This window comes from Cavia porcellus, unplaced genomic scaffold (assembly GCF_034190915.1).
Source record: "Cavia porcellus strain 051 isolate PalLab524CR breed Dunkin Hartley unplaced genomic scaffold, mCavPor4.1 scaffold_38, whole genome shotgun sequence".
NCBI classification, from domain to species: domain Eukaryota; kingdom Metazoa; phylum Chordata; class Mammalia; order Rodentia; family Caviidae; genus Cavia; species Cavia porcellus.
In genome coordinates, this window is record NW_026947521.1 from 4,926,025 (window position 1) to 5,033,785 (window position 107,761).

General features: G+C 46.9%; 5 protein-coding genes and 1 long non-coding RNA gene across 17 annotated transcripts; 4 read left to right on the plus strand and 2 right to left on the minus strand.

The window, feature by feature from the left end:
• The first annotated feature begins 1,964 nt into the window (after positions 1-1,964).
• On the plus strand, positions 1,965-10,642 carry CUNH15orf39 (chromosome unknown C15orf39 homolog). 2 transcript variants are annotated; one of them, XM_013145615.3, is made up of 3 exons: positions 1,965-2,146; positions 4,667-7,586; positions 9,106-9,264. In XM_013145615.3, exon 2 carries the CDS (start codon positions 4,716-4,718, stop codon positions 7,557-7,559), a length of 2,844 nt encoding a protein of 947 aa, XP_013001069.2. In that variant the 5' UTR covers positions 1,965-2,146; positions 4,667-4,715; the 3' UTR covers positions 7,560-7,586; positions 9,106-9,264. The 2 variants fall into 2 exon arrangements, with proteins under 2 accessions (XP_013001069.2, XP_003463660.2); XM_003463612.5 differs by having other exon boundaries at positions 1,966-2,146; positions 4,667-7,536; positions 9,106-10,642.
• Positions 10,643-12,893: 2,251 nt separating this feature from the next.
• Positions 12,894-17,174, plus strand: Commd4 (COMM domain containing 4). 3 transcript variants are annotated; one of them, XM_013145616.3, is made up of 10 exons: positions 12,894-13,362; positions 13,669-13,787; positions 14,469-14,634; positions 15,421-15,492; positions 15,652-15,717; positions 15,861-15,900; positions 16,119-16,238; positions 16,343-16,423; positions 16,672-16,848; positions 16,927-17,174. In XM_013145616.3, the coding sequence occupies exons 3-10, from the start codon at positions 14,632-14,634 to the stop codon at positions 16,965-16,967; spliced, it is 600 nt and encodes a 199-aa protein (XP_013001070.1). In that variant the 5' UTR covers positions 12,894-13,362; positions 13,669-13,787; positions 14,469-14,631; the 3' UTR covers positions 16,968-17,174. The 3 variants fall into 3 exon arrangements, with proteins under 3 accessions (XP_013001070.1, XP_023418062.1, XP_005000877.1); XM_023562294.2 differs by lacking the exons at positions 12,894-13,362; positions 13,669-13,787; positions 14,469-14,634 and adding an exon at positions 14,797-14,832; XM_005000820.4 differs by lacking the exons at positions 12,894-13,362; positions 13,669-13,787; positions 14,469-14,634 and adding an exon at positions 14,921-15,114.
• A 4,799-nt stretch (positions 17,175-21,973) lies between these two features.
• Neil1 (nei like DNA glycosylase 1) lies at positions 21,974-26,297 on the plus strand. Of its 5 annotated transcripts, none has more exons than XM_013145612.2 (9): positions 21,974-22,410; positions 24,161-24,280; positions 24,375-24,438; positions 24,581-24,707; positions 25,000-25,127; positions 25,365-25,392; positions 25,494-25,555; positions 25,719-25,890; positions 26,013-26,297. In XM_013145612.2, exons 1-9 carry the CDS (start codon positions 21,977-21,979, stop codon positions 26,081-26,083), a joined length of 1,206 nt encoding a protein of 401 aa, XP_013001066.1. In that variant the 5' UTR covers positions 21,974-21,976; the 3' UTR covers positions 26,084-26,297. The 5 variants fall into 5 exon arrangements, with proteins under 5 accessions (XP_013001066.1, XP_003463658.1, XP_013001067.1 ...); XM_003463610.4 differs by having other exon boundaries at positions 24,581-24,680; XM_013145613.2 differs by lacking the exon at positions 24,161-24,280.
• Positions 26,298-26,877: 580 nt separating this feature from the next.
• Man2c1 (mannosidase alpha class 2C member 1) lies at positions 26,878-36,623 on the minus strand. 4 transcript variants are annotated; one of them, XM_013145611.3, is made up of 26 exons: positions 36,531-36,623; positions 36,274-36,399; positions 35,834-35,957; positions 34,991-35,061; positions 33,466-33,643; positions 33,034-33,223; positions 32,140-32,246; positions 31,905-32,015; positions 31,512-31,604; positions 31,300-31,416; positions 30,984-31,079; positions 30,749-30,894; positions 30,344-30,467; positions 30,023-30,144; positions 29,849-29,934; positions 29,537-29,692; positions 29,246-29,346; positions 29,011-29,105; positions 28,711-28,815; positions 28,475-28,631; positions 28,228-28,371; positions 27,847-27,956; positions 27,683-27,762; positions 27,382-27,530; positions 27,192-27,301; positions 26,878-27,115 (listed from the first exon to the last, which is right to left on the minus strand). In XM_013145611.3, the coding sequence occupies exons 1-26, from the start codon at positions 36,587-36,589 to the stop codon at positions 26,989-26,991; spliced, it is 3,084 nt and encodes a 1,027-aa protein (XP_013001065.1). In that variant the 5' UTR covers positions 36,590-36,623; the 3' UTR covers positions 26,878-26,988. The 4 variants fall into 4 exon arrangements, 3 of the variants coding, with proteins under 3 accessions (XP_013001065.1, XP_003463657.1, XP_023418061.1); XM_003463609.5 differs by having other exon boundaries at positions 36,486-36,618; XM_023562293.2 differs by lacking the exons at positions 31,300-31,416; positions 31,512-31,604 and having other exon boundaries at positions 36,486-36,618.
• A 2,231-nt stretch (positions 36,624-38,854) lies between these two features.
• Sin3a (SIN3 transcription regulator family member A) lies at positions 38,855-102,254 on the minus strand. Of its 2 annotated transcripts, none has more exons than XM_003463578.5 (21): positions 101,896-102,254; positions 80,954-81,175; positions 77,884-78,060; positions 72,708-72,814; positions 71,614-71,896; positions 69,538-69,789; positions 68,041-68,193; positions 67,746-67,904; positions 65,540-65,629; positions 63,371-63,489; positions 62,565-62,775; positions 61,956-62,072; positions 60,160-60,398; positions 57,597-57,780; positions 55,959-56,532; positions 53,442-53,611; positions 49,955-50,128; positions 47,816-47,908; positions 46,896-46,990; positions 41,930-42,137; positions 38,855-39,927 (listed from the first exon to the last, which is right to left on the minus strand). In XM_003463578.5, exons 2-21 carry the CDS (start codon positions 81,140-81,142, stop codon positions 39,697-39,699), a joined length of 3,825 nt encoding a protein of 1,274 aa, XP_003463626.1. In that variant the 5' UTR covers positions 81,143-81,175; positions 101,896-102,254; the 3' UTR covers positions 38,855-39,696. The 2 variants fall into 2 exon arrangements, with proteins under 2 accessions (XP_003463626.1, XP_063099509.1); XM_063243439.1 differs by lacking the exon at positions 101,896-102,254 and adding an exon at positions 99,546-99,773.
• On the plus strand, positions 45,169-47,478 carry LOC134474782 (uncharacterized). The gene is made up of 2 exons (XR_010045630.1): positions 45,169-46,329; positions 46,594-47,478. It is a non-coding gene; the product is annotated as an uncharacterized LOC134474782 (long non-coding RNA).
• Positions 102,255-107,761: the final 5,507 nt, after the last annotated feature.

Consider the following 107,761-nt stretch of genomic DNA (forward strand, 5'->3'; position numbering starts at 1 on the left):
AGGCGTGCCTTGCTGCGGGTCCCAGGGCAAAGACCGAATGTCTCTTCTTCTGTCATAGGGTGGCCAGCAGCACCCCTCCCTTCTCTGGGTGAGAGGGAGCACCCCCGAGGAAAGGAAGTTTTGTAAAGAGCAGGTGTGCCCAATTAGTGGGCAGGACATTAGTACTCATTGTGGGCCAAGGTCCATGGGGCTGAGGGTTCACCCCTTGCCGTGCCAGGGAGCCATCACAGGGTATTCATCACAGGGTGGAGGAGGAGGTCCCCCTTGGAGAACTGTGAGGAGCAGGGGTAAGGGAGAGATTTTCTGCCCACTTTGCTAACCCCACCTGGAAGCTCACCGAGGGCAGATCCTTCCTCTGCCTTAGGACACCAGGACCACAGCACTCCAAACTCTTGGGGGGCTCCCAAGGCCGAAGCTGAGAAGGACAACTTTTACTTTAGAGTGTTCCCCAAGATGCTTGGAGCAGAGGACAGGGGTCAGGCAAAGCCTTGTGGGGGAGTGCTGTCACCTGGCCCCCTGAAGAGCTCCCCCAGTTTCCAAGCAAGTCCTGCACCTCATGCATGATGTCCCACACTCAGGGCCCCTGACTTGAGAAGTCCAGGAGAAAGGAATGATAAGCCCAAAGGCACGGTTCGTGGCTCCCAAATAAAGACCCAGAGGGGCAGTGGAACCCAAGATGGATCGTCTTGGCCAGGCAGGGAACCCCTTAGCTTGGAGAGATTAGAGAGGCCACCAGGTGGCCCTGTACACACAACCTGAGCGTCTTGGACCCCAAGATTGAAGACACTACCCTCCTCTCTCTCCATCTGACTCTGTCTGGGCAGGGCTGGACACACTGAGCATGAGGCTCTGGCTGGAACTAAGGCTGCACCAGGTCGTGTCCTCAAGCTGTCCATGCACTGTTGCACTTGCCTTGTGCCAAACTGTGGTTTCAGGAAGACCCCCCCCCCTTGGGCTGGGCGCCAAGAAAGCTGGGATTCCATAGCAGCCTACAAGTGACCTAGGGAGATGGAGCCCCAACCCCCCAAGTGTCTTCTCAGATCTTTCCAGACTCTTTCTAAGGTCCTTCCAGCTGCACACCAGGTGACATCCTCCTCTCTCCCAGGTGACCTCACTTCCCCTTCCCGGTCCCACCTGAGCCCAGCCCCTGCTCCCACTCCAGCTGCTGTCTGGGACACCTGTGCCCAGGCTGCTCGGCTCTGACTCAGGCAGTCTGACCTTTGTTTCTGAGGTGGCCCGGCTGCTCCTGCTCCCTGAACTTGTCGAGACCTTTGCCACATCCACCTGCCCTCTTTTCCTCACCTTAGGCATCTGTCCCCAGTCCTTGGGCAGCCTCAGGACTACGTGGACCAGAGAAAAGAGCACTGGGGGAGGGGATGCTCATCCACAAAGAGGGGACTGGAGTCTGCCAGGCAGGCAGCCTGACCCCTGCACCCCTCTTTTCAAGCACCACTTTTGGCTGGGGACGATGCACCTATCCAGCCTCCCGGGGTGCAGGGGCGGAGTTGTGTTCTCTTCGCAGGAAAGGTCCAGCAACTCCTCCCCGACACCCTCTTTCCTGCCCCGATCCTTGGCTGGGGTGAGCACCCCTTCCTCAGACGGCGAGAGAGCCCTAAAGATAGCCGACGCATACCTGCGTTTGCAGTGCGCCCTGCCTGCACCTCTCCAGCCTCTGATACAACTAGTCCTGGCCAAGGCAGTCAGGAACCTACTTGATGCCAGGCGTTTAAGGCCACCTCTGGCAAGGATGGCGACACCACCACAGAGGAACCCAGAGTCACAAAGTGACAACCGACGCGCAAGCTAGCGGGAGGGCCGGGCGAGGGCGCGTGGGCGCCCGTGCTGGCGGATGCTCGGAGCGAGGCCCAGGAGCCCCTAGCAGCTCCGGCACCCTGGGGAGCACGGCTCCCAGAGGCGGCTCGGCCCCGCCTCCTCCCCGCCTCCTCCCCGCCCCCGGCCCGCCCCGCCCGGGACCGCAGACGGCACCCGGCGGCGGCGCAAGCGGCTGCACCCTGGCTGGCTCCGAGCCGTGGTAGCTTCGACTTCCAGCGCAGACGCGGCTGGACTGGGACGGGAGGCGCGGGAGGCGCCGGAGGATGCGGCCGTGGCCCGGGGGGGCGGCAACGCGAGGCCCGGCGTCCTGCAGGTACGGCCTGAGCGCGCGGGCGGGCGCGGAAACTTGGGCCGAGTTCGCCTTGGCGCGTGGGGCGGGGGCGGGCGCAGCCCCAGGGCGCCCCCACCGGCCGCTCCCGGACAAGCGGGGCCGGGGCCGCGGCTTCCGGAGGGCGGGTCGCGATCTGGGGCTCTGGCGCGAGGAGGAGCCGTGCGGAGCCTCAGCCCCCGGGCGGCTCACGTGGGTCCCGGGCGGGGACGGCGTGGGGGAGGGGCAGGACGGGGCGGCCCCGCGGGCTCCGCGCCGCGCGTGACTCACGCTCTGGCTCTGGCCCAGCCGGCAGGGTCGCTCGAGGCGGCGGCTCTGGACTCCGCGCCTGCTCTGGGGGCCTCAGCCGTCTGCGGGCACAGGGCGCGGGCGCAGTCTGGGGCCATGCGTGCACGTACAGGCTGGAGGTGCACGCGTGGTGGCACTTGTGTGTCAGCTTGCTGGGGTGCACTTGAGCTCAGCGTTAGCGAGAGGGCTTGAAGACACCCAGAAACCCGCGCGGTCTGGCGTGGCGGGCAGAGGGGCAAGGGTGCAAGTTGATCCCACACCCACTTTCCCCCTGGAGCCTTGGGAGCCTGGCCAGGGAAATGAGGCCCAGCCGTCTCCAGGAGCGCCCAGATGCCGGGAGGTAGAAGCTGGGCATGGGTCACCAATCGTCCTTATGGGATACTGCCAATGGAACCGTTGTCTGAGTCTTGATGTCCCGGCCTGCCCTTGCCCTTGGTCCTGGGGACTCAGCTCTGGGCCTGGCTGAGGCTGCAGGTCAGCTAAGACCCATGAGGGTGACAGGTCTTGGTTCTCGAGACACCCTCTTGCCATCTCCTTTGTGGTGGGTAAGGAGCACCTACATTTTGGATGCCCTCTGAATTGGAAGGGGCCCCACTGGCAGGAAATAAGGACACCTCCACTCTCTGAGGCCTCTGCTCCCTGGAGAAGCAAGGCTCTTAAGAGAGTCCCAGGTGGCCTGTTTCTGGTGGCTGAATCCCAGGGGGTCTCCTAAAGCCTCCAGGGCAAAGGGCATAGGTTGGGCCAGGCCTGGGAAAGGAGGACTCCTGGGACTGGGGGTGGGTGTGGAGCAAACCTGAGGAAGAGGGGTGGTGTTTGAGACCAGAGCCTTGCTTAACTAAGTTCCCCAAAGGCGCAGCACGATAAAACCACACCATCCCAGGGTACCTGTCTTCATGTAGCACTGCTCCTGGAGCTGTGGCCTGGGTCCTGCTCCCCCTCCTACCTTCCCCAGGTGCCCCTGAGGGTTGCATGCTGGCCAGATGGACCAGATTTCTTTCTGAGAGGCCTGCCTGGCTCCCTCTCCCAATCCTGCTGAGCTGAGAGTGGGCATCAGCCCCCTGATACCCTGGCATTGGCCCCTCACTGGTCTTAACTCTGATCTCTGGCTGCCACTTGGCCAGTGGCCAGCAGGAACGAGAGAGCTGATCCTTGCTTGCTGGTGACAGAAACCTGTGACACTTGGCCTCTGGCCTTATAGCAAGATTGAGCTGATTCATTCTTTTGAAGCCACAGAGAGTCTTGGGGGATGGGGTAGAGGCTGGAGAATAAATGTGGCTGCAGTGGGCCCCTTCATGGCCATAGAGTACCTGTCCTGTTGAAGAAGCCGCCCCTTGACCTCTTTGGGTCACTGTTGACTTCTCTTGGTGGTGGCCACTATCCACCTGGGGTCTTGCCTGGGGCCTGAGACTTTGTCCAGCACTGAGTTCAGGAAAGTGCTGTGTGGGATTTTGGGCAGTGAGCACTTGGCTCATGGAACCTCCTTCTTGGACTCACTCACACACAGACACACACACACACACACACTCTCCCCACACACCCCCCCCTTCCCCTTCCTCTCTCACTCTTTGGAGTATGAGGCCTAGCCTGGACACAGCCTTTTCTGTGGCTCTGGATCCTTCCTGCTGGCACCACAGCCCCATCTGCTGGATGGCCTGGGCATTGCTGCTGGGGTTGCACCCAGGGGCCACCTCTCCCAGGGGAATTGATTACCCTACAGGGCCAAGCTCAGAGTGAGCATTGGCACTAGGCCCAGAGACCTGGATTTGAGGCCTAGCTTTACCATGGACTTGTAGATGATACTTGGGTTCTGTGGCTTGGATGCGGCAGGTACCGTTTTTGTTTTTTAAAGATAAGGTCATGCTCTTGTAGCCCAGGCTGCCTTAAATTTGTGGTGATCCTCCTGCCTCAGCTTCTTGAGTACTGAAATTATAGGCATGAAATACCACACCTGCCATCAACAAAAGGTTTTACAGTTTAAAAATAGAATCAGAGCCAGGCTTGTCTGTGCACACCTGTGATCCCAGCATTCAGGAGACTGAGTTGAGAGGATCACTGTGAGTTTAAGGCCAGCCTGAGCTACATAGTGTGTAGGAGACCCTGTCTCAAACCCCGTCTCAAAAAATAGAGCCAGAAATGCCCCACATTTACGCTTCTGTGTACAGTGTGACCTGAGCCTGGTCAGCAGCCTCTGCCTCACTGGCTCCTGCTCTTCCCTAGGTCCACAGTGGAGCAGCCAGGGCCCGGGAGGGCTTGACACCTTCCGGTGATGGCAGAGAAGCGGCCCCTGGGCAGCCTGGGGCCCATGATGTATGGCAAGTTACCTCGCCTGGAAGCCGACTCAGGGAACGGACATGGCTTGCCCTCCTCTGCTGGCAGCTACAAGGGGGCCTACTTCTCCTGCCCTATGGGGGCCACCTCCAAGGCAGGGCCAGAGCGGCTGGCCTCGTGGAGCCCATATCCACCCCTGTGCCCTACCAGCATGGCAGGACACCCACTTCGGGGAGACAGCCTGCTGACCAACTGCCTGCTCTACCAGTCACCGGCAGAAGGCTCCGAGAAGATGCAGGACTCAGGCCCTGGGGAGCTCCTGCCTTTCGGCCCCCAGGCTCATGCATACCCTGGCCCACCACTGGCAGCACCCAAACCTATCTACCGCAGCCCCCTGTGCTACGGGCTGCCCACTTGCCTAGGCGAGGGACCAGCAAAGAAGCCTTTGGATGTTGACTGGACCTTGGTGCCTGGGCCCTTGTTGCCTTCAGCTGAGCCTCCCTGCTCTCTGGCCCCTCTTCCTGTCAAGGGTCAGTCCCTAGATGATACCTTCTTGCGCGGGATGCCAGCAGGAGGACCTGCAAAAGATGTTTCACTAAGCTTTTCCCCATGTCAGGCGTTCTTAGACAAATACCGGGCAGTCCACAGTGCAGGTTTCCTGGCCCCCAAGTACACAGCTCCTTACTCTGGGGACCCCAAGCAGGCAGTGTCAGAAGGACCCTCTAGTCCCTGGGCCCAGATGGCTCAGCCCCTGGGGTCACCCTTCCAGGAGACAGTGCCCACCCACTACCCACTGCCGCCCCCTCCGCAGGCGCTGCCCTGCCCTTCCGCCTGTCACCACCCAGAGAAGCAGGGCAACTACAGCTCTGTACTCCCACTGCAGCCCCTGGGAGCCCACAAGGGGACCAAGTACCAGGCTGGTGGGCTGGGCAGTTCCTACCTGAAGCAGCAGGCAGCACAGACCCCCTATATGCCTCCGTCGGGGCTGGATACCTATTCATATCCTTCTGCCCCTCTCCCGGTCCCCTCACCAGGCCTCAAGCTAGAGCCCCCTCTTGCCCCAAGGTGTCCTCTGGACTATGCTCCCCAGAACCTGGGTTTTCCATATGCCCGGGATGACCTCTCTCTCTATGGGGCATCCCCCGGCCTGGGAGGTGCCCCACCTCCCCCAAACAGCGTGCAGCCTGTACCACAGCCTGGAGCCTTCCAGCGGGTGTGCCAGCCTCTGCCAGCTAGGCGCCCATCCTCCGAGCCCCTGAGGCCTGCAGAGAATCCAGCACAAGAAGCCGAGGAGAAAATGTGGCTGCCCAGCTGCAGGAAGGAGCAGCCTCAGCCCCAGCGTGATGAGCACCCTGGGGGGCCCATCATTATCAGGGACAGCCCTGATCCCCGCACCTCACCAGCAGTGCACTCATGCCCCCAGGAGCACCAGTCTCTCCCGCAGAAAGAGGGTGCCCTGCCACCCAACTCCCCGCCCATGCCCGTCATCGACAACGTCTTCAGCCTAGCCCCTTACCGTGACTACTTGGATGCACAGACCCCTGAGGCCACAGCTGAGCCGACCAAGGCCACTGCTGAGCCGGCCAAGGCCACAGCCACCACTGAGAGCCAGGACAAGGGCTGTAGGGGACCACTGCCTACCCCAGAGGGGTCTGTAAGCCTGAGCTGCTCTCTGCACGAGGAGGTGGCCCTGGACTTGAGTGTGAAGAAGTCTCTGGCAGAGGCTTCCCCCGTCAAGTCTCCAGGTCCTGTGTTGCATACCAACCCCACTGCAGCTGTGGATGCGTCAGCCGAGGAGACCACAGTGTCAGGTTTGCCAGCCCTGAAAAGGATGGTCACAGAAGTATCCGGGATACCAGTGACCACAGAGGCTGTGCCAAGGACCAGCTTCCATAGCTCTGTGGCTTTCATGTTCCGGAAATTCAAGATCCTCCGTCCAACACCCTTACCTACATCTGTGGACCCGTCTACCCCTAGCGCAACTTCAGTCCCCCCACAGCCCACCGTGCCCACACCACCACCTGTACCTGTGGGACTGCAGCTTCTCACCCATCCCTTGCCAGTGGCCTGCTTCAGCCTGGCCCTGCCCAGTCCTCCAGCCATTGCTGTGGCCTCCCCTACCCCTGTCTCTGCCCCAACTCCAGCTCCAGTCCCAGTCCCAGCCCCAGCCCTTGCCCTTGCCCCTGCCCCGGCTCCAGCACCTATCCCTGCCTTAACCCCAGCCCCAGCTCCAGCCCCTGCTCCTGCTCCTGCTCCTGTCTCTGCCATAACCCCAGCCTCTGCCTCTGCCCCTGCTCCTGCCCCTGCCCCGGTTTCTACAGCAGACTGTACTGAGCAGCACTTTACAGGGCTCCACACATCCCTGTGTGATGCCATCTCAGGCTCCGTGGCTCACTCCCCGCCTGAGAAGCTGCACGAGTGGCTGGAGATGGCTGGGCCATGGGGCCGGGCTGCATGGCAGGATTGCCAGGTTGTACAGGGGCTGCTGGGCAGGCTGCTGTCCCAGCTGCAGAAGTTCGTGTGCACGCAACAGTGCCCCTTCCCCCATGTGGTGCGGGCCGGTGCCATCTTCGTGCCCATCCACTTGGTGAAGGAGCGGCTCTTCCCACAGCTGCCACCTTCCTCAGTAGACCAGGTGCTGCAGGAGCACCGTGTGGAGCTGCGGCCCACCACGCTGTCAGAGGAACGTGCCCTGCGGGAGCACGCTCTGCGCGGCTGCGCTTCCCGCATGCTGAAGCTGCTGGCCCTGCGCCAGCTGCCCGACCTCTACCCTGACCTGCTGGGCCTGCAGTGGCGTGACTACATCCGCCGCCAGCTGGGTGAGCATGGGCAGCCCCAGTAGCCACCAGAGCTGTGTGACAAGTGTCAGGTGTGTGCCCAGTGTGAGTGGGGCCCGGCGGGTGGCTCATTCCAGAAACTCATGCCAGGGTGGGCTCTGGGAACCCGTTTCCCTCTAGTTGCTCCAGAATGAGTGAGAGTAATAACACCTTCCTGGCCCCTGGTGCAGCCCTATCCTGGATGCCCCTCCCCTCCACCATTGGTGCAGGCTTTTCCTTTGGCATCCCAGAGCTCAGCTGTGGCTCATCTTCTATGTGATGTTCTTTCCCCCATCTTTGTATATCCCAGCCTCCCCTCTCCTGAGCCAGAGCTCCACATAGGCCACTTCTTGCTGGACTCTGGTTTCTGGGGTCACCCAGCACACATGGTTGCCTTTTGAACTCTTTTTTCACCCCTAGTCTTCTGCATCCGGTGAGGGGTAACCATCCCCCAGTACTTGCAGGCACAGAATATCCCACAGAAGTCTGAGCACTGTGTGTGGTTTGCTTTCCTTTCACTAAGTGACATGTGGCACCTGTTAGCTGGATATGTGTTGCATTTGTTTTGTTTTGGTTTTTTTTTTTTTTTTTTTTTTTTTTTTTTTTTTTTTTGGTCTTTTTTGTTTTTATCGGTACCAGGGATCGAACTCACGACTGCCTGCTTGCAAGGCAGGCGCTTATGCCGCTGAGCTAAATCCCTAGCCCCTTGTTTTGTTTTTTTTGAAACAGGGTCCTGCTGGGTAGTGCAGGCCAGCATTGAACTCACTTGTATAGCTCAGCCTGTCCACGAGATCCTTCTGCTTCAGCCTCACAAGGGCTGGGTTTACAAGCATGAGTTACCATGCCCAGCACTTTAGCTGGCTTTCATTATGCCCACATGGTCACATGATGTCTGTGGTGATGTATAGTGTGGATACTCAGCCTCCCTCAGGCTGACCTTGGGCGAGGGTTGCATTAGTATACCCATTCCCAGGGCTTCCCCAGCCCCATGTCCAGCTGTTCTCCCCTTGGTGATAGCCTTACCTTGGGCCCTCTGCCTAGTCAGAGTGGGCAGAGTCTGGCTGACCATCATTCCTGACCTGGACTCTTCCTTCAGGCAGGAGTCTCAGTGAGGTGGTTGCCTGCCACTGTCTTAGTCTTGTATCCTGTTCAATCCCTAGAGAACACTTCCCACTGCCCTTTCTTCTGGGGTCCCTGCTCCCTGTGGCAGGCTCCCTGGAGCGTCCCTGGTCTTGTCCCTCATCTGGCATCCCTTTCAGGGCAGCTCTGGCTGGCTCTTGTTGGGCCCAGGGGCTGGTATGGCAGAAGAATAATAGTTCTCCCATCTGACAGGGCCCATGTGCCTCAGTTTCACTACCTGCCCCGTAGGCTTTGGGTCAGTCAGTGATTCCTAACCTGGGTACCTTTCTACTTATTCTTGGTCCCAAATGGCCTCTCCTGCCTGGGTCCTCGTCTGATGTGTTCTGGTGTTCCTTGGGAGGAGCAGGGCCATGTGGCTCTCTGTCATTTGACTAGGGGCTCTGGAGGCTGAGAAGTAGTGTGTGGGGTCTACAGCCTGACTTAATTTTACAGGTGACCTTGGTACCAAGGCTGGAACTGTGTCCTTGTCAGAGCCTGCTGTGCCCAGAGATGAGCCAGAGGGTCCAGTGCTGGCTCAGAAGTCACCAGTCCCCAAGGTCAGGAGACCTGCAAGGAAGCCACCGGGAAGTCCTGGCCCAGAGAAGACAGAGGCACCTACTGAAGAAGCATCACGGGGTCCCTCTCCTGCTGCTGCTACTAACACCAGCCCTCCGGGCCCTACCCTCAGGGCCCGCTTCCGCACCCTGCTGGAAACCGCCTGGCTCAATGGCCTGGCACTGCCCACGTGGGGCCACAAGGCTTCAGGCCCTGATCAGCCCCCACCCTGCCCACAGCTGCTGGGTAGCCAGAGCCAAACCCTGTAGCACTGGTTGCAAGTGCTGTTGGGACAACCACCTGGCCTATGTACCCACCTGTCCCGTGAGTGTCCTCAGCCCTCACTGGGCTACCAGCTGGGCCGTGAGCCCCAAGCTCCCGAGCCTGAAGGTCTTTCCTGGAAAGGACTTGCTCCTCTCCCCTGGCTGCTGCCTCCCTCACTGGTGACTTGGGCCAAAACCCCACCTCTCTCCAGTCCTCATTTCTTGTTTGTAAAATAGGACATTGCAGCCTACCTCGCAGGGTTGTGGGGTGATACGACACCCATGTGATGGGAGCTCTGTCTGGCCTGGAACAGGCCCTCCTTGACCTCTGCCAGGGCCTGGAGTAGGAGGCAAAGGCGGCAGCACCTCTCTGTGTCAAGTGGCACCTTATACAGATGGCTGATGCTTTTCTATAGTGCTACAGGAGTGACACAGCCCAGCCTGGTGCCACTGTCTCTGGGCCCTGCCACCCCTGCTCTGGGAAGGCCCTAGGCCAACTTCCAGTTAATGCTGACTTCCTGAGCTTCGTCTCCTACCCCAGGCCTTGTCCCAGGAATGTTGTGTTTTCATAGTCTGCCAGGCAGCTGCAGGTAACAATGGACCAGAGCTGAGTGGCATTTGAGTCTCTGGAGGTCTGACTGAAGGCCCTGGTTCTCCTCCAGTTATAATGCTGTCAGCCAGGTCTGCTGTGGCATTGCCCTCAGGGTACTGGCCTGAGCTGCAGGCTGGCAGCAGGGCCCTTGGCCTTAAGGGTGTAAGATGCACTCGGGATTGGTTTATTAAAGCGTTTGAGTGGTTTTGGAGCTGGGACCTGTGTGTTTGAGGGGCTGTGGGTCCTCAAGCCTTTACTGTTCACTGTGTCAATCCAGTGACAGTGGTCACCACCCTCACGCCAGACTTCAGGACTAAAGATGTGTCTGCCAGTCTGGAACTGTTCCCTCCCATAGCCCAGCAGCAGCAGTGGCTGCCAGTGGCATGCTCTCTGGGCTCTTCACACCTGTTTGGGTTCATGGTAATAGGGCTGGGACTTGGAATGGCAGTTGCCTGGAGACTGAGTGGCTCCAGAGTCCTCTTCTGACCACATTGCTTCCTCCTGGATCACCTCTGTTTCATTTATGCCCACTGATGATGGCATAAACTAATGCCGAGAACTAAAAGCAGTTTCTACACCATCTCTGTGCTCCCTAGCTTTTCTGTTCCCCAGAGGACCAAGGTGAGTGCCTTCAACCAGCACTCCCTCTTCCTGCCACCTCTGGGCTGTGACCCTGGACCTCCCAGGTATGCAGGTATCCTGATAACCCTGTCAAGGCACAGGAGCTGCTTGTCCCTCATGCCTGGGAAGATGGCACGAGAGATGTGGACACAAAGAGGTTGGGCCGTTTCTCCCCAGCTGCCTAACCTTAGGTGAGCCAGCACCTTCTTCCAGGCCTCCCTACCCCAGCCCGGCTCCCTGACTTCCCATAGAGTGTGAGAGAGCAGGGAAAGGTGGTGTCATTTCCAACTTTATGCATCAGGGGGCAGGGTAGGGACCTTCCCAGCAAGGTGACAGCATGTCGCTGCCCTGGATGAGTCCATGTTAGGGTGTCCCAGGAAGCTGTGTGACTCTGAGCCTTGGCCTCTTCGGTTCCTGGGTTTATGCCCAGGGCTGCACAAAGCTACTGGCAGGGGAACAGGTTTGGGGAGGAGCCTGTGGGTGGGGCCAAGGGCAGAATCAAGGTTGTGGGCAAGGTCTAGGCTGTGGATGGAACCCCTGCCTCCCGGTCCTAGAGAAGTTGAGGTGGGCTCTGCTGAGCCCACTGGGTCGCTGGGTGGTGATGGGGTGGCTCTGGAGTAGCTTCACTGCGAGACTCCGTTCCTCCAAGGTGGGGTGGGAATGACGTGCGGTTTCCTGCTGGGCATAGTAGTGCAGGCTGGAAGGTCGCACCAGTTTGAGGCCAGCCTGGGCTACATTGTGAGTTCAAGGCCAGTCTGATACATAAACCCAGCCTCCCCTACCCCCAAAAAAGCCCTTTCATGAAGAATGCTGTAGGCCCTGAAGGGCACAGGCAGTAGTGAGCAGAGCCAGCCTCCTTAGAGTGAGCTGTTTTGGACAGCACAGGCAGGGCCACCCAGCTAGGCTACAGTGGCTGTGAGCCCAGAGATGCTTGTCTGGGCAATACTCAGAAAAATACCCTTTGCTCCATCCCAAGAAGCAGGGCTCTGAGAGTGGGAGGTAACAGACCTGAGGACTCCTAAAAGCCTTTAAAAGAAGGACCCCATTGGCCATGATCTTTGGAGGTGACATGCTTGGCAGGGGGCTGAGGAAGAACAGCTGGCCCAGGACTCAGAATAACTTGTCTTTCCTTGACCATCCCAGGTGCAGGGACATAAGGCTTCCATTGAGGCCCTGAGTCAAGTCACAGAAACTTCAGTTCATTAAATGGGAAAACTTCCTATAACCAGCTGGAGCTTAAATAGTGAGATCTCTGTCACTGGGAGCATTCAATTCTGCACTGGGAAGAAGTTACCTAGAAGGTTCTTGGTTTGCCCAGAGCTTACTGTCGCATGGGGTTGCGATGACCTGGACCTTCTTGAACTTTCACAAAATCAGCTGCTGTTTTCCCAGGAGCCTCAGAACCAGAAAGAGCTTGGCTCCAGGGAGCTCATTTCTATTGACAAGTCGTTTCTGGCCCCATCCCACTACCTCTTGTCCCCTGTTCCAGTGTGCAGTGAAATCAGCTTCAGGCCACTGAGGTCTCAGACAGGTGAGGTTAGCAGCCAGGGTCAGTGCCCTTTGTCATGCCCACTCACCTGAACACCAGGATGCAGACACCTTGGAGGCAGGGAAGACCTCGAGATACAGGAACAGGAGCTGAGGACTGGAGGCTTTAGGCTGCTTGCCTGCCCACCTTGGACCACCTTGTCACCTAGGGTCCTGGCACCTGCTGTTCCCTTTCTGCTCCCTTTCCTTCACCCCAGGGCACTTGCTCTTTCTCAAAAAGGTGTCCTCTGTAACACCTCGCACGTTGAGAATCTGCTCGACCTGCCAGCACCTTCCCCCCTTTAAAAACATTTTTGTTGTTTGTTTTTTGAGACAGGGTCTTCCTATGCAATTCAGGCTGGCCCCAAATTGACTATGTAGTGATCTTTCTGCCCTAGCCTCTGCAGTGCTGGGATCACAGGCATGTGTCACCACGTGGCTGTATATTTTTAAGAAGGAGTATTGATTATTTGTTCAGGGAAACTGGACTGGATCTTGCGATTTCCTGCCTTAGCCTCTCAAGTGTGCCTCCAGGCTTGTCCCTCCCTCTCTAGCTTGTCACGTGGCTGCAGTGGTGCACCATAATTCCTTCTGTTCTCTTCCCTGTGCAAACAGAAGCCCACCTGAGAGCAGAAGCACTGTTCTTCCATACCTTAGCGGGCATCCAGTGGTTCTAAGAACGGATTGCAGCCTCAGAAGGAAGGAACCAATGAATGATGGCCAGCGACTCAGCGCTTCCCCCAAGTGGATAAGAGTGGAATAGCACCCAAAGCGCCGCTGCCGCCCAGGCTCCAGCCAAGGCACAGCAGCAGTGCCTGGCGCTGTGGTGCTGGAGTCTGAATTCCTGGTGCAACCTTGGGCCACACAGCAAGATCTTCCTCCGGTTTCCAGGTGAACTCTCCACAGCAGGGACATTTCCTCCCTGTATCTTCCTGGTTTTCTGCTTCCAAGGCTCCCACTGCCCACCCCAGATGGGCCAACAGTTTAGTGACTGGACCTGGAGTACTCAGCAGGAAGGCCGGGAAAGGAGCCCACTCAGCAGCCACGTGCCCCAAGGGCTTCAGAGAGTGGTGGGAAAGTCCTCAATGGTGACCCTGAAGGACACAGCCCTACACAACCTGCCTGGCCAGGGTGGAGGAAAGCAGCAGCCAGGTGGGCCTAGCATCCCCAGGGGTCAGAGTTGGGGAGGCCTTAGGCTAGACATGGCCATCCCCTGATGCAAGCGGGCACTGGAGAGATCCAGATGTGGGCACAGGTGTGGAGGGGCGAGGGGTATGACAGCTGGCCTCTGGGCTGGTCTGGAGGTGACAGGTATCCTCGGGGTTGCAGAGGCAAGAGCATGCATTGTCACAGATGACACAGGCCCCTTGCTGGACCTTTGCTCTAACTGACAGGCAGGAGGCAGCCAGGTGGGTGGCACTGCAGTGATCTGCTGAAACCCAGAGTTCTCCTCCACAGGGCCAGACACAGAGGATGAGGGCTGGGACCAGGAGCTGCTGTGGGCTGCAGCCCTAGTGGATATGGCTGAGACCAGGCTAGGTGTGGCCCTGCCTCAGGGCCCAGCAGTCCCTGAGCAGGTAAGCAGGTGTGGCATGCTGTCCAGCAGGCTGTTTCCTGCCTGGTGCTTCGGGGCAGGAGCTGGAAGTCACTGGGACCCTTCCTGGCCTGGGCATTAGGGGACACTGTGCACACCCAAGGGTCCCGAGTAGGGTGGCATGAATTGGGATGTTTCACGTGTCCTGAATCAATTAAAAATGTTTTCCTCTCATGGTTACTTTGACTTTGGGGAAGAGCCAGAAGTCACATGGTACCAGATCTAGTGAATAAAATGGAGGAGGACACACTGTAATATTTTTATGATCCTGCCTTCCTTTTGGCTGGTACTGGTCAGCAGCATTTGCTGTATTTTTTATCACACTTAAGACAGGAAAGAGGACTTCCAGAAAGTGGCAAGCACTATGGGAAGTGTTCAAAGTGGGGGGTAATTTGTGTGTGATGGCAATGTGTCTTTTACTGGTTGTAAAAATTTAAAAAAAATAGTCAATGTATGTTTTGATCACACTTCGCACGTTCAGACTTTTGTACATAGCATTTCAATAAAGTTCGTATATATTTGTTTTTAATTTTTTTATTTCTTTGTAAGACAGTTTCAACTGATCTCGAACCTCTTGCCTCAGTTTGGCATTATAGGCGTGTGCCACCATGTTCAGCTTCCGTAGTTTTTTAACTATATCTTTTTTTTGGAATTGAATTTGCAGCCTCGCATTTAAACCCATCTGAGAAAAGAAACAACCGACAGCGGTGGTCTCCTCTGGCGCCCCGTCCCTCCACGGCCCCGCCCCACCAGAGAGCTGCAATCACGTGATCGCGGAGCGGTCAACTGATTGCACCGGAAGTTGACACCAGCGAGCTTCCGGCGCCATGGTGAGAACAGTCGCGGCTTAGAACGCGGGGCGGCGGGTTGGGGAGTACAGTGTCAGTGTGATTGGGAAGCCCAGTAGCCCAGCGACCCCCAGGGCGAGGCGTCCCGAGGTGCTTTCCAGCTTTCCGTAGGGTTCCCCGTGCCCGCCGCCGGAAGCCGCATGCTGGCAGCGGTTTTGCATGGGGCTCGGCACACCCCAAGTTAGTACACTGGCGTCAGGTTTAAAACCAGTGTGGTGCTCCACGCCTGTGATCCCAGCACTTGAGACGCTGAGGCAGGAGGATCAAGAGTTTGATGCCAGCCCGGGCAATTTGACACAGCAGCCAAAATGCTCAAAATGAAAAAGGGCCGGAGATGTAGTTCAGTCCTCCTACTTCAAAATAAAACAAAACACTCCGGGAGCGGAGGCTTAACTGGGATTAGGTTAGGGGCTTCCTGAGGGTACATCAATGAGGGAGCCGAGGACAGGACGGCTGGGTGAGGTACAGTCCCTGTACCCGGGCTTGGGGTAAGGGTAGGAAGTAGTGTGCAGACCCTGGGGGAGGGAGTGGAGGCTGGGGAAGGGCAGGCACTCAGCTGTGTCTCGCTGGGCCTGGGCTGGTGTGATGAAGATTTTGAGCACCCCACTGCCCCCCAGAAGGGGCTGCTTTAAAAAATGGGAGCCAGAAGGGCCCATCTGTTGAGGTATTGTTTAAGTAGAGGCCTGAGCTGGGTGAGAGGGACAATGATGATGTGGGCTGGAGGGTCCTGGCCACACCTCAGCCTCCTGCCTGCCTCACTCCTTGCAGAGGTTCCGGTTCTGCGGGGACCTGGACTGTCCTGACTGGGTCTTGGCGGAGATCAGCACGCTGGCCAAGATAGTTGAGTGCACTCGCGTCCATGTGGTTTGGGGGGATGGTGAGGTCACTCAGCTGTTCCCATGCCATGTGACCTGGTCATGTGGCTGCCCTCTCTGACCCTACCCCCGGCACTGAGGGCCAGGCAGCTTGGTCCAGGTGACAAAGGGACTTCCTTTCCAGTCCTCTGTGAAGCTGCGGCTGCTGTGTAGCCAGGTGCTGAAGGAGCTTCTGGGACAGGGGATTGATGTGAGTACAGAGCCTGTCACCCTGCTGTCCCACAGCCTTCCCAGACCACCCCATCCCTCCCTGCAGCCCAGCCTCCCACAATAACCAAGCTGGGAGCACTGGGCTGGTGGCTCATGCACTGTCAGTGCCTCGTTTCTCCGCAGTATGAGAAGATCCTGAAGCTTACAGCGGACGCCAAGTTTGGTGAGAAGCTGGCTGTGTCACACATCCCTGGGGACTGCGCCTTAGCCTGGGTCCTCTCCTCCCTACAGTCTCTCTGTATTCCCTGCCTTAGAGCAGGAGGGGATGAACCCCCAACAGGGTCATCGGGTCCTCCACCAGTTCTTAGGGCAGGAGTCACGGTGCCCGTGACTCAGAGAGGTGGCTGTAGCTGCAATGTCATGCCCTACCCTGGTCTCCAGAATCTGGTGATGTGAAGGCCACAGTGGCAGTGCTGAGCTTTATCCTGTCCAGTGCAGCCAAGCACAGTGTGGATGGCGATTCCCTGTCCAGTGAGCTGCAGCAGCTGGGGCTTCCCAAAGGTGGGCCAGGCAGAGCTGGCGGGACCGAGGGTGGGGGTGCTGGCGGGAGCAGGGCTGTGTGGCCCCAGTTGTGACCTGCCACCTAAGTGCACTGCTGCCCACAGAGCATGCAGCCAGCCTGTGCCGCTGTTATGAGGAGAAGCAAGGCGCCCTGCAGGAGACCCTGCGTGCCTGCAGCCTTCGCCGTGAGTAGGGGCTGGGCTGTGCATATGTGTGGGTGTGCGGGTGTGTGCTATCTGCCCTGGCTGTGGGTTTCTGATTGCAGCCTGGGTTTCTGTTCTCTGACACGTGTTCTGAGAACCTGGTCTGTGCCCAGTCTGAGCAGAGTTCACAGGACCTTGAGGGTTTCGGGGCAGGCCAGGCTAGACTGGGACCGGGATGGGCCTACCAAACTCATCCACCTGAATGTCCCCTGCACCCTGTGCCCTTGCAGTGAACAGGCTGGCGGGCGTGGGCTGGCGGGTAGACTATACCCTGTGCTCCAGCCTGCTGCGCTCTGTGGAGGAGCCCGTGGTACACCTGCAGCTGGAGGTGGCAGGGGCCCCTGGTGCCCGGGCCCAGCCTGTGGCCATGGTCCTGTCGGCTGACAAGTTCCAGGTCCTCCTGGCAGGTAAGGCCGCACTGCACCTGGGGGCGCAAAGCCTTCCTCATCTTGCTGACCGCTTCTCTCTGCCACTTTTCCCCACAGAGCTGAAACAGGCCCAGGCCCTAATGAGCACCTTGGGCTGAGGAGGAGGAGGAACCCAGCTGCCAGTCTGTGTCAAGCCACTGTCCCCCAACTTCAGGAGTGGCCTCATTTCTGCATGGGGGGCTTGGCCGAGGTCTTCTGCATCCACTGCTTTCCCAGTGGAGAGTTCAGCACGGGCTCCTGAGGGCCTTTCTGCATTATTTCCCTCTCCTCGAGGGCAGGAAGAATAAAGAAAGCATAAAGGAGAATATGGGGTTTCTGTTGTTTTTTTGGTACTGTGGATCGAACTCACTACCTTCCACTTGCCATACAGGCCCTTATACCATTGAGCTAAATCCCTGGCCTGGAGTCTCTGGTTCCTGATAAAGAGTTTTTTTTTTTTTTTTTTTTTTGTCTTCTTGAGACAGGGTCTTACTGTGTAGTTCAGGTTGGCCTTGAGTTCACTGTGTAATCCAGGCTGGTCTTGAACTTGCAGCCATCCTCCTGCCTCAGCCTCCCAAATGCTGGGATACAGGCATGCACCACCACACCCAGCTTGATCAAGAGTTTCTGTGAAATCAGCCAGGTGTGGTGGCTCAACGCCTGTAATCCCAGCACTCGAGAGGCTGAGGCAGGAGGATTGTTGGGAGTTCGAGACCAACCTGGGCTACAAAGTGAGTTCAAGGCTAGCCTGAACTGCAGAGCGAGACCCTGTCTCAAAAAGACAAAAAAAAAAAAAAAAAGTTTCTGTGAGAGAGACTAAGTGACTTTCTGAACTCCCTGCCTGTCACTCTCAGCTGTTGAAGGAGGGCAGCGTGCACAGCCCACCTGCAGTAGAAAGCCAGGTAACAATGGTAAATACCGATTTCCTAAATTTTGGTAACCCATTTTTATAAAACAAACTGCTAGATTTAAAAAGTAGGAAACTTCAATACTCTCACTATTGGGTCAACCAGAGAGAAATCAACATCAGAGTTAAACCACACCATTCAACAGATAGACTTAACAAATACCTATAATAACCAAGTCCACGTAGTGGCATATGCCTATGATTCCAGCACTCAGGAGGCTGAGGCAAGAGGATCCTTGCGAGTTTGAGACCAGCCAGGACTATGAAGTGAGTTCAAGGCCAGCCTCAACTGCATAGCAAGACCTTGTCTCAAACACACAAACAGACCTACAAAGGGTTTTTTTTTTGTCTTTTTCATTTTTATCTGTACCGGGGATCAAACTCACCACCGCCTGCTAGCAAGGCAGGTGCTTATGCCGCTGAGCTAAATCCCCAGCCCCTCCTACAAAGGGTTTTATCCAACAATGATAGAATACACATTTTTCTCAGCAGCATATGGAACTTTTTCCAAAATAGACCATTTTTGAGGCCATGAAATAATCTTAAACACGAACATAAATAATCCCCTGTATAGCATTGATCATAGTGGGGTGAAACTACAAATTAGTAGCAAAAGAATCCACAAAAACTATGTAAACATATGAAAATTAAATAATAGATTATTGAATAATCACAAGAAATTGGGGAAGAAATTGAAAAGTGCATACCAACAAATGACAATGGAAAGGAAAAAAACAACAGAGGCATAATGTCCAATTCCTAAGGGACACAATGAAAGCACTTCAAAGAAGGCTGAGAATCGTAGAGAGCCCAAGTTAGTAACTTTACAGTGCAGCTCGAGGCTGTTGAAAGAGAAGAACAATCTGAATCAGAAACTAATAGAGTGACAAAAGGCAGAACAGAAATTAGTGAAATTGAGATCAGTGAATCCGAGTTGGTTCTTTAAATGGATGGAAAAGGAACCTGAGGATGGGGAGAGAAGGTGGAGAGGGAAAGAAGTAAAAAGTTGCAGAATATATATGGACCAGTTCCCTCACAGTAAAAGTACTATGTATCACAAATGTATTAATAAGAAATTGAGTCAGGAATATAGCTCAGCAGCACAGCGCCTGCAGAGAAGGTGGTAAGTTTGAGTCCCAGTACAAAAAAAAAAAAAAAATTCCACAGCAAATCCTGTCTCATCCCATGCATTCTCACTGACTGGCTCTGGGGCAGTGTTTTTCCTGTCCTCAGAATCATCCCAATTGTTCTTGGTGATCACGGAACATCACATCCTGATCTGTCAGTAATTTGTCTTTTTCTGAGCCTGTCCTAATGGACAGAAACTGTGTTTCCATGTTTGTACCTCACCTCAGAGCCTAATAAAAATTTTTTCAATAGGTAGGCAGTGGGGAAATAAAGACAGTGATTTAAAAATGGTGAATGTAAAAAGTTCATAATTCCAAGCCATGGTGGTGCACACCGATTCTCTTAGCTACTTGGGAGGCTGAGGGCAAAAGAACTGTAAGTTCAAGGCCAACCTGGGCAACAGTGTGAGACCCTGGTTGAGGATGGGGTGCTGCCTACAAGGTGCCTGGGCAAGCTGGGGAGTGTGAGTGTGTTCTCTACACCGCAGTGAGGTTGCTTCTTAGTGCCAGGTTGTGCAGTGCACTGGTGTTAACTGCAGATGCAGGACGCCTTGAAGAGCTCTGCAGTGGCACAACTGAAACTCACTGCTCCACCATGAGAAGCAGTCCTCTGGCCCCCCTCTACAACCTGCCCACTCATCCTTGAAATCCTTGTTCTGTCACTGCTTTTTTTGAGACAGGGTCTTGCTATGTAGTTCAGGCTGACCTTGAACTCATTATGTAGCCCAGACTGGCCTCCAATTTATGGTGATCCTCCTGCCTCAGCCTCCTCAGGGCTAGGATTGTAAGTGTCTGCCACCACGCCCAGCTCCTATCTTCTGATGGTGGCAATAGCTGCACTATGCATCTGTCCAAAGTCATGCTCTAAAGCTGGGTGTGGTGGCCTAGGCCTGTAATCCCAGCACTCTGGAAGGTTGAGGCTGGAAAATCACAAGTTCAAGCCCAGCCTGGACAATTTAGTGACTTGGAAAGACCCGGTGTTTAAACAGTGAGATTCAGGGCTGGGAATTTAGCTCAGTGGCATAAGTGCCTGCCTGGCAAGCACAAGGTCGTGAGTTTGATCCCTGGCGTGTGTGTACATACACACACACACACACACACACACACACACACACACACACACACACTGAGATGCAGTTCAGTATTAAAGTCCTGGGTTCAATCCCCAGTACCACCAAACAAACAAAAGGAAAAAAACACACTAAGAAAGGCAAATCATACTGTATGTAAATTACACCTAATTTAAACACTCTAAATGTGAACAACAAGAAATCACCCCGCAGCTTACTTAGTGGTTATAAGGTGTGAACTTCAACTTTTGCAGCACAGAAGTGTGGCTGTGACACTGTCCAATGTGGTCAAATTGAGTCTCACTAAAGCAGGACTAGCAGACCCTGGGTGCTGACCTGCGCGGTGGCCCTGATTACACAGGACCCAGGATTCAGACCTCATTCCTGGTTAACAGTGCCTGGAGGATACATTCACACAAATCCAGGAGTGAGGGAGAAGCTGTCTCAAGGGACAACTGGCTTGGACTCTGCAGAAAGGTCAGTATCAAGCTTAAAAAAAAAAAGGTGAAATGGGTGGGACAGGCAATTCCATGGAGATTAAGCGATACATCTTTTGACAAACCAGGTCCAACAGATGTTTTGGGCTAGTATGATGGCACTCACCTGTAATCCCAGCTAAACAGAAGGCTGAGGCAAGAGGATGACAAGTTGGATGTGTCTCAAAATAATTAAAAAGAGGATGGGGTGGGGAGGGAGTAAGGACTGGAGAGTGTAGCTCATTGGCTGAGCACTTGTTCACCATTTCGAGGCCTGGGTTCAGTCCTGGGTGAGGTGTGAGAGTACGGGCAAAGTAGGAGGATTTAAATGGGGACAGGGGATTAGATAGCATTGATAAGTCATGATTAAGGTCCTTATGCTTGCTAAAGGTAGTGGCTTTTGAGAGATGCTGACACGTTGGCATGATTTGTCTAAGTTAGAATATCTCTGCTAACATAAGTGAATACGTGGATGAGGTGGGGGGACCAGTAATAGGACTGTGGGCAAAAACTGTGTCCGTGGACAGGCACCAGTGCCTGCTGCAGTTAGAGAAATGCAGCTGTCCTCACCACCCAGAACTGTCCCCGGAGACACTGCAGCCACGCCGGACGGGTTGCTGGCCAGGGGCCCTCTCTTGTGCTGGCAGGGTATCACACAATCACACCTCTACACTGGCTCTGTGCCTGAGTCCCTGTGTCTTGGCCTAAATCTCACTCAAACTTCACCAACTTCACCAAAAATCGGAAGTGGGTTGTTTCTGGGCCCCCGGCTCCTATTGAGGGTGCCCTCCCCATCTGGATGTTTTGTTTGTGTTACGTCTGCGCGGTGACACTGTCGGCGACCACCGGGTCCCCAGGGGCCGCGTCCACGTGCACCTGCGCTCGCACCTGTGCTGCGGACATCGCAGCTGCTTCCTGCTGGGATGTCGCCCCCACCCCCATCTCGAGATCCACCAAGACTCCCTCACTGCCGCCCCAACTGCGACCCACGCTCTTCCGGAAGGGACAGCCCTGCGCTCGCCCCAGTCTCCCGGAAGTGCGCTTCTCTCCCGGCGGCTCTTGCGCTCGGCCCGGTCCCCGAGCGGGGAGGGCGTGGCTGCAGGCCCGGGGCGCCCCAGGTCAGCGCCCGCCCCGCCCTCGACCTGGGCTTTGTCCGCCCCAGCCTGGGCTCCCTTGGAGCCGGTGAAAGGCGTTGGTGGAGGGCTCAAGGCCAGCGTCCCCTGGATCTGGGAGCCCAAGGAGCAGCCGGGTGCGCGGAGCCCTCTCGGACAAGGATCGCACAAGGATCGCACAAGGATCGCATGGCCCGCAGAGGCTGGGACTTGATCTACGCACAGAGAAGCAGCCAGGGGCAGCAGGGGACTAGCAGTCGGGGGCCGCTGCCCCAACGGAGTCCAGCTTACGGAGCTGTCCCGTTCTCCGGGTGGGGAGGACAGCATCTCCGGCCACCCCCAGCTGATCCTGACTCCGTGTCCCCTGGCGAATACAAGGGACAACGCCCACCTCACCGGTGCCACTGGCCTGGCCTCTCGCCCGCCCCCTCGCAGGATGCCCGAGGGTCCCGAGCTGCACCTGGCCAGCCGCTTCGTGAACCAGGCCTGCCGCGGGCTGGTGTTCTGCGGAGCGGTGGAGAAGTCCCCAGTAAGCCGCAATCCTGAGGTGCCCTTTGAGAGCAGCGCCTACTGCATCTCTTCCATGGCCCGAGGCAAGGAGCTTCGCCTAACGCTGAGCCCTCTACCCGGGGCTCTGCCAGTCCGGGAGCCCCTGGCCCTGGTCTTCCGCTTCGGGATGACCGGCTCTTTTCAGCTGGCCCCCGCCGAGGCGCTGCCACCCCACGCCCACCTGCGTTTCTACACGGCCTCTGCTGCCCCCCGTCTGGCCCTGTGCTTCGTGGACATCCGCCGCTTTGGCCGCTGGGACCTGGGAGGCGAGTGGCAGCCAGACCGCGGGCCTTGTGTCCTGCTGGAGTATGAACAGTTCAGGTAGGACTGGCATCCGGCGTGAGAACCAAGGCAGTGTTCCCACCCTGAGCCTCTGGGTAAGAGGAGAGGCCACTGCCTGAACATAGAAACGCTAGCATGGACTGCAGCTTGCACCCAGAACACCACTGTTCCTTGGCGCTTCCTCTGGCAGAGGTGGAGGGTAAGAAGCAAGGCTGCAGTCAGGAGTGGCCCACTCCTGTAACCCTGGCACTTGGGAGCTAGAGGCAGGATGCTGAGCTCCAGGTTAGCCTGGGCCACTTGAGACTCTGTCTCACCATAAAACCTGAAGAGCAGCTGTGATGTAGCTCAGCAGTAGAGCCTTGCCCAGTATGTACATGGCCCTGGGTTCAATCTCCAAACTCCTCAACAGCTGGGAGGGGGAGGCAGCACTGGGTTTGTTTAAGAGGGCTGGTGGAGGTGGGGGCTGCCTGATGACAGCTCCTGAGTCAGGCTGGTCTCCATATGCTGCTAGCCCTGAGTCTGTGTCTTGGGCTCTCCTCTGTGAGTGTCCCCTACTGCAGGACCCACCTGGGATCTGATATTGGTCACCTAAAGTGACATGGTGCCAGCAACTTCCTCCCCTCACAGAGGTGTCAGAGTTACTGGTTTGTTCCAGCTTTGACCAGGACTGGGCATTACCATTACCTGGGAGGGAAAAGGAAACACAAGATGAACTCACACAGGAACTAGGGAAAATCCAACAGGTGAAGGTACAGTGGGTTACTTTGGTGGCAAGTGTGGAAGCACTAGGTATGGCTACTTAGGGAGGGACTCAGCCCCACAAATCCAAGGAAAGGATTCTAACTGGCAGGAGTACAGAGACTGGGGTGGCCTTAGCAGTTTCCCTGGGACAAGTCTATCCCTGGTCCTGGCTTTTGTACACTGTAACACTTTTGGACAGCTAGGAAGAAAGCCTTGCTTTTTTTTTTTTTTTTTTTTTTGGTCTTCTTGTTATGCAGTTCAGGCTGGCCTTGAATTCACTTTGTAGCCCAGGCTGGTCTTGAACTCGAAAGCATCCTCCTAGGTGCTGAGATTACAGATGTGCACCACCATGCCTAGAGGCCTCACCTTCCTTTTACAGAGCTCCAGGCTGGCCCTGCGCAGAGGGCTGTAGAACTGCCCTGCTGGAAGCTTCCCTTGATGGACAGCAAGGCTGTTTTTAGGGTCCTCTTGCTGGGGAGTGCATGGAGCCTGAGGAGCACCCAGGGGACCTTCCACTCTTTCCCCAGACTTGGTCCTCTGGCTCTGTCACACTCTCATACCCCTAGCCTAGCCAGTCTGCCCTGATCCTTTCCCTGAAGAAGCATTTTGAAAAATGTTTTTTTAGGGGTGAGGGAAGGAGCCCCAATCCTTGGACATAGCCAGATGCCCATTGGGGCAGGGTTTAGCATGGCCTAAACCACCAGGGTCCTTGCAGGTAGCTCCGGATCATACATGCCAGGAGGCCCTGTGCTCACTTACCTTGCACTCAAGTGTCCTGTGCTGAGCACAAAGACCAGTGTACGGACTCATGTGCTCCCTGACCATGCTGCTTCTGGTTGCTATTTTTCACCTTTCATAATAGATTTAAGTCTCATCTCCTCCCATTGAACAGACAGGAAACTTGAGGCTTTAGTGCTCAAATAGTATTGAGATAAAAGGAGGGCTAGGACCCTCTTTCCTCTCCTTGCACCCAGTAAGTTTCCCCCAGCTCCTTTCCATTGCCCCAGGAGTAGGGTAGAGGCTTCACAACCAGGACTGTGTTCCCCAGGGAGAATGTGCTCCGAAACCTGGCAGATAAGGCATTCAATCGGCCCATCTGTGAGGCCCTCCTGAACCAACGGTTCTTCAATGGCATTGGCAACTACCTGAGAGCAGAGATCCTGTTCCGGTTAGCAGGCGGGCCATGAGTGCGGGCCAGGGGGTGGGTTAATCCACTGATGTTGAGGCTCAGTGTGGCCCTCCTTGTATCCCTGCTACTCCAGGCTAAGGATCCCACCCTTTGAGAAGGCACGCACTGTCCTGGAGGCTCTGCAGCATCAACGGCTGGTGAGGGCACCTCGGAGATGTGAGCATGTGGTCTGGATGTGGGTGTCCCAAGCTGAACTCCACATGAGGAGTTGGGGAGGGGATGAGACACCTTGGGGCCCTGCCTCAAGCTGACAGCCAGGCTCTGCCTGCCCGTCTGCAGAACCCAGAGCTCACTCTGAGCCAGAAGATCAGGATCAAGCTGCAGAACCCGGACCTGCTAGAACTTTGCCACTTGGTGCCCAAGGAAGTAGTCCAGCTGGGTGAGGCCGAGGGAACCAAGACAGCTTGTAAGCCCTGCTGTGCAACCTGGACTGCTGTCCTCCTGAGCCTGGCTCCCCACTGGGTTGGGAGTTCATGGACTTCTTGGCCAGTGCCCATCTCCTCTAGGCTGCAACATAGCAGGCATGGCCACAGCAGGCGGGGGAGGCCATGGGCCAGAGTGGGGAAGGCACAGCCATAATGACACAATGAGTGGCAGGGGGGGAGCTTGACTCTGACTCAGTTACAGCTGTGGACCAGGTCCCACGCTTTCTGCCCAGAGTCAGCCTCTCACCTCTGCTGGGTCCCTGTGTCCCACAGGGGGCAAAGGCTATGGGCCGGAGCAAGGGGAGGAGGACTTCGCTGCCTTCCGAGCCTGGCTGCAGTGCTACAATGTGCCAGGCATGAGCTCCCTGCGGGACCACAATGGCCGCACCATCTGGTTTCAGGTCTGGGCTCTGCTGCTCACACAGGCACACAAAACCCAGGGAAGCTGGTGAGGTGGAGATGCCTAGAGCCCACGGAGGTCCCCAAGGGTCACATGGTGATACCCGTCCCCTCTGTTGAGCCCCAGGGTAGCAGCTGGTGGAGGTCTCCAGGCAGGCAGCTACAAGGCTTGCCTCTGTGAGGAAAGCTGCTGCTGTCCAATGCAGGCAGATTCCACAATTATGCGTTTTCTGTTTTAGGGGGATCCTGGCCCCTTGGCCCCCAAAGGTAAGCAACTGCTAATGTAATAGGCTAAGGAGCCATGGAATGGGTGCTAGAGAAGGGGCTGAAGCTGCAGGACCCCCAAACCCCAGCAAAATGTCCTGCAGGGAGCAAGTTCCGAAAAAAGAAATCCCAGGAAACCCTCCCAGGACCCATGGATGGAATGGAGGTATGGCTGCCTACCCCTGCCTCCCATGCAGCCCTGCCCTGGCTGCATCTCCCAGGCTGGCCTCATGGCCAGCTGCCTGCCCCTGACACCAGGTGGACAGGTCCTGACCATCCTATGGCTGCTGAGGGGAAGGACCCTCAAGATCTGTGTCTCTTCTACCCAGTGCCCTCCACCTCTAATCAAGGGACCTTCTAAGACACCAGGGGCTCAAAGGGACCTTCCTGAGATGACTACAGCCCCCCAGCCTGACAGGCCAGGCCTCCAACATGACCCAGAAGCTCCCATAGTCCTTGAGAAAGGGAGGAGGCGGCGGCGGCGGCAACAGGCCACCACAGGTGGGGAAAATAGGCCTTGGGAAGCAGGTGGGATGCCCTGTAGGAAGTGTGCAGAGGCAGGGGGAGCCTACTGGGCAGGCCCAGTGTGGGGTCTCAGCACCCCGCCTCTTTTTGTCCCCCAGGCCGCCGCAGAGCACGGAAGAGGAAGGCTGACAGCCCATCTGAGGAATCTGGGGTCACCACAGCCTCTTAGCTTGTCTCCTTGCTTGCACTTACCCTTTTGGGTACCCAGCTGGGAACCTGAGCCTGTCCAAGTTCCTAGAAGCAACACTGGAAGGGCCACATAGCTGTGGCCTGTGGCTGTTCAACTGTCATGTTTTTAATTGTATTCCATATTCCACATTTTTAAAACACTCATGGAAAATGGAGTATTTTTATATGAACGAATAAATTTGAACTTTCTGGCACTTCTTGGGCTGGCTGCAGGTCTACAATGGCTAGGTCATTTTTATTTACTTACTTTCTTAAGACAAGATCTTGTTATATAGTCCAGGCTGGCCACAAACATGTGGCGATCTTCCTGTTGCAGCCTCCCAAGGGCAGGGGTTACAAGTGTGTTGCCACTATGCTTAGCTCAATGGCTAGGTTGGAATGAAGCCTGCTGCCCAGTAACAGGGACCTCCTTAGCAAGGCAGACTGAGCCCCAAATTGTCCTCAAGGCTCTGGCTATCAGAGCTTGGGAGGTGGTGCATTACAAGGCTCCAAGCTCCTCCAAGTCAGGCTCTTTCAGGGCCAGTGGCGGCCCCCCAGCCTGGCCCTGACTAGTCACCGCTGCTCTCCTATAGGCCCAGCTAGAATGTACCCACCTGACTTCCTCCCCAGGTCCTCTGTCTCTTATCTCAGAGTCCTCAGGCTCTGGCATGTTACTGACACCCCGCACACATAGGTGACCTTGGCCTGCCTTTAAATCCCTGGGAAGAAACCCTCCCCTTCTACCCTAAAGCTGAAGACAAGCCCCAAGGAAAACCAGCAGGAGCTACTAGCAGGTTGCTGCTGACCTAAGAATTTATTGTGCCCGAGGTGACAGGTCCTTGTTTGAGGCTGGGAAGGCAACTGAGTCCCAAAGCCTTACATAAACAAAACATCACCCCCAGGTACTCAGGTTGATGGAGGCTGGAGCACCAGCAATAGGGACCTCACTTGGAAGGGAGAAAAGGTGACCTTCAGGCGTGAGTCTTGAAAGGGCAGATGGCCAGCAGGATCTCTGCGTTCCAGGAGATCGCAGCTATGGGACAGACAGGGTCATCAGGGCCAGAAGGGATGGGACTCCCACCTGCGACCCCACCCATGCCTCCACTCACAGGACAGCCTCCTGCACGGGCAGCGATGTGTGCACCCAGCAGTTCACGTGGCTGCCGTGGGCCTCGTACAGCCGCAGGACCAGTGTGCGCTTCTGAGTTATGGTCTCAGCCTGGGGAGGGAGGCAGGTGGTGGGTAGGCTGTAGCATGGCCAGCCTGGGACCCTGACCCCAGAAAGCACCCCATGCTTGCCTGTTTGATGGTCTCCAACACAACAGCTGGCGAGGAGAGTGAAAAGGCACTCCAGGCAGTAGTTGGTGCCGGACCTGGGGCTGGCAGCACCAACAAAGGGAAGTTGAGGCTGTAGGCAGCAGGGATAACACCAGCATCCTGGAAGGAGCCTGAGCATGGCCAGAAAGGCACGCATGGTGAAAACAGAGCCCTCTGGGGGGCCAGGCTGCTAAGGTATATACCAAGGAGGGTGGTTTATGTGGCTTAGAGCAGGGCAGGGTTAATCAGGGCGGAGGAAAGCCCTGGCATGCCTGGCACTCACCTTCATGTGGCATCAGTGCATAGGTGAACTTGTGGCACCCCATGTCAGCGGTGGCATCAGGAGCCTTAGGTGCTCGAAGCCTGCAGTGGGAGGGAGCCAGGGCTAGAGTCTGGCCTGGAAAGACCAGCCTCCCACAGCAGGCCAGCCTGGGAGGGCCCACTCACAGCGATAGGCTGAGGATGTTGCCTCGCACCGAGGCCCCATACTTGCAGTCGTTGAGCAGGGCCAGCCCGAAGCCATGCTCAGACAGGTCCATCCAGCGGTGGGTCCATACCTGCGGCATGTCCAAGACCACTTGGTGATCCTACTCCTTTCCTTGGGTCCCTATTCACTGGCATGCCTATCATGAGGGTGTCACTAGGATTCAATTCTCGTCTTCACTTTAGCAAACTTCATGTATGCTACCCAACCTGTCTGCCTCATGCATATCAAACTAAATGTACAGCATTTAGCCTGAGCTCTGGCACAGGCAACTGCTGGTCCTGCTTGTTCTTTTCCTCGCTCACACCACACAGTCTGTCTCTCAGCCTACCCCTGTGGCAGACCTCAAATCGAGCCCAGTCCCAGGAGGTGTTGTAGTGTGTGGGTCGCTGCAGGTGCCCAAACTGGATCTCGTAGGTAGCCTGGGGGCTCCGCACGCGGGCAGGGAACTCCACCTTCAAGAACTTGTGGGCCTCGTGCCAGTACACCTGGAAGCACAAGGGAAGGGAAGAGAGGGCCACCCCTAGCTAGGGACGACCCCTCTTCACCAGCTACTCCTGGGAAAGGTGGCCACCGCCCTGTCCCAGCTACCTCAGTGTGGAAACGGACATAGGGGCAGCCAATGTCCAGCACGACCTCCTGGCTGAGCCGACTGCTGGGGCTGATCTGTAGCAGGAACCAGGCACTGCCCCGAAGGCCACCCTCACTGCCCACAGCCAGCGTCCCTGCTTGGGCTAGCACGGGCTTCCTGTGGGACAGAGGGGGACACTGAGCCAGGATAGCCTGTATCCTCACCTCCTGTCCTCCAAGTACTGCCCAGCAGATACCGTGTCTCCAGGTGGTAGTCCATGACGTCCCAAGCATCCCAGTACAAGGGGACATCATCAAACAGTACAAACTGGTTCCCCAGAGCACCCTCAGCAACGGCCTCCCTGAAAGGACATGGGAATCAGCATTTTCCATCTGTATGACCTTGCGCCCACCTGGAGACACAGGGTAAGTGGGGACAGGGGATACTTGGCCCAACCTGCCTCACCCACAGTGGGTCCCGGGTGAGTCCCTAGTGGGCCGTTGTGGCCAAGGGATGGAGGGACAGGTACGGATAAAGGACAGCAAGGAGTTAGCACCTGCCAGAGGCCACCAGAATTAGGGATGTCAGGTGGCCAGTTGGATCCAGTCTCACTCGGATGATGCCATTGTCCAGAGTCACAGAACCGTCAGTCTTGGGTGGGAGAGAATTAAGAAACTGAGCCTGCAGGGGCCTCCACAACCAGGGCCCTCCCATCCTCGGCTCCAGCCCCCTGGGTATGGGCTCAGGAGCACCCAGGACACCTGGGTCCTCCTGGGAGCTGTAGGACTTACCTCCTGCATCACGGACACTGGCTGCTGGGGCAGCAGAGGCTGTGGCGAGGTGGGGGCAGGAGGAGCAGGCGCATAGCCTATGCTAGGCACGGTCACCAGGGCTGAGGGTGAGACCCAGCCATCAGTGCAAGCCACTGACCACCCAGAGACCTTGCTCAGGTCAAAACAGGGTGGTGAATGACATAGCTCCTACCCTCTGCCATGAGGCACCCCGAGACCCCTAGAAATCCCCAGCAGAGTGTGCTGTGTTCCTGAGTTCTGGTGGCCCGAGTTCTTCCCCTCCGCTCCTACCGAGGGTCTGGGCCCCACCAGGGTTGGGCAGAGCCAGCACTTCTGTGCGCTTCCAGGGCAGTGTGTTGACAACCAGAAGGCCCTTGGGCCCAGGCTCCCCAGCACATAGGGCACCAGCTGCAGCACTGAGCAGTGTGTTGCCATGGGAACGGATGTCTGTGGAAAGAAGGGCTGCTCATAGGGTCATGGGTTTGGGTGATCCGTGTATTCCATGGAGGGGAAGTTGTGGGCCCAGCCCCCGTGTATTCCATGGAGGGGAAGTTGTGGGCCCAGCCCCAGGTTGCAGAGGGCAGTGGGACTTATCAGCCTCACCTTCGTAGTGTTTCATGGCATCCTCTGCCACCAGCTGGATGCAGCTTCCAGTCACCACGTCATGGAACTGGTTCAGCAGCAGGAGCCTGAGAGGGCAGTGAGGGTGGGAATGGGATGCTGGCACTGGCAGTGGCAAAGGTGTCTGGGCTTGGCAGGGGCAGGTGCCAGGCTGACCTCCAGAGGTGCTGTAGCTGGGCTGCTGGGTATAGGAAGTGGGTACCACGGGCCAGAGCCAGGCTGCTGAGCAGCTCAACGTCGTGCAGGATCCGCTCACATTCCCGGTTCCCCTTCTTGATCTGTGCCCAAGGGGCAGAGGTGGGTGAGTCTGGGTCCTGCCTAAGTATCCCAGGATATTCCAGAGCCGCCTGAGCTATAGCCCACTCTGCCCACTCCACCTGGACCTTCTCCTTCAGCACCCCAGGGCCCTAGCCCTTGCCATGTCTCTCCTTGGGATGGAGCAGCTGGGCTCTGCCCCACCTCTAGCCAGCTGCAGACCTGGGCATGGGTGGTGTAGGTGCCATTGTGTAGCTCCAGGAAAAGCTCCCCAACCCATGTGCACAGCTTGCCCTGGTCACTCTCCAGTGCTTGGAAGAGCTGGTCCGGAGAAGATAGCTGCACCCTAAGAGAGGCCACAGCTTAAGCCTCAAAGTCTTCCACTCTGAGGAAGCCCCATCACAGCTCCTGGCACACACAGCACTGGCTCCAGAAACTCAGGAACTGCCCTCTGGTAGGCTTAGGCTCCTACCTACCATGGCATTCCCCGCTACCCACTAGATGGAAGCCTGGAGAAGCTAGTAGGCGGGGCTTGGAGGAGGATGAGGGTGGAGGGGCGAGCCCAGTGCAGGGGTAGAGGGCAGGCTCGAGGCCAGGGCTGAAGTGGCTACACAAGTGACGCCTGACCTGGGCAGCCCATCGGTGTGGTCCAGGCGCCTCAAGCGGTCCAGCATGGTCTGAGTGGGGCCACCACCCCCATCACCAAAACCAAAGAGAAAGGCACTGTGGTTGGCTCGCCCCTTGTCCTGGTTGTTGGTCACAGTCTTCAGCACCTGGAATGAAGGGCAGTGAGTTGGCCCACCTAGCCCAGGATGCCTGGCCCTCTCTAGCTGCCCCTCACCTGGCTCTAGGTGCCCCTTACCTCTTCCACATTGCCCTGCATTCCATAGGAGTCACCAGGTGGGAAGTGAACCAGCACAGGAGAGCCATCCAGTCCCTCCCAGAGAAAGGTGTGGTGCTAAAGCAGAGGACAGAGGCAGGGAGAGGCCAGGGTCAGGATGAAGCAGGGTGGCCTTCCCAGACGGTGCTCACCCTGGCTTGCCTGCTGCAAGATGCTGATGGCACCTCAGCCCTATCCCACTATCCCAGGGGGATCTGGTGGTCTGCTGGCGCTCCTTGATAAGCCTGGGCAGAGGCTTAACTGTCTTGCTGCGACCCTGACCCTGAGTTGTGCTCACAGGGAAGGAGTTCACCAAATTCCAGCTCAGCTTCTGGGTCAGGAATCTCGTGATGCCACAGCCACGCATGATCTGGGGGAGCTGTGCCGAGTAACCGAATGTGTCTGGCAGCCAGAACTATAGAAAGAGGGCCATTTTGGGACTCAGCCTCAGCCCCAGTGCCCTGGGTGAGCCTACCCATACTGTGCCCAGATGGGGCTGGCCCTCCCTACCTCAGAACACAGCTTCCCAAACTCCTGCAGGAAGAACCTCTGGCCCTGCAGGAACTGCCTCACCATGGCCTCTCCACTGGGCAGGTTCCCATCCTGGTAAGGGAACAGAGAGGTGGCCAGTCAACCTGAGTGGGCAGAAGGCAGGCAGGGGCAAGGGCCAGCTCTACATCCCTGATGAGAGGCTAGGCCTCAGGAAGTGCCCACTTCCTCACTTCCTACTCAGTGTGAGTGTGCATCTGCCTGTGGTGGTGCTGGGATCAGACCCACCTCCCTGGGAAGCCTGGGGGACTAATAAACGCTGTCACAAAGAGGGCAGGAGCAGCCTCTAGAAAATTACCCACTAGACCAAGGGGCTGGCCAGCTGGGGGAAGGCCATTGATATGGGGTACTCACCATTTCCACCCAGGTGCCTCCCACAGGCACGAACTGCCCTCGGCAGGCAAACTCCTGAAGCTGGGCATATAAGCTGGGGTAGTGGCTCTTTACCCACTCGAGCTGCTGTGCCTGTGGGGTGGAGATGGGGAGAGATGGGCCATGGGTGACAAGGACCTCATGTAGGGCTAAGAATCTGGGACTCTGAGGCACAAGAATCCCCAGAACCCACCCTGCCCCATGGAGCTTCCCTGACCTGAGAGCAGACAAAGATGAAATCGGCATTCTGCTCCATGAGCTTTACGGCTGTCACCCAGCTCCGGGCACATTTCCGCACAGTCTCCTTAAAGGGCCACAGCCAGGCTGGAGAGGGAGAGGGCAAGAGTGCAGTGGCAAGATCCCCAAAGGTCCCTTGCTTCTTCCCTGTCCCAGCACCCTGCTGGCCCAGCCCTCCTCCCGGTCGGGGGCCCGGCCATTCATTCCTTGGGGCCCATGACCTCCTCCTCAGCTGTCGCTTCAAATCCTCTGTGTGGTAGGAGAGGGTGGGAAAGGAAACCTGTTTCTTTACCTGCCTGGAACTGTGCACCCTGACACACAGATACACACCCCACACTGGCACAGCAGAAAACCTTGTTCTATGATTCAGAAACCCTCACTGCATCAGAATCAACATGTTAGGAAGCTTGTTGAAAATTTCTCACAGCCTCAAGACACTGGAATTCCAGTAGGACCAGAGCTGACCTATGACACCGGGCATTTGGGCTCAGTCTCAGTTAGCTCTACACCTTCTCTCTCTGAGGATTCATGCAAACTTATCAATCGTGTCCTGCTCCATTTGGCTAAGTACCTCTCCTGCATTCCCCACAGGCTCTTCCACCCCATGCATCACCACAGCTGTGGTCACTCTGTAGCCATCACTCTGTGATGTTACCCCAGTCTCCAGCACACTGTGAGGCAATAGGTTTTGTTGACAGAATAAGTCACAGTGAGAAGAGCCCATAGTTGTGCACTTCTGCCCCATTTTACAGGTGGAGAAACAGGCCCAAAAGGCGTGTGGGACTATGGAGAGGCTCACTGTGTTTCTTGGACACAGCCACAGTTTGAGGGCTCGGCTCCTGCCTTTTCAGCCAACCCAACCAGTGGTACCTACCTGTATCAATGTGGCAGTGGCCCATGGCATGGAGAGTGTGCTGGCTGTCACCCCCACGTTGACCAAAGAAATGGGAGGCCAAGGCCTGGGCCACTGGGAAGGTCTCAGGTCGGGCAGGGTCACAGACATTCACCATCTGGTTGGCCGTGTACAGGGCCTGGAAGCTGCGCTGGTTGTCCTTCCCGAGGCCCTGTGTGGGGTTCTGTCTGTAAGTCCCCTCTCAAGCTCCAGCACTGGGTCCAGCTGACCTCCTAGGTTCCCAGCAGGGCCTCTAGCCCTTTGTCCCCACCTCCCTTGATGTCACATTAGCACCATGTCCCTTTACTTAGGAAAATCCTCATTTTGCCCTGGATTTGAGTCCCAGTGACTTAGCAGAGAAAACAACACATTCAGAGCAGGCAATGCAGTGACCAGGGTGTGTGGTGTCAGTACCTTGGCTATGCCCAGCAGTAGTTCCAGGTCCACCAGGAGCAGGTGGATATCCCGGTGGAACACAGCCAGCTCGGCCCGCTTCAGCTGGAACATCTTCTCAGGGTCAGGAGGAGCAATCATGGTTCCCTTTCCAGCCCCCAGGAGCCCACTGCAGGCCACTTCCACATAGAGGGTTAGGCTGCAAACATGGCGAGGCCAAGCAATGCACAGGGACCCCCAGGGAAGGGGCACACAGGCAGTGTTCAGCTGCCCCTCCCAACCATCTCCATGACCCACCACCTGGAAGATCCAGAAAAAGTGGCCAGGTGTGTGACAGAAACCCCAAGACCAAGCCATGGCCTTCTGAGTATTCTGCCTCGATCAGGGATAGCAAGTGGCCTGGCTTGGGAGCCTGTGAATACCACTGTTTAACCTTTTATTTCCAAAGTTGTAAGAGCAAAGTACTGTGTTAGCCTTACAACCTACCCTGCATATTGTAAGTGTGACTTTTCAGTTCAAACTCCATCAGCCATCAAGAGTGGAAGTTGCTGCACCCAAGCCTCTCAGGGTAACCCTGGCAGGGAAGCCTGTAACTTTCTCTTAGCCGGGCATGGTGGCACACACCTGTAATCCCAGCACTCAAGAGGCTGAGGCAGAAGGATCGCTGCAAGTTTCAGGCCAGCCTGGGCTACACAGTGAGTTCAAGGCCAGCCTGAACTACATACTCAACTCCCAGCATTTTCTTTCAAAGCCCTCATTTGTTTTGTAGTTATGAGTTCTTCAGCATTATAAGGAAATGAACCTCAGATTTTCATATTAAGCTACATCACCAGCTGTGTGTGTATGTGTTTGTGTGTGTGTGTGTGAGAGAGAGACAGACAGACACAGAGAGACAGTCTTGCTAAGTTTGAGCACAGGATAGGCTCAAATTTGTGATCCTCCTGCATCAGCCTCCTAGAGTGCTGGATTTAGAGGTATGTGCCATCATGCCTGGCTTATATGAGTATTTCTGTGTCTCAGCTATTCAGGACCATATTCCCAGTAGATAGAAACATCTGAAACAGTGTTCAGTAAATAGAAAGCATAATAATAATGTCTATGAAGCCCTTCAGGTGGTATCATAAGATGCCCATGTTATATTATAGGTTGTAAAAAGTCAAGGTGCAAAACACTGAAGTAAAGCTAGAGGTGTAGCTTAATGGTAGGCAGCTTGATCAGCAGGAGCACACTTCTAGGACCAATCCCCAGCACCATGGTGCTGGTGGGAGAGAATTAACTCAGCTAGTAAAAAAGACTTTTTACTGAAACACCGAGAATATGAATACTGAGGTGACAATAGCTGTCATCTCTAGGTGGTGGACAATGGGAGAAATTTACTTCTTTGTGTTTTTCTATACTTACTGCAAGAAGGTAAACATTATGTTTAGTCAGGCAAAGGCCTACTTTCTCAACCAGACTGCTAATGGCTGTGCTGGAGGCAGAAGGGCTTCTGAGGTACCTCAGGCCTTCTGTCCACCCAAGTGCCCATCAGGGCACAGGCACTCACCTCCGGGGGTCTCCTTCTCCCAGCCTGTTGGTCAGGATGTAACTGTTCTTCTCACCCTCTGTAGTCAGACCCTGAGAGGGAGTTAAGAGATAGGGCCTAGGTCTTTGGACAGTTCAAGGGATGCATAAGAAGAGAGGTGCCAGTCTCCAGCACTTGGTCCTCTCTCTCAGGAAGGGTCTCACATCCCACAGCAGTGAGCATCCTGACCACTAAATGGCATGTGCTTGCCAGTGGAAATGGTTTTATGTGAAGAGTTCTGGACAGGAACTAGGAAAATTGGGTGTGGTTTATTGTGGCCACTGCACTCTGAGTATTTAAATACCTGAAAAGAAACTCCATAAAGACAGGGACAGGTGTGCCTTATATCCTGTTACCTCCTCAGTACCTCATGGAGTGTGTACCAAGTGGCTGCACATATCAGTTGAGCTAGTGAAGGGAAAGAGGGAGGAGGAAGGGAAGAAGGCCTCTGCCTTCTTCCAGGACAGGAAACACAACAGTCCTAGCCCCAGATTAAGTCCAGTTTGGATGCTGCATGAACCAGTGAACGAAGTTGTATCTATCTGTTTCTTAATCTGTTAAGTGAACATAAAGACAAGCCACACAGGATTATAAAGCTTAAAGCCTGATGTGAAGATATCCGAAGTCTTACTTTATAGCATCTAGAAATCTGAAAAATTTCCCCTAAGCATGTATTATATAGAATAACTTTTATTGAAACCAGTACTATACAGGTGCCCAAGGGTAACTTTCGCAGTCATTAAGTCCTGAGATCTCTCTAAAAGCAAAGCCACTTGGGTGGGGCTCAGAGTTGGTGTACCCAGGCCCTGGGGCCAGACCACTCACCTGGACTGGCTCTCCATCGCGCCAGACTAGGCCTTCTCCATCACTTTCCCAGCAGAGGTGAATTTCCTGGCCTATCCATGCCTCGGGGATGATCAGCTCCACCCGGAACCAACAGGTCCACCACCTACAAGACCCATGGTGATGTGCCCAGAGGTAGAAGACCCTCCTGGGTAACTTCTTGATGTATCAGCAGGGGCCTGGGACGCGCTCTGAGTCTGCAGCAAAGTACTCAGCCACAAAAAAGGATCAAGGGATGGGCAAAAGGGGTCAGTAGGGTAAAGGCAATCAGAGGCGCCCCTAGCAGTGTACCAGAAAAAGGACCAGGTGGAAACTTCCAGGAAGCCTGCGGAATCAGAGCCGTGCGGCAGGGGACGCTGCGCCGCACGGGCGGCAGGTCAGGGAAGAGAGCGGGGGCGTGGCTCTGACCGGGTGTTACCTACGTTGGTCCGAAGCGATCGCCGACCTGCGCTGGGCGGAAGTCTTGCTGCACAGCGTCCTGGTAGCGCAGCCGCTCGGGCGTCAGGAAGCTGGAGAGCGCGGCCACAGGGTGCCGTTGCCCGAAGAGCCTGGCAGGAGGGCGGGATGTGTTTCCATAAGCCCCGCCGCTCCGCCATTCGCGTCTCTCTGGATTTGTTCCCGTCCCCGCTTGCACCTGCCCCGGAGGTTGCAATCAGTGAAGTAGAGGGGTGACACGAACTTCTCCACCCGCTCCAGCGCCGTGCGCCAGTGCTTCAAGGCCGGTACTGCCGCTGCCATTGCCACGTGTCCACGGCTCTGCCGGACGGCTGTATGCTGCTGAGACCGAGAATCAAAGGTTCCGGCGTCCGCCTGCCTGTCCCGACCCGGGCTGCTTTTCTTGCAACAATGGCGGCTTTTGGAAGCCCTTATTGGGCTGGGCCGAGTTGGAAACTACAACTTGCACTGTTGGGCTCTCCTGTTTCATCCATGCAGGTAGGCCGGAAGTGAATCCCTAAATGAAAGTGTGACGAGGGCCCGGTATCGGACCTGCGCCAATTATTAGGTCTGAGGGTCCCGACGGCAGTGAATTCATTCTCTCCAGGTCTGGCCAGAGCCCTGATTTAGCCTAGTAGCGCACACAGCCAGGCTGTTAGGGTGGGGGTTTCTATGCTATGGGCAGCAGTGTGCAAGGACAGAAGAGACTGCACCCCGTGGCCTTTCCTGTCAAAAGGCTTTACTTGGGGCTAGGGATTTAGCTCAGCGGCATAAGCGCCTGCCTTGCAAGCAGGCAGTCGTGAGTTCGATCCCCAGTACCGATTAAAAAAAAAAAAAAAAAAGGCTTTCCTTCAGTTCCACTGGTTTCTAGCGCTTTGCTAAGCCATAAATCCAGTGAACTAAAGCAGGTCACTGCGGAGGACTGCACAGCCCAGGACCCAGCCCTGCAATTCCATTCGCATCTCTACGACTGGTGTTTTCTCGAGGTAGCCAGTTTTGTTTATAAAAGCACCAGGAAAAAAAATATATACCTTAAGGTGATGAGGGACAGAATGCCAACTGTGGCTTAAAGAGCTTTTAGCTCTGTACAGAAACGAAACAGGTTGGCCATGGAGAATGGAGGTCTGAGGCCAGATAACAAGCAAACTTTTGCTGCATGTGAAGGTCTCCAGCCTGTCGCCTGCATTGGTAGGTTGGGGTTTTCTCCCGAGCTGGCCTTCAGATTCTGTCCTGACTTCTAGAACACTGGAGGGTCCTGCTCCTTCAGTTCCTCATGCAGGTCCAACTCTGCTAATTTTCCTCCAAGGAGCAGAGAGGGATGGGCTGTTGAAGATAGCCTCAAGGTCTCTCCCAGTGCAGTACACATCATGTCTACTTGCCTGGAATCCTCTTTGCCCACAAGTTTTGTGCCACCCTGCACTAAATTTAGGTTTAATCTCTTGTGCCCCTGCAACTAAAATGCCTAAAAACAGGCCTGCTTGTTTTAAAAAACTAGGAACCAAAGAATTCGTTTGTCTTTATGTAGTACTGATGATTTTACATTAAAAAGCAAACAAAAACAATTGCGGTTACAACTGTAAGTAGTGTGATGGTTGGAGAAAAATCACCCCATTACTAAAGGGCCAGGCTAACTGTATGAAAGTCCTGATCACTCATGTTTTAAATGTATGCTAGTTTAGAGCCTGGTGTGCTGATGCATGCCGAAGTCCCACCACTCAACACTCAAGGGGAGGCAGGAAGATCACCTGAGTTCCAGGCTAACCACATGTTTTTTTTTCTTTTTGGATACCAAGGGTCAAACTCACAACCTTGAGACTGCAAGGCTTACAACCAATGAGATAAATCCCCAGCTCCTCTACCCACATCTTTACCTTACAATTTACATACAACTTTCAAGTACTCGTTTGGTATTTTAAGTATTAATCTCATTCCTAGTATGAGAAAAATACAGATCAAAATACCTCGCTTAACAACTTACCCAAATATGAAATATTTTCACATAATTGCAGAGGTGGCAAACTGCATTAAAAGAACAAAATGGAAAAAACCCAAAACAATGAAGTAGACTATTTTAAAATTTTGAGACACTGTGATTTAGGACAGGTGCAAATAACTAATACTTCTTAAATCAAAATCTTGTTTGTGCCCTGGAGAAGGAACTGAAGCCACAACTTCCACCTTTTTTTTTCTTTTTCGTTTTTATTGGTACCAGGGATCGAACTCACGACTGCCTGCTTGCAAGGCAGGTGCTTATGCCGCTGAGCTAAATCCCCAGCCCCTAACTTCCACCTTCTTAACAGCTTTCGGATGAGGTCAAGGGACTTGGGTTGAGAAATTTGTTCCTTAAGAAAGAGCCAAGCTTTATTTACAAAAAAAAAAAAAAAAAAAAAAAAAAAAAGGGGAAAAAGATGTTGGGGCAAAGGGGATGACAAATTTTACAGAAAAGTACTACAATGTAACGCCCTTTGGTAAAAAGTGTAATAAATGTCTTATACATCTCTTCATAGGTACTAAATCTGAAGCCACATGGTATGGTACACAAGAAGTTAGAGCAGTTACGCTAACACATCAAAGCATATTTCTTTTAATAAAAAATTGACAGTATGTACATTACTTACAAAAAAAAAAGTTAAAATTGTGTGTGTGCGTGCACGTGTGTCAGAGTAAAGCTGGTGGATGGCATTAAGGAGACTAGTAAAGAAGCAGGTACAAAACAGTTCCACAGGAGCTAAAAAGGATGACTGATTTGAACTTCTTGAGGTTGAGAACCAGAGGAGAGAAGGGATGAGCAGCAAGGGATTCATCAGGAATCAGATCCACAAGATGATAAATCCCAAAGCCAACTGCAGGTCCCACGTAAAACCTAATGGGTGATCTTAGATGTGCTCAAGTGACCAGGGGATGAGGGTGGGGTGGAGAAGATCAAATAAATCCAGTCTCTTTTCCCTTGGTGGGAAGAGGGAGGAGCCGTGGTCATCCCCGTTATAATCCATCTGACCAAGTCCTTCCCCAGTCTGTTTTGTAAGTGCACCTCCATCCAGTTGAAGCACAAATAGCACTGGTTCCTCCGTCACAGGTCAGGCCACTGGTGACACGAGTCTTAGCTCTGCTGGTGTGGCAAGCAACTGCATGTCTCTGTGCTTGCATGGGCTTCCTTCTCCTGCATGGAGGGTCAGTAGCTGACATCCTTGGAGAAGTGCCAACTCCGGCTTTGCAAGATGTCCACCTTCCTTAGGTGTATACACACCTGGTGACAAGTTGCACCAGTGGCCATCCATGTCCCAGGGAGGTTGGAAAGGGCTTCTTCCTTGCTTCTTCAGGGTGTGTGAGTGCACGTGCCCGCCCACACACAGACACACAGACACACAGACACACACACCCCTCCTCAAGTTACTGTTCTTGCTTTGCAGTTAAGGAGCCTTGAATACTGTGCCGTATTTGACACGATACTTGTTAATGCTTACAAAGTGCAGGGTCTCTGTGTCACAGGTGGTGGTACAGGGCACCAGGCCCTCCAGCCCCTCACCCATGAGCCACTTGCTGGTCTCCGCTGCCATTTCACGGGGCACATGCTCCTTGGTCCATTTATCTACCCAGGCCTGGAACCTCTGATGCAGACGCTTGCTAACACGTTCATGGGACTACAAAACAGAAAAGGGGGAAATTAAGTAGCATTTAAAACCCTCTTCAAACACAAAGTTCAATTTTGGTCAAAAATGGTAGAAGAAAAGATGTGGGTTTGGGCTGAGGAGATATCACAGCAGCAGAGTGCCTGTCTGGCAAGTATGAGGCCCTGAGTTCAATTCTTAACCATAAAAAAAGAAAAAGAAAAAATGTGGGCTCAACTTGGAGGCTATTACTGGTTAAAAAAAACCAAAAAACAAAAAAAAAAAAAAAAAAAAAAAAAAAAAGAAAGAAAAGAAAAGAAACAAAAAGAAAAAGCAACCAGCTCCACTGTTTAACATGCTAGCTCAGATTCACCACACAACCACACAACCAAAGCAGCATTTTAAACAGCAAGTTAGCTGATCTGAACATGCATGAGATGAATATAAGCTACAGCTGCTGGTTACTCACTTAGCTTAGCACTGCAAGTAGCAGCTCACTTCCAAGCCAGCACACAGCAAAGTGTTAAACCTTACCCTCCCTGTGCCATCATGACTCACTGTATAGCACAGCGCAGGCGCAGGAATGAAGGGCAGTTCCCAGTTATGCACCGGGTAAATATTTAGTGCTGCCCACTTGCAAGACATAGGAGACACAAACAGTTACCCAGTCCCCTGAGGACCGTAACACAACAGCCACTGGGAGCTGAGAATCACACTAAACCCCAACTTCTACCTTGAAGGTTCAGCCTTAATCAGTTCAAGACAAAGTGCTTGATATACCATGTAGGAACTCCTTTCTATTAACAGTTGTACTCCAATCTTTTCAATGATTTAAGAACAAAAAACCAAATGAACCAGGCAGCATATCCTTGTTTCCTTCATGTAAACCCACACCACACCTTGTCCACTCTTATTTCCATGCTTGACCTATAATCTAACTCTTTAGATTCCATGCCAACCTCATATTCTGGATGCTACCATATCCCATTTGGACCAAGACTTCAGAGGGGTCTCTGCCCTTCTAGCTTTATGCTCTCCCCATTCTTTTCATGACAGTGGAGCCATATCTGTAAAAAATGTTCCAATACACTCTGTAAACAAAATCCGCATCATGGTTTATGAGACAAAAGCCTCCTAAGTACATGTATCCTACTTTCTCTATGGCTTTACACTTAGGCCATATGGGCTCCACGTCACTGCTTAGGCTTCAAGTATCACTTGTTTGGAGAAGCTGCCACTGATGAAGGCAAGGCCTGCACACCAATTACCTTCGTCTCTTCTCCTGGCTGGTTGGTTTCCCTGAAATAGCACATCACACACCTCTCTGCCATACTTAATATGGCTGTATCCCAGGGCCAGGGAAAATACCCACTATGTAAATGTAACAGAAGGTGTTACCCTTCAGACAGGAGGCAAAAACAGGAAAAATTCGTAGAAGAAAAATGTCAGGTACCACTTAATGACAGGGAGTAGCCTTATCAGAGGTACCATTGGTTATTTCCTGCTCTTAAAGTGTTAGAGGATGCAGTGCCACATTCCCAAGTGGAAATCCTAACTTCAACATAGCAGAATATGACTTTTGTGGACACAGACATGCAGAGGGAGAAATACCGCATGAGGATTCAAAACACCAAGGCCTACCAGCCAAGAACCAGAAGCTGTTTTCCCTGACTGCCCTCAGAAGGATTCAACCCTGCTGACACACTAGTACTAGACTCCTATCTTCCAGAACTTAAAAATAGCCACTACAGCACTGTTACAAAATCCTTAGCAAATAAATTCACCTCATTATCCAACAATTCTTATTTCCAAGAAGAGGATTTTTTATTTTAAAGACAGGGTTTCACTATGTAGTTTAGGTTTACCCCAAATTTAAGCCAATCCTCCTTACTTTGCGTCTTCAGTGCTGGTATCATGTGGATGTGATACCACACTCAGCAAAAAGAGGAATTTACAAGGGAAGAGAAATAATCCAAAATCTCTGGGTCTGCCTGGCAGGGAAGCAGACAGGGAAATTCCTGTGACTGGTTCTTACCTGATGAGCCCGGAGCAAGGCGGTCCTCCGATACATGTAGTCCTCTGACTTGATCACATAGACCATCTTATAGGAATTCAGTTTGAATCTGCACTCCAGCTTATCCAGGCTGTCTACACTCTCCATGGTCTTCTTACTGTTTCCTTCTTTCCCTTCTTTTTCCTGCTGTTCTCGACCACGCTGACACTTCCGGATCCGTCGTAGATTCCTACAAAAGAGAAGTTCTCAGGCTAACAGTCTGTCTAGATGAGATAACTGGAACTCTTACAGGAGTTTTCATTATCCTTTCAGAGCACCTATTGTTTATGTATTTTGTGGTACTGGGGACTGAACCTGAGGCTTTTCCACTGAGCTGTATCCCCAGAGCTTTATTGTTTTTAAATACATTTTGAGACAGATTCTTACTAACTTGCCTAGCCTGTGCTCCAACTTGCAATTTCCCTAGAATGCTGAGATTATAGGCATGGGCCTCTATACTCAGCTCAAAATTTTAGTTACAGGACTACATATAAACATTCAGTAATTTTATAATAAAAAAAGATTTAAACTGCAAAGACACAATCTTCAACCATCTTTACTCCAGTTCTCCAATAATGGCAGTGGACTTCTAGGTTTCTACCTGTGGATTACCCACTACATTCTGCTTTGGGACTTGATTTTTTTTTTTTTTTGTCTTTTGTCTTTTTGAGCCAGGGTCTCTTGAGTTCACTTTGTAGTGCAGGTTGGCCTCAAACTTGCAACCATCCTCCTGCCTCAGCCTCCCAAGTGCTGGGATTACAGGTGTGCAGTGCCACGCCTAGCTCTAGAATTCAATTTTTTTCATGACACAATAGGATCATATTCAGTATTTTATTCTCAACCTTCTACTATCATCATTTTAAAAAATTCTCTACATTTATTTCCTTTTAACAGCTGCAGAGCAACATGCTCTAAATAGTTACATTTCTAAACAGCCTCTCTCAATTGAGGTTCTTCATCTAAATCATGTAACAGAAAAATTATCTGAAAGCACATTTTTCAAATTCTCCCAAAGTGTCTAACTTTTGTCATGCTCTATACACAGGAAAAGAAAGTAATTCATATCAATGGATACAGGACAGGAGAGCGTGGCATTTGGAGCCTTATTCTCTGCAACAAGAAAGGTTATCAGCTACACAATTATATTGCTTCTCATCCTTTGCAACTGAAACTATTACTTCGGCAAGTATCCCTACATACATGATTTCTGTATAATTGCAATTCTTAGGTCCAAGGGCCTTTAGAGAGATTCAAGTCTATTCCAAGAAGGTCCATGAAATAAACCTGTTTTCATAATAATACTAAAACTTCTGGACTGGGGCTATAACTCAGTGGCAAGCACAAGGTCCTGAGTTCGATTCCTGATAGAAAACAAAAATCTTATTTGCATTTTTCACCATGCTGAGATTTGCACTGGGAGTGCAAATAAAGGTGAAAAACATGCTGATTTGGGCAACAGGCTCTTCTCAGAAATGTTTGTATTCTTCCCTACATGCTGGCACTCAAATGAAAAAGCCATTTTAGGTTAAGGAGGTCCTTGATTAAAGAGTACCATTTTAACTGAAATCCTGCTACTCTTTGGTTTTCTTGGAGATTGAACTCACAACCTCATGTTTGCCAGGCAGGCATCTGTGCTGCTGAGCTACATTCTCAGCCTATGGTTTTCATATTTTTAATATGCTGTGTGATAAAATGGAAACTGTACATAAAGCACCTTGTGTACTACAGTACAATGAGATTCATGAAGACAAATGCCTGAGTTGCAAATGAATCATTTTTTCCTGAAACAGCAATAAACTTAGTCACCTTGGGTACTTGGCATTCTCAGAAAAGGAACAAAGGAGCCTGTCACTTCAAAGAAAACAACCAAATGTATTTATTGCCAATGACAGGGTTTAAACTTTGCAATTCAGTTGCATTTTGGTAAAAAAGTGATGGCAATCACCCTAAGCCTACCAGCTAGTTCCCTTTTTATCGGTACCAGGGATCGAACTCACAACTGCCTGCTTGCAAGGCAGGCACTTATGCCGCTGAGCTAAGTCCCCAGCCCCTAGCTAGTTCCCTTATACTAAAAGATGTGCCTGATGAGATCAGTGGCAGTATTTGTCAGTGTGGTTAGGAGAGGGTAAGTGTAAAACATGTAACCAGCAGGCCAGGGATTTAGCTCAGTGGCGTAAGTGCCTGCCTGGCAAACACGAGGTTGCAAGTTTGATCCCCAGTACCAACAAAACACCCCAACATGTAACCTGCATACTGTGCATAACTTAGTAAGCCAGTAACTTCCAAATAGCCAATCATGAATGAAAAAAATGATTCAAAAGCATAAGATAAACCAATTTCCACCTGACCACACAATAAGCTTACTGATTTGTGTTAACACTGCAACTAACCTTTAAGAAACAACCTTTGTAGTTTTGTTAAGAGACATTTTTAGTTGCTTAAGGGATAGGAAATTACTCCTTTTTCCAGCTAGATTTTCTCCACTTATTTCAACCATAATCTAGCTAACCGATACAAGGACTAGCTGTTGCATTAAGCCAAACACTATAAACAAAAGTGCAAAATGGAGAATAATGTCACCTATCACTGATTTTTTTGTTTTGGATTAGTTTTCCATTAAAAAGTATTTATGAAAACATAGTTTAGTGTTGTTCTCAGTTGTGATTTCTAACATGCCATGTATTACCAGGATAATGTCCATAAACAAAAGTGCTTTGGGATACTTAAGTCCTAAGAATGTGAAACTTGAAGGCCAGAAAGACTAAATGTTAGTTGTAAAACAGACAAATCACTGGAAAACTGTGAACTAAAGATCGGACTCTTGGATCTGTCCTGATTTTGTATGTAAGATGATAGAGTTGAGCTGATCCATTTATATTTACAATATATGAGTTTTAAATAACAAACTGTTTTTTCATTGCTTTCAATTTTACATTTAGCTCATATAAGAAAAAAAAAAATATATAAAAACAACAACCCCGCTTTCCAAACCCTCAGTATTAGTCTGAAGTTCATAACAGTTAAAAGACGTTGGGCACAATTAATTCTAATACTTGCTTAAATTGAAGTGTCACCTGGTTAGTTCTTAAATTTCAGTAGAAAACTTTTCACTACTAAACAAATTCCATTCAAATACTGACTTCAGATGGTACCATGAACTAGTAAGTATAGGTTAACATAGCTAGTTTGAATTAACTTATTTTTATTTGTTGGCAGGGTGTGGGAACCAAGACCAATCAAGATAATGCGTGACCAGTCTGCACCATTTGTTAACTGAATGTATTAAGTGGTGGCTTCTGGACCCCTGATCAGTTGACTACATCATTCACTATAAATTGTTCAGCTATAGCCAATTTTTCAATCCTGAAATGTTTTAAATGATAGTTGTCTGAACTTAGCAGTTGTTTGCACGTGTCTTTGCACGTGTGTGACACTAAAATGAATGAACAACTTGCTTTGCATTGTGAGGCATAGGTGAAGTTGGAGTCCAATTTTAGGATTCTCCTTTTTTTTTTTAAAACAACATCTTTTTGAGACAGAGCCTCACTATGCAGTTCAGGCTGGCCTTGAGCTCTTTTTGTAGCCCAGGCTGGTCTCAAATATACAAGGATTCTCCTGGCTCTGCCTCCAGGCATGTACCTCCATATTCAGCAATTAGGAGTCTACTTTCAAGTAGCTGAGTAATGTGAAAATTAACATCTATTGGCTCAGATTCCATTTCCAAAGCTGACTAAAGGGAAATGGTTTTTAGTAGAAAGGATTTCAAAGTCTCCTAAAGCTGAATATTGCACAAGTGTTAAATGATTAAAAATATAACTCTCTTTATGTTAGTAGGACAAAGAAAGGGAAGGAGGGAGAAAAGCAAAGGGCTGAGAGGGAAAGGAGAAGGGAGAAAGGTACCAAATTTCTGAGGTCAAAGTTTTGTACATTTCCATGTCCTACCCCCATATACTCTACCACACAGAATAATAAATCTATTAGTCTTTATGACTGGGAGGAACCTGGCTCATACAATCTGCTAAATGAAACAAGGAACAAATACTGGGCAGGACCCTGTCTGGTTCCATGGTTCCATGATTTTATAAGGACTCAGAATATAGGAAGAACATCTTTTTAGATTGTAACAGATGAAATTTCAATTCTAAACTTTTGGAAGAAAGTCATCCTACCTATTTCTACGTTTGAAACTGTTTTCATACTCAGAGGACAAGCATTATAATTTGTCTGTTTATAGATAGAGACATTTAAAATTCTATATAGAACAGAGTTACCATAGCAGCCTTAAGACTACTGGCTTTTAAAAGTCCTGCTTGGAAGTCTGGCCCTGGGTTGCAGCGTGGGATCTTTGATTTTGAGGGACTTTCCACCATTCCTAAAATCATGTAAGTGACTCATTATACTAAATCGTTTATACAAACTATCCATTTATAAAAACCTACTTTTCTTCTAAGAGTCTAGAATTTGGGTTCATGCCAGAAAGAGGTTGCCTACAGATTAACAGTCAATAAAAACCCCAGATATTGCATCTCTGAGCGAACTTCCCTGGTATATAGTATTTTCACACGTCTCTTGTGACTCCAAAGGGAGAGGACTCTGCCACAGGCATCTTTTCCCTTTGCTGATTTGCTTTTAATTCCTTCTTGCAGTAAATCCTCATTACAAGTATGATCAAGTGCTGAGTCTTGCTAATTCCCTCAGTGAATCACCGAGCTTGGAGACTGTACCATGACCACCCAGTGCAGCCAAATTTGACAACTCTCCCCTCCCTGACATGGAGGCATGGACACCCCACGAAGTAGAGGTTGTAATAGCCACACAAATCTCGAATCCAGCATCTTGGCAGGCAAAACAAATGAGTGGAAAACCTGAGAACCAAGAACTTGTGAATCATTGAACCTCCTCAGCCAAATGCAAGTATGTACGGTGCCATGTGACCCAGTGCACTCACCTTGGGAGAAACACTGGTTTCTGAGCCAGATGCTCTCGCAGCTCAGGGGAGGTAGTGTCGGAATTCATGTAGCGCTCCACATAGTCTGACCAGCGCTGGGGTCGGAAACAAAAGCAAAAATGGAAAAGGTGATAAAAACTAAGCAATGCCTCAACATGTACTGTAGTAAACAATAGGATTAAAATGTCTAAAGTCTGTATAAATTTCAAGATCAAATACTTTTCCCCAATGACATGTTTGTTATTGTTATTAAAATATAGATTTTAAATTTCTGTTAACCAGCAGACAGTAAGTTTTGCTGCATGCTTAATTTATCAGAAATGGTAAGTGGGTAGAAACTGGCTCACTGCCAAGTTTTATTTCTCCATGAAAAATCTGGATTTCTGGTATCTCTTAAAGATGAAGAGAGGGAGAAGGAAAAGAAGGAACAACAGGGAGAAGAGTAAAAAGATTTGGCAATAAAAGCCAGTATCTACACCAAATAGGTTTCTTCATCTACACTGCAGCCTGCCCTGGGCTTCCCATTCATGTTACCTACCAGGCAAACCACATTAAATCACAACTGTCTGCTTTGGGCTCAGAACTCCTGTCTTCATTTGACCCCATAAAAAATGAACAAGACATACAGTTAAGATGACAGCACCAAAAATGGCACCTCATTTGTTTCTCACACAAAAAGAAAAAAGACAGGAAAGCTGTCAACCGTAAGACTTCCTCAGATGAGACTGCTAGAAACCCACACCCAAGAAGCCCTTTTCTTTAGTCTATGATATGGCTGAAATAACTTGCCCGTTAGGCCCCTAACTTTTCAAACACGCCTAAGGAGTTAGGTCTTCTGCAAGACAAGGTTCCAGGCAGAATCTCAGGACCTGCTACCAGCTCTGCTCCGCACAAGAAAATAGGAGGACACTTGCTCATACCTCTGCTTCCACAGGGTCATCTGAGTTCTCCTCTTCTGTGTCGAGAAGTTCAATGGTCAGCTGAACCTGGCCTTGGCTCTGAATAAACATAAGCTGCAAATAACAAGACAGAGTATAAAAAACGTCTCCAAAGCTATAACCTAGCTGAACCTTTTGGAGCTTTCAACGACAAGCCATGTCATAGGTTTGCCACCTAGCTTCTCAAGCTGTGGAAGGTAGAGAGGCAATAAAGTTATAAAAGTTTTACTCCAACTGAACAGATCAGAAAGATCCTAAAAAAACTGAGAGATAAAGGCAAAATCCCAACCTTGCTGACAACAAAATGATATATGTACTTCAAGAGTACTTTAAAAAATAAATACTTTTGTTTGGGGGCTGTAGCTTACAGAACACCACCAGCTTGCATAATGGAAGCCCTAGGTTCAGTCCCCAGAACTGCAAAAAGGAAAAGCCAAAAAACCACTTAATTTTATTGTTTATTAGAATGCACTTTAGAATATAAACACCCTTCCAATTGATAATCCTATTTCTAGGAATTAATATAGTCAATATTTAAATAAGCCTAGTATTTTTAAACTAGTTGTTACATGCTAATGATATCAAATATAAAAGTTCTTGGAAAGTATCAATTGTATTTCATTTCATTTCATTTTTGGTACCCAAAACTGGACTCAGGACCTTGTGCTTATCAGGAAGGTGCTGCTATGCCACTGAGCTATAACCCTGGCTCCTAGTTCTTGAAATTTTAAATTCCATTATTTGTGCAGTCTTTAAAAAAATTCAACACCAATGGCTGAGAGAAGCAAATACAAGTCATGTTCTAGATAGAGCAATGTAGAATGGACTGGCACACAGCTCTCATCTTCTGAGCCCAAGGACCTTCCATGTCCTGGGAGGCCTGACAGTCTGCTTCATGGAAGACAACTGATAGGGCCACGTGGAGAAGGGCGGGCCTGGAAGGATACCTGAGAATTATCATTTTATCCTTCTTTAGCTGACATGAGGAGAAACAGAAATTCAGAGTATTCTGATTCTGTAAGCCATACCACTGGTTAGAAAGCACGCAGGTTAAAGGTCAAGTCTGGCTGTCAATACTCTTTTTTAGAAGCTTTAAAAATTCCTATCTGTTGGTACCATTTAAAACTTGATGTACATAAGAAGTTCCAGAACAGACTGGGGTGTATCTTCATTTTATGTAATTATAATCTCTGTGCTTATAGGGAATAAGCCCAGGACCTTCCAACTGAGATAAATACTTAACCCTTTTTCATTTTCAGATAGAGTCTGAATCACTAAGTTACTTAGGCTGGGCTCAACCTTGAAATTCTTCTGTGTCAGCTTCCCAAAGTGCTGGAATTACAGACACCTCTTTATAAATAATTATTTTTAAGAATTATAAAACATGCTATCCAGTGTTTACAATATCCTATCAACTAACCAATTCCCATAGTAGGTTGGACACCATGGTTTTTTTCAATTATTTGTTTTCATAATTAGCTAATAGTGAAAGTTTGGAAATAAACTGAATGTCCAACATGACAGGGTTTAATTCCCTATAAAATGAAATATATACAGCCATAAAAAAAGACGCTGAAAAGCCACATGTGGTGACTTGTACCTGTAAATGCCAGCACTTGGGAGGTCGAGGCAGGAGGATCACTGCAAGTATGAGCCCAGCCTAAGTTACACAGTGAGTTCAAAGCCAGTCTGCACTAAACAGTTCTCACAGAACAGAACAGAACAAAATGAAATGAAACGAAACAGAACTAACAAAAAATCACAAGCAAAGTTCAGAACTTTCATCAATGATTATTTCTGGGAAAAATTATCAGTTTAATTTTTTGGGTTACCTGAATATTCTTTAAAACAAAAAACAAAAAACAAAAAAACAATGGCCATAGATTTCATACATAAACACTCTGAAAAGTTTAGAAAGAACCCAAGTAGACTGTGGAAGGCAGCTACTTTCACTAGTATATGCTGTTTGTATTTCCGCTGACGAGCCAATCAGAACTGTCAGGAGTTTTAGGAATGGAACTACCCCATCGAAGTACACAGCTACAATTTTTGCCAGAGCCCTAAGATTCTTTCACCCTCACTAGGAAGGGCCAGTTCTATGTCACAATAAGCAGCTCTCACCTTAAAGCAGTTCTCATCTGACATGAGCTGCTCTGCCTTCCGCTGATACGTGGACTCCAGGAGACTCCTTGAAGTCTGTGTGTTCAGCTGGCCGCCAGTGGCACCATTGTTGTTCTCTGCCAGGTAAAGGTCAGTCACCTGCACACAGATCTCATCACTGACAATGTGCTGCAGCTAAAACCAAGCAAAGGCAAGACGTCAGTGAGCAAGAAAACACTTTTCCTTGTCTTCCAGTCACTCAACTCAAAAAGCAGTGTAATTTTAGAAAATTAATAATACAAAAGCACTGTATTAAAGGCTCGGAAAATAACCACGTCAAGGTCTTCAACCATTATCAGTGGTTCATGAATAAAATTCGCACAACTATTTAAAAGTAAAACCAGGTTTATTTGTCACTTTCCCATCACTGGGACAAAATACCCAATACCCACAACTTAAAGGAGAGGTTTATTTTGGCTCACAGTTTCAGTGGGTTCAGTCCATAGCTGGCTGGCTCCAATGCAGAAACAGCATGGCAGAAGGGCATGGCAGAGGAAAGCTGCTCAACCCATGGCGGCCGGGAAGCAGAGAAAGAGAAGGAAGGAGCCGGGGAATACACCCTCCTAGGCCATAACCCCAGCGATCCACTTCTGGCCAGACCCCCCCCCCAACAGTGCATTCAGCTATGAACTCATCAATAGATGATTCCACTGATAAGTACAGCACCCCCATCATCCACGCCAAAAGCCCCACCTCTAAATGTGAGACTTTTAGGGAACACTTTAGACTTAAATCATAACACCAGGGCTGAAGTATAGCTCAGTAGTAGAGTACTTGCCTAGCATGCTCAAAGTTCTGGATTTGATCACCAGCACCAATAAAGTAAATTCTAAAGATCTTAAAAATTTTTTTCTATGATTTATATTTTATGGCATTTAAAAATGATTTGCAATTTGTCTTCACACCTATTCTGATTTGATCATTATGACTCCCTGGGCACCAGGCCGGAAAAAGAGGATACCCTGTTATGAGACAAAGATACACATTAGGTGAGAAAACTGTGAGCTAAACAAGGAGGTTTACCGAACCACAAAAACAAAACCATGTCTATCTCCTAGCCCTCATGTAAACCCTGAAACTCTAAGTATTTAAGAAATGGTTGAATTAACTGCCAGGAGTATTCAGCTGAAAGAGCAGAGATTAACTCACAGTCATACTTCCTGACCCTCAGCCAGTATTTTTACCAGACACATCATTAATTTTTAAACATTTGATAGCAAGTAGTAGCACTTAAATTGCATATAATATTTTGTGGGTTTTTTTTTTTTTTTGGGGGGGGGGAAGTAACCAGGGATTGAATTCAGGACCTCATACTTGCCAGACAGGAGCTACACCGCTGAGCTGTATCCCTGGCCCTGTGTGTGTGTGTGCTGGAGAGCAAATCTAGGGCCTCACATGTGTTACACATGTACCTTACCAGTAAGGTACATTCCCAGCCCACTTACTCTATTTTGGAATAAAAATTCTCAAATAAAACTCCTATTTTATTTTGAAATTCTCTTAAAACTAAGTCACTCAATTTTTAAGGTAACTTTTTAAAAGGGTGTTAATGATTTTTGAAATATTAAACAATATCAAATGACATTTATGTACGCATTTATAGATAACTGGACACAAGTCAGAAGGGTGCATAATCTGAGGGTAGTAGGAAGGATAGTAACTCCAAATGGTTAAGTAAATTACTATCAGCCTACATGGGATCTGGATATCACCACCAATGTTTATTGTGAGTTGATGATACAGGATACAGTAAACAAGATAGCAAGTTGGGTGAAAACAGCATATCTGAAGTGTGTTTTCCGTCTACAACACAGATTCTTCTCCTGATCTGTATGCTCTTAGTAAAATAGGCTATGCCACTGACTGCCTAGACCAACTGGTCCCACCTTAACTCTTTTCAAAGAGTGGAACAACAAATCCAGAGACAACTATGCAGCAACCCTCCCATTTTGAAGGCTGGTCAGATTCTCTCTGATCGTAAAAGAAAATGACACAGAGGATGTTACTTTTTTTTCCCCCAAGAGAAACATCTGTATGTACTGCCAGGGTCAGAGGAACTGCCCTGACAAGCCACTTATCAGGGGGCTGGGGAAGGCTTAAGTATGTGCTGACTATTCAACGGGGCACAAGGACAAAGCAGATAGACAGCAGGAAAGGATGCAGGAGACCAGGAAGCCCAGTCTAGTCATCATGTGGTACCACTATCCTCTGAGTTCTGTACTTGGTGTCTGTATAGCTGCCTATTGGTATTTATAATAGATTCCTCTCCAGCCAGTCAGGAAAAAGTAAGACAAATATGCACAGCTTGACTGTGAAACAACCAATCATCAGTGAACTCTGGGGGAACACCAACAGCAAATGTGTAAACAGAAACAGTAGCACATGGTAAATGGAGTCAGTATTTTATATAAAATTGGAAGATTAACAGGAATTTCTTTCTTAGAAATTTTGAGCAGAGCTGACTGCATTCATAGGATGATTTTGGTCAGATACCATATGAGATGGTCCAACAGTTTTTTTGGATTTTTAGGAAAAAGTTGACTGCTACATCCCTAAGACTTGAGATCCAGTTAAGAGTACTCTGCTGTAATCTCAGATGGGCAGGCAGGAAGCTTACAAAACCAAGATAAGCTGGGCAGGTAATCTCACCACTTGAGAGGCTGAGGCAGCACAATCACCATGAGTTTAAAGACAGCCTGGGCTCCATAGGCCATCTTGAATTACATAGCGTAACCTTGACTCCAAAGGGGTGGGGGGGACAAAATAAAACAAACAAAGCAAAAATACCAGTGCTTTCCAAAGGATTCAATATTTTATCTCAGGAGATAATTGAATAATCTTTTCCCTTTTACAGCAGCTGTCTGGCCTCTAGAACAAAAATTTGTTTTTTGTTATGTTTTTACTTTATCAAAGCTATGTACTCTCAGATTCTAAGATCAGAACTCAAGGCCAGGGAATAGGTATCACAGGGGTCTGTTTTAAGCTATTTGTTATAAAGACATCATTGTTGTAAAGAACCACATTCTTATAAAACACCCAGGAACAAAACACTTTACCTAACCACAAGCCTCCTCAGAGGGAACCTCATATATGTGAGGTAAGCAAAACATTCTAAGAAATGAAAATTTACATGAAAACCTTTCCTAGTAAAAAGAACTTCAAATTTTCAACGAGCCAAGTACAGACAGGCTAATTAGGTGCCAGTAGGTCAGAATGCTCTCTACAGGTGGTCAGCAAGGTCCAAGGAGGGCTCACCTTACCTCAAGGGGACGCTGAACAGCACAGGAGCTGCTGCAGTGGCTGCAATGACCATTTTGTTAACAGAAGTCACATTGTACCTTAAGCTTCGCCTTTTCCTTCCCCACAGAAATGATGCCTTTGTGTTTTGCCTGAGCCACTGGCACTTAAGGACTTCTGTCACTAACCCTGCCCTCCACCAAGTCCTCACCTGTCTTACAATGCTCTGAATCAGCTTGTCCATGGTGAAGGCAATGTAGGCGTGAATGGTGAACATTTCTCTCAGAGAATCCTCATACTGTGATGAGTCTATGTTGCCATCGAGCAGACTCCGCACCATGTCCAGGAAAGCTGGGTAATAATCTTCCACATCAACGTCCACTGTGGGAAAGATGGGACAGGTGAAGTTTTACCCCAGGAAAAAAAGATCAGGGACAAAGAGCAGGGCAAACCCCAGAGCTGGCCTCTAGGAAGGACATATGCAAGCAGGCTACCACAGACAGAGCTGAAATGTGACAGCTGACAGTCACCAGGCTGTTTATCCCAGGAAAATGGCTCTGCAACTCTGCCCACATAAACAAGAGACCCAACAATACTGCCAGGCTCAGTAAGAGCGCACTGAACACTGGGAGAAGGCGCTTTCAAGTGGAGGTGCTCTCTCAGCCTGCGTAAGCAGATTCCTATAGCACTATTTCAATGAAGTATGGGGTGTAGAGGAAAAGGGCCGGCACAGTTGTATGCTTGCACTGGAGACACTGCTCAGGAACAGGACAGGAGTGCATATTAAATTCTCTATGAATAATGAAGTTATTTGTATTGTCAGAGTCCTTTTGTTTAAAAATGGATGTGCAAAACTACTTCACAAATTGTACTAAATGATCTGTAGTTGTTGCACATAGGGAAGAATCTTATCGATGAAGAGACATCTGGCCTCGAGCAGAGAATATTTAAGGACTGGGGAAATGGGCCTTTTAGCTTACTAAAGACCTATCTATGTGAAGTATGAAAACTAATCTCTAGTGTCGGAAATCAAGATAGTGGCACAAAGAGGTTATGGGGCCTTTCTTGCACAAAGCTGTGTTCACTGGAAAAATTTACTGAATTGTATAATTCTCATTTGTAACTCTTCTAGGTATGTGGTAACTGCAATAAAAACAAAAAAAAATCACAAAAAGGAAACTTCACTGATTAATTTGCTAACTGTTCAGTATTTATGGAGATTGAGTAAAAAAACTGAGTAAAACTGAGGTTTCCATTTATCTGAAATATGATGAAATCATTACACACAGACAAAACAGGACAGTAACTCTTAAATGAATAGCTATCCTGAGTTTCATCACAGAATATCACCTATTTGTGTCCACAGAACAGACAGACACACAGCCTATGAAATATTCAGTGACTCTGAACAATGTCTTTATGCCAGAAAAAAAACCACAGATGTGTGTACACCAGCTCTGGCCAGTGTGAGAGGTAGCAGCACTACTCAGGTAAATGGCAAGCTCACACCAGGTTAAGTCAGTGGTTGAAGCCAGATTAGCTCATTTATGTCTCTAACTTGTTTTTTTCTTTTTAGTCCAGGCTGGCCTCACACTCAAGTGATCCTTAGCTTCATGAGTGCTGCGATTATGGGCATGCATCACCATGCAGTTTGAGAGTTTGTCTAACTTCAACCAAAGCAAAAAGGAATCACTATATTCAGGTTCAAAATTTATTTTTCAGGCTAGGACTAATCAAGAAAAAATCTTTTAGAATTAATTTCCAGTATCATTAACTCTTCAGTTATAAAAAACTCTTCAGTCATAAAAAAACAAAAAAACAGGAAATAAAAGCAACCTGTTAAAAAATAAAACCAAAACACTTCACTCCTCAGATTTGATGGTCCTGCAAGGATCAGAAGAAAGGCTTTTTTTTTTTTTTGAGACAGGGTCTGCTGTGCAGTTCAGGCTGGTCTTGGGCTTACTTTGTAGCCCAGGCTGGTCTCAAACTTGCAAAGATCATCCTGCCTCAGCCTCCCGAGTGCTGGTATTATAGGCATGAGCCACTACACCCGGCTAGAAGAAAGGCCTCTTGTAAAAGATTTTGACTCCCAGCATTAAGTACCTTGCTTATGAACTGAACTGTACTCTACAAACAGGTAGCACAAAATTTCCTGGAGAGGACACAGTGGCTTCCTTAACCTTCCCCTTCCTTTTCTTGAAATCTCTTATCTTTATTCTTAATTTGCATTTTCTGTATGTTGAGTTCAAATCTTCTTCTTAAGACATTTCTACTTAGGAAAAAGCCATAATCCCCATTCTAAAGAGGTCTGCATAAATGGCTCAAAAAATTGTCTGAGGCATGAAGAAGGCATGTATGCTCTCTCTCAGAGTGGAAAGGACTGTTATATTTTAGTCTCTCTGTCCATTGAAAGGCAGTAACTCAGAAATTTGCCACTTGAGCAACTGATTCCCCCCAACTAGTGTGTCCACAGTACCAACCACTGCCTGAGCATCCACGTCCCTAGCACTGCACAGTGTATTTCCTAGTTCCCCCAGCAAGCCCATGAGGTAACAATTAGGTCATGCATTTTACAGTCAAACAGGCTCATTGTGTTTAAGTGACGCTGCACAATCAGAAAGTAGCAGAGCTAAGATTTGAATCCTTACTCATATCCAAGGCAGTCTCCCCCAGGCCCTAGGATCTCTGCCCCACACACACTCCTCACACCCACAGTGTCAGCACTCACTAGGCTCCTTGAGACGAAGCTGGATGGCAGGGCTATCACTCTTGTCTCGCTTTATGCCCAGCACCTCCCGTTCCCATTCTCTCTCTCGATTTTCTTCCTCAATTTGCCTTTCAGCTTGGGAACAAATCCGCAGCAGCCTCAAGCACAGAATCTGGTGCAGTCGCATGAAGATGTACCAGTTGTTATTGACATAGAAGAGATTGTATACTTCATCCATTCCCCTTAATTTCTGAGCTGTTGTGTTACTGAACAGGAGCTTTGACTTAGGGGGGCTGCCCCCAACACCATTGTGCTTCTTGGCTGCCCCTGTGGCTTCATCTACATCCATCTCTTCTTCTTCTTCTTCCTCCACATCTGAGAGGTCGCCCCTCTGAGCAAAGAGCAGATCTGGAATGAAATGATGCATAATCTGCTTGATTTTATACTTGTCCTCCTTCTGAATGCCTGTCTGCCTCTTCACATGATGGATAATCAGAGCAGCAGCATCTTCCAGGATCTGCTTGTCTTCATAGGCCAGTGAGAGGTGTGGGCCAACAGGGACACCAGCATTCTCTTCTGTAGCCTGCTCTTGCCTCTGACAGGAGACACAAAAGTAATCTCTGAATGTTAACAGAAGCAACAAATTCAGACCATACCACAGGACCTTAACTACAGTAGCAGCTTAATCCAAAACATAGGAACTGACTTTAACAATAATATTTGTGGCTGGTCCGATGGCAGTGGGTTATCAGAACTTATTAACATTAGTGTCACTAAAGTTGGTATACCACCCCCCCCACTGCTAAATTTGACTGGCTTAAAAAAAAAAACAACAAAAAAAAACAATATTTGTGCCTCTCTCAGAAACAGCCTGGTACTTTACAGACTGGGTACTTAATAGACACTAATGACATATAATTTTTTTTTAAACTCTGGAATAGTACCTATAGAGGACATGATACAATGTCTGGGGCTGTGGAAGGTGACAAAGTAACAGCATTAACAAAAAGCACTGGGGGAAAAAAATTAAAAAGAACTGGGGGTTGCTACTAAGTTTTTTTAAATCAGTACTGGGAATCGAACTCATGACCACCTGATTGTAAGTGCTTATACCACTGAGCTAAATCCCCAGCCCCTGCTACTAAGTTTTTAAATTGTGGTAGTTGAAACATTCTACACAATTAAAGGACCCATTTTAGGGAATTAGTGGTAGAAGTGGGAAGGACAGTAGGATGTGTAAACTGAAATCGGTGTGAAAAATTAGGAGATTATGAAACTGGATAGGTAGAAAGGTGGTAGGCTGAAGTTTGAAATGGTACAATCAGGAATACAAAATATTGCTGGGTGTAGTGATGCATCCCTGTAATCTCAGCGCTCATGGGGCTGAGGTAGGAGGATTGCTGTGAGTTTGAGATCAGCCTGAGATACATAAAGTTCAAAATCAGTCTGCACTACATAGTGAGACCCTGTCTCAAAAAATAAAACGCCAAAAACCAAAGCAATCAACTCCCCCTCCCAAATGTTATAACAGTCATGAGCAAAAATCAAGAGTATCTTGGAAGGATTCAATTTCCTTTAACAAAGAATTTAAAGGAACTAAAGCTACACTGAGCACAAAGACTGTCGTCTTCACAGATGGAAACTCCCCATACAGCTTACCTCATCATAAATACTTTCAATCTCATTGAGTAAACTCTTGGACCTCAGGACCTTCGTGTCATTCTGTTTAAAATTGATGCCTTGGTGGTCCAGAGATTTCAAGTAGTACTTCTCATTTTGCTCTCGCCACACCTTGTTAAATCCTCTTTGAGCTTCTCGCCATTCTTCTTCTTTCATCTTTAACCTGCCGGGTTGGAAAGGAGGGCAGAAACAAAAACACAGGAGTTCAGAGAGTTTAGAAATGGAAAACATGCCAGGCTCACTGTACTTCAAAAGTCAAAGACATGTACTGTGATGCATGTGGCGATTTTGGCAGCTTCAGATAAACATTATCAGTATTGAACTTGCTATCAAAGAAAAATACTAATTTAAGACTTCTACTTGAGGAGGAAGGGAGAATCTGTCCTGAAGTCAGAAATCTCGTTTAGCAGCTGGTGTAGAGTGCCTGTCTAGCATGGATGAGGGCCTAGGCTCAATCCCAAAGCACCACACACACACACACACACACACACACACACACACTCACTCTCTCTCTCTCTCTCTCTGTTTTCTTTGAAGAAATAAAGAAAGCACTCTTTTTTTTTTGTCTTTTTCATTTTTATAGGTACCGGGGATCGAACTCACGACCACCTGCTTGCAAGGCAGGTGCTTATGCCGCTGAGCTAAATCCCAGCCCCCAGAAAGCACTCTTGAGACATCCATAACTGTTCTTTGAAGAGAGGGTCCTCTTCCTTTGGTCACTGAAAATATATCCATTTCTCTGCTGTGCAACTCTCAGAACATTTGGTATACTAATAATGGCAATACAAAGTCAGAGGAAAAATGGGTAGAAGATCTCGGATTTGGACAGCCTGCAAAGCTCTGATCAGAATCGCTGATGCTCCAGGAGAGGACAGAGAAAATCAAAAGCATCAGCACAAGTAAAGAATAACTTGGTCTCAAAGGCCAGGAAGTGAATGTTGCTGTGGCAGGAAGAGGATGCAGAGATTGTATTAGGTCTGGAGGGCTAACATGGGGTGTGTGTGTGTGTGACTGTATAGCAAGAGTGCCACAGCAGAAATTGACATCAGGGCTTGGCCTTGTCTCTTCTCTCCTGAATAAGATGGGTACAACAGCCCCCCTATATCCAAGTCTGACAGGGAAACTTGTTATTTGAAAGAAGTGGTTTGCTGTTGTTTGTGGTACTAGGATTGAATCTAAGTCGTTTACCTTGAGTTAACTCTCCAGTCCTTTTCAATTTTTATTCTGAGACAGAGTCTCACTAAGTCCCTAAATTGCACGGGCTGGACTCAAACTTTTTTTTTGTTTTTGTGGTACCAGGGATAGAACTCACAACTTTGCACTTGCCAGGCAGGCACTTACATTGCTGAGCTAAATCCCCAGCCCTGGACTCAAACTTTTAATCCTCCTGCCTCTTCCATAGTGCTGGAATTACAGTTACCTGCTCTTATGCCCAGCCAAAAGAGAATGTTCTGATAAACATGGCAAATTAAATCTTTTTAAAAATAATGACAATGTATTAAAAAAAAATAATTTTTTTGTCTTTTTCCTTTTTATTGGTACCAGGGATCGAACTCACGACTGCCTGCTTGCAAGGCCCCAGCCCCACCATGTATTAAATTTTTTAAAAAGGGCCGGGGATTTAGCTCAGCGGCATACGCACCTGCCTTGCAAGTGCGTAGTCGTGAGTTCGATCCCTGGTACCGATAAATGAGTTTTTAAAAAATTTTAAAAAGCATAAAACCAAAAGAAAAATAAAACTCAACTGGCCAGGTGTGGTGGCACACACCTATAGTCCCAGCACTCAGGAAAGGTGAGGCAGGAGACTGCCGTAAGTTTGAGGCCTGCCTAACTGCATGATGAGATCCTGTCTAAAAAACAACAAATTGGGGGCTGGGGATTTAGCTCAGCGGCATAAGCGCCTGCCTTGCAAGCAGGCAGTCGTGGGTTCAATCCCTGGTACCAATAAAAAGGAAAAAGACAAAAAAAAAAAAAAAAAAAAAAAAAAGCAAAACAAAACACCCCCCCCCCAAAAAAACCCCACCAGGGAAATACTCAGCTGAGCACAATAGTACCTGCCTCTTTCAATCTCCTCTACTCAAGAAGCTGAGGCAGGAGGAATACTAAGTGCAAGTCAACCTGGGCAATATAATGAGATCCTGTCACAAATTGTTTTTAAAAAGGGCTAAGGATGGAACTCAACACCACAGCACCTGCCTAGCATGTTTGAGGCCCTAGGTTTATCACCCAACACTGCAAACAAATATAAGAAAATAAGTAAGATGTTAACATCAATCAATACTTAGTGACAGGAACATGGGTTATTTCCTCTGCTGCAGCACCGCACCTGCAGTCCCACCTACTTGGGAGTCCAAGGCCAGCCCAAGAAACACAGCTAGATCTCCTCTCTTCAAAATAATCAAAAATTAAAATCCCCTCAGATGTACACACAAAGCGCTCCATCATAACATCCATGGTTTCTTCTCAAACACTGGTTATACAGAAACTCCACCAGCAGTGCCAGGTGAAGTGCACCAAGCACAGCAGGCACAAGGTTCAGTACCTCTTGAGGACAATCGGCACGGCGATGGAGGGGTTCTTTCGCAGCCCATCAATGATGTCCGCTGCCTTGTCTGCGTATATCCTCTGCAGTGCCTTTCGGTGGATGACTTCCGATGTACCCCCGAGGGTGTTATCCAAGCGGAATTTGGCTTGTTCTTCAGCAGACAAGCGGGAAAGTTTTTTCTGTATTGCTTCTAGAACTCGGATGGTTGCCAAATTGGTCTCTAAAACTACATCAAGCTAAAGACAAGACAAAGAATGGTACTCAGACCCAAACCAAGGGAGAGAGGTAGGCAAGAGAACAAAGGAGAGAATCAAAGTCCCTGGACTGAAGGTCTGGCTCTGCCTCTGCCTCACTGTTGGCCATGTAAGACTCATTCCTGACCAGTGAAATAGGAAGAACAGCATCTACCAGGTTAAGGTTATTTTCTAGGGTGAAATCATATGATCCACAATGTTTAACACAATGCCTAGCAGCCAAAAAATATCCAATAAAGATGGAATAGCAGTTATCTCTCATGTCACCACTAGCACAGTATGTTTTGCTGTGGGCTACTGATAAGGCAGAGGGACTGAACAGGAAGCCATTTCACTGGTGTCTTTCCTTGAGTTTTGCTAAATATCCACAGCTAATTTCAAGCAGTAGTAATCAAAACAATGCCTTGTGATGTATGGTGTTGCATGTATGTAGTTCCAGCACTAAAGAGGTTGAGGTAAAGGTAAGACAACTGTAAGTCTGTGGCCAGCCTGGACTACATAGTAAGACTGTCCTAAAAAACAGAAGAGGAAAATCCAAAAATAAATCTCAAAAAGTGAACCAACTGTAGTTTTGTTGCACTTAGCTACAAATGGTTATTTTAAGAAAAGTTTATTATTTTAAAATTTATTACAATCAAAGTCACTGCCATTAATTCCTCTCAAAATAACACTGTCTGTTATGAACACAGTTATTCTGTCATTCCTGCCACTTTCTGAAGAGTTCTGGAAGTCTTCTTTCTTATAAGGAATGATTACAAATAAGTGAGCACTGCTAGGCAGTGCCATCCAATGGAAAAGTGGCCTCATAAAAACATGATGGTGTGGTCGGGCGTGGTGGCTCACGTCTGTAATCCCAGCACTCCAGAGGCTGAGGCAGGAGGATCGTTATGAGTTTGAGACCATCCTAGGCTACAAAGTGAACTCAAGGCCAGCCTAAACTGCATAGAGATCCTGTCAAAAAGACAAAAACACCCCAACCAAAAAACATGATGGTACATCACTCGTCTGCCTTATTCACAGGCTCTGGCATTGTGTGACTTCCAGCTCCTCCCCAAAGTCAAAATAGCAACGAAAGGTAAACATTTTGAATACATTCAGAATATCCAGGCAACTAAACAGTGGACCTGAAGATATTCATGAAAAAGGACTTCCAGAACTGCTTCAGAGAGCAACAAGCTGCATGCCTGTAATCCCAGGATTATGCGGAGTTTGAGGCCCACCTGGCTCTACACATCCATAGCAAGATCCCAACTCAAAGAAACAAAACAAAAAATAAAAAAAACTTAAAATGCCATTCAAAACCAAATATACTGTTGTTCACTCATTAGTGGATGATTTCAGAGCTAAAGTGGCTTAGGTAAGTTACATTTGCCACATTTTACTAACACTACTTAACAAATCCATAAGGATAGTAAACACTGCAACAAGCCTTTACCCCTGAAGAATGTGAGCCCCTGGTTCTTTAGATGCGAAAAAAAGCCAGAATATACTCTTTCATTCTCCCATTTCCCCACACTTCAATGACAAAGTGGTATGTACCTCAAAACGCTCATCTTCACAACGATAAATATGTTCTTCATACTGAGTCTTCTTTGAACTAACAAATGTGGAGTCCTCAGACCATGATGGGAAGGAAACCCAGGTGTCATTTAAAACCTTTGGGTAGAAACAAAGATTGAAACAAAAGCCTAAAAAAACAGTCAAATAGAGAAGAAAAAAGAAAAAAAGGAAGAAGACAGAGGAGGAGGAGGAAAAAGAGAAGGAGAAGACAACGGTGACAAAACTCTAGGGAGGGGAAGAAACAGGTAGCATGATTTCGTAAATGCCACCTTTAGCAAGTTTATCATAAAATACCAGTGAGCTAAATGTTCTGAATCTAAGCATAAAACAAAAGCTTTTTAACAAGAACAGAAGCTAGGCACAGTGGTACATGCCTATAATCCCAGCCCTCAGGAGGCTGAGGCAGAACTGCTGTGAGTTCAAAGCCAGCCTGCAGTACACAAAAGATTGTCTCAAAACAAAACCCAAAAACACCAAAAACCAAAAACAAGGACAGAGAAGGTTCCTAATTTTGTCATTCATATAAATTTCCTAAACTCAGCATCACTACTTCTGAGAGAATACTGTGGATCCAGCGCTGCTGCTTACCTCTTTACAGAGTGGAGTCCGTCCTGTACACTTGGGCTGCTGGTAACTTTTGGGCAGGGCTCGATAGCTGGAGCCTAACCTTTTACAAGAGGCATAATCTATCTCCATGGCAATGCCCTCTGTAGCTCTTTCCTTTGGAAAGGTTTCCAAATGCACAGACTCCTTATAGCCCAGAAAGTTTTTAAACCAATTAAACAATTCAGGGAATTTCCTGGGGAATCAACCAAAAACTAGTAAGTCATCAGAGATGAATATAGATATCCTGAGGTCTATTTACCATCACTCAGTGCTAGGTCAGAACTAATACCAAGGATATTGTCTAAGTACAGTGATCTCCTACCTAAGAAACAAGGTTTCTACCTAAGAAACAAGGATTCCCTTTTCCTTAAGAGAATGCTCTCAGATCACTAAAGGTGGTAATAGAACAGGTGCACTCAAACTATAGTAGGCAAACATTCTTTAGACTAAGAATATGACTTCAGTGTTCATATAATTCTTAAATTGTCAAATATAGTTAAGATTCTAGAACCCCAGGAGAGACTCCTCTATTAACATCCAGCACTGATCAGAGAAACAGAAGACCACTAGGCTTCAGCTATGAATCAACTGATTCTCCAATACTTTCTGCCTATTTTCTCATCTCTAGAATTAGACTAGTAGATTACTCAGGACTCTAGACACTAACATTTTAATCAACTGACTCACCTTGATTAAATTAGCTTTGCTTAGTACATGCTCTCTCAAATCAATTTCCACCTCACTTCCATCCCAGAAGAACTAGGGGCTCAGCCGCTTGCTTCACTTACCCTAGAAAAGGAGAAACTAGCTGTACAAGTTCAGCCCGAGAGATGACCTCCTGGTTAAAGATAACAAGACAGCGCAGGAAATTCTCATAGGCCTCTGCACTCCGCAGAGCCTTTCGGACCTTACAGAGACAATAGAAAGAAAAATGGTTACATAGCTGGGCATGGTGGCACATGCCTATAATTCTTGAACTTGGGAGACTAAGGCAGGAGGACTGCCTCATCTACCTAGCAAGACTTGGTTTCAACAAATGTTACGTGAGGAATTGAGATCCTAGCTAACTTTTCACAAATTGGGGAAATTTGATCTGCTATTTGATTGATACTTAGTCTCCTAAGATGTGATAATGATTATCTTTGGAAAAGTCATATTAAAAGGAAACTTAAAATACTTATGAAAAAAAATTAAGGACGCCAGGTCTAGTGCATACACCTGTAGGCCCAGTGCTCAGGAGGTTGAGGTGGGAAGATCACTGAGTTGGGGCCAGGCTGGTGAGTTCAAGCCCAACTTGCACTACACAGCAAGACTTTGTGTCAAACAACAAACACAGAAAACTTATGGATAAAATGTTATTTAGGATTTGTTTACAAATAATCTAAGGTGAAAACATAAATGAAACAAGTACATTGATTCAGCTGGGAATAGCTGAAGCTGAATGATAGGCACATAAAAGATCATTTTATAGTTCTCTTTAGCTTTTAAATATGTCTGAAATTTCCCATAATAAAAAATGTAGAAGTGAGATCTTGGATAGCCTTCCTACATGCTTGCTTCTCCACAACACATCAGAACTGCCCAAGCTTTTGCTGCCATTCCTAACATGTGTCTGCAGCAAGAATCATGGTCAATATCAAGAACCTCTGTCAACAATTGTCAAACTAGTTAATCTTGAATGGTGAGCTTTTAAAATAGGGTACTTCTGTCCGTGACCTGACCCTTTTCCTCACTCTGTTTAAAATACTGAACATTTTGCTATCTCAAAACCTAAAAATATTCAGTGGCACAGAAATCAATGAAATCAACTAATCAACATGAATTTCAGTTCAAAAGTGTATAGCACTGAACTATTTCAGTGGACACTGTAGACTACCACTGAACCCTGTGACTTATCAACAAGTCCAGCGATGGACTTTTGTATTCTTTTATAAATAACTACCCATAGGCATTGCATGACATAGGAACTTCACTCTGCAGTTCAGGCTGGCTTTGTGCTCCCTTTGCAGCCCAGGCTGATCTCGAACTCTCAATGACTCTTCTGCCTTCTGCCTTGGTCTCCCAGGTGCTGGGATTACAGGCGTGAGACAAGGAGTTTGTTTTAAATCCCATGTTTGTTGGCTGTTTAATTTTTATTAGTTTTTAAATACTTAAAAGTGTCAGAGTCTAAAACCCTACATACTATCCTAAATTGCGTTTGAATTTTATTTTATTTTTTTGTCTTTCTGAGACAGGGTTTCACTCTACTGGCCTCTATCTCAGCAATTCTCCTGCCTCAGCCTCCTGAGTGTTGGGATTACAGGTCTACCATTGAATTTTAAAACAAACTGCAGATAGTCCATGTATACATACTTATGTATTCACCAAGTTAAGCCGAAAGAGGAGGTCAGATCCACTCAACAAGAGACAAACTAAGATCCTACAACACTTTATACAGCAATAGTCACTCAGATTGCCAAAGTTAGAAACACTTGGAGATTTTTGAAAACATCCCACCAAGTGTCTTTCAGATTTCCCACCAACTCTCTACTGTACATACTTAAGTCCCTCTATGGGGTAAGGAAGGAACTCAGTGACAGAGCATACCCAGCATGCATAAGGACCTATGTTCAATCTCTAGCTGCTCACTCCCCTATGCCACTGTCTGCAATAACTGATGAAGGCATCAGTACTGTTCATTACAAACACATGGATATCTACAACACTGCATGCCAAACAACTTTTTTGAGAGGAACAGAATACATTCTACCATAGAAAATGCTGTATTTTGCCACAAACTACTTCACAAATTTCTTTAATTACAGAACTACTTGTAGGAGACTGAAAGGCCCCACTATCTAAAAAAAGAAAAAGCCAGAGAGCTAGGATTTTAGTTCAGTGGCTGGACACTTGTCAACATGCATGAGGCTCTGGATTCCAGCCTTAGCTCTGGAGAAGACAAAAAACAAATCACTCACCTTATCAAAAAATAATGACTCAGTTCCAACACCATGCTTGCTTGCATCTGCCATGGAAGAATCCTTTAGGCTGAGTAGTTTGGGTTTCTTCTATAAAAGAGGAAAAATACAAATATACAAGATTCAAATGGTTCCAACACTGAAACCACAGCTGATAAATGATCACAGCATTATTGTGCCAAACTTTGAGAATGAACATCCTTCTTTTTTTTTTTTTTAATTGGTACTGGGGATCGAACTCACGACTGCGCACTTGCAAGGCAGGTGCTTATGCCGCTAAGCTAAATCCCCAGCCCCACATCCTTCCTTTTTACGGAAGCTAAAAGTACCTTTATTCAAAATCTACTGCCACCACCTTCTTTTCTTACTGGTTAAAAAGCCCTAGAATTGGGGCTGGGGATTTAGCTCAGCAGCACAACTTGCCTAACAAGTTCGAGCCTGTGAGTTCAATCCCCAGTGGAAGGGAAAAAAAAAAAAAGCCCTAGTATATACTGTCTAGAGTGAACAAAAGGCAAACTTTTAATAACATTTCAATTTAAAAGTTCATAAAGAAAGCATAGTTTATTTTCCTGAAAAAAAGGAGTAATTATCCAAGCACTCTGGAAGGCTGACGCAAGAGAAACACAAGTTCAAGCCCAGTTTGGGCAACCAAGTGAAAACTTCTCTCAAAATAAAAAATTAAAAGGGCTGGAGATAGAGCTCAGTGCTAAGGCCTTGACTTCAATCAACAGTACTACAGGAAAAAAAAAAAAAAAAGGCCAGGCGTGATGGCTCATGCCTGTAATCCCAGCACTCGGGAGGCTGAGGCAGAAGAATCGTTGTGAGTTCGAGACCAGCCTGGGCTACAAAGTGAGCTCAAGGGGGCTGGGGATTTAGCTCAGCAGCACAAGCATCTGCCTTGCAAGCAGGTAGTCGTGAGTTCGATCCCCGGTACTGATAAAAATGAAACACACACACACACACACACACACACACACACACACACACAAAACAAAGTAAGCTCAAGGCCAGTCTGAACTGCATAATGAGACCCTGTCTCAAAAACAAACACTTGTTTAAAAATGAATGAACAGGTCATGATATAGCCTTATCAGGCAAAAATTTAAAGATTCATTTCTTACCATCTGCGAATACTCAAACTATGAGAAGTAAAGCACATTGTTGACCATGGCCATTTCAGAGTGTACTTTCTTAGGAGCACTGCTTATCCTGCCTAGGGAAAGCATGTGGGAAATTCTAAGTTCCAACATACTGTTTCTACCTGTGGGCTATCAACTGCAGGAGGAAATAACAGAGCTTATCTTCTGAGCCGATTTCTGCTGCCCACTTTACCAAAGAAACCTTTACAAACACTTAAAAAACAAGAGTCTTTCTAAAATACAGGCAATACCTAGTATGTTAGTCCTTTGCTTTGAATCATTCACTTATTCCCAAGTCCTCTCTTACTGTAAGAAGTTCCACTAGACTTAATTCTTTAATTCAATTCTGTAAACATTTCCCTCCCCTCTCTCATATTTTGTAATGTTTTACAATTTCCAGACAACTTCACTGTGTAATATACTTAGTCCTCTCCCCATGACAGCTGCATGGCATTAAAGGGAGAAAAGCTAGTACTTTGGTGCTGATTGAAACAAGCAGCAGCATGATGGGTCACTTGTTAGGGGTTTCAGATCTCTCTGCTATAGCTCAAGGGTCCCAACATGGAGATTCCCATGACAGATAAAATGTGGAACCCATCAGAGAACCTTGAGCAGGAGAGCCCTCAACAGAGCTCTCACAAAGCAGCTGCACTAGATTCACAAGAGGGCTCCACACATCACTCACATATTTCTCAAATAATTACCAAGTTCACGAATCTTCTTTTTTAGCAGTAGGCAGGTCTAAAACATCAAATGCGAAAGAAAGTTCCAGAAAGTCTTGGAAACAAACAAACAAACAAACAAACGGAATGACAGTTCAAAAAGAAAGATAATACAGAGGGGAAAAACTCAGAAAAGCATAATAATTCAAAACAATAGATGCTAATCTAACACTTTTACAAAGCCAGCTAAGAAGCTGTGTATATGGAGTTTCTGTGACCTATGCCAGCAATACTCAGTACTGACTGTCACACTGCTGTGCATTCACATAGGACCACTCTGGCATACCTGTCCACACAGGACTCTTTCGGAACCCAGCTGTGGGTGTGGGTTCCTGCCACACTTACCTTCACTGGAGGGGTGGTTCCCGTCCCAGAGTGCCTGCGGATCTGGCAGCCGTTCTGGCTGGGTCTCTGCGGTTTGTTGTTCAGCTGTGGTTTCTTCACAGTGCCTCCATGATCATTTCTCACAGAATCAACCTTCTCCGCAGTTGTTTTGCTTAAAAGCTGATTAAGACACATGAGATTAATGCTCTGATCAAAGCAACTAAGAATCACCTATGAAAGTTACCTTCTGATCACAGCTTTTTAACTTGTCGAATACATAATCTTGAATAGTATAATTTTTCTAAATGACGCTTACCACAGAACTGTTGGCATCTGGCAGGAATTGTCCGAACTCTGACAATAGATCTTCCTGGTTTTTAAAGAGGCGAGCCACCTGGGCATATACCTCCTGCTCAGTCAAAGCGGGGGTGTAGTTTCCTCCAGCTTCCTTGGCATTTCGCTGCTCTTTCTGAGGAATTACAAGTGGGAAGAGGTCATTATTTGTGGTCTCCTGTTATGTATTACACACTACTGAACATTTCTGGGAGTCTGAGACTTAAGTATTATATTGTCTACTTAGGCGGCACAAAAGAAAGTCTATGTCCTTAGTAACTACTTTGACTGCAGGCTTTTCTTTTCTTTTTTTTTGTCTTTTTCCTTTTTATAGGTATCGGGGATCGAACTCACGACTGCCTGCTTGCAAGGCAGGCGCTAATGCCACTGAGCTAAATCCCCAGCCCCAACTGCAGGCTTTTCAAATTAAGGAAGATGATGCTAGTCAATTACTTCTTTTTAAAATTAGGCACCAGATCGACCTTGTAAAGAGGTCATAATTACTAAACGACAACATGACTTCTATCTGAGACCCACTAGATCAGCTCTCTGGAGAAGGCCCCTGACTGCAGTTTCCCCTACACTGACTCTTCTCAGTTTGAAGGAGCTAGATAGAAACTATGCCTCTTTTCTCCTAACTGCAGTCAGGGGTACCTCTTCTTAAAGTAAGGAATACTACAGACAGCTAAATTAGGGAGAAATATATTAGGCAGTCAGACAGGGTTGGGTGCATGAAGATTCAGTGCAGAAGATGAGAATACATCAGGCCTGTGGCTGGAAGTGCAAGTGAAGATTAAAGTCACAGGCTAGTTTTACCTTCTTCCCTAATGAAGAAGGCTAAAGGCTTGGGATTATTGGCTTCACCCTTAAGATTTTCCATTATCTCCCACCCATTAAGCCTAAAACTATTGACCAAGGTTTATTATGCCATTGGCATGCTTTTGCTACCAATGGATCATTAGCTAAACAACTATACTTGCAATCTTGTTGGTTAATCTTAATCCTGACTCATGTTTTTAATCATAAAACTTCCTTCATGGTGGGTTCATTGTCAACCCATTTGGGACCACTGTCTCTCATGAGCTATCCCATTCCCTATTCCTTTTCTCCAATAAATTTTTCTACTCTTAAAAAAATAAGGGCAGTAAATGTGAATGGCCAGCATGCCACTAACTTGATAAAGCACAAAACACTAGAAAACGTTTTCCTTCCTTTACTGTAGATTAACCAAACTACACAAAATATATACTCTCAACTTCCAGATAAAATAAAACAGGCATTTGTTTCATAGGCCAATGAGTTTAAAATCCCAACTGGATGCTACAGGGCAAATAAAACTGTTCATAAACAGGAATCACAGTTTCTAACTGATTAATACCCAATGAGAATCAGTAGGGATAATAAGGGCTTTTCAGGTTCTTAGACTACCTGCCTCAGAGGGTGGCCTGGTTGAAAGAGACTGAAGGGGCAACTATCTTACCTGATAGGTGTGTAAAATCTCCAGGAATGCTTTGTAGATGTCTGGCTGGCCCTGGAATCTATTCTTGATCTTATTAACATAGTTGATGGCATGATTAAACTCCACAGGCTGATTGTTCTGCAAGGATGGGGCCGTTCCCAACGAGATTGTCACTGGTGTATGAGGCTGGACCGGTGGAGACCGTGGGGATGCATATGGTGGGACAGGGGGAGTCTGCTGACTGGCTGGAGTATGTGCTTGTAGTTGGGAAGGCTAAAAAGAAAAAAGTCTTTATTCTCCTCAGGAGCACAGAGAAAGTTAAGTTCCAACTAAAAAGAAATGATGTATTTGATTAATATCCTTTTTTTTAAAATTCAGGACAAGCCATTTTAGGCCTACTCTAATCATACTGGACATGGGGGGGGAGCTGTTGAGGGGCTCACACATTCTGATATAAGTATCTCAGTATCAAAATTTCTAAATACAACCTTTAAATTGGAGCCACCTTCAATTACAGGAAAGTGTTTTCATGTGCAATTTTTATTAGCTCAAGGGGTATATACAGAAAAAACCTCATCCTATACAGATGTTTAATGACAAAGACAACACCTCAATTGTTGAAATAACTTCTCATAAAGATGTCTTCTACACCAGCTCTGTCCAGCACAACTCTTATCATGATGGGAATGTTCTTTATTTGCACCATCTTGTATAACATCCTCTACCACATGTGTTTACTGAATACCTGAAATGTGGCTAGAGCAATTGTATGTGTCTGAATTACGTTTAGATAGTGTCATTATGTATCTATATATATTATATATATAACATATATATTATATATTATATTATATATTATATATTATATATTATAGTTGGGTTCAGGATCTAGAACACGCCATTAGCCAGGTGTGGCTGAGCATGTCAGCTTCTCAGAAGGCTAAGGCTTGCTTGGTTGGCAAGTTCAAGGCTAGCCCAGGTAACCTGTTGTGATACTGTTTCAAAATTTAATTTAAAATGAGCCGGGGATGTAGCTCAATGGCAGAGTATCCCTGGTTCTTGAGTACTACAACCAGTCAACCAAATTTAAAAATAAAAAGAGCTGTTATAATTCAGTGGTAGGGGTCAGGGGTATAGCTCAATGGCACTGAGGCTGTCTGGCAAGTATGAGAGCCTGTTTGACTCCTGGTACCAACAAAACAAAACAACCAGTGGTAGAGAATTTCTGGGTTTAATCCTCAGTACTATAAAAACCAAAACCAAAACCAAAACCTTACCATCAACATCTTATTAACCTGATGACTTAATCTGGTCAAGGAATAACTACTGTAAAATACTGGCTATGAAGACCTAATCTGCCTATGATAAGATTTTTGAACTCTTATTTTTTTGGTACTGGGAATTGAACTTACGACTTTGTGCTTGCCAGGCAGGCACTTATGATGCTGAGTAAATCCATGGCCCTAAGGGGACCTTTTTTTTGGAGACAGGGTCTCGCTATGCAGTTAAGGCTGGCCTTGATCTCATTTTGTAGCCCAGGCTGGCGTGATCTACCACGCCCAGCTCAAGGTGACCATTTTTGAGTAAGATGTAGTGCCTATGCCTATAGTTCCAGCTACCTGAGAGGCTTAGGTGGGAGTATCACTTAAGCCTGAGGGTTTCAAACTAACCTCAAAATCTCATCTCAAACAAAAAAAAGACCATTTCTACTTGTGGGGTTAAAGTATTCTGGGTTTTAAAAGAGAAGCTGGGGACAGATTGTCAACTGATACAGATGGATTCATTTTTTTGAGATACATTTTCACTACACAGATTTGAGTTGGTTTTCAATTCACCATGAAGCCTAGGCTGACCCGAACTCCCAGTAATTCTCCTGCCACAGCCTTATAGATATGCACCACCATACCCAGCCTGTTAATTCTAAATAGGTATCTAAATCTGTGGTGTGTAAACATGAACCATGTGACAGTGAGGTGAGGACTGCATCTTCTCTGATAAAATCTCTCAGCCTATATGTCTAAGCCTTCTAGAGGGTACAAAGGAAGGGGCTTTCTAGAGGATGCATTTCACAGGATGTAACATTGTCCAAGTGCTTACCTTACTGACTTTGGCAGGTGGAGGCTGAGGAGCTGGTTGGGCAGTAGCTGGGGCTGATTGGGCTGAAGGCTGGGAAGGATGTTGGGGTGGTGGCTGAGGCTGGGGCTGGATGCCATGGGTAGGGATCTGATGAACCTGGCCAGGAGTTGTCACGTTCACCATGTCATTGGTCTGCACCTCAATTTTGTAACCAGGTGGCAAGAAGGTGTTGAAGCCCATGATCAGGTCAGGGTGGCCTTTGAATAGCTGGGACACACGACTGATCACTCCTGGAGTGTCAATGCTAATTAAAAAAAAAAAAAAAAAGAAAGAAAAAGAAAAAGAAAAATGAGTGGCAGGCTTGACAAACACCCTAGGAAGAAAATAACTTTTCACTAAGTCATCTCTAAACAGGAAAACAGATGAACTGAAATCCCAGTTATTTAGCTTTAGACTCAAAGGCGCTTGATCGCAATTTTGAACAAAAGCGCACTTATAGTAACAATTCTATCAAACAGGTATTTACAGACGAGCTACAATTCCCAATCTGCAAAGCCCAATCTTTCACATACCAACATAAAATTGCAAGGCATGTCAGACAAGCATGGTAATGCACACCTGTAATCTTGGAACTTGGGAAGCTAAGGCAGGCAAGACTGCTGTGAATTAAAGGCTGAGCTGAGCTGAGCTGAGCTGAGTTGGGCTATCCACTGAGTTCAAAGCTAGTCTGAAATACAGTGAGATCCCATCTCAAAAAATAAAGTTAAATCACGGGTCATATCTAGAATGTTCAGATGACTTATTCTCTAGGAATAGTAAAACCATACCAGAATATCAGGGCATCTTAAATTAACTAATAAATCAAGTAGCCTAAATCATTAAAAAAATGTTACTACCCTGATTGAGATGAAGCACTATGGAAAATTTATCAACAGGGAAAAAAATTAGTGGCATAATTTCCACCAATAGGCCAACATATAAATACATAAAGTAAAGGCGAGATTCTGAAAATTCAGCCTCCAAAAAGGCAACAGCTAAGGTAGGACTAAACTATATTCTCCCTCTAAAATCAACATCCCAAGCACAAACTTAAGTGCAACACACGTGTCTTTTACCTTTGAGATTTAAATTCCTTCATTATGTCAAGGAAATCATTGTAGACCTGAGGCTGACTGCCAAACTGTAGCTTCACCTGGTCAAGATAGGACAACGCATCCTCCACCTGAGGCAGGCACAAATCTCAAAGTTATAAAAAGATTATAAGTCAAAAACAATTTTAAAAAACAAGTGATTTAGGCTAAATTAACTCAAAACAGTAAATAAAATATAAATATGCACAGAAAGAATTAAAATGTACACATATGCTACTAATAAAATTCAATCTTAAAATATAAAACTTATATTTTAACTTATAGTTATTATAAATGATTTAACATATTTTTAGCTTTGCTTTGGATAATTCTGGAAGGATCAGTGACTGCTAATTCCATTAATACATTATCTATTTATTCATTTTGTTAGGATTCACTAAGGTGCAAAACAGCAGGCTCAATGTATTCATTAAGTACTCAATGACAAATATACTATGGCCCCATTCCAGGAAGCTTGTTCATGGAAATCACAAAATAGGAAATCATAGAATGCCCAAAGAGCACAGGGAAACAACAATGCTCTCTTTCCAAACAGTAAAAACATTCAGGCTATAATGGATAAACTGAGGCCTGAGTATCAGTCAAAGCAGGCAAAAATGAAGACCAGCAGTAAGTCAAGAAAGGCAGCTCAAGAAAAATCCCAGGCCAGATACCCTGTAGTACAAGTTGGAAACAGTTTTGTTTGGCTACACCCTAAATCCTGATTAAAAGAATAATAAGAGATGAAATAGAAGCAGGACTTTCTTCTTCCTTCCTTCACCATCCTGAAAGGACTTGTAAATATTTTTCAGAAGAGTTTAAATCTGTATCATCCGCATATTTGGCCAGTGTTGAGGGAAAAAAAAATGGTGGGAAAGCACAACAGACTGAAGAGAGGTAGAAGACCAGTAGCAGCACAGGGATACCTGGATAACCTTGTGAGAGCGGTGGCTGGAATTAAGAGTACAGGCCAAATAACAAAGCAGCACACGGATTCAGAAGCTGTCTAGAGTGACAGGATCTGCAGACTGGTAAGACATTAGGGACAACACAGAACATTCAAAAGTAACCCACAATGAAGAGGAAGAGTTTGAAGGGCTATAAAGTTATGAGGTAGATTTAGGATAACTTAATTTTTAGTTATTTAGCACATTATCTAAGGGAAATATTCAGTAGATATTTCCTATGTTCGTTGGGATATTTTGAATTATTCAATATATCAGATTTAGGAAAGTTCCCGAAATACTTGGTTTGACATAAACCAACTTTTTTAAAAGCCATATTATGAAAGAGAATATTTTGTTTAAATACACCATTAAGCGGTGCAATAGTGTGAATGTGTCCCCAAACTCACAAGCTGAAACTTAAATCACCAAAGTGAAGTGGGATCTTTAGGAGGTTGAGTCACAAAAGCAGAGCCATTCTGCATGGGGGAAGCAACTAAACAGAAGGGCTGGAAGGAACCAGTGCTGGACCCCTTTGCCTTCTAAGTGTCTGACAGAAGACAGTGCAGTAAGTCACCACCTTAGAAGCAAAGACTGGGCCTACATTAGACACTGAACCTCCTGCACCTTGACCTGGGATTTTCTACCATCTCTCTCAGATATCTTATGAAGAATTACTCAGTCTCAATTATCTTGTTAAAGCAGCACTAATGGATTGAGATAAATGGCTGCAAGAGCTATCTAAGCTAGGTGCAGTAGTCATCCTGTAGTTGCTACTACTTGATTTTTTCTTTTTCTTTTTTGGTACCAGGAATTGAACTCACGACACCTCATATTTGCCAGGCAGGTGCTATGCCGCTAATCTAGTCCCATCCCTACTACTTCAAAGGCTATGGCGGCAAAACCTCAGGTACCACATCTCCATGGGATGTGGTTAGTCAGTGTTTCACAGCAGACTGTATACTCGGTCAGTTCCTATGTATTTTGCTACATTACATTTATAAATGACATTGGCAATTTATGTTGACAGTCAGTAGACTACTTAGTTTGTATTAGAAACTTTTCATACTGAAATGCTTCATTAATGGCCCCAAAACTGAAAGTCAATATATAGTAGGGAAAAAAACCTTCAGAAGATAGAACAGTATTTACTACATGATTAAAAAAAATGTTACAAAAAGGAAAAAAAAGATAACATACCCTAATGACTACATAAGAGAACAAGCTCAGGAACTCAAGGAAAGAAGTTGTGTGTGATATGTGTACATCTACAATACAAAGACATTTCAGGTCACAGTGAGTCATAGTTTAAAAACTAGTAAAATAACACGTGCTTAAAAAAACAAACAAAAACAAAACAAAACAAAACAATCAAAACAGAAAACCAGCATGACACCTATACATAAGAATAGTGAGGAAATTACATAATTATATAAAATACAGGTCAACTCTAGATGAAAGCATGTACACAGTTCCAGGAACCACAATTCATGTTTAGAAGCTATAGATCTAAGGGGTAACTTGGGGAGACTGCTGGTGAATTTGCCTGACTCACTTCAACAGGTATTTATTATAAAGGTATATAATATCCCTTCTCAAGTCTGTGGTTTTGCTGGAGACATAGTAAAGGAACCTGCTAAGTAGGGGCCAAATATCTGTGCTGCTGGCAATTTAACAAATGATCACAACAAACATTATTCAAAACCCTCTTTGTTACTTGTCCACAAATGTCCACCAATGATGAAAAAGTATAAACAATGTTGATTCTTAAAATAACCTAAGCATTCTCATTGAACACTATCATATGATATAAACAGTTTAGTGAAGTTGATCAAAATGCTTGTGTTTAAAGTGTTTAAAGACTGATCCAACAACGACAGGCCATGTGGAATCCTAAGTTAAATCACATCAAGATAAGAGAGTATTGCCCCTTTTCCTCATCAGAACTTTCCCCAACAAGTTATTGTACTTAGAATACAGTGAAGGGCTTGTAACTAAAAAACAGAACAAAAAATACCAACTCTACCCTCAACTTACTCATGACCCAAATCCAAAGCCCTCCTTCCCTGGTTTCTAGAAAACAAAACACAATCCATAAACCATACCCTCGATTCCAAGGCGGTACCCGAATGAAACAGACTGCCTTCACAGAGCTCATGGAGAAAGACCACAGGAATAATCATATTTTCGTTAGCTTAATAGCAAACTTACAGGCTTCATTTTGGAAAAAATGGCCAGGCAGGGTGGCACACACCTGTAGTCCAGCCTGGGCTACATAGTGAGTTCAAGGTTAACATGAACTAGATAGTGAGATCTTGTCTTTAAAAACAAAATACAAAATGAAGGCATTAACTGAAAAATACTGGAATGAATTGCACTGTTTTAAAAACCAATTTTCAATCTCAGTGAAATGCACAGTTCACTGTGGTATTATATTCTGTGACACAGCCCTCACTCTACAGGCAGAGTGGAAAACCTTTCTAATGAAAACACAAAGTTTTCCCAAAAGATCCAAAAATGCATTCTCTTTACAGTCTATTCTTTAGTCAGTTCTTGATTACTTAAGCCCACATAGATGAAAAACTAGATTTCTTCTATATAGCTTTGTCCTGGTAAGCCTCATGATATGAATGTAGCATTTTATGCCCTTAGGCTAATATTCAATAAAATTTCTGAGGACGACAATCATGGAAAAAACTCTGTAGTACAAGACATTCCACCTATCCTCAGTGGTTAGGTGTCAGTCACTCAGCGGATGCCTGAACCTCAGGTAGTGCTGAATTCTAGATACTTTTTATTTTCACCTTATCACATAAAGGAAGCTCTTTACAGCTTCTCTTTAGCATATCTGAACTGCCATCATCAATTATTCTTGTACCTTGGGGCCATGATAAGTAAAATGAGGACTATCTGAATGCAAAAACTGTAATACTGTGAGAGTCCATCTGATGATCTGATAGCCAACAGGGCTATGACATGACCAACGGACAGGGAGTATACAGTGCAGATATACTGGACAGATGGATGACTTACATCCCATAGACAGAAGGGCAGTGTAAAATTTTGTAACACTACTTAGAATTGCATGGGTTTTAAAACTTAAGTGTTTATTTCTAGAACTTTCCATTTAATATTTCTGGACAACAGTTGACTATAGGGAACTCAAACAGCAAACACCTGAACTACACAAAGTAACCATGGATTAAAAGGATGATTGTATCAAGGGAACCAGAAGGTGGAAAGGTTTGCAACACAGAGATGTGCCCTCAAAGGGATACTGTTCATTCCTACCTGTGACTTGATATAATTAGGCTATTATGATCAAGCAAAGGCATACTTTCTTAACTCTTTATACTTTTAATTAATATTTTCTTTACTTGATTTAGAAAAAATTGAAACCTAGAACACTTGCTGCACCAATCACACATTTTGAAAAGTTACACTGAAGAGATTAAATTATTGACAGATACAAGTTCCAATCCTTCAGAGTGCCTCATGCACTTCAAAGCACTAAAGCCTACAGGATGTATTCAGCTTCATGATTACAGTGCCCACCAACTTCATCCAAAAGCAGCACAAACTTTACTGAGGAAGGGTTTGAAGATGCCACCAACTTAAGTCATTCATAAAGAGAAATTAAAAGATGAAACTGGAAGACATAATACTGGCTTGATTAAAGGACTGTAGCCAATAATGAGTGTGCTCAATAAAGTCTTTTATGATACTAAGAGCAGTAAGTTTGAAAAGAAGTACCCAAAAACTATACTTTAAAGTTTATGTTGCACCAGGCATAGTGGTGCATGCTTTTAATCCTACCACCTGGGAGGTAGAGGCAGAAAGATCATCACAAATTTGAGGCCAGCCTGGGATACATAGTGAGTTCAAGCACAGCCTAAACTACATAGTGAGATCTTGCCTTAAAAAAAAAAAAAAAAGTTTATGTAGTGTGAAAACAGCCCTTCAACCGTAATAAGCCAAGTATCATGCATTTATAGTCCATATACATTTCTTAAGTGTATTCTTTTCTTCATTAGGCACTAGTACCATAATGAGAGGCCAAAATGAGAGAGCAGGTTTCAAAATAAAAACAAAGTGAAACTTCTTAGTACTCAACACCTTGTCTCTTGTGCTACATTGTAATAGGCTATGTTGTAATAGGCTGTATTCATTATTTTCTAAAGATAAACCTTTGACCCAAGAAAAGAGCTGAATCCCACCTTGAGCCTCTGAAACTGCTGCTGCCCCTGCACTGGTGCGACTGGTGGTGCTGGATGGGCATGGCTCTGGACTACCTGGCTTCCATGGGGCTGCACAGCTGTTGGGTGATGGTGGCTGCTATGAACTGCTGCTATGGTGGGCCCATGGCTGCCAGAGCTCTGTGGTACAGCTGAAACCTGAGGTGGATAAAACACAAAAGAAATTTCTGTGCATTCTTCTCTAAATCCATTAAAAGAAATAACCCAAACCCACAAAGCATGCCTACATATCTCTGTGTGCACAGTTAATTAATGAGAAACCTAAATTTCCCTGAAAGGAAATTGGTGAAATAAATTACAGCCACCTGTAAGAGAATCTTTATAGGTATTAAAAAATTATATAGCTTAATACTTCTTAAACTGTCTTCAGTAAAGGTCTAGTTTTTCTTAAATTCCAATCTGTCATGAACCATTACTTTTATAAAATACCATACAAATAAATTAATGAAAAAGGACAATAAAAATACGTAAGCTCATAATTTTCATTATTATATTCTATAGATATAAATTATGATGTCCTCTTGCTATGTTACTTTTGTACTTATTAGAAGCTAATAACAACATGTACAGGTCACCTAATAAGAATTGGACTTTTGAGTAGCCCTGATAAAGATGTATTTTTATATTAAAAATATTGTAAGCCTAGATAAAAAATATATAGCAGAGTATTACCATTTAATTTATGAAGATGGAATTGGAAAAGGTTTTTTTTAAAAATTCATTGTGCTCATTTTGCTTATCTTTATACTCATTAAAGTATTAGTCATATGCTGCACAATGACATTACTGCCAACAATGGATCGCATATGTGGTGTCCCATAGGATTCTTTTTTTTTTTTTTTATCCTGTAAGATTCTAATGGAACTCCAAACTCCTACTATGCATGACATTGGATCAGGCATTTGCAACATAGCTCCCATGTCTGTGGTGACATGGGTATAAACACAAAAAACACACTTATTGCACTGCTGCCAACTGCATCAAAGTACAGCATGAGTATGCACAGCTCATAACACCTGATAATGATGAGTGATATGGCTGGTTTATATATTTGTTGAACTTCATCACTACTTTCAAATGCACTCCTACTTATTAATAAAAGTGCACTGCAGAAAAAAGTATGATGCGTTCTGCTACCAGCAGCCTCGCGTCCTATCGTGTCTCCTGACTGGCAGGGACATGTTCCTAGGCTTGCGTATGAAGTCTGTGAGGTTTGCAAAATGACAAAAATCAGCTAACAACTCACTTCTAATTAGGTGCTCCTATTGGTAAGTGAAAAATATTTAATTAAGTTGTTGGTAGTTTGGCCTCAAATATATTTTTCTATTCTGTTTCTCTCAATCTATTGTTTTCTTACAAATTCAGAAGTGAAATACAAGCAGAAGTCCCTTCCATTTCTATTATCAAAAAATACCAATTTATGACTTATGGAGCATTTTAATTTTCTTATTTCAAAACTCTTCATCACAGGGCCAGAGATCTAGCTCAGGAGCATAAGTGCGTGCCTGTCAAGCCCAAGGTCATGAGTTCAATCCCTGGTACCAAAAAAAACACCACAAAACTCTTAATCATTAAAGATAATTAATATTGATATATGATTGCTTCATCCCCAAAATAAGGAGAATAAACAAAATGAAACTTAAGTTTCTTTAAGCAATATAGTGTGGACACAACGTAAGAGAGAATAAGCCTTTTTTTCAACCCCACACAAGTCTATTAAAAAAATTGCCCTGGGGTAGGGCAGGCAACTATTTATAAATCTACAATAATAATATAAAACACACCAAGAGTAAAAAGAAACTACTTAAATGATCTGACAAGTTCTAACAGAGGAAAGGCTATTAATTTGAGTTTTTATAGTCCAGCATACATGCTTTTTAAAAGTTTTACAAAATTATAGGTTTTTATAAGACAGCTATAGTTTATAAATGTTTGGGACTGCTGGTTTTATATAAGCACATTACAATTTCCATGTAAGAATACACGTGACAACCCCTAGTACACGAAACAGTCACAAACCTGCTCAAATAATAAAAATAACCACCCAGGGAAAACAAGCAAGATTTTTTTCTCCTAAATCCCAACTGAAAGATTCAATCTATTGCTGGATATGTCTCACACCTGAAGTCCCAGCACTCTGAGAGACTAAACAAAAGGATGGAAAAGTTCAAAACCAATCTGGGCAATTAGCAAATTAAGGGAGACTCTTTTTTTTTTTTTGGTACCAGGGATCAAACTCATGACCTCTCACTTGCTAGGCAGGCTCTTGTGCCACTGAACTAAACCCCAAACACCAAGATTGTCTTAATAGTAAAAAAATAAGGCCAGCGATATAGCTCAATATGAAGACTTAAATTCAATCCCCAGCTTAAAAAAAAATTATTCTGTTTTCTGACTGCTGTCCTAGTCCTACACTGCAAATATTCTACCACTTCAAAAGAACCCTGAGGAACACCTAAGGACTCAGCTTTTCCTCCTCAACCTCCCTATGATGAGTATTATCACTATGTATATTTACAATGTATTAATAAAATAAAATAAATTTAAAAAATAAAAATAAATTCCTACTAATAAACTTCTAGGTCAAAAAGTAAGCTGTCTGACACATGGCTAGGGTGGCAAGTCAGTGGCAGAGCTCAGGGAAGAGCCTGAGCTGCAGTCTACTGTGCAGCTAGCGTGTTTATTATCCAGTATATAAGGTCCTGGGTTCCATCCGCAGTACCACATGCACACGCACACGCGCACACACGCACACACACACACACACACACACACACACACACACACACACACACGGGAATCATAGACAGTGGCTCCCTCTGTGAGTAGGGAAAAGGATCAGAATTAAGATACACAAACTTCAAAGGCCATGACATTTTTAACAAATGTAATGTTGAGTATAGAAGTGTTTACTATTTTTGCTATTTCATACACCTTAATCATTCTATTTCAAATCAAACTTAGTGAAAAGTGTTTTAACTGACAGTTACTGATCCTCCTTTACTCCCAGTCCTGGGCTGGCCCAGCTCACCTGGTAGCTGGGTGTCACTGAGTACTGAATGCCAGTGGCTGACTGCATGGTCTCAGACACTGCTTCATACACAGGAGGCGCAGGGGCAAGCACACGGTGCTGGTGAGGAAAAGCCTCTGTGCCACTAGGGATCCTCCGCTGCTGGGCTGCATACACTGGTGACTCCTGGTCCTCCAGACGCCGCTTCATTCTGCGTTCATGCTCAGGGATGCACTACAAAGCCTGCAGAGAGCAAGCACAATGACATGAAAGTCAACTTATCTCAAAATTTTTGACAATTGAGGTCTAATTTTTAAAATATCAATTGTTTCACAATTGAATGCTATCACAGAAAGAACATGGGCCAGGAATAATATGATAAAAGTTCTAGACTTATCAATTTAAGATGCCATGTAATTTCAACCAATGTGTTGTTTCTTGTGATTTTAAGTTTTGTAACTAGAAAAAAAGTTAGAATAACTCACTTTATGTCACTGATGGCAAATCTATAGCATATGTGCTTCAGTGAACACACACAGCCTTCTCTGTCAGCCCTTGAGCTAATGTATGAGTTAATTTTTCTAAACTAAAACCTCAGTTATTCAAGTTTAATTGCAGTGTTAACATTTAGCAACAAGTAAGTGAGCTCTGGGTTGCAATTTGGGCATTCAGTTCCTAAAAGGTTCACCATCACTGCTCTAGGTTTCTTCTGACTCTAACAATGTATAACAGAAGAGAAGGTTTTAGCTGAAATTTTTTTTTTTTTTTTTTTTTTTTTTTGTGCCAAGGATTGAACTTGCAACTTTACACTTGCCAGGCAGGCACTTTCCCCTCTGAATTAAATCCCTGGTGGCTTAATATTTTTGTAGAGTACATTTTATATCTAACAGGACACAAATAGTACTTTTTTTTTGGTACCAGGGATCAAACTCACAACTTGGTGCTTACCAGGCAGGTGCTTACATCACTGGGCTAAATCCCTAGGCTCATACATTGTTTCGTTTCATTCATTGATTAATTCATTTATACTGGGGCTCAAACTCATGACCTTGAGCTTACCAAGCAAGCACTTGATCTGCTGAGCATTAAATCTCTGGCTCTCACCAATAGCACTTTACTCAATCATCCACTTGGATCTTTTCAGAGTTTTTCAACATCAGAATGCACCACAGTTAGAAAAGCTAGGTGTGGTGGTCTTATTTGTAATCCAAGGTCTCTAGAGGCTGAGGCAGGATTGCTGTAAATTTGAGGCTGTCTTTGGCTACATAGTGAATTCAAGGACAGCCTGAACTACTATGTAGCAAGACCCTCTCTCAAAGAAAAAATTCAGTGTCAGACAGACAGACAGAGAGAGAGAACAAGAACATGAAAGCAGGGCCTGGCATCACATTCCTCTAATCCCAGCTATTTGGGAGACTGAGATAAGTGGATCCTAAGCCCAAGGACTGAGGAGTCTAGCAAAATAAAAAGGGCTTGGGGACATAGTTCAGTGGCAGAGTGCTTATGAAGAGAGAAGAAAGAAAACAACATAAAAAAGAAGGAAAAGAGGAAAAAAGAACACGGCAGGCAATTAAGCTTTCAGGAACCATCCCAAGACAACCTGAGGCAATGCCTTACCACTTTGCCATTTATAGAAACTCTTCAGCAAGACATCCCTACTGTATTAAGAACATGCAAAATGCAGGAATAGTGGGAGATTTAGTAATCTCTCACAAATATGTATGCTCTCTCTCTCTTCTTTTTTTGAGGCAGGATTTTACTATGGATTTCAGCCAGGCCTTGAACTTTCTCTGCAGCCTAGGCTAGCCCGAACTCATGGCAATCCTCCTGCCTCAGGCTCCCAAGTGCTGGGATTTACAGGCGTGAGCCACCATACCTGGCATAAAACTTGTTTTGTAAATGGGGAAAACAGCTTTTACTTAAGTTTCTAGGTCCAATCCTTACCCTCCCACCCCTATTCCAGGAGCACACATCCCTGGAGGGGCAATGGACCAAGACAGGCCTCGCGCTTTACCTGCTCTGTCTCACCATCTTGGCAACCCGCTTACTACTTCAATCTTCACCTCTGAAATAGTATTTGTCTCTCTCCCTCTTTTTGTCTTTTTGAAACACGGTTTCATTATGCAGTTCAGGCTGGCCTTGAGCTCACTTTGTAGTCTAGGCTGGCTTCAAACTCACAGTAATCTTACTGCCTCAGCCTCCCAAGTTCTGGGTAAAATAGCATCTCAGGTTCTTATACTTCACAAACTGAAGTCAGACCCCAACACAGTAGTGCAATTCTTTTGTAGTAAGCAAGCCATTTTTAATATTATCTTTTTATGAAACTCAAGCTGCAAATATGCTGTGGCCTGTAACTTTAGAACAAAGGACTAAGTCGCCCAAGGTTGTGTGTGATAATATGCTAAACTCAGTTAACTGGAATTGAACACAGCCTGCTGACTGATGATGAGTATAAATAATTTAAAATATCTTAACTGGTTCTTTTCCTAGTATGAAGTACCACATTAGCTTGATAATTCAAAAACTTTCAAACTTTTTTTTTTAAGTTTTGGTACCAGACATAAACTCATGACCTTGTGCTTAACCACGCAAGCACCTAAGGCACTGAGCTAAATCCCTGGCCCTTCAAACATTTTATTTTTATCTTTTGGTATGGAAGACTGAACTCACGACCTTGTACTTGCCAGGCAGGCACTTATAACACTGAGCCAAATCCCCAGCCCCTCTTCAAACATTTTAAAGGCTGGAAATACAGATTTACACAAACTACATGATACATGAAAAGCCACTGTGATACCTGAAAAGTCATCTATGAACACTAAACCTCAACTCATTTTGAAACAAGGTACTGGGTCTCATAAGTGGATGGAGTAATTCCATTTTCTAGTTGCCTCCCAAGTCAATGGTTTCACTCTGTTCATGTGCTCCCTCCCAAGACGGCTGCCAGAGGTCTGCAGCTTCTCTCTCCTCATGAATCCTTCATGCTGCTTTTGAGATGCCTTGCCTCAAACATAAACCTGGACCCAGCTGTAAATCCACGCCTGGCTTCCTATCACTTACAGACACAACTCCTAACTCTTTATTTAGTTCAGCCTACAAAATCCCTGCTTTATAATCCAGTGCAGTGTCTTGTCCCTTGTTGTTCTAGCTATTCACAAGGCACAGGTGGGTGGATACTTTTGCCTAAGGGCTCATGACCAGCCTGGGGAATATATCCAAGATTCTGTCTCAAAAACTTCCTGAGGCACAGGCACCTGCCTGGCAAGCGAGAGGACGTGAGTTTGATTCTGGGTACCAAAAAACAAAAACAACACAACACTTCCTGAACCATGCCTCAAATCCATAAGTTTCTTCAAAGTAGGGTTCTTTTCAACTTTATTTGCATTCCCTGCCGATTTAACTATACTCAGATATGGTCACCCCTTGGCAGCCACAAGGGACTGATTGTGGATGCTCAAATTCCTTATATAAAATGGTATATCCAGGAGTGGTGGCACACGTCTGTATTTCTAGCACTCTGAGAGACTGAGGCAAAAATCACAAGTTTGAGCCCAACCTGGACAGTTTAGTGACTTGGAGAGACCCTGCTGCAAAATATAAAAAATTAAAAAGGCCTAGGAATGTAGTTCAGTCCAAAGGCCCTGGGTTCAATCCTCTGGCCCACAAAAATCAAATCAATAGGTGCTGGGAATTTAGCTCAATGGCCAAAGCACCTGCCTGGCAAGCCTGAGGTTGTGAGTTCAATCCCTGGTACCACCACCACCACCACCAACAACAACAACAAAAGAGTAAGTAAAATGGTATATTATATTTACCTATAGCTTTTGCAGATCATCTCACATACTTTAATCTGTAAATTATTTATAAAACTCAGTATAATGTAAATACTATGTGAATAGTTGGTATTCTATACTATTTAGGCAAAAATGACAATGAAACATGTCTGAGCCAGGTATGGTGCTACAGGACAGCAACCCCAGCTACTCATTAGGCTGATAAATTTGGGGCCAGCCTAGGCAAAACCTAGTGAGGATCTACAAAATCTAAAGTGAAAATAATATAAAGGATTGGGCATATAGCTCATTACCACTGTACGTTCAATCTAGTACTCCTGCAACAAGCCTATACATATTCACCACAGAGCTCCCCGCCCAAAATTTCTTTCTTTCTTTTTTTTTTTTGAGACGGGGTCTCGCTATGCAGTTCAGGCTGGCCTTGAGCTCACTTTGTAGCCCAGGCTGATCCTGAACTCGAAACGATCCTCCTACCTCAGCCTCCTGAGTGCTGGGATTACAGGCGTGAGCCACCACGCCCGGCAATATTTCTTATGTTGGCTGACTGTGCTGAATTCTCAAATAACAGCAATAGTTTACATATAATCAGTGTTCTCCATTCTATACAATTTACAAGTATTAATTAACCCAACAACCCTACAAGCAAAGTAGCTGCTATTTTCTATATAAATAAGGAACCCAAAACACAAAGATTAAATAAACTGCCCAAAGTTGTACAACTATTACGAGGCAAAGCTGAGACATAAACCCACAAAATCTGCCTTCAAAGCCTGGACCCTTAATCATACCATGGTTCCATGTCTCCTAGAACTGAAGCCTCTGTTTACTTATTTCAAGCACACGTGCCTCAGACAACTTCTGCTTTCTTTAACATCACACACTTAGCTAAACCATGCTTTCTGCAGTCTCAACCTAGTAGAAGCAAGAATAATCTGGTAGCATTCATTCATTCAATTAGCACAAAATGAACAGATATAAACATTAAAGAATACTGTCTCTTGCCTTCTGAAATCTTAAACCTTGCAGGGAAGCGATATACTGTACAGCCTCAATAGTAATAAAAGAAATATAAGTAAATGATATTTACCCCAAGACAACTGGCAAAAATTTTTAAATGATGATAGCTAGTGTAGGTGAAGAGTACAGAGAAATGGTGAAAGTTTTGAGGGATGTAGTCTATTTGGTAATTTATGGGCATCTACGCACTTAAAATGTGCATATCCCTTAATCTAGCAATTCTACCTCTAGATCTGTATGTCCTACACATTTACCAAATATATCTTTTTTGTTTGTTGACTGGTTGGATTTTTGAGACAGGGTGTCACTTAGTAGACTGGGCTGATGTTGAATACACAGTGATCCTCCTGTCTCAGCCTCTTGAGTGCTGAGATTACAGGTGTGCACCACCAAACTTGGCTGACAAGTGTATCTTGCAGAAAAAATCAGATGTACCACAAAGCAAGTACTAGAAAAATAGCAAAATCTAGGTAGCACATCTGAGTGTTCACTATAAAAATTCTATAAACTTTGCTGTATATTTGAAAATAGTCAATAAAATCTTGCAAGAAAAAGCCAACAATACAAACAATAAATCTGGAAAGGAAATGTGCAGTTAGGGAAATACTGTATAAAAATAACAGTTCAAAAGAAGAGTCTGTGCCAATATTGTTTGGACAATTAAATGCCTCTGTCTTATACTCTGTAATTAATTTAAAGATAACAATCACAATATTAATCATTATTACTCTATTATCTTGTTTTGAAATTTGTTTCTTTAAAATAAAATTTTTACAAAATTTATAGCTCAGGGGCTGGGAATTTAGCTCAGTGGCATAAGTGCCTGCCTGGCAAGCATGAGGTCATGAGTTTGATCCCCAGTACCAATAAACCCCACAAAACCCCACAAACTTATAATTCAATTACATCTGGGAAATCAGAGACGAATCAGGACATAGAAGGTACATAGTACGAAATTAAAATATTTCAGTTACTTCACAGACAAAAACAGCTATTTACAACCTTTGCGAACCATCCACCCCACAAGTAATTGCCAAATGCCTGTCAAATGCCAGGCCCCTGTGCACTGTAGTAGAGTTCCAAGACTAAAGAAACTTCTGCCTCCCAACAACCAAGTTTTCCATGCACGATTACTGCTAGTTGATGTGCTCCTTACAACAGTCCTGCCAAATGGGCAGATGCACTGTGAACCCTCCTCGGTTGAGGGAAAATGAAGCTCAAAGAAACCAACTTACGGTCACATATCTGGGCAAAGAAACAAGAGGTTAGACTCCTTTTTTTGGTTTTTGTTTTGTTCCTGGAACTGAACTCAAGACCTTGCACTTGCCAGGCAGGTACTGTGTTACTGAATTAAATCCCCGGCTTTAGACTCTTCATGAAATATATAACCAACCTATATTAAGAAAGCTGGGGGCTGGGGATTTAGCTCAGCGGCATAAGCACCTGCCTTGCAAGCAGGCGGTTGTGAGTTCGATCCCTGGTACCGATAAAAATGAAAAAGACAAAAAAAAAAAAAAAAAAAAGAAAGCTGGATACACTATACAACTCATTCAGATTTGAAACTTATACTATTATCGGAAGAATTATTTTTTTCATAATTATTTTTAAGAAAGGAATTAATTAGAGGTAGAAAACAGAAGAAACACTAACGTGAAGCGCACTCAACAGTCATCTGGGATGTGCTGTAATAAAAAGTGGGAAGTAGAACCAAACTATCATGCAAAGGAATCATAATTTCCAAATAAAACAAGCATAGCAGGGTGATTTGGACCCAACAATAAGCTTCTAGAGAAGGCTGGAAGTCCAACAATTTCTTTCTTTTTCTTTTTTATAAGTTTATTGATACATTTTGGTTATACATAATGACATTAATCATAGCAAATTTGTACGTGTGCATGATGCCTCTTGATTCTTTTTCCAATCCCACTTCCTTCCCTTCAATACCTCTTCCCCTCCTTATTTACAAAAGCTTTGTTTTCATTTTTTCCTTCTTTTTCTCGTGTCCCTTCTTTCCTTTTCCACTCTTCTCCCTTGTTCCCTTTCTCATTAGAACATTTCTTCCTATTTCCCAGTATCTATTACACATTTTGGTCCTTATTTACACTTTGGTTTCTCACACTAGAGAAACAATGTGGTATTTATACATATGTGTCAAGCAAATCTGACATTTTCTGAGAAGTGCTAAAGAGACGTAGTAAAAGCTAACTATAAAGAACAAGAAATATAAAGGTCAACTTTTCTAGTTCTACAACCTAAAACATTTCTGACAACACTAAAGAACTGATGTCCTAGAAATCCACATTTTTATTCATAATTATTAAAATCCAAAGGAAAAATTCAACATTAAAGAAGCTTCTTATCTTTTTCACTTAAATTTAACAAATAACTGCCTCAATGAGGATCACTTTAAGGTGGGCGTGCTCAAAGTACTAGTGTATGAAGACCGAACACTGCCCTGTTCCAAAAACTAGGATGATTATTCACTTTAAGTGCATTTAATTTATTGCTGACTTCATAATGCTACGTTCTTTTGTATTGATATACTCTGAACTAGACCATTTCAGTTCCTTTAAAGTTTTAAAAATACCCAGTATTGTATCTTTTATTGGTAGTCAACATCACACAATCTCATGTGTCCTAACTTAGCTTATTTAAAAGAACATTCAAAAACTGGGAAGTTTCTCTTCAAAAGCCAAGAAGCTTGTATTAAAGTTTTAAATGAATGTAACCTGATCCCAGCACAATTGTCCACAATGATCAACTTTAAACCTTGTCTTAAAGTCTGTATTCAAGATTGCCTCAGGAAGCAGATAGGTCGCACAAAAGGGAAGAATTAAAAGGGAACACAAGGAAACTCTTTGGTAAAAAATTGTTCATTATTTTAATTGTGGTAATAGTTTTATGAATATATACAGGGAAAAACTTACCAAATTATATACTTTAAATATGTTCCTGCCCCCTGGAAAAAACCCAAACAAACCAAAACTATGTCTAGTTTATTGTGTATCAACCTTATCTCAATAAATCTTCAATTTTTTAAAAAGATCTGCCTCTGGGTAAGAAATGGAAGCTATGATGAATACCTATAACCCCAGCACTAGGGAAGCTGAGGCAGGACTGCAAATTTGAGGCAGCCTGGGCTGCATAGTGAGTTTAAAACTGGCATGGAATATGTAACAAGGCTCTATCTCAAAAACCAAAGAAAAGGGCTGGGGCGCACAGTGCCTGCCTGGCAAGTGCACGCATGGTCCTGAGTTTGATTTCCCATGAATGAATGAATGAATGAATGAATGAAAGAAACAAAGAAAGAAAGAAAGGAAAGGAAAAGAAAACAAAAGATATGAAATTTATTCCAGAATAAATATGAGATACTCTAGAGGTCCCATACTGTTTAGAATTACAGCCCAGCAAAACATGAACAACTCATTCTTCACTAGGGAAAGAGTCTACCCAATTCACCTCCCTTAGAACATTTAGCAATGCTGGAAGACATTTTTGATTGTCATAATGGGGCTGGGGAGTAACACTGGAGTTTCATGGGTACAGGTCATTTACAGGACAGCCTCCCATCAAACAAATAATCATTTGGTCCAAAATGTCAACACTGTGCTGATCCAATGATATCCCACTAAGCATACACCTCTGTGGTGTGACTATGGGGTGCATTTTTAACCAAGCCAGTATAAGATGGTCATGTTGGTAGTACAAAGATATTAATGCTTTCTTTATGACATAGCATTTGTCTTTAACCTTCAGAAGTGAGAAATTACAGACCCATATTTTTAACCTAGTCTTCTATTTCTGAAGATGTAAATACCCCAAACTCACAAAATTCTTCAAAATATAACTACTTAACTGTCATGTATGAATCTGGAACACTGTTGTTTTATAAATTTTGATTCTAGGTTTCAGATATATTTCTGATAAGGTTCTCACTTAACATTATTTCTAAGTGTGTGTGTGGAGGGGGTTTCCTTTTTATTCTTTCAGCTCTTGCATCCATCAAATACAATACTTGACAACTTAGTTCCTAATTTTGTTAAAGTTGTCTCCATTTTATAACTACAAGCTCATTTTTAGACTGCCAAGCACCAACACAAATGACCAAGGCAGTGTTTTTTTTCTTATCTATGCCATGCTTCCTTCCGAGTCACCTTTATATGTACATCTGTCTTTGGTGTTCTTCCATTAAAAAAAATACTACACAAGTCTTGGTCCATAAACATCTTAAAAGATGAATGCATATATCTTTATAATAAGTAGGTATAACTTTGAATCCCGTGAAAGCAAAACAAATCCACATCCAAGGCAGGTACTACTCAAGGTTGAGGCACAGGGATGACGTGTGCCCAGGGCTCCAGGCCAGCTTGGGCAATACAGCAAAACCCTCTTTGAGCAAAGTTCTGGGTTAGACTCTCAACATCACCAATAAGTAAAATAAAGTGAAAATTACACCATGAAGTTCTCCCTCTTGAATGACTACAGATGACCTTTTTCTTTTTTCCTGAGAAGTATACTGTGCATTCATAAATTCTCAAGTCTGAGAATACCCGCCTCAGGCATCATTACTGAAGACTGAGTTGACAAGTAGGTTTACACTGGATTTTACCACCATCATTAAAGTGCTGCTGTCACATTATGTTCACCTACCAGTCCTCCAATAATTAGGAAATGGCTTGTCAGTTTTCTTCCCTTTGCCATTCATTACAGGTAGAAAATAAAAAATCATGGATTCTCAAATATGTTCAAGGGGACTGGGGATAGAAGTCATTGCCACAAGTGCCTGCCTAGCATGCACAAGGCCCAGAGTTTGATTTTCGATTCCCCCACCAAAAAGTTCAAAGGTGGCTGAAAACTTGTAAAAATAAAAGAATTGTCATCTACCCTCCCTCAGATTCTCCAAATGTGAATACCTCACACAATGTTTAAGACGGTGTCTCCCAACTTCCTTTATAGCTATCATGCTTTGGGCAAGGCAGGAAGCAAACTAAGTGTAGTAGTGATGATATATTTTACTATGGCATAATCCTCCTAGCCAATTCCACCCGTCTCCTATTTTCCTATTTTAGTCATCTGAGACATATTTAAGAACCAATGAGTAATGATGAAGTAATTCGTAGAATGATGAAATATCAAAGTACTTCAAAGATTCTAGAATAATAAGTAACTATAACATATATAACATATCTTAACATACTATAACATATCTTAGCTAACAACCAAATGAGTTTATTCCTTAAAAATAAAAGCAACTTTTCTCTTTGTTCCTTTCAAGACTTGCAATAAAGAATAAACCATGAGGTAAATCTTGACAAGGTACTTACTACTGCTCAAAAAGAAAAACACTAAAATAGGGTCTGATGAACACTGATGTTATAGTTCCCACTGTTGTGGGCAGAAAATGAACAGGAAACTACTTCACTTAAGTTACTAATAATTATCAATATAAATTTTTAAACTTATTAGATAGTTACATGGTTTTATAAGATGTGCTTAAGGCACTGAACTCATGGTCTTTGACATGCGAGACAACGCCCTATCAATGAGTTCAATCCCCAGCACTACCCATACACACAAGGAAAAATCAATGCACTTGGGTAATCTTAGTGAGGGTAATATAGCAATTCTTTGTATTATTTATGTAAACTTTCTGAAATCTAAAATTGTTTCAAAATGAAAAGCTTAACAAATGTTAACTACAAATAGCAGGGAGTACAAACCAAGCACAGTATACACACCTGTAATCCCAGCACTTGGGAGGCTAAGACAAGAGGATTGCCATGAGTCTGAGGCCAGTGAGTTCAACACCAGTGAGACCTTGTCTCAAAAAACAATAGGGCTGGGGATTTAGCTCAGCGGCATAAGCGCCTGCCTTGCAAGCAGGCAGTTGCGAGTTCGATCCCCAGTACCAATAAAAAAGAAAAAGACAAAAAAAAAAAAAAAAGAGGACAGATAAATAAGCTAAGTGTGGTGGCACACATTGGTAATCCCAGCACCTTAAGAAGCTGAAGTGCAGGATGCCAAGTTCAAGCCCAGTTTGGACAATTTAGTGAGCACTTGTCTGAAAAACTCAAACAAAATTTGAGTATGTAGCTCAGTATGGGGAGAAAAAAACCCAAGAGAACAAAAGCTGGACAGAGCAGTTCGTGCCTGCATTCCAGCACTCTGGATGGTTGAGGCAGTAAAGCTGTAAGTTCAAGTCCCACCTGGGTAACTCAACAACATTCTGTTCAAAATTTTAAGAAGTTTGAGATATAGCTCAATGCAAAGGTTCCATTTCCAACACCATCAAAAAAAAAAAAAAAAAGCCTTGTATCCTCTGCTCCCTGTATCTACATACTCCCCTTTCTGTGGTAGAAACCAAATTTTCATTTACACATGCACATATTCTGTAATATTTACTGAGCACACACTTGCTGTGTGCTGAGTAACCTAGGAACTGGCAGTATGGCAATAAAGAAAACAAAAATCCTATCCCTCAAGATAGCTTAAATTTTAGAGACAAATTTTTTTTTTTTCTGGCAACACATTAATTCCCCTCAAAATACACCCCCCCACACACACATCCCATTGTTCTGGCCAGTTTCTGAAGCAGTTCTGGAAGTTCTCTTTCATGAGTATCTTTACCTGTGCTGCTATGGCTGCCTTGAGGTCTTGAACTAATTCAAAACATTCACCTTTTATGGTCACTTTGACTTAAAAGTCACATTTTGCCAGATCCACTGAATCAGGTGGATGAGGACACAGTGTCATGTTTTATAAGCCTGCCTTTCCTTTGGATGACACTCAGCAGCTACACTCAAAATATTTTTTATCACAGCTCATAAAGACACTCAGAAAAGACATTTCTGAAACTGCTTTGGAAAGTGAGTAGAACAATGGAATGACTGTGTTTGGACCAAAAGGTAGTAGTACCACGAGGAGGATTAGTGACAATGTTATATAGTGCAACCTGACCTTTAACTCACTTTTAGGCCAGGCTGGCCTTGAAGTTGCAGTGATCCTCCTGTCTCATCCTGTCTCAGCCTCCTGAGTCCTGGGATTACAAGCATGTGCCACCATGCTTAGTTTTTGTAGTGAGCCTCTGAAGCCAGAGATTGATCACATGTGTGGGGCTCAAACAAGGCCAGTCCAGATAAAAGAGACCAAAACAAGCTATATAAACAAGTTGTTCCAGCACCAAGAAGGCAAGGGGCCCAGGCCTGCCAAGCAAGGACAGAGGTTGCTAGGCAGAGGGGCTGAAATTGACATCATCTTTCCCAGTATATAAATAAAGGTGCTACAGTGGTTGAACAGTTCCTTTCTTCCCATCAAGAGGATAAGGGCTCCACCTGACCCCAGCTTTGTCTTTTCTTTATTTTTCTCATCCTCTCGCTGGTTCCCAAGAACCTCAGGAGCCGCACTGGGTCGCGGCAGGTTTTCATTGAAATAATTTTGAAAAATTTAAGCATTCACTGTATATTTTGGTCATACCTTTCACTTGAGTCAGGACTGGGAGTAGCTTACCATAATCAAACACATGTTTCTGTATCAAGTAGGACAGCCTAGATCAGATTATGCTTCAAAATTAGCTGTGGAATAAAACATCACAAATAAACAAAAACCTTCCATTTTAGAATTGCAGATAAAGGACTGTCCTGATTATCTTTCAACAGCCTAGATGACATCAAGTCTAGCCCTGGAGACCATCAGCAGGAGTGAGCAAGGGTCTGCTGTCAGTCACGATGCTGGTACACACGAGTAACGTGCAGGGGTATGACACACAAAGAGTTCCAAGTATAACACAGGAAGAAGGCAAAACAAGGATACAGGTTAGAAATCTCCACCAGTAAATGTCTAACCTTTAAACCAAATGTAACTAGATAGAGGTAACCTCTACTCAGAAAAGCTTTACATGCCATTAGAGTTCAGTTCATCATCTACTACGTGCCAGCATCACTCTGAGCAGAGATTATGAAGCTATAAAGAAAGTTCAACCCAAAGCCAGCCATGGTATTGCACACCTGTAACGCCAGCACTTGGGAGGCCTGAGGAAGCAGGAATACTGCAAGTTCGAGGTCAGCCTGGACTACAAAGTAAGACATTGCATCAAAAAAAAAAAGTTCAGCCTGAGCATAGATGTACTATGAACTGATAATGCAGCTCTCCCTAATGACCGTCAGTTTGCCCTACAAATGTGTAAAGACAAAATTGTCTACATTTGGTTTAACAGACTGAGAACAAGTACCTTGCAGCTAATTTTCTGAAGACAGCCAAAATGAAATTTATATAACTAAAGGAAGTCAAGATTTTCTTTTTTAATGTATGAGTTTTCTTGTTTTCAGTACTGGGAATCAAACCCAGGGGCACTCCACTACTGAGCTACATTCCAGCCCCCTTTGTTCTTTAGTTTGACAGTCTTGCTTAGCTTCCCATATAGGCTCAAACTTGTGATCCTAACTGCTTACTCTCCCCAGAAGCTAGGATTAAGGAGTGTGCCAATATTCCTTTAGTAGTATGTTTTTTTAAAAAAAAAAATTAGGTGAATGCTAAAGACAATCAGAATTCATATTTAAGAAAAATGCCTATGAGGAAAATAAAATTCCACGAAACAGCTATTTGTTGTTAGATGGATTAACATAGCTAACTTACTTAAACTGTAATAAAGAAAAGGGTAAGAATCCTAAAATTTAGCTTCTAATTTTTAAAATAGCAGAAACAGGAAAGCATGTAAAGAGATAAAGCACAGCATTAAGAAACAATAATTAATCGTATGAATATTCTTGAGAAAGACAAGGTAATATTAATATATGCCAAGCCCGTAATTTGTCTAATGTAAATCCTAAATAAAGTCAGGATATGCAAACTGAAGAAAGCACCATATACTCTGCAAAAGTGATTTCCAGACAGTTCAACTTTAACATGGTATTATGCCCTCTTAATATTCCAAAATGCCCTATCGCTACACTTTGAATGAGATCTCTGCTATTAGATCTCTCTCCTGGTTTCTCATGCAGGGTTCCTCCTTTTAAGGAGACTCTCTTTCCCTCTGAATTCCCTACAATATTTTGTGCTTTATTTCTGAATCCAAGGCCTCACTCTTGAGCTACATTCCCAGTCCTTTTACTTTGAGGAGACAGGATCTCACTCAGTTCCCCAGGTTGGGGCCCAGCTTGCGATCGTCCTGCCTCAGTCACCCAGAGTGCTGAGTTTACAAGAGTATGCTACCATAATCAGTTTACTTGTCCGAAGAACCACCTCAAGTCCTATTTTTACAATCTTTTTGTGTGTATATGGGATACAGGGATCAAAATTCAGGTACCCTACTTCTGCCTGCTCCTTTTTGAGACAAAGTCTTGATAATCTGCTCAGACTGTCCTTGAATTTGTGATCCTCCTGCCTTAGCCTCTCAAATTACTGGGATTATAGGTGTGTTCCACCATGTTTGCTCCTACTTAATTCTTATGGAGCCCATGACTTACTGACATGCAGTACAGTCATATCTCTACTTGCCTTTCTTTATGTGAACGTGAAGTTCTTGGACATGAAGACTTCCTGTGTTAACCCAGGGCTATTTAAGCAGGAGTGCTGCCCTAGCACTCAGAGACGGAGGATTCCACGTTCGAGACCAGCCTGGGCAACTGTCTCAAAATAAAAATTAAAAGCTGAGGGTAGAAATGAACTCAATGCAAAGGCCCTGGATTTAATCTCTAGAACTGCTCCCTCCTAATGAATGTACTTACTGCTGAACTGTATCTTTAAAGATAATCAAGATGGTAAATCTTATGTTATTTATATTTTTATCACAATTAAAATCTTTTAAAAAGCAAACTGTTCTCTTTTGTTCCCTTTTCCTAGACCAGAGATAGCGGAAGCACAGAATTAAGAGACTCTGGAACCCAACTGCCAGAGTTAAGATCCTGGCTTGGTCACTTGCCCTGTTTCTAACCTCTGTACCACCACTTCCTCACCTTGACAACATCCATTTCATCGTTCTCATCCAAAGCTGTCAAGAAAATTGAATCAGTAAATGGACTGCCTCACACAGTATCTGGGCCACAGTCAGGGCTCAGTAAATACAATCACTTATTATTCTTTCTTTCTTTTTTTTGGTACCAGGGATTGAACTCACAACCTCGCACTTGCCATGCAGCCACTGTGCCACTGAGCCATGTCACCTGGCCCAGTTGCTTATTAAGTGCAAGGAGGAGTCTAGTTTTAAAAAAACATGTACTGTACTATGTCCCCCCCCCCCAGACAGTCTCACTATGTAGTTCAGGATGGCCTTGAACTAACTACATACCCCAGGCTGGATTTGAACTCCCAGCTATCTTCCTGTGTCAGCCTTCATAGTGCTGGGATTATAGGCATGTTGCCACCTGGCCTGTACTAACATTTTTTAAAACATACAGAAAGTAAAAATTAACTCTTGACTGATGGAATTATCCACAAATCTGGAAATGCTTTGCCCTATTAATTGCCCTGGTCATAATCTTTTCATTCTAACTGAAGTTCCAAGGAACTAAGATCCACCCTGCATAGCTCTCCAGCATACTGTCTCAATGCACTGAAGATAAAAATAAGACTATATGCATTGTTAGGAATCTTATCAAATTACTACCTAATTCTTTCCTGTAATCAAAACAAAACTTGCTCTTTAGATGAACTATTAAAACCCCTCTGAATTAAAAGAAAAAACCCTCTGAATTACAAAAGGTCAGTCCTGCTAGTGTATTTAACTCTAGAGAAAACAGCACAGGATACTGATATTGGGAGAATTAAGAACCATTCTTACTTGAATTCTTAAGTTCTCCGTGGGACTGACGACACTGTAAATTAGGTCCCCCGTACACAGCACTGCAAATAGTGGAAATAATAATACTAACCAAACTTTCCTCAAAGGGCAATCATTCTCCACTATCTTTGTCAGTTTATAACATCAACAAAACACTCAGATTTTTTGTTTCCACACCAATTCTATTAGAGCCATCACTAAGATGCTATCACCAGCCGGGCGTGGTGGCTCATGCCTGTAATCCCAGCACTCGGGAGGCTGAGGCAGGAGGATCATTTCGAGTTCAAGACCAGCCTGGGCTACAAAGTGAACTCAAGGCCAGCCTGAACTGCATAGCAAGACCCTGTCTCAAAAAGACAAAAACAAAACAAAACCAAACAAAAAAAGATGCTATCACCACCCTGTAACTTCCTTACCTGAGGATCTTACCTTCTTCATGAATATACTACAGGACACCAAAAGTTTGATCCCCACTAAGCAGAGCACAATCCTAGACTTCTTTTCTAAAATGGGCAAGGTGGTACTTGCCTGTAATCTGGGTACCTGGGAGGATCACCATGAGATCAAGGTCAGTCTGGCCTACACAATGAGTTCAAGACCAGCCTGAACTATACAGCAACCCTTGTTCTCAAAAATACAACAAAAAACAAACAAAAACTTCAATCTAGATAATGAACCTATGGTTCATTGATATGTTGGTGCATAAATAACAATGATTCTGCATTTACTTTCTCAGGATAATGTAAAAACTAACATTAAAAAAAAATACAGTGTGTAAGGGACTGGGGATTTATCTCAGCAGTGTAAGCACCTGCCTTGCAAGCAGGCAGGTCGTGAGTCGATCGATCGATCCCCAGTACTGATTAAAAAAAAAAAATACAGTGTCCCATTATGTAGTCCAGGCCACCCTCAAACTCCATATCCTTCTGTCTCAATCAGCTTAATTTTTCATAATAGGATGAAATCGTGTATCCAGTTGGAACAAAAACTTCATCCAGTCTGGGCTATGGTGGTGCCACACCTGTAGTCCCAGCTCTCAGGAGACTGAGGCAGGAAGATAGCCACAAGTCTGAAGCCAACCTGAACTACAAAGTGAGACCCTGCCTCTAAGAACCAAAACACAAAAAAACCTTTCATTCAGCTAGGTGTGGTCATGAAAGCCTGTAATCCCAGCTAGTTGGAGACTGAGGCAGGACTGCCTACGAGTTCCACACCAGCCTGGGCAACTTGGCCAAAGTGTGTCACAAACTAAAATTAAAAAGGCTGGGAATGTAGGTCATCATTCTCAGAGTGCTTCCCTAGCATGCACTAAGTCTAGGTTCAATTCCAGTACCTAAGAAAGGAAAAACTCATCTGCTGTTAGGAGCAACTCTCCAATATGGGAGGATAACATTACGGAAGTCAGCAACAGAACAGTGTGTTTGTTCAAGATTTCATTCTATTAAAGAGGTCAAGGGGGGCCAGGGATTTAGCTCAGCGGCATACACGCCTGCCTGGCAAGCACAAGGTCATGAGTTCAATCCCCGATACCACAAAAAAAAAAAAAAAAAAAAAAAAAAAAGGTGAAGAATATTAGGCTTTGCAGAACTGAAAAGTGGTCTTGATGGTTTAACAGAATTATTTAACACCAGAAAAGACTCTCACTTGTTTTCCTTCGATTGCAACAGTTGAAGTTAAACCTACACAGTAAAACCATCCATATCGTGAAAGCACTAAAAATGTTAAGAAATTGAGTATTCTAGTCGAAATCTGACTTAAACATCGGGGTTAGAGTGTGGCTTAGTACTACAACGAGTGCTAAGCCCTTTCCTAGGTTCAGTCCCCAACAGCAAAAAGTAAACATTAATTTTTTAAAAAAATCACCACCTTTAAAAGTAGCTTTGTGATTAAAATGTAAATCCGACCCTTCCTGTTATAAATTTCAGCCTTGTGAAGCACAGGTAGGTCCTTCCACTCTCTACAGTTGAATTTAAAGTTCTAAAACACTGAAACAGGGGCCAAGCCTAGCTATCTTACCACCATCCCATTGGTGCAGAGGAAGCCCCGCCCCGCACAGGCACAGTCATTGAACATCAAGGGAACTCCAGGAAAGGTTGTCCCGACCACATTTTTAGGGCTTTACTGACTGCCCTTCCCCCATCACCACCAGCGCAGAAGCGTGGTCACATCACCAGCTGCACCAGACCGCGGACTGTGCCCCGAGAAAACCTTGAGCACCTCTTCCCGGTAATTACAACCGAGAGGAGCACCGTGACCAATCTCCCACGATACTAGTAGTATGATGCTATCCACTCTGAGGGGTGCGAGGCGGGGGACATCAGCTGCGGTCCTCGTGCCCCAGGAAGAAGGCATGGTTGAACCTCCCAGAGTACGCCCCGACACCTTTAGAGCTCCAGCCAACAGAGCCCCTCCCTCCCGCGGGACACGGCGGAGCAGACGTAGGCGCCTCCAGTCCCAGGCAAACCAGACAGCGGGCTTTCCTGAGCACCGCCTCCCAGCCTAGGAGGCAGAGACCTGGGTGGTGAGCAGGGGAGGAGTTAACAGGGGGAGGGACGTCGGGCTCAGTACCGCGCCTCTGGCCAACCGGATCCCAGCACATAGAGGACGCAGACCTCAGCCCCCTTGCAGCCGCGCCCGGAACCACACGCGGGAGACCCCCTCCCGGTCCTCTCACCCGGCAGGCGCAGCGCGGCTGTGGCCAAAGCCCCGCCCACCGGGGAGGCGGTGCCTGCCCCGCCCGCCCGCGGAGCCCCTACCCCGCCCCTTTCCCCACCACCGCACGCGCGCACCGGCCCCGCCCCCGAGCGCGGTCCAAGAGCCCGCCCCCTCCGCGCACCGGGGCTGCGCTCTCCTCCCCCTCCCGCGCCAAGCGCGCCGCTCCGCCCCCGCCCCTCACATATCCACACGCCTCCCGCCCGGCGCTCTACGGGAAGCCGAGGAGGTCAGCCCCCCCCAAAATACACGCCCTCGAGCCCGGCGTTACCCGCCACCCAGGCTGCCGCCCGAATCCGGTCCAGCATGCTCTCACCGCAAAGCTCCTCAGCCACTCGGTGCTGCGCGTCCCCCTAAGCGTGAGCCTCGCACTCAGCGGGGAGGCCCGGGAACAGCGCGGGGCGCAGGCCCGCCGAAGCGGACTGGCAGCGTCCTCTCGGCTCACGGAGCGGTCGCAGGCCCTGGCGCCCAAACTGGGAAGGAGGGAGGGAGGGAGGGAGGGAAACTCCGAGGGGGAAAGGGGAGGGGGGAAGATGGAGAAATCGTCTCCGCCGCCTCTACCGCCGCGGCCGCTTCTCTGTTACCCGGGAAATCCCGCCCACTCCCCAGGCCCGCCCCGCCGAGGGAAGGCTCAGCTTCGCTCTGCCACAGGGCACAGTTTACGTTCATCAAAATCTTAGCCAATCACTGTGCCCCGCCTGCGTACGTTCCGCCCCTTCCCCCTTGGCTGGGAAGGGAGGGGGAGCCGCTCATCTTCTCCACGCCCCTATTGGCGCGGAGCGTCCCTAACTCAACCCCGCCTATTGGAGATGGATCGCTGAGTCCCACCCCCAAGCCTCCACATTATTGGAGGAAGCGAGGAAGCTCTTTACATGTCATTGGAGGAACCCACATGACCCGCCCCTTACCGCCGGAACCACAGGCCTAACAAATCGGCTCCCGCCTCCGCCGGTCTTCGCATTGGAAGCTACCTTTGGCTCTCCCACTGCCCTAGGAAGGTAAGTAACCGATGTAGGGTAAAATGTCCGTAAGTGAAACAGGCTCCTCCCACCACACTGCCGGCCAGGCCCCGCCCCTTCAGCAGTCGGATTGGCTATCTCAGCACCGGTGGTGCCCCCATTGGACGCAGCGCCCGTCCAGGAAGGAGCCGGTTCCGCCCCGTGCGAGAAGGCTGAGCCTCGGCAGTCCTTTTGTGGAATGTTTACACTAGAGACTGAAGCTCAGAGTTCCAAGGCCCGGGACAGAAGGGGTGCGCGGCGCAACAGCGAGACTCGAGACCCTTCGATTAGCAGGCAAAAGGTGATAGTATTGCCACCCCGGAGGATTCGCGTAGCCAAACAATGAACAAGTGCCTCATCCTTTCCACACAGTCATGTTTAAACTTAGGGATGCTGCCTTCCCGTAAACACCAGTACCTGGAGCGACATAGCAAGCAGAGTACAGAATTCAGCTTTAGAGCCCGCGGCCAGGGAAGGCTGCACATTTCCCCCTTCCTATACCTGCTGGCTCGGGAGGGCAGGGATCTCTGAACTGGGCGGCCCCTAGAACCCGCTGCCTTCAGACCCTCCGGAATATAGTGCGGAAGAAAGACACTCACGATTTCCCGGGCAGATCAGGAGGCTTTCTTAGGCTGCAGGAACCGAGAGCCAAAGGCAAAGATCTCAAGAGACCACAGAAAAAAAACCTAAGAGATACACTCACTCAAAGCATAAAAATTCTAGAGTTAGTGTTAAAAGATTGAACAGATTTCCACTGGCGAGTGCCCATAGTCTCAGCTTTTGAAAACGTTGCAGTAAGACCGCTGGCGTCCAGGAGGTATGGACAAAATGAGTACTATAGCGATATCCATTTTAAAAAGGACAGCTGTTGGCCGCCTCCTTGGCCAAACTGTGTAAGTGGCAGTTCCTAAGCCGTCTCTGGGTAAAGAATAACGCCACGAACACAAAAGGTGCTTGCGGTAACTAGTTACTTTTATTTATTCACCAAATGGGGCGTGGGCCCGATCTGGCCTTGCTTTGGGGGCGCTCTCGCAGCGCCAGGAGAAAGGGCGGGCCCAGTGTTCCCGCTTTTTCCTGCAAAAAGAGATCCTTCCAGACGTAGGTCCACCAGTCCTCCCCAGGCGATCCAGCGGATACGGCTAGAAACCGGTGCTGGCAACAGGTGGCTCTGACTCCAGGGATAGCCTGAAGCCGCGAGGCCACAGCAGAGTTGCGAACTCCACGAACAGCCAGCAGGTGGGAGCAGCCTACCACAGTAACCAAGCCAAGCCTGACTGGAGCCAGAGCTCTAAAAATAAGTCAGACCGACGCAAGCGACCCCAGGCCAAACCGCTCGGAGCTCATGTGGCCGCGGCACTTCGGCTGGTCTAAAGCCACCTTCTTCCCCTGAACTGCAAGCCACACGCGGCATCCGGACAGCAAAGCCACCCCAAACCCACGACAAAGTTAGGCCATTCCCACGCTCTCCTTGGCCGCGGGCACGAACCATCCTGGATTGTACGTGCTCAAAGGAACTAATCCTAGGTTGTCAAGACTTTTGGAGACGGGCAGCTAAAGACACGGCCAGCTTCCTCAGGGTTGTTAGGCTTAAGCTAAGGGACGCCAGGAAGCACAGCCGACACGCTATGGCATCCAAACTTCAATGCATGGTCCCGGCCATTGAATTACCCCTCTTTTCCACGCCCGCAGAACCTCAGAGGTATGCGTCTCCCAAATCCACTTCATAGGTTAACGGCCTAGCTTCAACCCGGGGCTTTAGATCTCAAGTCTTGGAGGAATCTTTGTGTGCTACCAGTGTTTCCCGCCCCGCCTCCCCGGCGCCGAGCTCCGAGCCCCACACTTCCGGGCGGGAGGGCAGTTGGAGAAGCTGGGCGGATCTCGTCCATGTGCGGGGCGCCCTTCCGATCTCCGGAGGGGGCGGACTTCCCCTCTACGCTCACTCCTTCGGAGGGGGGCGTGACTACCCAGTCCGCCAATCAGAAGGAAGGGTAGGGTTTTGCGCCTGACGTCAGGCGCAGAACTCCCCTCTTCCACGAAAAAAAATCCTAGCAGCTTAAACACCAGCCCGCCCTCCCGATAGGCGGTGCTCAGGAGAACTCCACCCAATCCACATCCCAGAAGGGAAAAAGGGCGTCTCACCCAACCAGTGGAAGACAAGAGGAGGCGGAAGCTCCGGGGAGCTCGGGGTGGGTTGGGGGGGGGAAGAAATGGCCCCGCCCCTCGGGTCCCCTCCGGGTCGCTTGTACAAGCTGCGGGCAGAGCAGATAGTAAACAGTCTGGGCCGGCCAGGACGTCGTAAGGGCTCGAGGACCTGGCTCAGCCCCACCCTCGCCCTCGTCTCCGTGGCTAGCGTGGGAGCGTCCCCACGCCTCCCGCCCGCTGATGCATTCCTTTCCCGGCCTCTCGCGTGGAGTTTTCCCGGGCGCCGACCTTCACAGCCCCTTGCAGGCCACCCTCATGGACACGGCCGGGCGCTAGCGCTAGTCGGCTCCGGATGGAGGGGACCAAGTCACAGCCGGGAGGGAGTGGGCCCCCCACACACACACACGAGTGGGCGGAGAGGGACCCACTCGGCGCTGCAAGGCTCGACGGAGCGCGCGCTCGGGTCCACGCCCCGGCCCAAGTTGGAGCCCGGGGTCGGCGAGGTAGGACGGCTTCCTGAGCCTCTAACAACCGCGACTCGCAACTTTGCCGGGGAAGTCGCCGAGCACTGTTATTAGACCGGCGTTGGGGATGTAGGGTTGCTACCGGCTCGGCTCTGCCAACTTGGGCTCCCGGCCCCGCCTCCGCCCCGCAGCCCGCCCTTCGCAAGGAATTCTCCGCCTTGTTTTATACAGTATTTTTTTAAGGAAAAATGGTACAGCCTGAGCGGAGGCTTGCCAGCCGGCCGAGCCCACCCTTGGCGCAGCGATACCCATGAGGCCGCAACTAGGGACCCTCCACCCCACCAGGAAGCCCGGCGGGGACACTGGCGAGCGAGTGGCACCAATGGGCTTCCTCCCGGCCGCTTCCCCTGCCCCGCTTTGGCCCCCAGACCCGAGTCCTCCTGCCTCGGCCCCGGGGCCCGCGACGCCCACGCCACCCACACGGGCGGCAGCCTAGGAGGCCAGCGACCCCGGACGCCTGGAGCGGACCGATGGGAAGCAGCTGTGCACATACCTTCCGACCGGCGAGGACCCTGGGCACGCCCCCCCATTCACCATTGGCTCTCACCCCTGTGGCGTCGCTGGGCCCGCCCCCTCCGCACCCCGCCTCTATGCCCTGGAGCGCCCCCTCCCTCCTAAAGATAATGAAGAAACCGCCGGGAGTGGGAGGCATAGAGGCTGCGAGGGGCCAGGGGCACAATGATTCAGGTCTAGGATGGGGACGCTGAGAAGAGGCACCTCATTTTCCTTCCCTCGCCCAAGCCCCTTTGAGCCACGCAAAGAGACTAGCAGTGACGCCCTTGCAATCGGCTGGAAGGTACCGGCAGAATGGGTTCCGCTCGCTCTGTTGGGCGCCTACAAACAGCTATGCGAGCAGGAAGCCTTAGGTTCGAGGACACCCGACATCGAAAACGGGCGGACGGGCGTCTCCGTGGCCTGTTGTGAGGTGAGAGGTTCATTCCACTCTCGACCAGGAGTAGATGCTAGAAGAACCTGAGGCCCGGCAGGAATGTGCATGTAAACAGATATACAGAGGCGCCCAAGAAGGAAACCCCCGGAAAACTCTTGGAGGAGGTAGCATTCAAGGTGGGTTTGAAAGATTCATCCAGCAGAAATGAAGAGACAGGTTATTTTCAGCAAAGGTCAGGAAGGAAGGCAAGGGAAACCTTAAAGCCTTCACATGTACTGTGGCTCTCCAGGCTTGGAGAGATGAAAACGTAAAACTGGGTTACAGTGGTTGGACTTGCACAGACCCCAGGACTGTAGTTGAAAATACCTCTTAACTCGCAGCCCGGTAGGTTTGGAGGGTGAGCTAAGGGAGGGTCATCTTCCAGGAGTGGTGTGGAGACTGCAGAACTACATCTTGTGGGTGGAACAGGCTGGGGAAATCAAGAGAGGCTTGTGGTCTTTGTCCACACCACTATTTCAGAAGACTTTCCCACCCTCTGCAAGCGCTCAAGTTAAAGTTGACTGGGATCTTTCCCTCCATGGTTTGCTGTTCATCCTGACTTCCAGTTAGAAGTTTGTGAGCCAGGACCACTCGGATGTCTGTGTTCAACAAAACTAGAGCTAAAGTCAAGGATGCTCTTGTGATCCAGACAGACTTTCTTTAGGCGCTGAGGGAAAAAAAAAGACAGTGATGTGGCTTCCAGATGCATGTGCAGGTTTGGAGGGCCTTGGCACCCTAGAGGCAGAAGAGAATCCTGATAAACCCCTGAGAGAAGACTGAGCCAGGGCAGGAGCAGTGGACAAGAAAAACTAATTTTTTTGAGAAAGATTGAAGGGGTGCCTTTTTCAGTGTGGGCAGCAGAGGAAGGAAAAAGGAAAAGGGCTTTACACTTAGCATGGCCAATGCCTGGTGGTGGTATCCTAGGCCAGATCCTTCTTCCTTGGGGGTCTTAGCTTTCCTGTGAAATGGTTTGGAAAGCCAAAACAGGAAGATGACAAGTTCAAGGCCAGTTTGGGCAACATAGTGAAGCTCTGTCCCAAAATAAAGTATCAAAAGGAGCCAGGTTACCAGCTCAGTGACAGAGTGCTGGCTCCACATATGCAAGACCCTGGGTTCAGTCCCTAGCACCACCCAAGGGATAGGTGCTAAAGTTGAGAGATGGGGCATTTGCCACTAAACAGAGAGAGCAGGTAGGAGGAAGTGTTGGTTTAGGAAGGGCATTGGGTCTCTTGGCTGCAAGCATGGGGTGGGACCCACAACTTGGGGACAGGATCACTGCAAGAAAGTCATGCTGAGGAGGGAGGCCTAGCTAGCATGGAAGTCACAGTCCCCCTGCCTTGGGTGCAGATCGAGTTTACCTGTATCAGAACAGATTCCCTTATGTCTAATCCCATCTCAGGTCCCCATTGTGTCTTCAGGGTTCTGCCCTGGATGTATGTGTGATGGATGCTGTGTTATTAGAGGGGGGTATGGTTCAGAAAAAATGGTCCAGATGGATGTTGAGTCCTTGGTTGTGCATCAGCTTCCTCCTGTCTAGCAGCACAACATTGCAACCCTTGTCCTGTTTTAAGGACTCAGCATGATCCTAAGATGAGCTCTGTCACCTAATGAGAGTTTGAGCTTCCCCTCCCCTCTTTTTCAGTGCTAGGGATGGAACTTGTGTGTACTAGGCCAGTATTGTCCCATTAGCGCCATCTATGGCATCTGTAGAGCCTGTAGTCTGTCATGTGATTGACCCTGAATAGCAGGCATGTACTGTGAAGGAAGTTGTTTCTGGAGGATTTGCAACCTCAGAGGTTAGCCACCCTGTCTTCCACCCTGAAAACCACCTAGACCAATCTGCTGGAGGCCTCAGGATTGTTGCCCCATTCCTCAGGCTACCTGCAAGGACAAAACTGAAGGGATCTGAAATCTGGGTAAGGGACCACCCCGTTGGGGAACCGCACTGGGAGGCCAGATTCCAATGCCAGGAGGCTTCTTCTGTATGAAGCTTTCTCAAGGTTTTGTGAGTTAAGGATTGTCCATACTTACAAGTAAGCAAAGTGAGCCTCTGAGCAGGGTGGGCCTTTCTGGGTCCAGCCCATACACCTTTTTGTACCTTCAGGCTGGTAACCCAGGGAGCACCCTGTGGATACACTCTGCCTCCCGTCCACTCCATACTCCTCACCTCCTAACTCCAAGGACAGTTTGTCCCCAGGTAGTTCTACATTTCTCATCTCTTCCAGGATGTTATCTCCAAAAGAAGATTTGACTTCTAACAATATGGACCTAGCCCAGTCCCCAGCTCACAGCACAGATGCTCAGATCTCCCACACTTCTGACATCTGAGTCTGCCTCACAGGTGTCACACACACTGCTTTCACAAAGGGATTCAGTCACAGTTCTCTAGGTGCTTCTGGTAAGTGGTGATTAAGATATTTAAGACTGAGGCAGAGGATCATGGCTGAAAGTTCAAGGCCAGTATGGACTACATAGTGAGATGCTGTCTCCATAAAAAAAGAAAAAAGACACTTAGGGCCAAGCATGGTGGGCACATGCCTGTGATCCCAGCTCCTCAGGAGGCTTAGCAACCTTGTATCAAAATAAAGATCTGGGGGTGTGGCACTCAGTACTAGAGTGTGTTGACCCAGCTCTCTGAGGGCCTGAGTCCAACTCCCAGTTGGAAGAGACAGGACATATGACACATTTAGGGCCTGTACTTGAGTGATCACCAGAGCCCATCTGTGCTAGATGACCTCTGCCACTGAGGATTATGCAGGAAGAGAATCTAGCGACCCTCAAAATCTCCCCTACATTGAAGGGAAAGTCCAGCAACTGTCACAATTCTAGTGTAGCAGTTTCCTAGCTAGATAACTTCAACAGATTGTTTTTTGTCAGTTTATCTGCAAATTAAGAGCAGAAATGCATGAGATTTCAAATGGGGCAAGCCAAGCAGTTGGCAAAGAGGCCCAGAACTTCTCTAAGTTGCCACCAAGCACTGTGGCCCTCTGATGCTAAGTCTCTGGACTTGCATACTGAACGACCAAGCAGCTCCCTGATGAATAATCTCATCTCTGTAGCAAGCAGCCAGCTTGGGTTCCAAGCTCAGTTGCTCAATTGCCTTGCTCAATTGCTCTGAATTCTGGGTAGCTTTGGAGGTATGGACATTTTTAGTGGTTTGACCCCTGCTGCTCACTACCTAAAGATGTCTCCTCACCAAGCTTTAGGTTGGCCCTTTAGTCACTATTAACCTAGGTCAAAAAGATAAATAATAACAGCAAGTTCCCCAGTCTATCAGGCTTTATGTTTTCAGTGTTTCCTTCTGTATACCAGTTGTTTAGTGACTTGGTTTAAAGTCATCAGGTTCCTTTGTTGAAGTGAACTTTTATTCAGAAACCTGGTATATAAACCACACGGATCCTCCTTGTGTAGCTGGCACAATGCTGCCTGAGCTCTGTAGCTTCACCTCCCATTCAGCCTCCTCCCCACACCCCCACCCAAGAGAGCCTCTCATGAACCTAGCAGACCTACCTCTTCATCCCTCCCTGCCCTGCCACCCAGTGGCCTATAATCCTGCAGCCTGACCATGTCCTCTTTTATCTCAGACTCCAAGGGCTTTACTTTCTCCACTCATCCCCAAAAGCTGGGATAGCCTCCGCGGGTCTGTCTTGTCTCACCTCCCTCATCCCCTGTGACTTCACCTGTGTCTATGGCTCATCTAAACTAAGTCTCAAAGTGACATTTCTAACCTGACCATCAGACTCCACATTTTTTTCTGGCTGCTGGCCTCAGAAAGTGTTCATTAAAAGTCAAAGAAGAAAGCCAGGCACAGTGACACATGCCAATAGTCTCATCTTCAGAGGCTGAGGCAGGAGAATCCCTTGAACCCAGGAGTACAGAGACCAGCCTGGGGGCCAGGGATTTAGCATAGCGGCATATGTGCCTGCCTGGCAAGTGTGAG

Coding starts and splice junctions, on each gene's coding strand:
- CUNH15orf39 (XM_003463612.5), top strand. CDS start 4,716: ATGGCAGAGAAGCGGCCCCTGGGCAGCCTGGGGCCCATGATGTATGGC. Junction 7,537..9,105: donor CTACATCCGCCGCCAGCTGG/GTGAGCATGGGC, acceptor TTAATTTTACAG/GTGACCTTGGTACCAAGGCT.
- Commd4 (XM_005000820.4), top strand. CDS start 15,082: ATGAGGGAGCCGAGGACAGGACGGCTGGGTGAG. Junction 15,493..15,651: donor TCAGCACGCTGGCCAAGATA/GTTGAGTGCACT, acceptor CTTCCTTTCCAG/TCCTCTGTGAAGCTGCGGCT. Junction 16,239..16,342: donor GCAGCTGGGGCTTCCCAAAG/GTGGGCCAGGCA, acceptor TGCTGCCCACAG/AGCATGCAGCCAGCCTGTGC.
- Neil1 (XM_013145612.2), top strand. CDS start 21,977: ATGCCCGAGGGTCCCGAGCTGCACCTGGCCAGCCGCTTCGTGAACCAG. Junction 24,281..24,374: donor AGAGCAGAGATCCTGTTCCG/GTTAGCAGGCGG, acceptor CTGCTACTCCAG/GCTAAGGATCCCACCCTTTG. Junction 24,708..24,999: donor CGAGGGAACCAAGACAGCTT/GTAAGCCCTGCT, acceptor TGTGTCCCACAG/GGGGCAAAGGCTATGGGCCG.
- Man2c1 (XM_003463609.5), bottom strand. CDS start 36,589: ATGGCAGCGGCAGTACCGGCCTTGAAGCACTGGCGCACGGCGCTGGAG. Junction 35,062..35,833: donor GCGATGGAGAGCCAGTCCAG/GTGAGTGGTCTG, acceptor ACTCCCTCTCAG/GGTCTGACTACAGAGGGTGA. Junction 31,080..31,299: donor ATTTGGTGAACTCCTTCCCT/GTGAGCACAACT, acceptor CCTCTGCTTTAG/CACCACACCTTTCTCTGGGA.
- Sin3a (XM_003463578.5), bottom strand. CDS start 81,142: ATGAAGCGGCGTCTGGAGGACCAGGAGTCACCAGTGTATGCAGCCCAG. Junction 56,533..57,596: donor TTGAAAGTATTTATGATGAG/GTAAGCTGTATG, acceptor GTCTCCTGTCAG/AGGCAAGAGCAGGCTACAGA. Junction 46,991..47,815: donor ATGACCCTGTGGAAGCAGAG/GTATGAGCAAGT, acceptor TTCCGACCCCAG/CGCTGGTCAGACTATGTGGA.